Source organism: Rhinoderma darwinii, chromosome 4, assembly GCF_050947455.1.
Source record: "Rhinoderma darwinii isolate aRhiDar2 chromosome 4, aRhiDar2.hap1, whole genome shotgun sequence".
Lineage (NCBI taxonomy): Eukaryota > Metazoa > Chordata > Amphibia > Anura > Rhinodermatidae > Rhinoderma > Rhinoderma darwinii.
The window spans coordinates 33,704,196-33,848,374 of record NC_134690.1 but is presented as its reverse complement, the minus strand read 5'-3'; the positions used below and the strand labels follow the sequence as shown (position 1 = coordinate 33,848,374).

General features: G+C 43.7%; 2 protein-coding genes across 3 annotated transcripts; both read left to right on the top strand.

Annotated features, from left to right (window-relative positions):
- The first annotated feature begins 40,121 nt into the window (after positions 1–40,121).
- On the top strand, positions 40,122–57,955 carry LOC142759120 (UBX domain-containing protein 2A-like). Of its 2 annotated transcripts, none has more exons than XM_075860997.1 (6): positions 40,122–40,206; positions 40,828–40,942; positions 42,625–42,734; positions 43,253–43,390; positions 45,184–45,342; positions 56,558–57,955. In XM_075860997.1, exons 1-6 carry the CDS (start codon positions 40,163–40,165, stop codon positions 56,745–56,747), a joined length of 756 nt encoding a protein of 251 aa, XP_075717112.1. In that variant the 5' UTR covers positions 40,122–40,162; the 3' UTR covers positions 56,748–57,955. The 2 variants fall into 2 exon arrangements, with proteins under 2 accessions (XP_075717112.1, XP_075717113.1); XM_075860998.1 differs by having other exon boundaries at positions 40,144–40,425.
- Positions 57,956–62,054: 4,099 nt separating this feature from the next.
- Positions 62,055–133,670, top strand: LOC142760385 (uncharacterized). Its single transcript, XM_075863569.1, has 27 exons — positions 62,055–62,322; positions 62,931–63,141; positions 65,637–65,855; positions 73,117–73,155; positions 76,721–76,771; positions 98,056–98,106; positions 116,084–116,146; positions 117,181–117,243; positions 119,534–119,650; positions 120,069–120,227; positions 121,143–121,196; positions 121,787–121,828; positions 122,183–122,234; positions 122,535–123,148; positions 124,934–124,998; positions 125,124–125,188; positions 125,314–125,378; positions 127,327–127,383; positions 128,467–128,531; positions 129,272–129,310; positions 129,424–129,526; positions 129,646–129,711; positions 130,450–130,500; positions 131,824–131,874; positions 132,929–132,979; positions 133,100–133,152; positions 133,363–133,670. The coding sequence occupies exons 3-13, from the start codon at positions 65,638–65,640 to the stop codon at positions 122,229–122,231; spliced, it is 906 nt and encodes a 301-aa protein (XP_075719684.1). The 5' UTR covers positions 62,055–62,322; positions 62,931–63,141; position 65,637; the 3' UTR covers positions 122,232–122,234; positions 122,535–123,148; positions 124,934–124,998; positions 125,124–125,188; positions 125,314–125,378; positions 127,327–127,383; positions 128,467–128,531; positions 129,272–129,310; positions 129,424–129,526; positions 129,646–129,711; positions 130,450–130,500; positions 131,824–131,874; positions 132,929–132,979; positions 133,100–133,152; positions 133,363–133,670.
- Positions 133,671–144,179: the final 10,509 nt, after the last annotated feature.

The window sequence follows — 144,179 nt, the reverse complement described above, 5'->3', positions numbered from 1 at the left end:
CCTGACGTAAGGTCACCAGCTGACTCTCGGCTAAGGCAGTCCTGTCAGTCTCGTCGTAAATGAGTCAGAGGGCAGAGAAAAAACGATCGACGGAGGAAAGTTCAGGGGCGTCAGGAGCCAAGGAGAAGGCCCACTCTTGGGGCCCTTCCTGTAGTCGGGATATAATGATACCCACCCGCTGGTTCTCGGAACCTGAGGAGTGAGGTTTTAGACGGAAGTAAAGTCTGCAACTCTCCCGGAAGGAGAGAAAAGTCTTACGGTCCCCTGAGAACCGGTCAGGTAACTTGAGGTCGGGTTCTAGAGGTGAGGTGAGGGGTACTGCTATGGCAGCGTCAGGCTGGTTGACCCTCTGAGCCAGGGCCTGGACCTGTAGGGAGAGGCCCTGCATCTGCTGGGTCAGGGTCTCAAGGGGGTCCATGATAGCATCAGCGTAGGAGAAATGGTAGACTAGGTATGGGCTTGTTATTATGTTATGGCAGGAAGGAGGTGAAGGGAACAAGTGAGCCCTAATCTACCCACCGCCCTGTCCCTGCCTACTTGCAACGACCCGCCCTAGGCGACGGGGTACAACTTGGCGGCGGTCCCTACGCTGACTAAGTGCAAGGGGATACAAACAGGGAACAAGCAAGGGAAGGGGCAGTAGCCCACGGAACACCGTGAGGAAACGGAGTGGTGAACGAGCCAGTCAGGATCAGGATGTAGTGGAGTATACAAACGCAGAGCACGGAGCAGGAAGCAAGCCAGGGGCAGAGCGAAGCAGGATAAGCGGGAACTGAAGCAAGGCAGAAGCACGGCAGAAGCAGGCTGGAGCAAGGCAGCAGTGGGGCCAGGAATCCAAGAAGAATAACAAGCAATGAGGAAGAGAAAACGGCAGGTATAAATGGAAAGGGGGCGGAGCTAACTCCGACTGACCAGGCCGCGATAGGCTCTCCCACTCCTGAGCCTGCCACCCTGATTGGTGGGAGCCGGTGTCAGTCTAAGAGGTCTGGCCTCAGGTCTCGACTGATTAATCCTGGGAGTATCCACAGACGTAGTGCCTGGCAGATCCTTTACACTGGCCTTTCTTAAGGCCCCCGGCTGCCATGGGAGACACAGACACTTGGCGATCTTATCTGACAGCTGGGAGCAGGGAGATTTGACAGCTCCCTGCTCTGTTTACTTATTCCGATGCCGCGACGTAAAAAGTCTATGGCATCGGAATAAGGCCCGTTAGTGACCGACGTAAAAAGACTATGGGCCGGTCACTAACGAGTTAAACCGTGTTGTTTACTGATGAGTGCCGTGCAACCCTGGATGGTCCAGATGGATGGAGTAGTGGATGGTTGGTGAATGGCCACCATGTCCCAACAAGGCTGCGACGTCAGCAAGGAGGTGGCGGAGTGATGTTTTGGGCTGGAATCATGGGGAGAGAGCTGGTAGGCCCCTTTAGGGTCAGTCACGGTGTGAAAATTACCTCTGCAAAGTACGCAGAGTTTATGACTGACCACTTTCTTCCGTGGTACAAAAAGAAGAACCGTGCCTTCCGTAGCAAAATTATCTTCATGCATGACAATGCACCATCTCATGCTGCAAAGAATACCTCTGTGTCATTGGCTGCTATGGGCAAAAAAGGCGAGAAACTCATGGTGTGGCCCCCATGTTCCCCTGACCTCAACCCTATTGAGAACATTTGGAGCATCCTCAAGCAAAATATCTATGAGGGTGGGAGGCAGTTCACATCAAAACAGAAGCCCTGGGAGGTTATTCTGACATCCTGTAAAGAAATTCAAGCAGAAACTGTCCAAATACTCACAAATTCAATGAATGCAAGAATTGTGAAGGTGATATCAATCCTATGTTAACATGTAACTTGGCTTGTTAAGTTTTTTTGATTGAAAGAGCTTTTGATTTCTGTAAATATGACCTCCTGATGCTGCAAATTCAACAAATTACCATTTTAGTACTCTTTACAACCTTTAAAATGTTTTGATCTCTGTTGTGCATAATAATTTGAAACAGTGCATTTTTAGTTTTTTACTTCTAAAAAAAAAATCTGTTATCATTAGGAGATTTGTTCAATAAAATTTGCATTATAATCCAACGGTTGATGGCTTGAAGATTATACTGACTGTCATTTGCATTGACTATTTAGGAAAATCAGCGAAAAATAAAATTTGCATAATAATTTGGAACGCGGTGTAGTGCCACACACAGCCCCCCTCTTGTAGATAGCGCCACACAGCCCCCCTCTTGTAGATAGCGACACACACAACCCCACTTATAGATAGCGCCACACACAGCCTCCCCTTGCAGATAGCACCACACACAGCCCCCCTTGTAGATATTGCACACAGCCCTCCCTTGTAGATAACGCCACATAGCCTCCCTGCAGATGGTGCCACACAGCCCCCCTTGTAGATGATGCCACAAAGACTTCCCTTGTAGATGGTGCCACACAGAACCCTTGTAGATGATGCCACACAGCCCTCCCTTGTACATGGTGCCACACAGCCCCCTTGTAGGATGATGCCACATTGCCCTCCCTTGTAGATGGTGCCACGTAGCCTCCCTGCAGATGGTGCCACACAGGTCCCTTGTAGATGATTGCACACAGCTCTCCCTTGTAGATGGTGCCACACAGCCCCCTTGTAGATGATGCCACACAGCCCTCCCTTGTAGATGGTGCCACGTAGCCTCCCTGCAGATGGAGCCACACAGGCCACCTTGTAGATGATTGTACACAGCCCTCCCTTGTAGATGGTGCCACACAGCTTACCTAGCCTTGTTCCGGCTCCATGCGAATTCCGGACCCTTGCGTAGGCCGGCGTGATCCAGTGACGTCATCACGCCATCCTGCGCTGGGACTATATCAGGGCCTATCAGCGGTGATCAGATGTTTTGATATTGCTGCTCTGCGGTGCCCCCCTTTGCCTGCATCCTAGTTGCGCCAAGGGTACATGTTCCGCCTGCCCCCCTAGCTACGCCCCTGACTATGGGGAGCAGCATATACACTATGAGAAGCAGCATATATACTATGGGAAGCAACATATACACTATGGGAAGCCGCATGTATACTATGGGAAGTAGCATATATACTATGGGTTGCAGTATATGTTGTGGAACCACTAATTGAGCGATTTCCAGATTGATAGTTTATGGAATTGCTAGGTGAGCGATTCCCCAAAGGCTGCTGGAAACTGTATGGAACAAGCGTGCAAGTAAATCCGCAACCGCAAATCCGTCACAACTCTCATCAGCAGAGTCTAAGGCTACTCTATGGTTTTTGCCAGTGCCCACCGCAAGGCAGGATATTTTTTTCTGCATAGAAGCCAGGTTGCTTTAACAGATGTCTGTGTTGGATAAGAGGTGCAATGCAGGCAATTCTAGAACAGGTAACAAGACAGCCCGAGGGTAAACAGAAAGTCAAAATCACAAAGCTAGGGGATATCAGGAATAGAAGAGGTCAGAACCAGCCTAGATCAGAAAGAAAGCAAAGGTTAATCCAGAGACAAGCCGAGGTCCAGTTCCAGGAAGTCAAAAGCCAAAAGGTACAGGGGATAGTCAGTAGCCCGATCAAACACAGGAAAAACAGGAAATTCACAAGCAAAGAAAAAGCGGAGGAAGCCAGGTATAAATACTCCACGCTTAGACCTGACAGGAAGAAAGACAGAGAAGTGGGATAGGCTCAGGAAGTTAAAACAGAACCGCCCAGAAGCTAGACTAGTAGTCATGGCGATCATAAAGGAAAAAACGTTTCCTAACAGTTTACATACTATGGGAAGCAGAAAATATACCATTAGAAGCAGCATATATACTATAGGAAGAAGCAAATATACTATGGGGGTAGCATACATTTTAAGAAAGTAGCATATGATACTATGTGAAGCAAAATATAAACTATGGGAAGCAGCATATATATTGTGGGGAGTAGCATATATACTATGGGAAGGAGCATATATACTATGGGAAGCAGCATATATAGCATGGGAAGGAGAATATATACTATGGGAAGCAGCATATACAGTGAAGGAAATAAGTATTTGATCCCTTGCTGATTTTGTAAGTTTGCCCACTGTCAAAGACATGAACAGTCTAGAATTTTTAGGCTAGGTTAATTTGAGAGATAGATTATATAAAAAAAATAAAATAAAATCACATAGTCAAAATTATATATATTTATTTGCATTGTGCACAGAGAAATAAGTATTTGATCCCTTTGGCAAACAAGACTTAATACTTGGTGGCAAAACCCTTGTTGGTAAGCACAGCAGTGAGACGTTTTTTGTAGTTGATGATGAGGTTTGCACACATGTTAGATGGAATTTTGGCCCACTCCTCTTTGCAGATCATCTGTAAATCATTAAGATTTCGAGGCTGTCACTTGTTAACTCGGATCTTCAGCTCCCTCCATAAGTTTTCGATGGGATTAAGGTCTGGAGACTGGCTAGGCCACTCCATGACCTTAATGTGCTTATTTTTGAGCCACTCCTTTGTGGCCTTGGCTGTATGTTTCAGGTCATTGTCGTGCTGGAAGACCCGGCCACGAGCCATTTTTAATGTCCTGGTGGAGGGAAGGAGGTTGTCACTCAGGATTTGACGGTACATGACTCCATCCATTCTCCCATTGATGCGGTGAAGTAGTCCTGTGCCCTTAGCAGAGAAACACCCCCAAAACATAATGTTTCCACCTCCATGCTTGAGGGTGGGGACGGTGTTCTTTGGGTCATAGGCAGCATTTCTCTTCCTCCAAACACGACGAGTTGAGTTAATGCCAAAGAGCTCAATTTTAGTCTCATCTGACCACAGCACCTTCTCCCAATCACTCTCAGAATCATCCAGATGTTCATTTGCAAACTTCAGACGGGCCTGTACATGTGCCTTCTTGAGCAGGGGGACCTTGCGGGCACTGCAGGATTTTAATCCATTACGGCGTAATGTGTTACCAATGGTTTTCTTGGTGACTGTGGTCCCAGCTGCCTTGAGATCATTAACAAGTTCGCCCATATAGTTTTCGGCTGAGCTCTCACCTTCCCCAGGATCAAGGATACCCCACGAGGTGAGATTTTGCATGGAGCCTCAGATCGATGTCAATTGACAGTTATTTTGTATGTCTTCCATTTTCTTACTATTGCACCAACAGTTGTCTCCTTCTCACCCAGCGTCTTACTTATGGTTTTGTAGCCCATTCCAGCCTTGTGCAGGTCTATGATCTGGTCCCTGACATCCTTAGAAAGCTCTTTGGTCTTGCCCATGTTGTAGAGGTTAGAGTCAGACTGATTCATTGAGTCTGTGGACAGGAGTCTTTTATACAGGTGACCATGTAAGACAGCTGTCTTTACTGCAGGCACCAAGTTGATTTCGAGCGTGTAACTGGTCTGGAGGAGGCTGAACTCTTAATGGTTGGTAGGGGATCAAATACTTATTTCTCTGTGCACAATGCAAATAAATATATATAATTTTGACAATGTGATTTTCTGTTTTTTTTTTAAATATAATCTATCTCTCACTGGTAAAATTAACCTAGCCTAAAAATTCTAGACTGTTCATGTCTTTGACAGTGGGCAAACTTACAAAATCAGCAGGGGATCAAATTATTTCCTTCACTGCATAGTATGTGGAGAAGCATATAAACTTTAGTAAGCAGCATATATACTTTGGAAAGCAGCATATATACTATGGGAAGCAGCATATATACTACGTTAAACAGCATATATACTGTGGGGAGTATCATATATACTATGGGAAGCAGCATATATACCATGGGAAGCAGCATATATACTATAGGAAGCAGCATCTATACTATGGGAAGCAGCATATATACTATGGGAATCAGCATACTATGGGAAGCAAAATATAAACTGTAGGAAGCAGCATATATACCATGTGAAGCAGCATATAGACTGTGGGCAGTAGAATCTATGCTATGGGAAGCAGCATATATACTATGGGAAGCAGCATATATACTATGGGAAGAAGCATATATAAGATAGTGCCACATAGCCCCTGTAGATAGTGCCACAAACACCCCCTTGTAGATAGCACCAAACAGGGCTGTTTGTAGATAGCGCTACACAGCCCCCCTTTAGATAGTGCCACACACCCCCTTTAGATAGTGCCACGCATCCCCTGTAGATATTGCCACCACCCTGGAGATAGCACCAGCCCACTTGTAGATAGGGCAACACAGCCCGCTGTAGAAAGCGCCACACAGCCCCCTGTAGGTAGTGCCTCACACAACCCCTTGTAGATAGCGCCAAACAGCCCCCACTGTAGATAGCGCCATACAGTGCCCCTGTAGATAGTGCCACACACCTGTAAATAGCACCACCCTCTTTGTAGATAGCACCACACAGCCCCCTGTAGAAATCGCCACACAGACCCCTTTAGAAATCGCCACAGAGCCACCCTGTAGAAATCACCACACAGCCCCCTTGTAGAAATCAACACACAGCCCCCCTGTAGTTAGTTCCACACTTACCTACTTTTGAAAGTAGGTGAATGACGGCTAATAACTCCTAGCGTAGGGACTCCTCTGTATTTGAAGGAGTCCTTCACTAGGCTTTTTTTTAGTGGTGCACACGCCCGAGATGCGGCGATGCTCTGGCACATCTCGGTTTGATCCTGCGCCCCTTACAAACATCAGTAATCTATGGCCTAATTTACACGAGCGTGTACCATTTTGCGCACGTAAAAAAAAGCAACGTTTTGCGCGCATTGCAATTCTGTGTGACATCCGTGTATGGTGTGCGTCAGCGTTTTTTACGCGCATATGTCATCCATACGTCACATGTTTTTTACGTCAGCAAAAAAAACTGAAGGTGTTTTATTTTTTCCTCATCATTTCTTTAGCAACTGGTGCGTGAAAAACACCAAAAAAACGCACAAGAATAGGACATGCAGTGAGTTTCACGCAGCGGACACACGCTGCATGAATCACTGAATGTCTGAATGCCCCCACTGAATTGCATAAGTCCGTGTGACGTCCGTTGTTTTAACGCGCGTAACACGGATGTGAAATACGCTCATGTGAATAAGGCCTAAGCATTGACAGCTCTAAGCTGTCATTGGTTAGTTTATATCACGTGGTGTACAGTTACCTCAGTTCATTGGCCTACTTTTAAAAGTAGGCCAATGACTTGGGGATAAACTGGGACACATGATGTAAACTAACTAATGACAGCTTAGAGCTGTCACTGCTTCGTTAACTGTAACGAACCCAGGAAAGGTAAGAATAATAATTGTTTTGCTTTTTTGTGTGTCACTAATGGGGTTTTTTGTGTTTGTATTTTTTTACAGGTTCGGTAGTTGGACTACGTCGGATTCCAGGACTACTTTGATGTTGGCTTCTTTATTTTCAATAAAATGGTTAACGAGGATTGTGTAGTTTTTCTGTATTTCAATAAAATATTTTTTCAATGTCTTTGTAGTTGTTTAAATTGTATTAACTGGTTGCCGACACAGGACGAGTATGCTCGTCCTGAGCGGCGAGCACTTCGCGCATTAGGACGAGCATACTCGTCCTGTGTGACAGCCGTCTCTGCCGTCTCTGTGTGTGCGATCGAGAGCGGGGCAACGGCTGTAATACACAGCCACGGCCCCGCTCTGACAGCGGAGAGGAGAGAAACATCTTCTCTCCGCTGTTAACCCTTTGAACGCCGCGATGACAGCTGATCGCGGCGTTCAAAGAGAGGGGACTGCACATTGATCGCGTCACAGAATATAACTGTGACGCGATCAAAGCCCACAACTCGTATGGCCAGACAGCCCAGGGTCCAGTGAAGGACCCCAGGGCTGTCTGAACATATTTCCTGTTAGGGCATACTGAGGTATGTCCTAACAACTGCCTGTGTACGATCAGTAACAGGCTAATGTACTGGCATATAGATCTATGCCAGTACATTGCAGTTACAAAATAAAAATCAAAATAATAAATCCCTTTATGGGATTAACAAAAAAAGTTAAATGATTGTAAAAAAAAAATAATGGTAAATAAATAAATAAAAAGTAAAAAAAATACACAGAAACACACATTTTTTATAATAAATAAACTTTTTAAAATATAAGTCCAAAAACATGAAATAATATAGACATATTTGGTATCGCCACGACCGTAACAACGTGTACAACAAATGTATACCATTATTTATGATGATCGGTGTATGGTGTAAAAAAATAAATATTAAAACTGCTGCGCAACTGCTTTTTTTCTGCATTTTAATCTAATTAAAAATTTATAGAAATTAAACGATAATGTATTTGTACCAAAAAATGGTACGTACATAAAGTACAACTCGTCCCGCAAAAAACAAAGTCTCATACAACTACGTCGTACAAAAAATAAAAGCGTTATGAGCGTCGGGATGCAAAGAGGGAAATGTAAAAAAAATTGCTCTGTCCTCAAGGCTAAAATTGGCCGTGTCCTTAAGGGGTTAATACCGCCTTAGTAATGGCCACTGGCTGATTGACAAAGTCCATTACTAAGCCGGGGCTTAGGGTTAGCCGATGCAGAGGCTAACACGAACCCCCTATTATTACCCCACTGCCCCACTTACGGTATCCACTGCCACCAAGGGTATCGGGAAGAGCCGTGTACGATCCAGTACCCGACCATCTGTAGTGATGGACGGGCACTGGGGCGGTCGCAGGCTGGTATTAGGCAAGGAGAGGACACAAACCCTGGCCCTTTCCACCCTGATAATGCTATACTGCTGCTGTGTTGTATCTGTCTGGTTAAAAAAAATGTGGGGTACACCCCACATATTTTCTAAAAAAATAAATAATAATAATTGGAAAATTAACCATTTTATTGAGAATAAAACAAACGTTGTCATCGAAGTAGTCCTCGAATACAAAGTAGTCCTTCAACTGAACCTGTAAAAAAACACAAACCAGCACCAAAAAATACATTAGTAACACATAAAAATAAAAACAATTATTATACTTACATTTCCTGGGTCCAGCGCTGCTGGCCGCAACGTCAGCGAGCTGAGCCCTATATTTAATCCTATCATGTGTGTGTGATACTGTTTGCTGAGCCGCTGTATCTAATCCTATCATGTGTGATACTGTCTGCTGAGCCACTGTATCTAATCCTATCATGTGTGACAGAAGCTAGGTTCTCCAGCACCCGGGGCAAAGATTCAGTTTGGCGCCCCCCCCCATCCTCTTTCCCGACATCTCTTTCTCCCTTGCCATGTTTGTTTTCTCTACCAATCAATGACTTGTCATTTCTTTTCCACATTTTTTTTTATGTAACTCGAGAATAAAAGAATTTGTACATTTTACAAGCAATATAGTTCTATAAACAACACCAGAACCAAGCTCATTACATATATACAGCACCAGAACAAAGCTCAGTACATAAATACAGCATCAGAACAAAGCTCAGTACATAAATACAACTCCAATAGCAAGCTCTGCACATATATACAATACCAGAAAAAAGCTCAGTACATAAACACAGCACCAGAACCAAGCTCAGTACATATATACAGCACCAGAACAAAGCTCATTACATATGTACAGCACAAGAACACAACTCATTACATATATACAGTACCAGAACAAAGCTCATTACATATACACAGCACGAGAAACAAGCTCAGTACATAAATACAGCATCAGAACCAAGCTCAGTACATAAACACAGCACCATAACAAAGCTCATTACATATATACAGCACCAGAATACAACTCATTACATATATACAGTACCAGAACAAAGCTCATTACATATACACAGCACGAGAAACAAGCTCAGTACATAAATACAGCATCAGAACCAAGCTCAGTACATCAATTCAACTCCAGTACCAAGCTCTGTACATATATGCAATACCAGAACAAAGCGCAGTACATAAACAGCACCAGAACAAAGCTCAGTACATATATACAGCACCAGAACCCAGCTCGTTACATATATACAGTACCAGAACCAAACTCAGTATATAAATACAGCTCCAGAACCAAGATCATTACATATATACAGCAACAGAACAAAGCTCAGTACATAAATACAGCTCCAGAACCAAGAATGTACCTCGACAATAAAATAATTGTACATTTTACAAGCAATGTAGTTCTATAAACACCAGAACCAAGCTCATTACATATATACAGCACCATAACAAAGCTCATTACATATATATAGCACCAGAACCAAGCTCAGTACATAAATACAGCATCAGAACCAAACTCAGTACATAAATACAACTCCAGTACCAAGCTCTGTACATATATACAATACCAGAACACAGCTCAGTACATAAACACAGCACCAGAACCAAGCTCAGTACATATATACAGCACCAGAACAAAGCTCATTACATATATACAGCACCAGAACCCAGATCATTACATATGTACAGTACAAGAACAAAGCTCAGTACATAAATACAGCTCCAGAACCAAGATCATTACATATATACAGCACCAGAACAAAGATCAGTAGATAAATACAGCTCCAGAACCAAGCTTAGTACATATATATATATATATATATATATATATACAGTCCAGAGTAGATGAACACAGCACTCCAATGCTATAACAAATCAGGCCATGTGCACGTTACCTGGGGGTGAATCAATTCCCCAAAATCCAATAGAGAAAAATATAGAGCGCAGTAACGGCACCAGGACTTCAAGATAGATGAAAGCAAAAGTGGATTTATTTCACCTCAACACAGCAACGTTTCGGTTCAACAGGAACCTTTCTCAAGCCATAACAAACTGAATAAAGTGTCAAGCATTTATAGGAGGAGCATACATCAATCGATAATAAAGCAATTATATGTATAAATCCATCAAAACATGTATGGAGCATATGTACATATTAAATAAAAGCATTTTATACAGTGCACATCACTCTACCACTGTGAAATATATAGGAAAAATGCAATATATATACAAAATGTGGTAAAAATTACAAGGGATACTGTAAATGAGGGCAATTTCGGATAATTGGAAGCAGGCAGAGGCTAATTGCAATATAGCACACATGTACTCACTGTAAATCAATCTGTAGAGAGAATGGAAAGTGCGCCCGACACACACATGTGTGTGTCTAATGCGCATGTCCCAAGATGGCGCCCAAACCGGATGTTATATCCGGTGGACCGCATCAGACAGCAGGTTCCCACTGCGCACGCGTCACAGTGGAGCTTGCGTTCCACCGCTCCTGCGCACGCGCCAGCCGGGATACAGCTAATTAGTTAAGAACCTATGAATATCTGTGTATACCATAATGTCCAAAATAGGATTGGGACAGAAACTAGGACACACTTATCCATCCACGTAAAAGCATATCGATATAAGTCCATAAAAATAGAACGACTATACCAAATGCATATGTGTACATAGATGCAGTGCTGTAAATGCAGTATATGGCCCCCTAGTGGTAAAAAACCAAATCTACACGTTATGTTCTCTCAATATGATGTGATTATAATCACTTAATGGGACTGCTACGTATAATATATAAAGGGAAAATACACTCCAAACATGGATATCAAATAATCCCAGTAGAATAGTGTAACAAAGAGAAACACATTGGACCAATATTTAAATGGAGAAATGAACTAACGTTTATTAGAATTAACTGGGAGGAATTACATACATGAACCGCATTGCAACAGTATGGTCCGGATACACAGTGCTTCCAGGTTATAATTGAATTTAGCTATCTCAAAAGAGCCCTACAAAAATATATTCCAAGTGTAACGTTGGTGCTTTTCAAAGAGAGAAGAGAAGAACTTCTGCCGCTTTCCAATATCTCTCAAAATTGCTTAACAAACAGTTATGTATCTAAAACGTGGGAAAAAAAAGAGAAAAAGTGCATTAATATACAAAATATGCAAGTTTAAAAAAAATATATAAAATATATAATATAGTATGTATATTCAAGGAAGGTCAACATGGGACCTCACTTGAACTATACATAACAGACACAAATTATACCTTTGAGAACGCCAACCCATCCTATCTTTATAGGTCCACGGGAGAAAATGAATACGTAGTCACTAACTCAAATATGTGGGCCACAAGGATATTCTATGTTCAACCCCTTAGGAGACATGGTTTCTAGTCTAAAAATCCACTCGAGCTCTTTTCTTTTGAGCATTAACCCCCTGTCACCACCACGTCTAAGCTGAGGCACCGAGTCAATGATTCTAAATCTCAGCTGTGATAAACTATGCTTCTTCTCAACAAAATGTCTCGATACTGGTAGATCTTGTCTCTTAGTTTTGATGTTTGATTTGTGATTTCTTATCCTGAGGCGTACCTCTGTAGTGGTCTCACCAACATAGTGAAGACCACAGGGGCAGCTGAGCAGATAAATTACATATGATGATTGGCACGTAAAAAAACCTTTGATATTTATAGGTTGGTCATTATGTGGGTGATTAAAAATGCCACCCTTGATCATCATATCACAGATGTTACAACCAAGATATGGGAAGCACCCATATTTCGGGGGGGCCAGAAACATCTGGTTTCTCCGATGCGACCCAATATCGGCCTTAACCACACTGTTTTTGAGTGTTTTACCTCTCCTATAAGCCATCATAGGCCTCTCCCGGAATTCGGTAACCCTCGGAAGAGCTCTTTCCAACATCTTCCAATCCCTCCTCAGAATCCCACCAATCTGTGGGCTTAATGAGGAGAAAGTGGAGATAAATGGCAACCGAACATTCTTTTTAGTAGCAGTCTGACCACCAAGAAGGTCTTGCCTATCCAACAAATCCACCTTTCGTCTATTGAGATCCAATACATAGTCTGGATAACCCCGATCTGAAAATTTCTTACACATTTGGTTGAGTCTTGAGGATAACTTATCCTCCTGACTCACCACCCTTTTAACTCTGATAAGCTGACTATAGGGTAATGACTTTAACAGCATACTTGGATGCCCACTAGTGAAATGTAAGAGATTATTTCTGTCAGTTTTTTTAGAGAACAGATCAGAAACCAATCTATTATTAATAATGGAAATTCGAGTATCCAAAAATTCAATAGAACTTGTAGAGAAAGACATGGTAAATATTATTGTGGGATTTAAATCATTTAGAAATGTAACAAACTCCTGTAATTGATTCATTGAACCGGTCCATATGAGGAAGACATCGTCTATGTATCTCCACCACCGCAGCACTGAACTGAAGTGGTGGGACACATAGACAAGGCCCTCCTCAATACTCCGCATAAAAATATTGGCGTATGTAGGGGCCATATTGGACCCCATTGCCGTTCCTCTTTTCTGTAGATAAAAAGTATCTCCTACCAAAAAGTAATTTTTCACAAGAATAAATTCCAATAACGATCGAATAAACCCAATTTTATCGTCAGAAAAGCCAGATCTCTCTAGATAGAAGAGTGAGGCATCAATACCCTCCTGATGGGTAATTGAGGTATACAGACTCCCTACATCAAGGGTAACCAGAACCGACCGGTCAGGAATCACCAAATCCTGAATCCTGACCAGGAAGTCCGAGGTGTCCCTGATATAGGAGTCTGCACCAATAGCAAATTCCCTAAAAATTTTATCCAAAAATGTTGCAGCTGGGACAAATAGGGAATCACTCCCCGAGACAATAGGTCGTCCAGGGGGCCGAGTGGAATCCTTGTGAATTTTAGGCAATAAATAAAGGACAGGGGTCACAGGGAATTTCACCTGTAAAAAATCATGTAAATTCCTGTCAATGATTTTGCTCTTAAATGCATTGCCGATCAGGATATCTAACTCACGTAAATACGCGAACTTAGGGTCACCCGAAAGAACAGCATAGACATTATTATCATTCAGTTGTCTGGTCATTTCTTCCAGATAAAGGGAGGTGTCCATAACAACTATGGCACCCCCCTTATCTGCCGGTTTAATGGTAAGATCCCTGTTACATATCAATTCTTTAAGCGCCATATTTTCTGAGTGTGTCAAATTTCTCTGAATATACTGACCACTCTGCACTTTCCTCAATGAATTTATCTGTTCTCTAACAAGTAAGATATACGTTTCAACAGCATGGATATTTTGGGGAGGTTGAAATTTGCTTTTATTAAATAACCCATAATCCTTAAGATGGAGCATCTCACTAGCTGAAGTTATGGAAACAACATCAGCCGATTGAGGCTGTTCAGAGAAATACGCTTTAAGCCTTAATGATCTAAAAAAACATTCAAGATCTAAATTCAATCCAAACCAATCTACAGGGTTATTAGGACAAAAAGATAGGCCACGATTGAGCACTTTGACCTGTAAATCGGTAAGTATACATGACGAAATATTCACCACTAGATCTGGGGATTTTTCTTTCTGGTCTGGTATTGCCGTGTCCCCCGTGCTGGAGTCGACCTGCCTCTGGTTCTGTTGGCACTCACTCTTCCTCCTGTGTTTCCTCCCGCCCCTGCGGGTTCGCTTTCTCCCATAATGGGGGTGTCCATGTTGTCCCCTAAAAAAGGAACATTATACTGGTCATCAGAAAATTCTGAATCCGTGACGTATGGCTCGGCTCCCCTTTGTCTTCTTCTGGGTCCTCTTTCGATCCTCCTGGGACCCCTTAGGTCAGCATCTTCGCCCTGCCAGCAATAAATTTTGCCAGTGGCGTAATCATCTAGATCTCGCTGCCATTTCTGGCGTTTGGTCTTCTCAATATCGCCACGAAACCTCTGTAAAAATGCAGAAACTTTCTCTCTCAGGTTTGAGAAATCTTGTGTGGACATCATCTCTCTCAGCTGGGCCTCTTTCTCGCTCAGACGTATTTTCACCAGATCGATTTCTTTCTGTAAGAACTCCAGGTTCAACAGCAAAAGATCTTGGGAATACTTGTTTGAGATAGCTTCAAACCTCTCCTTAAATGCTGTATTGGCAGGAAAGAGATTGGGCCTCAAATGTGAGCGCATGCCACGCGGTATACGGAGACATCTATAATACTCGCCAAGTGTTGATAGGTGTAGCTCAAGGGAAATCACTCTCTTAGAATCTGCCTCCCATTTTCTCCGTACGTTTTCAACGGTGGGAACACTTAGAAAGGTGACATCTCCCGATAGACCTTGTAGGATACGGTCAGCGTCCTCTCTGGTATAAGTAAAAACTTGAGGCGTAATCACACCTATATCCAGCTCATCTTCAGTAGACATAATTGAAAAAATAAAAGCAGGGTGCACGTGTTCGATTCAACCAAACACAGTCCAGAGTAGATGAACACAGCACTCCAATGCTATAACAAATCAGGCCATGTGCACGTTACCTGGGGGTGAATCAATTCCCCAAAATCCAATAGAGAAAAATATAGAGCGCAGTAACGGCACCAGGACTTCAAGATAGATGAAAGCAAAAGTGGATTTATTTCACCTCAACACAGCAACGTTTCGGTTCAACAGGAACCTTTCTCAAGCCATAACAAACTGAATAAAGTGTCAAGCATTTATAGGAGGAGCATACATCAATCGATAATAAAGCAATTATATGTATAAATCCATCAAAACATGTATGGAGCATATGTACATATTAAATAAAAGCATTTTATACAGTGCACATCACTCTATCACAGTGGTAGAGTGATGTGCACTGTATAAAATGCTTTTATTTAATATGTACATATGCTCCATACATGTTTTGATGGATTTATACATATAATTGCTTTATTATCGATTGATGTATGCTCCTCCTATAAATGCTTGACACTTTATTCAGTTTGTTATGGCTTGAGAAAGGTTCCTGTTGAACCGAAACGTTGCTGTGTTGAGGTGAAATAAATCCACTTTTGCTTTCATCTATCTTGAAGTCCTGGTGCCGTTACTGCGCTCTATATTTTTCTCTATATATATATATATATATATAGTACCAGAACCAAGCTCAGTACATATATACAACACCAGCACAAATACAGCTCAATTTAGTGCAACCCCTGCCATATAGGTTTGCATTAAATTGTTTCCAGCTCCCAGTATGGCTTGAACAATGGTAAGGATATGCTGGGAGATGCTGTATCACAAAAAAAATCATATCATAATCATACCACCTATCATCTCGCTGCAGATCATACAATGACTACAGTACTGATTAGAGGCAGAATAAACATTTACATTAAGTGATTCACCGGTGACGTCTCAGATTCTAGTTAATTTTCTCCCTCCGGTCCAGACATCTATGATTACTTCTCCCGGTCACAGCCCAATTCTGCAGTTTGCCGCTCAGATGTCTTCAGCTTCTCACTTTTCAAACATTTTAAGTTCTCATTATAGCACACACTACACCCCTAAATATAATTAGCGCCATACACTGCACCTCTAATTATAATAGCACCATACACTGTGTCCCACACACACCGTGTCCCCTGTAGATAGTGCCTGCCATAGAGCCCCCTGTAGATAGTGCCCCCCATAGAGCCCCATGTAGATAGTGCCCCCCATATTGCCCATGTCTGTATATAGAGTCCCATATATAGCTCCCCCTATAGTGCTCCATTGATAGCCCACCCCTGTATATAGCCCCCCTGTAGATATAGCCCACCCCTGTATATAGTGCTCCATATATAGCTCACCCCTGAATATAGTGCTCCACATATAGCCCACCTCAGTATATGGCCCCCCTGTAGATAGAGCCCCCCCCCCCCGTAGATAAAGCTCCCCCCATAGATAAAGCCCCCCTGTAGGTAAAGCCTCCCCCATAGATAAAGCCACCCTCCGTAGATAATGCCACACACATATTTATTAGGATAAAAAAACAAAGAGAGGCAGCAGGCCGCTGTCATGGACAGTGCGGCCCTGGCGACCCCCTCTAAGTTGCGCCTGGGGCACCTGCCCCCCCCTAACTACGCCACTGATGTGTGATACTGTCTGCTGAGCCACTGTATCTAATCCTTTAAATAGCTACAGGGGTTGTAGTGCTATAGATATGCTGTCTCATGTATTTTTAGATACAGTGAAGGAAATAAGTATTTGATCCCTTGCTGATTTTGTAAGTTTGCCCACTGTCAAAGACATGAACAGTCTAGAATTTTTAGGCTAGGTTAATTTTACCAGTGAGAGATAGATTATATAAAAATAAAAAAACAGAAAATCACATTGTCAAAATGATATATATTTATTTGCATTGTGCACAGAGAAATAAGTATTTGATCCCCTACCAACCATTAAGAGTTCAGCCTCCTCCAGACCAGTTACACGCTCCAAATCAACTTGGTGCTGCATTAAAGACAGCTGTCTTACATGGTCACCTCTATAAAAGACTCCTGTACACAGACTCAATTAATCAGTCTGACTCTAATGATCTCAAGGCAGCTGGGACCACAGTCACCAAGAAAACCATTGGTAACACATTACGCCGTAATGGATTAAAATCCTGCAGTGCCCGCAAGGTCCCTCTGCTCAAGAAGGCACATGTACAGGCCCGTCTGAAGTTTGCAAATGAACATCTGGATGATTCTGAGAGTGATTGGGAGAAGGTGCTGTGGTCAGATGAGACTAAAATTGAGCTCTTTGGCATTAACTCAACTCGCCGTGTTTGGAGGAAGAGAAATGCTGCATATGACCCAAAGAACACCGTCCCCACCCTCAAGCATGGAGGTGGAAACATTATGTTTTGGAGGTGTTTCTCTGCTAAGGGCACAGGACTACTTCACCGCATCAATGGGAGAATGGATGGAGCCATGTACCGTCAAATCCTGAATGACAACCTCCTTCCCTCCACCAGGACATTAAAAATGGCTCGTGGCTGGGTCTTCCAGCACGACAATGACCCGAAACATACAGCCAAGGCAACAAAGGAGTGGCTCAAAAAGAAGCACATTAAGGTCAAGGAGAGGCCTAGCCAGTCTCCAGACCTTAATCCCATCGAAAACTTATGGAGGGAGCTGAAGATCCGAGTTGCCAAGCAACAGCCTCGAAATCTTAATGATTTACAGATGATCTGCAAAGAGGAGTGGGCCAAAATTCCATCTAACATGTGTGCAAACCTCATCATAAACTACAAAAAACGTCTCACTGCTGTGCTTGCCAACAAGGGTTTTGCCACCAAGTATTAAGTCTTGTTTTCCAAAGGGATCATATACTTTTTTATCTGTGCACAATGCAAATAAATATATATAATTTTGACAATATGATTTACTGTTTTTTTTTTTTTTATATAATCTATCTCTCACTGGTAAAATTAGCCTAGCCTAAAAATTCTAGACTGTTCATGTCTTTGACAGTGGGCAAACTTACAAAATCAGCAAGGGATCAAATACTTATTTCCTTCACTATATATATATATATATATATATATATATATATATACACGCACGAACATAACAAAAACTGTTGGGGGTATATGTAGTGGGGCTTTTGTCCCTGACATTTTAAGACCTTAGTGACGCCCCTAGTGCTGCATCGTTGGGTCATTTGGGATACCCAGCGATGCAGCTGGAAGCTGCAGGCCATCGGCTATGAGAAAAAGTTGGGGGGAAGGCCCAAGAAGAACTTTTGCACCGGGTTCCATGAGCCTTTAGCTACGTCGCTGGCAGCAACATATATACTATAAGAAGCAGCATATATTACTATGGGAAGAAACATATTTACTATGGAAAGTAGTATATATACTTAGGGAAGCAGCATATCTACTATGTAAAGGAGCATATATACTATGGGAGCAGCATATATACTATGGGAAGCAGTATATATACTAGGGGAAACAGCATATCTACTATGGGCACCAGCCATGATTAAGGACGCGTGCAGTGTCTGAAACGCGTAGGCTTTTTCACCGATATTTTTCCTCACACTATCAGGATTTCACACTCTTTACCAAAGTCCTGATTTTTAATCAAATACTTTTTGTCCATTAAACTTGGAACTTCATTCCATTTTATTCCACAATCCACGCTGGATCCAACCCTCCTTCCTTTCATTGTTGTCCAATTATCGTGTGCCGACACGAGGATCCGTGCAGGATGACCTGAGTCACACATATATATAAGGTGAGCTGGAGGTCTCTATCTCAATTTTTGTCTACAGTATATATACTAAGGGAAGCAGCATATCTACTATAGGAAGCGGCATATAAACTATGGTGAGCAGCATATATACTATGGGAAGCAGCATAAATACTATAGGAAGCAGCATATATACTATGGGAGCTGCATATATAATATGGGAAGCAGAGGCGTAACTAGGAAAACTGGGCCCCATAGCAAACTTTTGACTTGGGCCCCCCCTCCCCTGGGTGTCACAAAACCCCCCCCCTTGTAGATAGTGCCTTTTTATGTGCCTGTATGGTGTTCTCTACAGGGGGGGCTGTGTGGCGTTCCCTACAGGGGGGGGGGGGCTGTATGGCGTTATCTACAGGGGGGCTGTATGGCATTATCTACAGGGGGCTGTATGTCATTCTCTACAGGGGGGGTCTGTATGGCGTTCCCTACAGGGGGGGCTGTATGGCGTTCCCTACAGCGGGGGCTAACGCCACACAGCCCCCCCTGTAGAGAACGCCATACAACCCCCCACCCCCTGTAGAGAACGCCATACAGCCCCCCCCTGTAGGGAACGCCATACAGCCCCCCCCTGTAGGGAACGCCATACAGCCCCCCCTGTAGGGAACGCCATACAGACCCCCCCTGTAGGGAACGCCATACAGACCCCCTGTAGGGAACGGTATACAGCCCCCCCCTGTAGAGAACGCCATACAGCCCCCCCCTGTAGAGAACGCCATACAACCCCCCCCTGTAGAGAACGCCATACAGCCCCCCCCTGTAGGGAACACCACACAGCCCCCCCCTGTAGGGAACGCCATACAGCCCCCCCCTGTAGGGAACGCCATACAGACCCCCCCTGTAGGGAACGCCATACAGCATCCCTCCTCCCAAAAAAATGCGACCTACAGTGTGTCTTACAAAAGACATGTATCCCCTATCCACAGGATAGGGGATACATGTGTGATAGCTGGCAGCGATAGGGAGAACGGGGGACCGAAAGTCCCCCGAAGTTCTCTATGACTAACCTCTGACTTCCGGCGTCTGCGCAGTTCAATAAAAATGAAAGGAGCGCTGGTCACGCATGCGCACAAGCGTGACCAGCGCTCCATTCATTTCTACGGAGCTGCCGACACAGACCCCGGAAGTCCGAGGTTTGTGATGGAGAACTTCAGGGGACTTTCGGTCCCACGTTCTCCCTATCAATACCAGCGATCACACATCTATCCCCTATCCTGTGGATAGAGGATACATGTCTTGTTTAATGGCAGAGCGGGGAGATACCTCCCTGCTCTGCCGTAGTCGTGTTCAGTGGCGTCGTGCTGTAGCAGCCATAGCAGCGGCTAGAGGAGCCTCCGGCCATGGTGGGGGCCCGTGCCGGCGGGCGACACGGGCCCCCTCATGCCGCGGGCCCCGTAGCAGCCGCTACGGGTGTTACGGCGGTAGTTACGCCACTAATGGGAAGCAGTACATATACTAAGGAAAGCAGCATATAACACTATGGGGAGCAGTATATATACTATAGGAAGCAGCATATAAACTATGGTGAGCAGCAGATATACTATCGGAAGCAGCATAAATACTATATGAAGCAGCATATATACTATGGGAAGCACACTATATACTATGGGAAGCACGCTATATACTATGGGAGCAACATATATACTATGGGAAGCAGAATATATACTATGGAAAGTAGAATATAATACTCTGAAGAGCAGCATATATACTATGTGAATCAGCATATATACTATGGGAATCAGCATATATACTATGGGTAGCAACATATATACTATGGGAGCAGCATATAAACTATGGTGAGCAGCAGATATACTATGTGAATCAGCATATATACTATGGGAATCAGCATATATACTATGGGTAGCAACATATATACTATGGGTAGCAACATATATACTATGGGTAGCAACATATATACTATGTGAATCAGCATATATACTATGGGAATCAGCATATATACTATGGGAATCAGCATATATACTATGGGAATCAGCATATATACTATGGGAATCAGCATATATATACTATGGGAATCAGCATATATACTATGGGTAGCAACATATATAATATGGGAGCAGAATATATACTATGGGAGGCAGCATATAAACTATGGGAATCAGCATATATACTATGGGTAGCAATATATATACTATGGGAGCAGCATATATACTATGGGGAGAAATAAATAGATCATAGGAAGCAGCATACAGTGAAGGAAATAAGTATTTGATCCCTTGCTGATTTTGTAAGTTTGCCCACTGTCAAAGACATGAACAGTCTAGAATTTTTAGGCTAGGTTAATTTTACCAGTGAGAGATAGATTATATAAAAATAAAAAAACAGAAAATCACATTGTCAAAATGATATATATTTATTTGCATTGTGCACAGAGAAATAAGTATTTGATCCCCTACCAACCATTAAGAGTTCAGCCTCCTCCAGACCAGTTACACGCTCCAAATCAACTTGGTGCTGCATTAAAGACAGCTGTCTTACATGGTCACCTCTATAAAAGACTCCTGTACACAGACTCAATTAATCAGTCTGACTCTAATGATCTCAAGGCAGCTGGGACCACAGTCACCAAGAAAACCATTGGTAACACATTACGCCGTAATGGATTAAAATCCTGCAGTGCCCGCAAGGTCCCTCTGCTCAAGAAGGCACATGTACAGGCCCGTCTGAAGTTTGCAAATGAACATCTGGATGATTCTGAGAGTGATTGGGAGAAGGTGCTGTGGTCAGATGAGACTAAAATTGAGCTCTTTGGCATTAACTCAACTCGCCGTGTTTGGAGGAAGAGAAATGCTGCATATGACCCAAAGAACACCGTCCCCACCCTCAAGCATGGAGGTGGAAACATTATGTTTTGGAGGTGTTTCTCTGCTAAGGGCACAGGACTACTTCACCGCATCAATGGGAGAATGGATGGAGCCATGTACCGTCAAATCCTGAATGACAACCTCCTTCCCTCCACCAGGACATTAAAAATGGCTGGCTCGTGGCTGGGTCTTCCAGCACGACAATGACCCGAAACATACAGCCAAGGCAACAAAGGAGTGGCTCAAAAAGAAGCACATTAAGGTCAAGGAGAGGCCTAGCCAGTCTCCAGACCTTAATCCCATCGAAAACTTATGGAGGGAGCTGAAGATCCGAGTTGCCAAGCAACAGCCTCGAAATCTTAATGATTTACAGATGATCTGCAAAGAGGAGTGGGCCAAAATTCCATCTAACATGTGTGCAAACCTCATCATAAACTACAAAAAACGTCTCACTGCTGTGCTTGCCAACAAGGGTTTTGCCACCAAGTATTAAGTCTTGTTTTCCAAAGGGATCATATACTTTTTTATCTGTGCACAATGCAAATAAATATATATAATTTTGACAATATGATTTACTGTTTTTTTTTTTTTTATATAATCTATCTCTCACTGGTAAAATTAGCCTAGCCTAAAAATTCTAGACTGTTCATGTCTTTGACAGTGGGCAAACTTACAAAATCAGCAAGGGATCAAATACTTATTTCCTTCACTATATATATATATATATATATATATATATATATATATACACGCACGAACATAACAAAAACTGTTGGGGGTATATGTAGTGGGGCTTTTGTCCCTGACATTTTAAGACCTTAGTGACGCCCCTAGTGCTGCATCGTTGGGTCATTTGGGATACCCAGCGATGCAGCTGGAAGCTGCAGGCCATCGGCTATGAGAAAAAGTTGGGGGGAAGGCCCAAGAAGAACTTTTGCACCGGGTTCCATGAGCCTTTAGCTACGTCGCTGGCAGCAACATATATACTATAAGAAGCAGCATATATTACTATGGGAAGAAACATATTTACTATGGAAAGTAGTATATATACTTAGGGAAGCAGCATATCTACTATGTAAAGGAGCATATATACTATGGGAGCAGCATATATACTATGGGAAGCAGTATATATACTAGGGGAAACAGCATATCTACTATGGGCACCAGCCATGATTAAGGACGCGTGCAGTGTCTGAAACGCGTAGGCTTTTTCACCGATATTTTTCCTCACACTATCAGGATTTCACACTCTTTACCAAAGTCCTGATTTTTAATCAAATACTTTTTGTCCATTAAACTTGGAACTTCATTCCATTTTATTCCACAATCCACGCTGGATCCAACCCTCCTTCCTTTCATTGTTGTCCAATTATCGTGTGCCGACACGAGGATCCGTGCAGGATGACCTGAGTCACACATATATATAAGGTGAGCTGGAGGTCTCTATCTCAATTTTTGTCTACAGTATATATACTAAGGGAAGCAGCATATCTACTATAGGAAGCGGCATATAAACTATGGTGAGCAGCATATATACTATGGGAAGCAGCATAAATACTATAGGAAGCAGCATATATACTATGGGAGCTGCATATATAATATGGGAAGCAGAGGCGTAACTAGGAAAACTGGGCCCCATAGCAAACTTTTGACTTGGGCCCCCCCTCCCCTGGGTGTCACAAAACCCCCCCCCTTGTAGATAGTGCCTTTTTATGTGCCTGTATGGTGTTCTCTACAGGGGGGGCTGTGTGGCGTTCCCTACAGGGGGGGGGGGGCTGTATGGCGTTATCTACAGGGGGGCTGTATGGCATTATCTACAGGGGGCTGTATGTCATTCTCTACAGGGGGGGTCTGTATGGCGTTCCCTACAGGGGGGGCTGTATGGCGTTCCCTACAGCGGGGGCTAACGCCACACAGCCCCCCCTGTAGAGAACGCCATACAACCCCCCACCCCCTGTAGAGAACGCCATACAGCCCCCCCCTGTAGGGAACGCCATACAGCCCCCCCCTGTAGGGAACGCCATACAGCCCCCCCTGTAGGGAACGCCATACAGACCCCCCCTGTAGGGAACGCCATACAGACCCCCTGTAGGGAACGGTATACAGCCCCCCCCTGTAGAGAACGCCATACAGCCCCCCCCTGTAGAGAACGCCATACAACCCCCCCCTGTAGAGAACGCCATACAGCCCCCCCCTGTAGGGAACACCACACAGCCCCCCCCTGTAGGGAACGCCATACAGCCCCCCCCTGTAGGGAACGCCATACAGACCCCCCCTGTAGGGAACGCCATACAGCATCCCTCCTCCCAAAAAAATGCGACCTACAGTGTGTCTTACAAAAGACATGTATCCCCTATCCACAGGATAGGGGATACATGTGTGATAGCTGGCAGCGATAGGGAGAACGGGGGACCGAAAGTCCCCCGAAGTTCTCTATGACTAACCTCTGACTTCCGGCGTCTGCGCAGTTCAATAAAAATGAAAGGAGCGCTGGTCACGCATGCGCACAAGCGTGACCAGCGCTCCATTCATTTCTACGGAGCTGCCGACACAGACCCCGGAAGTCCGAGGTTTGTGATGGAGAACTTCAGGGGACTTTCGGTCCCACGTTCTCCCTATCAATACCAGCGATCACACATCTATCCCCTATCCTGTGGATAGAGGATACATGTCTTGTTTAATGGCAGAGCGGGGAGATACCTCCCTGCTCTGCCGTAGTCGTGTTCAGTGGCGTCGTGCTGTAGCAGCCATAGCAGCGGCTAGAGGAGCCTCCGGCCATGGTGGGGGCCCGTGCCGGCGGGCGACACGGGCCCCCTCATGCCGCGGGCCCCGTAGCAGCCGCTACGGGTGTTACGGCGGTAGTTACGCCACTAATGGGAAGCAGTACATATACTAAGGAAAGCAGCATATAACACTATGGGGAGCAGTATATATACTATAGGAAGCAGCATATAAACTATGGTGAGCAGCAGATATACTATCGGAAGCAGCATAAATACTATATGAAGCAGCATATATACTATGGGAAGCACACTATATACTATGGGAAGCACGCTATATACTATGGGAGCAACATATATACTATGGGAAGCAGAATATATACTATGGAAAGTAGAATATAATACTCTGAAGAGCAGCATATATACTATGTGAATCAGCATATATACTATGGGAATCAGCATATATACTATGGGTAGCAACATATATACTATGGGAGCAGCATATAAACTATGGTGAGCAGCAGATATACTATGTGAATCAGCATATATACTATGGGAATCAGCATATATACTATGGGTAGCAACATATATACTATGGGTAGCAACATATATACTATGGGTAGCAACATATATACTATGTGAATCAGCATATATACTATGGGAATCAGCATATATACTATGGGAATCAGCATATATACTATGGGAATCAGCATATATACTATGGGAATCAGCATATATATACTATGGGAATCAGCATATATACTATGGGTAGCAACATATATAATATGGGAGCAGAATATATACTATGGGAGGCAGCATATAAACTATGGGAATCAGCATATATACTATGGGTAGCAATATATATACTATGGGAGCAGCATATATACTATGGGGAGAAATAAATAGATCATAGGAAGCAGCATACAGTGAAGGAAATAAGTATTTGATCCCTTGCTGATTTTGTAAGTTTGCCCACTGTCAAAGACATGAACAGTCTAGAATTTTTAGGCTAGGTTAATTTTACCAGTGAGAGATATAAAAAAAAAAAAAAAATCACATTGTCAAAATGATATATATTTATTTGCATTGTGCACAGAGAAATAAGTATTTGATCCCCTACCAACCATTAAGAGTTCAGCCTCCTCCAGACCAGTTACACGCTCCAAATCAACTTGGTGCCTGCATTATAGACAGCTCTTACATGGTCACCCGTATAAAAGACTCCTGTCCACAGACTCAATGAATCAGTCTGACGCTAACCTCTACAACATGGGCAAGACCAAAGAGCTTTCTAAGGATGTCAGGGACAAGATCATAGACCTGCACAAGGCTGGAATGGGCTACAAAACCATAAGTAAGACGCTGGGTGAGAAGGAGACAACTGTTGGTGCAATAGTAAGAAAATGGAAGACATACAAAATGACTGTCAATTGATATCGATCTGGGGCTCCATGCAAAATCTCACCTCGTGGGGTATCCTTGATCCTGAGGAAGGTGAGAGCTCAGCCGAAAACTACACGGGGGGAACTTGTTAATGATCTCAAGGCAGCTGGGACCACAGTCACCAAGAAAACCATTGGTAACACATTACGCCGTAATGGATTAAAATCCTGCAGTGCCCGCAAGGTCCCCCTGCTCAAGAAGGCACATGTACTGGCTCGTCTGAAGTTTGCAAATGAACATCTGGATGATTCTGAGAGTGATTAGGAGAAGGTGCTGTGGTCAGATGAGACTAAAATTGAGCTCTTTGGCATTAACTCAACTCGCCGTGTTTGGAGGAAGAGAAATTCTGCCTATGACCCAAAGAACACCGTCCCCACTGTCAAGCATGGAGGTGGAAACATTATGTTTTGGGGGTGTTTCTCTGCTAAGGGCACAGGACTATTTCACCGCATCAATGGGAGAATGGATGGAGCCATGTACCGTCAAATCCTGAGTGACAACCTCCTTCCCTCCACCAGGACATTAAAAATGGCTCGTGGCTGGGTCTTCCAGCACGACAATGACCCGAAACATACAGCCAAGGCAACAAAGGAGTGGCTCAAAAAGAAGCACATTAAGGTCATGGAGTGGCCTAGCCAGTCTCCAGACCTTAATCCCATCGAAAACTTATGGAGGGAGCTGAAGATCCGAGTTGCCAAGCGTCAGCCTCGAAAATCTTAATGATTTACAGATGATCTGCAAAGAGGAGTGGGCCAAAATTCCATCTAACATGTGTGCAAACCTCATCATCGACTACAAAAAACGTCTGACTGCTGTGCTTGCCAACGAGGGTTTTGCCCCCAAGTATTAAGTCTTGTTTGCCAAAGGGATCAAATACTTATTTCTCTGTGCACAATGCAAATAAATATATATAATTTTGACAATGTGATTTTCTGTTTTTTTTTTTTTTTATATAATTTATCTCTCACTGGTAATATTAACCTAGCCTAAAAATTCTAGACTGTTCATGTCTTTGACAGTGGGCAAACTTACAAAATCATATTATATAGTATATATATTATGTGGAATAGTATATATACTATGGGGAACAATATATACATACCTCCCAACTTTCAAGAATCACAAAGAGGGATAAGAAATGCCAATTTTTTTCTTTTAAGCTACGCCTCTAATCCCACCCAATGCCACCCACACAGTATAGTACCAAATAGCTGCCCCCACACAGTATAATGCCCCCATAGCTGCCACCATACAGTATAATGGCCCCATAGCTACCACCATACAGTATAAAGCCAACACAGATGCCACCATACAGTATAATGCCCACACATATTCTTCCATGCATTATAATGCCCATACAGATGCCCCCATGCAGTATAATGCCCAAATTCCCCCATACAGCATAATGCCCCCCTAGCTGTCCAATACAGTATAATGCCCCCTTAGCTGCCCCTAGGGCCAGCGCCCTTGAAGATAGTGACACAGTGCTCATGTATATAGTGCCCACGTACCTAGCGCCACAGTGTCCCCTGTAGATAGTGCCCCTATAGAGTGCAACAATGTCCAGGTAGATCGTGCCACACCCCCACGAGGATAGCGCCAGCCCTCACTGTAGATAGTGCCATTGGGACTCCCTCTAGGAGCGGAATCCCCAGCCAGAGCATAGGCCTGGGATTCCGCTCCTAGAGGGAAGGCCTGATGTCACTGTCCATATATGGACAGTGACGTCAGTGGCTACTCCTCTAGCTGAATCTCCGTTGCCGATTCTGGCCAGGGATTCCGCTCCAGGAGGAGCAACTGACGTCAATATCCATATATAGACAAACAATGTATTTGTAACAGCACCAGAGATGGATATAAAATACTGGGTGCAAGCCTGAGAGGGACGCAATCCAAAGTCCCACAATAGATATGCACAAACAAAATAGAGACGAGGCAGCACTGCCAAAATGCAAAGGGATTTATTCACCCACCAGTGTGACGTTTCAGTCCAGTTGAATGCTTGAGAAAGGTCCAACTGGACTGAAATGTCACACTGGTTGGTGAATAAATCCCTTTGTATTTTGGAAGTGCTGCCTCGTCTCTATTTTGTTCGTGCATATATAGACAGTGACCTCAGGGGTTTCCTCAAGCAGCGGAATCCCCAGCCAGATCATCGGCAATGGGAATTCCGCTCAAGGAGTAGGCACTAATTCTGAAGCAGGGAATTATCAGCTTCCTGTTTCAGAATTAGTTCAGAGTGGAGGAGCAAAGGGAGCGGGGATTCCACTCAAGGAGTAGCCATTGACTTCACTGTCCATATATGGACAGTACCGTTGTGTACAGCGCTTACAGTAGCGCTGTGTCCGGGGAGTACTCGGTGAGCGGATGAGCTCCCTCTGGCCGGGGATTCCGCTCCAGGAGGAGCCACTGTCGTCAATGGACAGTAACCTCAGGGGTTTCCTCTAAGAGCGGAATCCCTGGCCAGATCATCGGAAATCTGGATTCCGCTCAAGGAGTAGCCACTAATTCTGAAGCAGGGAACCATCAGCTCCCTGCTTCAGAATTAGTTCAGAGCGGAGGAGCAGAGGGAGCTCCTCCGCTCGCCGAGGACTCCGCAGGTACAGCGCTACTGGAAGCCCTTGATGGTATTGTTTATATATCAACAGTGACGTCAGTGGCTACTCCATGAGTGGAATCCCCGTTGCCGACTCTGGACGGGGACTCTGCTCCAAGAGTAGCCACTGACGTCACTGTCCACATATGGACAGAAACATCAAGGGCTTCCCCGAGCACAGCGCTTAGAGTAGCGCTGTGCCTGCGGAGTCCTCGGCGAGCGGAGGAGCCCTGTCTGCTCCTCCGCTCTGAACTAATTCTGAAGCAAGGACCTGATGGTTCCCTGCTTCAGAATTAGTTTGACAGCGGTACATACCCCCGGCCGCCCGGGACACCGCCCGGAATCCGGGACTGTCCCGTAGAATCCGGGACTGTCGGGAGGTATGTATATATACTATGGGAAGTAGTATATATACTATGGGAAGCCGCATATATACTATGGAGAGCAGCATATATACTATGGGGAGCAATATATAGGCTATGGGAGCAGCATATATATTATGGGAAACAGCATATAGACTATGGAAGAGGCAAATATAGTATGGGGAGCAGCATATATACTTTAGGGAGCAGTATATATACTATGGGAAGCCGCATATATACTATGGAGAGCAGCATATATACTTTAGGGAGTAATATGTATACTATGGAGAAGAGCATATATACTTTAGGGAGCAATATATATACTATGGGAACAGGGGCGTAGCTAAAGGCTCATGGGCCCGTGTGCAAGAATTCAGCTTGGGCCCCCCTACCCCTCCCCAGCACCACCATCATCATCAGACCCCTGCGCGCTCCTATGCCCAGGCGCCTTGCCCAACAGCCCCCATAGTATAATGCCCCCACACAGTTAATGCTCCCATAGCTGCCCCCACACAGTTAATGCTCCCATAGCTGCCCCCAATATCAGCCCCCCCATACAGTATAATGCCCCCATATGTGCATAATTACTTACCTATCCCCGTTCCCACGTCGAGTGGAGGATCCTTCGCCTCCTCCGGTGTGTACTATGAGTGACTCAGCGCAGGAAGGCGCGATGATGTCGCTACATCCCGCCTGCCTGCGTCGAGCCGCTCACGGCACAGGGAATGCTGGATCAAGGAGATGTCAGCTCCTTGCTCCAGCATTGATTGGAACCGGGACCTCGGTGAGTGACTCACGAACCCCCAGGGGGACGCGACCCACAGTGTAGGGATGTCACGATACCAAAATGTGGACTTCGATACCGATACTTCGTTTACTTTGCCAACAGTAATAAAAATTAAAAAAAAGTTCTTCCATTTTCTGATGTGAGGCGCGAGGTGTGATGAATTTTGAATGTGCCTCACATTAATAGTAATTAACCCCATCATGTTTCTCAGCCATAATGGGCTAATATGTAAGGTACATGATGGGGTTAATTACTATTAATATGAGGCACATGGAGGTTAAATTCATCATCGCACCTTGTGCCTCACAATTAGGCCCCATGCACACGACCGTAAATAACCTCCATTCACTTTAATTGAGCGCGGACACATTTCCGTAGCGCTACGGATGGGTGTCCGTGCCGTAGAAATGTTCCGAAAATTATGGAACATGTCCGTCCTTTTGCATTTTGCGGGCCGTTCTCCCATACTTTGTATGGGAGCACGGCCCGAAAATGCGGGTGGCAGACGGCGGCCGGCCGTGCCCGCAATCGCGGGCCCTGATTGCGGGCACGGTCGTGTGAATGGGGCCTAAGTGATAGAAAGCAATTTTTATTTTATTTTTTTTACAGAGTACACATCATAAATGATGCAAAAAAATTGTTGTGCAGGTTATTACGGGCGCGCCAATACCGATTATGTGTATGTTTTATGTATTGAGACTTATTTTAATGTTTATTATAAAAAAAGTGTATGTGTATTTTTTTTATTTAACATTACTTTGTTTTTATTTTATTTTTAAACTTCAATGTACTGGCCTATAGCTATATGCCAGTACATTAGCCTGTGTACGGATAGTACACAGGCAGTTGTTAGGACATACCTCAGTATGCCCTAACAACAGGAAATATGGTAGGACAGCCCTGGGGTCCTTCAACAGACCCTGGGCTGTCTGCCCATATATGGTATGTCCCTTAATCGCATCACAGGAATTCCCTGTGACGCGGGCATCCACCCTTCTCATTTTCCCCTGAATGCTGCAGTCAGCTTTGATCGCAGCATTCAGGAGAATAGCGGCGGAGATGAGCGGTTTCTCTGATCTCCGCCGTTATAGAGCGGGGCTGCAGCTGTGTAATACAGCCATTGCCCCGCTCCTGATAAGTGCGCGCGCGGTCAGCATGTGGAGATGCGGCCGGCGCTGCACTAATGAGCGGCGGTTCAGGCATTGAGGACAGAACATGGGGGTGTTTTGTAGCGCGCCCACCATGTTCTGTCTTCAGTGCCGACGCTCATTAGTGCAGCACCGGCCGCATCACATCATCCTGACGGCCATGTTAGGACTCAGGAGCGGGGCAGTGACTGTATTACACAGCCGCAGCCCCGCTCTCATACACTCATGTGTACTATACTGTATTGTGCAGTTTGCGGTGGAGGAGGGGGGGGGCTGTGATTTAACGCTCCCCCCTCTCCACCGCATACAACACTATTAATACATTACAAGGCATCACATACATTACATTACAATACATAACGTTACAACACAATACATTACGTTACACTGCAGCTTACCTGGAGTCCTCCGCACCGACTCTTCTGCGCTGTCTGGAAGCCGTGTCACGTGACAACACGGTCACATGGTACACTAAGTGTACCATGTGACCGTAACCGGGAAGTGCCGGCTTCACGGCACAGAAGATTTAGTTTGAAAAAATGCTGTACGGCAACGGGGGCCCGTGGGCCCCCCAGGCTTAGGGGCCCGGTCGCAACTGCGACCCCTATAGCTACGCCACTGTATGGGAATGGGAAGCTGCATATATACCTTGTGGAGCAGCATATATACTTTATGAAGCGTCCATCAGCCGCAGCGTTGTCAGCACCTCCTCCTCGCCCTCTAGTGGCTGCAGGGCGCTCTGCACTTGTCCCGCACACTTCGCTCCTGACATGGAGTAGAGCGCCCCGGAGCCGTGTACACCGACCGCCAACACCAAGAGGCGGCCCCGACAATTCTCAGCGCGCCAGGTGAGTCACGCCTGTCAGGTGGCATCTATCCCAGTCATGTCTATGCCATACAAGTCCCCGGATCATAGAGTGGGGTATTGTATTCCAGCAGTGCATGCTGAGACTTGTATCTCTTTAATAGTGTGTGTGTGTGTGTGTGTGTGTGTGTGTGTGTGTGTGTGTCTGTGTCTGTGTGTGTGTGTGTGTGTGTGTGTGTCCTCTCTGTGCACACTATCTGCTGTATACAGAGGTCCTGCCTTCATCTTCATGTGTCTAGAGTGTATGGACCCTCTCAGCATTGTACACACTTTCCCATTATTTCTATTTCTCGACCTCATTGCTTTTCCTGACAGCTCCTCTCCTTTGCAGTGTGTATTATAACGTTGTATTGTAATGTACTAGTGACGTAATACGATATATAGAAGGGGCTATGCACTGTAGTGGTTCCGGTGACTTGGAGGGGACACTGGTCTGACTGATAAAATATCAGCTCTTCAGGATTCCTCCCAAACACCATTTTTTTAAGATGTCTGCTTGTTGTCAGTGAATGAAAATATTGTATCTAGAGGCTGGAAACCTGTACAGACCTGATATTTCTCACAGTTGAGAGTTTGCTACAGTTGTATACAGCACAGACATTCCAAACAGGCTGGACTCCAGACTGACACTAATCTGCGCTAACACAATGTAGCAAATAGTCAGGACAGGAGAGATTTGTACCACGTATCAGAGGAATGCCTACACTAAGGATCCCTTCCACAAACAACGGCGCCATTTTTTCTTTAATCAGCTGATATCTATAGGATTGATGCAATAAAACACAGCCGGTTCTACTCACCTCTCCTCGCCCCGGGCTCCTCTATCGCTCCGGACACCGCTGTATCTGGACAGAGGCAGGACGTAGTCTTTGGCGGCGCACACAACGGCCTGACGTGATCAGCGTTACAATCCTGTGTGCGGCGGAGCTCGGGCCTGAAGAGGAGCGATGATAGGAAGTATATGGAGGGGTCTTGTCTGGGGTCTGAATATTTTAGGTTATGGAGTCTGTAGTAATGTAGGTTTCTAGGGGTCTAAAGCAATGAAGGGTTCTGGGGTCTAAAATGTATCTAGGGGTCTGGTCTGAGGTAATGTAGGGGTCTGGCCTGGAGTCTGAATTTAATTAGGGGTCTGAGTACTGAATTAATGAATGGGTCTGATAAGGGGTTGAAATAAATTTAGGGGTCCGGGGTCTGAATTAATTTAGTGGTCTTGTCTGAGGTCTGAAGTAATTTAGAGGCAAACAAATAGATGTGCAGGGCACAAAAGAATCCCAATTTCCCAGCTGCTATAGAATTGTTGCATTCATTAAAATATAACTTTTATTGTTTAATTTAGAATCAGGATGCAGCAGAGAAAATAGATAGTTATACAATATTGAATTGAATTTAAAAAAAATTCAGAGTCGGTTAGTCTGACATTTGAGATCTGGTGTGTATTAAGATCTCATGAGTGAAGTGTGGCAGGCATGGTCGGCAGCTGCAGACTGCTGGAAAAGCCTCTAGTGTCACACGGTGGTAAAGTTCAATGGTTAAACCGGCAATGATTATTAAGAAGGCGCTAGCCCCCCCCGACATGTTTCACTGCTTCAGCAGCGTCCTCAGAGGATAATTTCAGGGCTATTACTCGCGCGTGCGATTTCATCTTCCTAATATAGTGGGGGGACACACCTACTGCGGTGTGTCGTCCCCAGTGAGCGGCCAATAGAAATTGTAGAGAGGGTCGAGCCTTCACTGTGTTTGACTGACATGAGGACCGGCCTATACGGTGAGATGACCGTTGTCCAATCAGATGTCGTTCTTGGCGCATGCGTATCATAATCAAGTTGAGTGATAGAGTTTGGAGATTTCAGAGGACCGCTGTCATCATCGAAAGACGTGACGGGAGCTGAGAGATGCGCTGTGTGTACAGGCGCATTGTGTATTACCAGCTGCGTCTTAATTTTACTCAATAATGGTAGGAGTATTTATTTGAAAATAGCCAGTTGCAAAATATGTGTATCCATATAAGGATGATGATGTGAATGTGGCCATTGTTAGGATCGAATTTTGGCGGATGCGTGCCGTAGTCAGATCAGGTAATAGAATGAAGAAGTTTGGGAGGACCGCTGTCATCATCAAGAAACGCTGCAATTAGGTAAAGCGTAGTGTGTACGAACATACTATGCATTGTCAGCTATGTATAGGTTTACCTACGTGTAGTATAACTACCTTATTACGTCTGGATTTTCCTACATATTGTAGGGCTACTTTATTTAATTATAGAAATGTGTGCATAGATTTGGAGACGATGATGTTGGTTGGAGATACCGAGAATAGTATCCCAAACGTGATGACATCTATAAGAGGAAGGGAAAGATGATGTTAGTTTCAATTGTACAGGAACAGTAGATTATAAACCTAATGTTAGGTCTGCTTAGGAAGGTGTGCTGATGTATATATGTGTTAATATGTTTTTTAGAAAATTGTATCACATGATAGTAGGATAGTAAGTAGTAATTAGTGATCAACAGTACCAGTGACTGTGATGGTATTGGATGGATGAATGAATAGTTGGGGGAAACTTATTAATAGATTAGTAGGGAGAACTATAAAGAGAACTATAAAAAGGCAGCAAAGGTGAAACCTTCGTTTAGACCAGGGGTCTCAAGCACGCGGCCCGCGGGACACAGAGCCGCTAGTATCAGCTCTGCTCCGAGACTCTGGAATTCCCTGACATCGCTGTCCACATATGAACAGCGATGTCTGGGGTTTCCCCAGAGCCGGAGTCCCGAGCAGAGCGCTGGTGTCGGCTCTGCTCCGGCACTCTGTGGAATTCCCTGACATCGCTGCCCATATATGGACAGTGTGTCAGGGTCTTGCCCAGAGCGGAGCAGAGCGCTGGTGTCGGCTCTGCTCCTGAACTCTGTGGAATTCCCTGACATCACTGTCCACATATGAATAGCGATGTCCGGGGCTTCCCCAGAGCTGGAGTCCCGAGCAGAGCGCTGGTGTCGGCTCTGCTCCGGGACTCTGTGGAATTCCCTGACATCGCTGCCCATATATGGATAGTGTGTCAGGGTCTTCCCCAGAGCGGAGTCCCGGGCAGAGCGCTATTATCGGCTCTGCTCTGGGACTCTGGGAAAGCCTCTGACATCGCTGTTCATACATCGACAATAATGTCAGGGGCTTCCCCAGAGCAGGAGTCCCAGTGATGTCAGGAGCACAGCTGGAGTCCCAGGAAGAGCCTACTAGCGCTCTGCCTGGGACTCCAGCTCTGGGCAAGCCCCTGACATCACTGGGTCAGCCTCTACAGAGGGCACTGGGTCAGCCTCTACAGAGGGCACTGGGGCAGCCTCTACAGAGGGCACTGGGGCAGCCCCTACAGAGGGCACTGGGGCAGCCCCTACAGAGGGCACTGGGGCAGCCTCTACAGAGGTCACTAGGGCAGCCTCTACAGAGGGCACTGTGGCAGCCTCTACAGAGGGCACTGTGGCAGCCTCTACAGAGGGCACTGTGGCAGCCTCTACAGAGGGCACTGTGGCCTTATCTACAGAGGGCACTGTGGCCTTATCTACAGAGGGCACTGTGGCCTTATCTACAGAGGGCACTGTGGCCTTATCTACAGAGGGCACTGTGGCCTTATCTACAGAGGGCACTGTGGCCTTATCTACAGAGGGCACTGTGGCCTTGTCTACAGAGGGCACTGTGGCCTTGTCTACAGAGGGCACTGTGGCCTTGTCTACAGAGGGCACTGTGGCCTTGTCTACAGAGGGCACTGTGGCCTTGTCTACAGAGGGCACTGTGGCCTTATCTACAGAGGGCACTGTGGCCTTATCTACAGAGGGCACTGTGGCCTTATCTACAGAGGGCACTGTGGCCTTGTCTACAGAGGGCACTGTGGCCTTATCCACAGAGGGCACTGTGGCCTTATCTACAGAGGGCACTGTGGCCTTATCTACAGAGGGCACTGTGGCCTTATCTACAGAGGGTACTGTGGCCTTATCTACAGAGGGCACTGTGGCCTTATCTACAGAGGGCACTGTGGCCTTATCTACAGAGGGCACTGTGGCCTTATCTACGGAGGGCACTGTGGCCTTATCTACAGAGGGCACTGTGGCCTTATCTAGGGGTGTGTTGCATTATCCACAGAGGGCACTGCGGCACTATCTAAAAAGGGGCTGCCCAATCTTGACATGTGTGCTAACTGAGCCGCCGTACTGCATTTAGCGACACTTAAACTGGAAAGCTGGGTTGTTGAAATAAGCACGTGGAGAAATATCTCAAATTTTAAACCTAGCGCTATTATTATAGTAATGTAGTGTTATTATTCTAGTAATATAGTGTTATAGTAGTTCAAATAACTAATTGATTAACAATAATTTTGTATTGTATCAAATTTGAAAGTAATGCGGCCCGTTAACTTCCCATTTTTTCTATATGCGGCCCACTTACCCGGCCGGGTTTGAGACCCCTGGTTTAGACCATTAGGGCTAAGAGAACTAAGTCTATGTATCCAGCGTGCTTCTTCTTGTAGTAATTTTTTGTCTAAATTACCGGCCCTAGGACCTAGTTTAACTTGCGTAATGCCCCAGAATTTAAGAGAATTAACATTTTCTTGACGGAAGTATCTGATATGCCTGGAAAGTGGTGTGTCTTCTCGTGTGTTGATGGTACTAATATGCTTTGAGATCCTTCTTCATAGCCGTTGAACGGTCTTACCAATGTAGAGTTTTGGACATGGACATATGGCGGCATATATGACACCGCTACTCTGGCAGTTGATGAATTGCCTGATGGTGTATTGTTTACCATCCACCGGGTTGTTAAAGATTTAGATTTTTGACATATACGGGCAGAAGGTACATCTGCCACATGGGTATGAGCCTATAGTAGGTGGCGGAAGCCAGATCTTACGAGGAATAGATGTTGTGGTGTAATGACTGTGCGTGAGATGTTCCCGAAGGTTCTTGCCGCGTCGATATGTGATACTGGGACTATCAGAAATGACCTCAGCTAGGTCAGGGTCTGCTTGTAAAATGGACCAATGTTTCCGCAGTATATTAGATATAAGAGGAGAGCAGGTGTCAAAATTTCCAATGCATCTGATAGTAGAAGGGTGTTTGTCTTTGTTTGTAACTAGATGTTTGTTTCCATATAGGTGTTTGTCTCTCGAGACTGCCCTAGCTCTGGCATATGCCCTATGTAAGGTCTTTTTGGGGTATCCTCGAGCCGTAAATTTTTTAAAGAGGGTATCACATTCTTGTTGGAAAGTTTGTTCGTCAGAGCAATTCCTCCTGGCTCTAAGGTATTGTCCTATTGGTATCCCTTTTTTGAGGGCTGGTGGGTGAAAGCTCCCCCAGTGAAGGAAGCTATTTGTGGCTGTTTCCTTGCGGTAAATGTTAGTGTGGACACTCCCACCAGAGTCCAAAGAGATATGAAGGTCAAGGAAATTGATTTGATTGGTGTGTATTTGGTGAGTGAAATGCATCCCAATGGTGTTATTATTGAGGATATCCATGAAATTAAGAAAAAGTGTCTTGTCACCATCCCAAAAAACTAGTATATCATCTATATACCTGCCCCAAAACAAAATGTGACTAGTGGAAAAAGTAGGTCCTCATTAAAAATTAATGTGTCTTCCCACCACCCCAAAAATAAGTTGGCGTATGTAAATTTCACAATTTCTCTTCTTCAATTTCTTCTCACGCACAACTATTTTCTTTTTGATGGTAAATTTTACCACCAACTCAAAGGCACAGCTATGGGCACAAACTGTGCCCATAGCTGTGCCTTTGAGTTGGTGGTAAAATTTACCATCAAAAAGAAAATAGTTGTGCGTGAGAAGAAATTGAAGAAGAGAAATTGTGAAATTGTTGTGTGCATGAAACTGTGTACCTTTTGTGTTCAGAAAGTGCTGAACTGCTTTTAAGCCAAGCTCGTGTTTAATATTAGTGTAGAGGGACTCTACATCTATGGTGGCTATTAGTGTAGTAGTGGAAACATTGATCTCTTGGATTCTGGTGAGGGTGTCTTTAGTATCCTTGAGGAAGGATGGTAAAGCTCTGACGAATGGGGACAAAATCTCATCGACATATATGCTTATTCCTTGAGTGAGATTTTCATTGCCCGATACAATGGGTCTACCGGGGATGGGCCTGGTGTTCTTATGGATCTTGGGTACTGCATAGAAGGTGGATAAGGTAGGTTTGGCATTAAACATAAATTTCTATTCATCCTGAGTGATTAGTTCTTTAGATTTGGCCTCGTTGAGAAGGAGGTCAAGTTCTAAAAGAAAGGACTCCGTGGGGTTCTTCTCTAGAATGGTATAGGTTGTTGTGTCGTCCAGTAACCTATAAACCATGGACGTGTAGTCATCTCTGTTTAGGATGACAATATTGCCACCTTTGTCAGATGATTTCAGTACGATCTCGTTATTTTTGCAGAGTGCTTCTAAGGCGATCTGTTCCATTGGACTCAAGTTGTTCCTAATTCCATACTTTTGTGTTTTAAGTTTTTTGAGTTCCGCACTAACCAGTTTGACGAAAATATTGATATGTGCAAACTGCGTGAAGGAGGGAGTCATGTGTGATTTAGTTCGTAGTGATGAGAAGGGGTCTGTGGCTGTGTTAACTCTATTTTCATTTGCTAGATCCTCTAAAGTTCGGTGTGGTCAAGCTGGTGAGTGTTGGTATTGATCTTGAAGTATTTGTGCAGAGCTAATTTTCTTGCAAAGAGATGGATGTCTTTGGTCCAGGTGAACTCATCAAATGCAAAAGTGGGGGTATAGGATAGACCCTTGCATAGGAGTGTTTTCTGATGTGAGCTCAGCTGGACGGACGACAGATTACAAATTTGCATATTGTCAGAGGTTTGATTGCCTACTTTGGTTATTTTGTCTGGTTCCAGGGTGTTTGTTGTATTCCTAAAAAAGGAAACGCATTTGGAGGGCCTGTTAGGAAAGAGCCTGTATTCGCTGTAGTAGTAGTGTTTTTCCCTGTGACATCTGCATTGATCCCCATCTGGGATGGAGTTGTTGGTATATTTAGTGTTGATGGCATATTTGTCGTCTTGGATGAGGATGAAGAACGTGTGAAGGAAGACACTGAGAAGGGCATGGAGGTGATCGTTTGTTGTCCACTGTAACCAGAGCATGTTGTATTGGTTTTGTTGGTAATGGTGTATGTTCTCTTAGAGGGGTTATATTTATTCATTTTAATTTTACGTTTGGCTCCTAGTCTATTGTCAGCAGAAGGTGGTTTGGGTTCGTCAGTACCAGAGACGTCTGATTCAGAGATATCTTCAGGTCTATAGGTACGATTCTGGAGAGGAGGATTGCGAATACGGTAGGTGTATGCCTGGCCGGTATCGAAATCTCTACGGTCCATTTATATACTTGCGGTGTTTTCTTTCTTTGATTTCTTTTTGTAAATGTTCTATGTTTTTTTGTAATCTAACTTCGAAATCCGCAAAGTCTGACTCGGTATTGAATGTTTGTATATCACTGATTTATTTTTCTAACTGTGCACTTATCTTGCCGAAGTCTCTTTTTTCGAAATCAAGCAGGTAATGTAGCATACGTAAAGAGCTTTCAGTTAATAGCTGTTCCCAACCCTGAGTGAACGTGTTGTCGTTGCGATATGCGTTGGGAATTATGTTTATACGTAGCCCTCTGTAGATAATCTTCTGCTGAATATACTGGTATATCATATATCATATGAAGCTTTACAACTCCGCCTGTGTCCTCTGAGTGAGGTTAGAGGTGGACTGGGACACGGGAGGAAGCTTTAGGCCGTGCTCACGCGTTTAGAATTTGAGGCATGGATTCCACTCCCGTATTCTGACGTTTATCAGAGATGTATGTTAGGCCTCGTTCACATCTGCTTTGGGTTCTCAGGGGCCTCCGTCGCAGATCCGGCCAAGATTACCGGAAACAATAGCGCATTCTACGCTTTTTATAATCACGGGTACCCCAATGGAAAACCGAAGGAACCTGTTAAAGTAAATGGGTTCTGTCGGCCGCCGGCGGTGTCCCTTGTGCAACGGAACCGTTGCTTCCGTTATTTCCTTGTTGTTCCTCTTGTGAAGCAGAACTACGGAACACACTGACGCAGGTGTGAATGTAGCCTAAATTCCGTGTTCTATTCACACTCACAGGAAAATATTCACACTGAATAATGAAGGAATAATGCTGCAGATTTTAAAATCTATTGCCACAGGGTCTGTGCTGAAGATGGAATAGCTCCAATGATTACAATGGTGTAATCTGCGTGCGGATCTGCTTCCTGGTAGAAATCCGAGTTGTGGATTTCTGCCATTGGTTTTCCCCCAAAAAAAAATAAATAAATAAATATCCATATACATATCTGTGCAGTGTGAGGCTGGGTTCACACAACCTATTTTCAGGCGTAAACGAGGTGAGCGTGTGAGCGCTGTGTGAACATGGTCTAACTTATTATTCCAATTTTTCTCATGTGCAGAAGGATGAAGCGTTGCAAAGATGAGAGAAGCCGACAAAACTGACGCCATGAAGCCTCAAGACCGGTACGGGGAGTTCCTTCATAGAGTTTCACTTATGTGATGCAGTGATATTCGGTGACTCGTTCTGGCCGTCATACAATCGTGACAATGTTATGGCATGATTCATGTCATTCTCCTGAATGCTCTTATAAATGGATGCCACTTATATAATAACCTGACAATGATTGGATGATGACTACTAGCCGTAATTCACTATTGCGGAAGGAGATTTCCTGGCAGTGGGTAAGATTGCAGTGTAGGTTTGACGTATCGTACGCCAAATGTATCAATAGGACCCCATTGATCGATATGTACCAAAAGAGGCTCCTTTTGGGATTTATGTGTTGGCATACCCCGTTTTTTTGTTTTGTTTTTTCTGTATGGCATACTGTCGTTGACAATCGGAGGCATCCAGTAAAATAAAGTATACCGCGCAGTATAGGAGGACAGCGGTTCTATTTTCTACAGCTGCCGTATTTTTGGCATCCATAAAAAAAAAATCATTTTTAAATAAGAATTGTCATTCCTTGGGGACCACCACAGCCCGGATTAGGGCGCACGTTTTATTCTGCTCTGTTGGTTGACAACTGCGAACATGCTGCGTTTATTGTGCTACCCGTCTAAATCATATTTGTATTGTTCCAGAGTTTTCAGGATGAGGGGGAGGAGCAGCGAGAGGAAACGGTGCGACTCCTTTGTGAACAGCTTGTTTGAAGAAGCAGGAGACGCAGGCGTCATTAACGCTTCACCCGAAGATGAGGTATGTTATGTCATTGTAGGGATGTCACGATACCAGAATTTGGACTTCGATACCGATACTTCGTTTAGTATTGCGATTTCAATACCAATTCGATACTTTGTCAACAATAATAAAAAAATAAAAATATAAAAAAAAGTTCAATTTTCTGATGTGAGGCCCGAGGTGTGATGATGAATTTAACCTCCACGTGCCTCCCATTAATAGTAATTAACCCCATCATGTGTCTCAGTCATAATGGGTTAATATGTAAGGTACATGATGGGGTTAATTACTATTAATGTGAGGCACATGGAGGGTAAATTCATCATCGCACCTCGAGCCCCACAATAAGTGATAGAAAGCCGTTTTTATTTTTATTTTTTTTACAGCGTACACATCATAAATGATGAGAAAATTGTTGTGCAGGTTATTACGGCCGCGCCAATACTGAATATGTGTATTTTATGTAATGAGACTTATACACACATTTTTTACAATAAACATTAAAATATTTTTATTTAACATTACTTTGCTTTTACTTTTATTTTTTAAACTTTAATGTACTGGCATATATCTATATACTGATAGTAATGTACCGGTATATATCTATATTACAGTACATTAGCTGATACTGATAGTACACAGGCAGTTGTTAGGGCGTACTTAGGTATGTGCTAACAGGAAATATGGTAGGACAGCCCACGGGGCCTTCAATGGACCCTGGGCTGTCTGCCCATATATGGTATGTCCCTCAATCGCGTCACAGGAATTCCCTGTGACGCGATCCAAGCTGCATCCCCCTTAGCATTTTCCCCTGAATACTGCAGTCCGCTGTGATCGCAGCATTCACGGGAATAACGGCGGAGATTAGAGGTTTCTCTGATCTCCGCCAGCGGGACTGCGGCTGTGTAATACAGCCATTGCCCCGCTCCTGACAGGAAGTGCGTGCGCGGTCAGCATGAGGTGATGCGGCCGGCGCTGCACTAATGAGCGGCGGTTCAGGCACTGAGGACAGAACATGGGGTGTTTTGCGGTGCGCCCGCCATGTTCTGTTTCAGTGCCGGCGCTCATTAGTGCAGCGCCGGCCGCATCGCATCATCCTGACCCCGCGCACTTGTTATCAGGACTCAGGAGCGGGGCAATGACTATCACACATCCGCAGCCCCGCTCTCATACATTCATGTGTTACTGTACTGAGCTGGGCGGCCGCACAGCCAAGTATCGAAATATATGAAATAATGGTATCTACAGTTTGGGGATGCAGAGTATCGAAAACAGTATTGAAGTTTCTATGCATCGTGCATCTCTAGGTCATTGTGGGGCTATGTCTGCCGCTTATTAGCCGTAATGTATACTGGGATTTTTCTCGCTTTTTCTTGCACAGAGCATTACCTGGAATGGTGACTATTTCTTTAAAAAATACACGTCTTCAAAACGTATTACTGTGGATTGCCCATTAGGTCTGCACATAAATTATAGCCCTATTGTAAATCAATATAGCTAATCCGTGTCAATGACGAGCCTTTTGTAGATTGTAAAATATATAATATACCCCATTCACATGTATTGCTGGCAGAATGTTCGTGGTTTCGGTCAGTGTTTAGACTCCGAATCCATGCCTAAATCTCGACAGAATCCTGAAAGTGTGAACATGGCCTACTGGGGTATTTGTTTGCTTAACTTGGTGGTTTTTCACTTTTCAGGCAGAGGTTATCATCAAGATGTGGAAGAATGGGTTTACAATCAATGACGGCCAGCTCAGGGACTATACAGATGCTGCAAATCGTCAATTTATGGACTCCATGAGGAAAGGGTAAGTGCAGCCTAATACAGTGCTCAGAGATCAGACCTTGCGTAGTGGTGTCCAGTCGTGCCGCGTAACGCCTAACCGGCTCCTCCGGGCGTATGTAAATAAAGCCTAATCCATATACAGTGACTTTCTTGATCCGGCATCCGATAAAGGATAGTTTGATAATCTGGCACTTGTTTCCAGCACACAACTGCAGTATTAGGTTTGATTTCTTCAGGCCAGAAGCAGAAGACTGAGCAAAAATAACCAATCAGGAAAATTATTAGAAAACAAAGTTCTAGTATGAGTTTTGGAACATTTTCGGAGAAACTCCGCAGTAAGAAGAGAAGGCAGGAGAGATCTTGAACAGTGGGTTATTGATTTGTGGTGACATGAGATCACATCGTCCATACCCTGCTGTACATATATCGTTACATTGGGCTCCATGGATTATGTAATATGCTATACACATTTTATGTCTTTGGTTTGTTTCCTTGGCGTCACACAAGGTGAATTGATGTCTTATATTCTTCTTTTATCAGGGAGCTCCCACCAGAGTTGCACAAGACCTTCGCAAAGAAAGAATTGTCAGTTAATGTTGAAGACAGAAAAAGTGAACATTACTTTATAAGAAAGAAGCATGTGGACCCGTTCTCCGGAGAGGGTCACCGCCTGGGAAGGTGAGGATTGTACAAGGCCCTGTGTACTTCTGTCTATGGGGATCGTTCATAGTGCACATGACTGCTGTGACTTTATCATCCATGGTGGTTAGACATTAAAGGGGTTGTCACAAGCGTAAATATTATCCTCTAACCACTACATAGGTGATAACATGCCGCTCGGTGGGGGACCGACCACTCATGAGATTGGGGGTCCCGTTCCTCCGAATCAATGAAGCTGCAGGTTGAGCATATGCACTGCTGTTTTATCCACTAACTGGGACTGTCAGTGATGGAGTACAGTGCTCGACTATTTCCTGAAGTGCCATAGAGAATGGAGCTGCTGGGGGCATGCTCGACCTGCCGCTCCATTCATCCGAAGAAATGGGACCTCCATTCTCATGATCGGTGGAGGTGCCACGGTCGGACCTTCGCCGATCAGCGTGTTATCACCTATTCTGTGGCTAGGATAGAACATATGATCTTGGAACAACCTCTTTAAAGAGGCTCTGTCACCACATTATAAGTGGCCTATCATGTACATGATGTGATCGGCGCTGTAATGTAGATTACATCAGTGTTTTTTTTAGAAAAACGATCATTTTTGACGGCGTTATGACCGCTTTTAGCTTTATTCTAATGAGTTGCTTAATGGACAACTGGGCGTGTTTTACTTTTTGACCTAGTGGGCATTATGGAGAGAAGTCTATGACGCTGACCAATCAGTGACCAATCCGCGTCATACACTTCTCCCCATTCATTTACACAGCACATAGCTATATCGCTATGTGCAGACACACACACACACACACACACACGTTACTGCAGTGTCCTGACAATGAATATACATTACCTCCAGCCAGGACGTCATGTCTAGTCACAATCCTGACACTTCTGTAGCGTCTCTGATATTTACAGCAAGGCAAGCGTAATCTCGTTTTAAATGACAGGTTACATCGTAAATATCAGACGCTACAGAAGTGACAGGATTCTGAATAGACATGATGTCCTGGCTGGAGGTAATGAATATTCATTGTCAGGACACTGCAGTAACGTTATAGTGTGTTTGTGGCTGCACATAGCGATATAGATATATCGCTATCTGCAGTGTAAATGAATGGAGAGAAGTGTATGACGCTGATTGGTCACTGATTGGTCAGCGTCATACACTTCTCTCCACAACGCCAGCTTGGTCAAAAAGTAAAACACTCCCAGTTGTCCATTAAGAAACTCATTAGCATAAATCTAAAATGAGTCATAACTCCGTCAAAAATAATCGTTTTTCTAAATAAAAAACACTGCTGTAATCTACATTACAGCGCCGATCCCATCATGTACAAGATAGGGAATTTATAATGTGGTGACAGAGCCTCTTTAAGGAGGTCATATGTGTGTTTAGGACATGGGCAGATGTACTTCTAATGATTTAACCACATCCATGGTTTCTTGCACGGTCACATGACCACAATTTATCTCCGCCCGTAATGTTTTGTATTTGGAAGTTTGTTCGCAAGTTTGTGGTTTTTAATTTTCTGGTCATTTTTTATTTTTTTTTAAAATCCTTTAAAAACGTATTACTTTACTGTAGGGTTGACTTTATCCTATGTTATGTACATCTAGGCAAACATGGACTGGGGAAGCCCTATTAACCTGTTATAACTCCTGACACTACTGTAATTGGCGCAGTCGTGTCACTGTATTAGATCAGCTGGTCAATCAATATTTAATTGTCTTATCGGTGCATAAAGTGATATCATAGAGAAGTCTGGAAAGAAAGTGAATCTATTCTGAGGTCTTTACTTTTCTTCTCTCAGTGCAACCCCAAAAGTCATTACCAAAGCAAATGGTTTGGAGGATGGAGGTGAACAAAGTCTCCCGAGTGTTGAGCTGAAGGCTGGGGAGTCTCTGACCAACGTCAAGATCTGGCTCGCTGATGGCAAGAGGATCGTTCAGAAATTTAACACTACACACAGGTAATCCAGAAATGCCGTTTTATTGTGTGTGTGTGTGTGTGTGTGTGTGTGTGTGTGTGTGTGTGTGTGTGTGTGTGTGTGTGACATCAACTGCCCATGAATAGGCGGTGTTACATACTAAAGGGAATTTTTAATACAAGACCTCACCCTGAAGATGTGTACATGCAATTTAATTAATATTATTACATTTAAAGTAAAGCTGTAACTTTGGCAGTGTTCCAGAGGTAGGACCTTCACATGTCGGGAGAAAGTGGTTCCTCCTAACCGCCGTTTCACGTGACAAGGTGGCCACATCCAGGTGGAGACTTGGTATATACTTATTTATTGCATACCCCCAGCTCTGGGACCCGCACCTATTCACTTAATTTCCACTCACTCCTACAAGAGTTTAGGAAACAGCGCAGCAAAATGTGCTTGGCTGTTTCTAGGAAAAACCTGACCACCTCATCAGTGGCTGGAGCCCAACGGCAGAAGATAGGACTGGGTCCTATAGAGATAGGTGCGCGTCCCACCTCTAGGACCTGCATATAGCGGTGTCAGTGCGTAAAACTACACAGCGTATACACCCTGGTTGCCGCTAGGAATTCCATCCGAAAAGCCACGCCAAATTGTGTTGCGGTTTTTCAGGCCCCATGTTAGCTGCGGAAATCCTGCAGCAGTAAAAAAAAAAATGAATAAACGTACACGCCCATAGTCATGGCGACTTAACTCTCTCTCTATCTTCTGAGCATAGCCCAGCCTCCTGTGATGCTATAGTCCATGTGACTGTTGCAGCAGTCACATGGGATGGAACGTCATGCCAGGATGAATGGCTGCGCTCAGAAGAGGATCGCCCTGCTAGTACTACTGCAGGGGGGTAAGTATGAGCTTTATTTATTAGATTCAAATTAAATACAAATTTATTTTGTTTTCATTTGCGATTTTTGTGGCTGAATCGCAGCGTTTCCACGGGATAAGTCGCACTACATAGGACTTTGTTGCAGGTTTTACCACTCAAATGAATTCTATCGAGAAACCCTTCAACAGAAGATCAGCGATTCCACAGCATAAATTGGCGTGCTGCGGCATCAAACTTTTTTTTTTCTTCTTCTGGACTAGTTTTTTTTAATTTTATTTTTTTCCCCCTCGTTGTGGGGATGAGATTTTAAATCGCTCCTACTCTGCTACTGTAATGAAATCTGTTGCGGAAAATCTGCAGTGTTTATGCTACGTGTTCCTAGCCTTAGGCCTTATTCACACAAGTGTATTTCACGTCCGTGTTACGCGCGTTAACACAACGAATGTCACGAACCTATGCAATTCAATGGGGCCATTCAGTGTTTTTCATGTGTCTTCTGCGTGAAACTCACTGCATGTCCTGTTGTGTGTTTTTTGCGCATCACGCATCCATTGAAGTCAATGGGTGCGTGAAAAAAATGGACAGCACACGGACGTCATACATGTGCTGTGCGTGATTCACGCAACAGTTGTTGAAGAAATGATGAGAAAAAGCCACCGCCTTCTGTTTATTTTGCTGACGTACGAAACGTGTGACATATGGATGACGTACGTGCGTAAAAAAAATGCGTACACGGATGTCACACGGAACTGCAACGCAAGAAAAACGCTCTGTTTTTTTAAGCACGCAAAACTGACACCTTCGTGTGAATAAGGTGTTAATGAGTCCATCAGACCCACAGCGGTTTGCGTTTTTCCCATTTTTCTACTGCTTTTTCTTTTGGGTCAAAAACACAGCGGCCAGATGTTACGTTAAAGTCTAGTAAAATATAGAAAACACTACATACAAAGCATTCATGCTGGACCGGGAGGAGATGACAGTAACGGGCTGTGATCTTTCTTCCGGCCCTCACTTGCAGATTCCCCCTCCCTTACACAAAACTGTGAAGTAAAACTTTTATCACGCTACCTGATTTCCAACGAGCGTAGCACCGCCAATATTGTACCTAGATTGTGGTGCCGTTTTGAAAGCTAAGATTCTGGGCTTTAATATGAAACCATCTAAGTGCTATACCTTATATTCCGCAGTCGTTTAAAGTCATAACCTATTACATACGTCCTTGGCAATGAAAGGGTTCATGCCTTATTAAACCGGTTTTCCCACTAAGCAGATTCATCCCTTATCCACACGATAGGTGATAATTGTGTGAACACCACTAGGACCCCCCACCGATCAGTAGAACAGGGGTCCCGACAGTCATTCCTAATCACTGGACGATCATAGGGAGGAGGGTTTGAATGGAGCAGCGGTCACCCAGGTGCGCTGCTGCTCCATTCAATGTCTATGGACCCAATGGAAACGGCCCAGTTCAGCCCTCAGCGGTTTCCATCGGCACTGTAGACATTGACTGGATTGGTGATAAATGTCCGTTGTGGGTAAACCCCTTTAGAGCTTATTCACACGAATGGAGAATACGGCCGTCACACGGATTAGTGTATTTCAATGGGGCCATTTACACGGTCGTTGTTTCAACGGACCCTGTGAAGGGTCCATTGATAAATAGAACGTGTCCTATTCTTCAGTTTTCACGGATCCCTCGATAGACTCAAGTCTATGGGGATCTGTAAAAAACGGGTACAACTCTGATGTGAAAAACAGCAGATTTTTAAGTCAGAGTTTGTGCTACTTCGAGTGAATCTGGACTTAAAGGGGTTTTCCCCACGAGGGACATTTGACCTATCCACAGGATAGGTCATAAATTTAAGATGGATGTGGGTCCCACCTCTGGAACCCGCACCTTTCTCTAGAACGGGGCCCCTTAAGCCCCGTTCTACCAATCTGTGCTCCGGCTGACTCCCGGCCACTTCCTGATTACATGGTCGGGAGTTACGGAAACAGCTCAGCTATGCTTTTTCGTAACTACCATTCAGTTGTATGGGACTTATGGAAATAAGCTACGCGGTTTTCACCTTCGTGGTCCGAAATCAGCCAGAGCACAAAGTTAGAACGTGTTTAGGGGGCCCCATTCTAGAGATAGATGTGGGTCCTACCTCTGGGACCCGCAACTATCTGACAGTTATGACATATCCTGTATATATGTCAAAAATATCCCTCGTGGGAAAACGCCTTTCAAATAACTTTTGTCAGTCAGCCGTGATCGAAGGGATTCTCCATGTATAAGGCATAGAACTTTGTCGCTGCTTTGTCACTTGCAGATAGATACCAAACACTGCACATTTGCTATAATATCAGTGTTCAGGGGGTTAGGATAGATCTGCAGTATTGCCCACGTGGAGGTCTTATTGCAGCCAATGCATAAGTCATACCGCAGGGTATCTATGGCAATCCACACTGTCATGTCCCTCGACTTAGGTTTCTATTCACTGTCATGTTATGTTATATGCTCCTATTGCAGTTGCTTTGCTTTATTTAGTTTGTCCCTACTATCTCCCTGTAGCTAGGCTCTGAGATAATAGCTCCTCCCTTCTTTCTGTGCCTAGTTGTCTTTCCTCATGGTTCCCATACTGTGTGGTCATCTCCTGCTCAACTCTGGCAAAATATCATCTTTTCACCTGCTGGTTTGTGTACATTACAAGTATTTCAGCCTGAAAATAAACTTCTCTGGAAACTTCCCACGTGCCTCTTCAGCTGAGTTGACGCTATCTGACAGTGTCTTGGTGTGAGTACCGGTTCAATACAGACATATACAGTGAGATTGTCTCAAGGGCCCTACAACTTACAGCCTGGTCATGGAGTCAGAATAGTGAAAAGATGATTATATATCTGCCAGATCCAGCTGTATAGTCAGTGTGCAGCTCCTGCAGAGATAGTCACAGACAAGCAACTGCCTGCAGAAGAAATCATCAGTGTGTGTGACCCCACAGCATAGACCCTTCTAGCAAGCTAGCACCCCCACCTCTGTATTATCCACATCCTGTCTGTGAGGTGTCATGTCTGAAGAGAACATTGCACAGTCTTCTCAAGGTGAACCATACCTACAGTCAGAAGAAAGTATGGATCCTAGTCTGCAGTACAGTGAGAGAGCTAAACGCTCTGCTAAGCCTACATGGAAGGTTACAGAGAATCTAGAAGGTGCAAAACATGAACTTTCTTCTGCTGTCTCAAACTTATGGCAAAGATTGCTGAGTCACATCTCCACCATCTCACAGCCTGCTCACAATGTTTCACCACTAGAGGGAGCTCTAGAACAGCTTTGTACAGCATATGAACATTATTCACTGAAAAGCCAGGAATATGTTGGCATTTTGAAGAAACTTAATACAAAGGATTCATTAGAAGAATTTGAAAGCTTCCAGAAACTTAATTTGGAACGAGACAGCCTAGTATGCAAAATTAAGTCTAACACAGAGGCAAGAATCGCGCAATTACAGGAAACGTCGTCTCGCATTTCTAAGTCTACCAGTCGTTCAAAACTATCTTCTAAGTCAAGATCTTCAAAATATTCCACGCTCAGCGAACAGCTCATAAGAGCGCGGGCTGAAGCAGAGGCTACTAAAATACAGGCCGTCTTTGCGCAAAAGAAGGCAGGTATGGAAGCCGATGCAGCGCGCCAAAAGGCAGATATGGAAGCCGATGCAGCGCGCCAAAAGGCAGATATGGAAGCCGATGCCGCGCGCCAAAAGGCGGAAATAGAAACTTTAAACAAACAATGCGAGCATGCCACAGCTATGGCAAGGTTAAAGGTTTTAGAAGAAGCTGCCAGGGGAAGTGAAAGAGACAGCATCAGTGTATGTGAAGTGGAGGTAGAAGATCCTCTTAAGCGCACAAGAGACTACGTACTAAGCCAAAACAGTGAACCTGTGATTGCTGCTAATGATCCTGACAGCGCAAATATTTCTCCAGAGCAACGGGGCACAGATTCTTCTGCAGCATTCTGCATCCAAGGTCAGTACAATGCATTACCAATTTGTCATCCTTACCTTTCTCCACATACCACATTGCACCAGAACCCTGCACCTCAGCAAGCTCATTACACAGACGCCCAGGTGCAATCCAATATGCTAGCAAGTCACCAGACTCCTGGCAACCACATAGTTCCAGTTCCATGTGTAGCTAAACCTATGGACTTTAAACTATCTCCTGGATTGAACGCCCGTGCAGACCCGTATTTCCCTATGTCTCTTAGCCAGAACACCGCAAATAATATTATCAGCACTACTCAGCCAGCAATACTCTGCCCAAAGTCAGAGAGAACTGACATGACAGAGTTTGCAAGATACATGGTTCGCCGCGAACTTACTAAAACCGGCCTCACAAGGTTCGACGACCAGCCTGAGAACTACAGGGGCTGGAAATGTGCCTTCAGAACCGTTATTAGTGACATTGGCATTACTGCTGCTGAAGAACTAGATCTGCTGATCAGGTGGCTCGGTCCACAGTCTACAGAACGTGTCAAGAGATTGAGATCTGTCCACATCGAGAATCCAACTGCAGGCCTCATCGCTGCTTGGGAGAGACTGGAACAAAGCTTTGGCAGTCCTGAAGCCATAGAGAATGCTCTGTTTAAACGGCTGCAAGGTTTTCCAAAAATATCTGGCAAAGACAATGAAAAATTCCAAGAGCTCAGCGACCTACTCTTAGAGCTCCAGCTGGCCAAGGCAGACCCACACCTACCTGGCCTCAGTTACCTAGACACAGCTCGTGGGGTAAACCCAATAGTTTCCAAGCTGCCGTACAATATTCAAGAAAGGTGGACTACACTTGGGTCGAGATACAAAAAAGAAAAGCAAGTCTCCTTTCCTCCATTTTCTTACTTCTGTGAATTTATCAGGAACATTGCAGAATCCAAGAATGACCCAAGCTTTACCTCCAGTGAGTCCAGTGGTCCTGGTTCACCCCATCCTAAGTACGACAGCCCACGTTCTAACTATAGAAACCACAGAGGTCCAGTGTCAGTGAAAAAGACTGATGTCCTTCCCACACCCTCATCAGCTCCAGACAAGTACAACCAAGGTGAAAAGATTGAAAATCCTAATCGCCTATGTCCTATTCATAAGAAGCCACATCCTCTCAAGAAATGCATTGGCTTCAGAAAGAAACCGCTCCAGGAACGCAAAGAGCTTCTAAAGAAATTTAGGGTATGTTACAGATGTTGTGCGTCTACTGAACATTTCGCTAAAGACTGTAAAACTACTATTAAATGCATAGAGTGCGGCTGTGAGGACCATGTGCAAGCGCTCCATCCATCTCTATTCAGTCCTGCACCACCTGCACATTCCACTCCTGCGATAAATCATGGCGGGGAGAATGCAGAGCAAGCAGCAAATCTTACTACTGTATCTTCTTCATGCACAGAAGTCTGCGGAGACGACCTTTGCGACAAGTCCTGCGCAAAGATATGTCTAGTCAACGTATACCCCAAGGGTCAACCGGAAAGGGCCGTAAAGGTGTATACCATCCTGGACGATCAGAGCAACCGTTCACTCGCAAGATCAGAACTCTTTGACCTGTTCAACTTAAAAGGAGATGCTTACCCTTACACCTTGGGTACTTGTAGTGGCATTACAGAGGTCTCCGGAAGAAGAGCCAGTGGACTTATAGTGGCTTCTCTCAACAATCAGGAGATACCCTTACCCACACTTGTTGAGTGCAACCAGATACCATCCAACAAAGATGAGATTCCTACGTCAGAGGCTGCTCTTCATCACACTCATCTAAGGGCTATAGCGAAATAAATACCAGCCCTTGACAAGAGTGCAGAGATCCTACTTCTGCTCGGTAGAGACATTCTCAGGGTACATAAGGTACGCCAGCAAATCAACGGACCACATGATGCTCCGTTTGCCCAACGCCTTGATTTAGGTTGGGTTATCATAGGCAACGTCTGTATAGACAAGATGAAGAAGCCTACCAAGATTTCCTCATTTAAAACTCACATTTTGCCAAATGGTCGCAACACTTATTTTCAGCCATGCCCACACCATTACTGGGTGAAAGAGAAGCTGAACAACAGTAAGTGGCAGCTTGACCACCAAGATAATATGAACACATTCCTGTCCTGGGATGACAGTCTTGGAGCAACAGTGTTCAATTCTACAAGTGAAGACAATAAGTTTTACTCTTTAAAACGCACCCTAAAGAGGAAACCAGAGATGGAAAAACATTTTGTAGACTTCATGCAAAATATATTTGATAGAGATCATGCAGAACCTGCACCACCACTAAAGGAAGGAGAAGAATGCTGGTACCTTCCATCCTTTGGCGTGTATCACCCTCGCAAGCCTAATCAAATCAGAGTGGTGTTTGATTCCAGCGCTCAGCATGAAGGCGTTTCTCTAAACAACCTGCTCCTCACTGGGCCTAACCTAAACAACAACCTCATAGGAGTACACATCCGCTTCAGACAAGAACCTGTTGCAGTAATGGCTGACATCCAGCAAATGTTCCATTGCTTCATTGTCAAGGAAGACAACAGGAACTACCTCAGGTTTCTATGGCACAAAGACAATGATGTCAACAACAAGGTCACAGATTACCGGATGAAGGTACATGTCTTCGGCAACAGCCCCTCTCCTGCTGTAGCAATCTATGGATTGAGAAGGACAGCCCAGGAAGGTGAGAAGGGGTATGGATCTGATGCTCATCAATTTGTTGAGAAGAACTTCTATGTAGATGATGGACTTAAATCCTTACCCACAAGTGAAGAGGCAATCGATCTCCTCACCAGAACGCAGGCAATGCTGTCTGTAGCAAATCTCAGACTTCACAAGATTATCTCTAACAGCCAGAAGGTAATGAATGCGTTCCCCTCTGAAGATCATGCAACCAACTTGAAAGACCTCGATCTTGGTTCTGATGTTCCTCCTATACAACGAAGACTAGGTTTGCTGTGGGACATTAAGCAAGACACATTCACCTTCCAAGTGTCAGCCAGTGACAAACCTTTTACCAAGCGAGGAGTTTTATCTGTTGTGAACAGCATCTATGATCCTCTTGGCTTCATAGCCCCCGTCACCATTCAAGGCAAGAAATTGCTGAGACAGTTTACCACCGAGAACATAGACTGGGATACTTCTCTGCCTATTGAGAAACAACAAAGGTGGAAGATATGGAAGGAGTCTCTGAAAATATTAGAACAACTCCAAGTCTCACGTTGTTACGTTCCCAGCTCTCTTTCAGCTGCCATCAGAAGAGAAATACACATTTTCTCTGATGCGTCTATCGAAGCCATAGCTGCAGTAGCCTATCTGAGAATCCCAGGAACCAACAAGCCTCACTGTGGATTTGTCCTGGGTAAGGCCAAACTAACCCCAAAACCCGCACACTCCAAGACTTGAGCTTTGTGCAGCTGTGCTAGCAGTAGAGATTGCTGAAGTTATTAAAAACGAAATGGACATTGCAATTGATTCATTTGCTTTCTACACAGATAGTAAAGTTGTGCTTGGTTATATATACAACCAAACAAAACAATTCTATGTATATGTCAGCAACAGAGTAGAACGCATTAGAAGTTTTTCTACTCCTGGGCAGTGGCAGTACATCTCCACTGACCTTAACCCAGCTGATCGTGGAACAAGACCTGAACCGGCAGCAGGCTTATGTGACATGTGGTTGTCACCTCCAAGATTCTTGTATGAGGATCCCTGTTTAATTCCTACCAACACCACCTATGAGATGGTGGATCCCGAGTCTGACAAGGAAATCAGGCCTACAAATACCACGCTCTTCACTTCTGTAATTCCAAAATTGAAGCTGAAGTCACATCGCTTTGAGCGCTTCTCAAATTGGTCATCTATTGTGCGAGCTGTTGCTCACCTAATTCATATCGCTCACTGCTTTGCTAAGGACACATCAGAGTGTCATGGCTGGCATATCTGTAAAGAACACCCTACTGTCGCAGACATCGAACATGCTGAAGAAGTCATTACCCGTTGTGTGCAACAAGAAGTATACAGTCAGGAGATTGACAATATTACAAAGGGTATCAATCTTTCCAAGAGCAGTGCACTCTTTGAACTGAATCCAGTGCTTGATCATCACAAATTGCTGAGAGTGGGCGGCCGTATAGTGAGATCTGATCTAAGTAGCAAGGAACAAAATCCTGTCGTCATACCAGGTCGGCATCATATTGCTACACTATTGGTCCGACACCATCATGAAAGAGTGCAGCACCAAGGCAGACAGTTTACGGAAGGTGCCATCAGGTCAGCCGGCTTGTGGATCGTCGGGATGAAGAGATGCATCTCCTCCGTGCTCCATAAATGTGTCAAGTGTCATAAGTTAAGAGGAAGACACCATCAACAACAAATGGCAAATCTCCCAGCAGACCGGCTAAGTACGGAACCGCCCTTTACTCATGTTGGGGTGGATGTCTTTGGCCCATGGTCAGTTGTTACACGAAGGACCCGTGGTGGAGTCGCAAACAGCAAACGGTGGGCTGTGCTGTTTACATGTCTCAGCATCCGAGCAGTACACATTGAAGTGATTGAGTCTATGGATTCTTCTTGCTTCATCAATGCCCTCCGAAGATTCTTCTCTATCCGAGGACCCGTCAAGCAACTGAGGTCTGACTGCGGCACTAACTTCGTGGGAGCCAGCAAAGAACTGCAGTTAGACAATTTCTTGTCTAACAATGGGTGCACATGGGTGTTTAACCCTCCACATTCGTCTCACATGGGAGGATCATGGGAACGCATGATTGGAATTGCACGCAAAATCCTTGACTCCATGTTGCTAGATCACAAGTCTTTGCTTACTCATGAGATCTTGGTCACCTTTCTTGCAGAGGTGTCCGCCATAATCAATGCAAGGCCACTAGTCCCAGTATCCTCGGACCCTGATTCCCCAGTTATTCTTACCCCGGCTACGCTTCTTACCCAGAAGATCGGGACTTATGCAATCCCTCCGGGAATCTTTGACCACAGCGACATTTACCGACGCCAATGGAAACAGGTACAATACCTGTCCAACGTGTTCTGGCACCGCTGGAAGACAGAGTATTTGCACATACTTCAAAGCCGTCACAAATGGCAGACGTCGAGACCTAACCTCCAGGAAGGTGACCTCGTTCTTCTAAAGGATAAGGAAGCCCATCGCAATGAATGGCCAATGGGTCTTGTTACCAAGGTTATGCCTAGTGATGATGGAAAGACTCGAAAGGTAGAGGTCAAGGTGACCAAAGGAGGCTCAGTGCGAGTTTTCTTCCGCCCAATCACTGAACTAGTGCTTCTTCTTCCAAAGAAAGAAGGCACATAAAGGACACAGCCCCCAGCTGGCTGCTAGCTGTGTTATATTTGGAACACCTTACCATTTGGAATATACAGTGGGTTGGTGGAAGTGTTGGCAAGTTGCGGCTTCCCCAATCCGAAGATGGGTTTTTTACTTGGAACTTGTACAAGCGGATACCTACTGTTGCGGACTATCGGCAACAGACTTGGAATATAACTATTGTCATTGTTTGCATGTTCTTTTTGTCTTTCAGGTTCCAGGATCCACTACTGGACATTATTCAAGGACATTCTTTCAAGTTTGATTTTATTGTGAAATCTAAAGATTTCAGACGGGGAGTGTCATGTCCCTCGACTTAGGTTTCTATTCACTATCATGTTATGTTATATGCTCCTATTGCAGTTGCTTTGCTTTATTTAGTTTGTCCCTGCTATCTCCCTGTAGCTAGGCTCTGAGATAATAGCTCCTCCCTTCTTTCTGTGCCTAGTTGTCTTTCCTCATGGTTCCCATACTGTGTGGTCATCTCCTGCTCAACTCTGGCAAAATATCATCTTTTCACCTGCTGGTTTGTGTACATTACAAGTATTTCAGCCTGAAAATAAACTTCTCTGGAAACTTCCCACGTGCCTCTTCAGCTGAGTTGACGCTATCTGACAGTGTCTTGGTGTGAGTACCGGTTCAATACAGACATATACAGTGAGATTGTCTCAAGTGCCCTACAACTTACAGCCTGGTCATGGAGTCAGAATACACACAGCTGGGGACCAGTGTGGCATCTGGCTGTAGCAGTACTAGATCTGTCCAGCAGGGGGCCTAGATAGATATATATATATATTAATATTTTTTTTACCATGTTATCTACATGATTTATATATAAAACAAAGTAGCAATTTTTGAAACTTGCCCTCCATATTACTTGTTGGGCTTTTAAATATCTTCACTCCGAGCATGTGTGGACATAAAGCAAGGTTTACAAGGAAACTAACGCCCAATATTGTAACTTGTAGTTTCAGTAATAAGTGTCCTTTTATATGCATATGACATGTCAGTTACTGATTTCTTGTACATACCTCTCCTTTCTTTCTTCAGGATCAGCGATATCAGGAATTTTGTAGAGCGCATCCCTTGTAAATCAGAGAAGATCCCCTTCACGCTGGCGACCTCCTTCCCGTTGCGGGACCTTTTGGATGAGACGGTCACCATTCAGGAAGCTCGGCTGCAGAATGCCGTCCTGGTGCAGAGACTGCAGAAAACCACACCACTGTTCAGGGACGTCTAGTCCAGACCGCATCAGCAGCGGGGACTACGGAATACTGAGGATCATGCGATTTAGTGCTTGGGTTTTATTTTGTGATATCTGAGGATCACTGTGAATAGACGGTGTACATATCCACTGACTTACAGGCTAGTATTGGCTGCACGGTCCTATCCATGGCCATATGTGCAGTCACGGCTACTTTGCTGCGCCTTCTGCGCTGCTTTACACGTTGCGGTCCTGTATTGCTGTCTACAGGGTGCACTTACTTATACAACCGCTCATACTCCTCAGGTTTCTTCTGCAGGCCTTTCTGCTATGGATGGCTTTACAATATTCTGTTTGGCAATAAGTAGATTATTAATGGTTGTTTAGAGCACCACTGGCACGTTCCCTGCGAGAGCGTGTAAGATTAATGGTTGTTTATAGAGGCGGTACAACACCGCTCCGAAAATGTCACTTTTACCTCTTAACTACACAGCGGTATTATACGTTCTAGGATTTGAGATCACGGTTACCATGTATATTTGTCTGGAATAGAAGATAGTAGATTTAAAAGCCACAAAACCACCGTTTTGTTTCTATAGACACCCTGGTCTTATTTCTGTCTCGTTCTTTATTCGATATATTATCATTCTTTTTCAGACATTTGTTGTTTGCTTTAAGTCAAAAAGTGATCAAATGGGGTTTGACCCTCACCAATACCGAGAATGAGCATGCCACAGTCCCCATCTTCTGCCGGATAGCTGGCTGCACTTGTGCACCCCCAACTTGATAGAATTGGGTGAAACTATGGGGGGGGGGGTGTAATTTCATCATTGGGTGGATTTAGAAGCTTCAATTCAATAGTGACCGCCTATGGATCCCAACATCTGATTGACAAGAATTTAAGGATTGGGAGAACCCTTTTTAAATTAGGTTATTGACGCAGGTGTTCTTCTCACGTTCCATTATGATGTATAGTAGTATCATGATAAAGTCATTTCCCTTCCTTTTCCCTTCAGGGCATTTGATATAAGGTATAAAGAAAACTCTTTTTCTGCTGAGCACAATCGGCATTACTCCAGCTCACCAGCAGGGGGCCTGCACCACTCTACATATGAACAGTAACAGTCCCCTCTGCTGACGGAGCTCATGTCTTTTATTTAGCATGCTGTCTTGGATTGCAGTGCGTTTTTAGCTAATTGTAATATTTTTAAGTTCTGTTTTTATAAATTAAACATTTTAAGCTACTGCTGTCTTGGTCTGTTTTACTTCTGCCGTTTGGTCATAGGTCTGAACCATAGATGTAATTTGGTCCTAAATAGCTTGTGCATGTCTGAAGGATTCACCGGACGCCAAAGGTCATACCACATTATTTAAAATTTGGGTGGCCAATATTAATAAGGACTCGCAGTAAAGATGACCGGTCAGCTCAGACCTAGCGAGTTGCGCTGAATGTATTTTGCCGTGTTCACCATATTCACGGACTCATGAATTGGATAAATCTCTCACACAAGTGTAACATTGGGGATAACTGCAGTGACTCCTGAAAGCATACCATATTGTTCCGGAACAAATCTTACTGACTTCCTGGCGATCATATGATCGTTCACTACTACCGGGGCCAATACAGACCGTGCCTCTCTTTGAAAACACAGAAATGAAAACTACTACAGCCTTCTCTCTAGGGTCCCCATCAGTCCGACTGCCAGGCACCCTACATTCAGCTGCCTGATATTTTGGGCAGCCAGCTTAAACCTGCGGTTCACTAGTTAAGTCTTTGTATATGCAGGGAATTTTGCAAAAAAAGCAAATAAAAGCCCAGCCCAGCTCTGGCCACTATGAAGATATATAAGAAATGAATCATCCAAGGAAGTTTGAACTAAAAAAAGCGCACGAGAGCGAGATGCGTGCGAGCGAGACTGTCCGGATCATGAATTACTGCAATACATTAGTATTGCTGTATATCATGCAAGTGATTCAATGATCGGTGGTTCAAGTCCTCTAGGGGGACTAAAATAAGTTAAATAGCATTAGTTGTTGTATTTTGTTTTTTGTGAAATAAAAAAATAAAATAAAAATATCTGTTATAATATTCTCATGGTATGCTGAATGACTGATGAGCTCCTCACTGTGCCCTTTTTAAAGAATTAGAATATCATCAAAAAGTAAATTTATTTCAGTAATTCAATTCAAAAAGTGAAACTCCATATATTCTATAGATTCATTACACACAGAGGGATCTATTCCCAGCATTGTTTTTCTTTTAATGTTGATGATTATGGGAACAGTTCATGAAAACCCAAAATTTAGTCTGTCAGAAAATTAGAATATTATATAATCCCAATTTGAAAAATGACTTCATACCAAAATGTTGTCCTACTGAGAACTATGTCCAGTATAAGCACTCAATAGTTGGTCGGGGCTCCTTTTGCATGAATTTCTGCATCAATGCGGCGTGGCATGGAGGCGATCAGCCTGTGGCACTGCTGAGCTGGTATTAATGCGGCGTGGCATGGGGGCGATCAGCCTGTGGCACTGCTGAGGTGTTATCAATGCGGCGTGGCATGGGGGCGATCAGCCTGTGGCACTGCTGAGGTGTTATCAATGCGGCGTGGCATGGAGGCGATCAGCATGTGGCACTGCTGAGGTGGTATTAATGCGGCGTGGCATGGAGGCGATCAGCCGGTGGCACTGCTGAGGTGTTATCAATGCGGTGTGGCATGGAGGCGATCAGCATGTGGCACTGCTGAGGTGTTATCAATGCGGCGTGGCATGGAGGCGATCAGCATGTGGCACTGCTGAGCTGTTATGGAAGGCCAGGTTGCTTTGATAGTGGCCCTCAGCTCGTCTGCATTGTTGGGTCTGGGGTCTCTCATCTTCCTCTTGACAATACCCGGTAGGTTCTCTATGGGGTTTAGGTCAGACTAGTTTGCTGGCCAATCAGGCGCAGTGATACTGTGGTTATAACACCAGGTATTGGTACTTTTGGCAGTGTGGGCAGGTGCCAAGTCCTGCTGGAAAATGAAATCCGCATCTCCATAAAGCTTGTCAGCAGAGGGAAGCATGAAGTGCTGGGAAATGTCCTGGTAGACGCTGCGCTGACTCTGGACTTGATATAACACAGTGACCAACACCAGCAGATGACGTGGCCCCCAAACCATCACTGACTGTGGAAACTTCACACTGGACCACAAGACACTTGGACTGACTCCTCTCCACTCTTCCTCCAGACTCTGGGACCGTGATCTCCAAATGAAATGCAACATTTACTTTCATCTGAAAACAGGACTTTGGACACTGAGCAGCAGTGTTGGTCCAGTGTGTTATATCAATTCAGCGCAGCGTCTACCAGGACATTTTCGAGCGCTACATATTAAATTTTTCCCCCAACACAATGTAGAAAAACAAAATGAGCGTAACTGGTATTGCTGCGTCCGAATTATTACAATAGAACGTTATTTAACCCTTGCAGTGAATGACCTAAGAAAAACAAATGACACCGACAATCGCTGTTTTTTTGGTCACTTCATCTCCCACAAAAAATGAAGTAAAAAGTGATCATAAAGTCTCATACCTTTTTTTTAAAATGGAACCAATAGAAAAAAAATAATAATCTGGCTCTTATAATATGGCGACAAAACAAATTTTATTTTTAGCAATCCTTATTTTCCTTGTAAAAGTAGTAAAACAAAAAAAAATTATTTTGGTATCACCGTAATTGTATTGACCCGCAGAATAAGGTTAAACTGACGTTTTTACTGCACAGTAAATGCCATAAAACAAAAACCCCAAATATGGGATCACTTTTTCCCAGTACATTATATGGCACAAAAAATAGTGCCCTGAAAATCTACAACTCGTTCCGCAGAAAACAAGCCTATATACAGCTATATAGACGGAAAAATAAAAGTTATGGTTTTTGTAATGTGGGGATGAAAAAATGAAATTGAAAAATTGCTATGGCGGGAAGGAGTTAAAAGTAAAGATCATGCGCTGTCCTATTATTTACTAATACAGTAGGATTCCTTTTAGGCTGGGGTCACACAGTTTTTTTTTTTGCAGGAGGAAAATCTGCCTCAAAATTCCGTTTGGAGTTTTGAGGCAGATTTTCCTCTGCCTACTGATTTTCGTGGTGTTTTTCTCCCGCGGCAATTGAGCACTGTGGGCATAAAATGCTGCAAAATACGCTTTCTCTGCCTCCCATTGATGTCAATGGGACGTCAGAGGTGTAAACACAGGGCCTGTCCCTCAAAACCGCGTGCAGGTTTTTCCGCCTCCGGGAAAAAAAACGCATTCGCCTCACATTGAAATCAATGGGAGGCTTTTTTGGGGCGTTTTGTGGGTCAAATAACTCAGTGTGAACTCCCCCTTAATCTGTAATCCAATAGTCCAGAAATTGGCATAATACGTAATCTGAAATCTCACAAGGGCGGGGGCTGAAAACTGGTGAACCAATTATTACATAAAAAATTAGTGATAGTCCCTTGTAACTTTTTTTTGTTCCCTTAGGGACCAATTGCACTGCAGTTCACGTATTACGTCATGTTGTTGTGAAGCCCTAGCCTAAGTGATAACGTTTTATCTTCGGTCGTCTTCCTGCAGATTTTCTGAGTTTAGTTTTTAATTTCTACAGTATACTTTGCTGTTCTCATCCAATAATCGATAATCTGAGACCTAATAATCGTAATAATCTTGGATTAAAATAATGTAACGGTGTATATACTAGTCATGTATTTATCTTAATATGGGAAAATTCCTTTAATAGGGCATCTAATAATCCAGAAATTCTGATAATCTGGCACTTGTTTACAGTATAGAAATAAACATTTCAGACTCTTAAAAAAAAATTAAAAATACTGCAAGATAAAATTTGCATAAACTGCGAGTTTTTTGTGGCCAAGTTAATGGCATTGTCTCACCAAAATCGGCACTGATGGCGTGTACGTTCACTCCCGGACAGCGCCGTAGACAAACTTGTGACGTCTGCGCCACCATCAGGACGTTGTCTGGGGCGCTGCACAGGGGAGAAGAACTTCATGAACCGGAGATGTGATTATCTGCAGACAGGACATGGCACCCGGAGACTTGGCAGCTCTTTTGGCAGTCCTGGAGGTCTCCCCTTTTTCCGGCACATTCTGGGATGATGATACATAAGGTGCTGGGATTCTGTGTTATATTTCGGAATTGTCAGTTGTTTGAAAAGAAGAATGATTAATAAAGTTGTTAAAAACCAGTAAGAACAAAAAGTAAATGAGCACCAGAGCGACCAATCGGAGTCCACGTCTCATGTTCCCAGTGCAGGTTACAGAATTAAAGCTGAGCTGTGATTGGTTGCTATGGACACAACTATTTCTGTTAGACTGCTGTCATGGAGGAGAGGCAGGGACTGCTCATATTCCCCATTATATACAGAGACATCTTTATACTTGTCTGTGTAGTGAATGGTGGACACTATGGAGCTACAGATGATCACAGAGAAACATCTGGAAATGAATGGAACCAATACTGTGATCCCAGTCCCTATAACTGTCTCCTCGGGGGACTTGTCCCTGTCTGGTGCCGTCAGCCATTTTTATATAGACAGTTATGGCTTTAGTTATATATCTTATATCAGGTGAATTTATGTCATATTATGGGAGGAGCTGAGAAGACGCAGCTCCGATTGAGAAATCCAAGACGCCCCCGACACAATGACACGTCCAGACTTCTCTAGTGGATACATATTTATATGGGAAATAATATAATGTCCCCGCACTTCATCCAGCGAATAGCAACGTGTCCATAAATGACTGAAGTATTATATAGTAGTATTATTTATAATGTACTGTCCTATATACCGGCCATATATCCACCACCAGTCCATCCATTATCAGTCCAACCACCCATCATCCATATATCATCCATCATCCACCCATCATCCATATATCATCCATCATCCACACATCATCCACCCATCATCCACCCATCATCCATATATCATACATCATCCACCCATCATCCATATATCATCCATCATCCACACATCATCCACCCATCATCCATATATCATCCACACATCATCCCCCCTCCCTTGTACATACAATCCAGTGCTATGTTATTTATGGCTTCTGTATTATTGGGATATATGAGGGATTGTCGGGGATATATCTGTGTTATAATAAGTATATATAACCCCACAATTACATTGTATAGAAATAATGACATTGTCTCCTCATCTACAAGGTTTCGGGAGCCGAGGTGGAGAACATTTCCTCTATATAGAATTGGATTGGCTGCTCGGCCTGGTCCTGTCCCTTTAAATAATATTTGCTGCTGCTTAAGATGTCACGGAATGTTGTGAATGTTGGCTCCGCCCCCGCACATTATGACATCACTCAGATTATATAAGGAGCTGCTGAGCCGACACTCCATTGAGGGTTGTAGTTGGTGTAAAGTAAGTCCGCTCTGTGTTCAGCTCCTGTTGAGTATTTTATTTTCTTCTACTGTTTCTCTTTCTCTCCTCTATTCTTCCTATATCTCCTCCATGTAATATTCCACTGTCTGCCATGGTAACGCACCGTCACCCTGTGATCGCGTCATGAGGGTGCCGTTGGGCTGGCATTGGTTATACGTCCAAGACCAGAGTTATCTCTGATCTTGGCCATTGCATTGGGATGTTGGCTGTATATTACCATCACTGTGCCGTAATAGTAGAGACATTTGCAGGAATAACCGGCTAAATGTGAAATGCTATTACAATGCGGTAAAGGATTAAAATATGGCATTCTGCCTAATGCCATATGTAGGAAACCCCAGTAGCACAGGGGTCCAGTAGGTAAGGGGCCTACTGTCACTTAAAAAGCAGCTTCCTACTGTTAGATTACATGTAAGGGACGGTGCTGATGAGTTTCATGGCTCAGAGTTACTGGTGGATTGTTAGAGAGACATAAGGGGGTGCGTATAAGGGGCACGTTATTGCACAGCGGCCTCCTGCAGCCCGTGCCTGTCACTATGAAGCCCCTCTGACATGGTATTAGTTACATGACCCCCATGCATCATTTACTCTGAGCATTCAATGGGAATCCATGTTATATGAGATAGTACACGTGCCGGGTCAGTACACAGGACACAACCATAGGCAAACTTATTAAGACTACTATTAGAATAAGGAATATTATTGGGGTTGGGTTACACTCTTGTGCTGGACATTATAGCACATGACACCATTATAAGGCCATGTTCAGACGTGGCAGAGTTTTTCCGCTGCAAATGTTGGTGAAGATTTGGGGCAATCACGCATGAATCTGCACCAACATTTGCCTATTTGACAGGTAATTCAGACGTTGCAGATATCACAGCGGACTTGACACAGATTTCAGTTTTTGCATTGCAAAGGCTAAAATCCGCAGTGAAATTCCGCTTCTTCTCCGCAATGTAATGAGCATGCTGCGGAGGGAAAATTCTGCACCGCAGGCTAATTTCCGCACCGTTATTTTCTGCAACGTCTGAACTAAATTTCCTAAAAATGTATAGAAAGAAATGTAAAAAACGGCTGCTGCAGAATTCCACTGCGGACTGTCCACAGCGGAATTCAACAGCAATTCAGCCACGTGTGAATGTGCCCTAACATGGAGCTACTGTATCTGGATTATTATACTGTCATGGGTAACACAATATGAGTGTGAATATTTCTATGTACATCCATGTATCAGGTACAAGATGGGCATGGATGACAGGGTACTGAGGGTTCTGGTACAGGTTGGGTATTGGTAATGTGATGGTTGGTCAATTTGCTTATATTCTCTGTATTAAATTACATTATGAATTATCAAGCATGCCAAATTACGAAGATATTTATTCTCCACTTTTCCTCTACATAGTTCTGCTTGAGTCTGCAAAAATATGTTATTATTGTGTATTATTCTTATATCCTTCAAAATGTTCAGATGGCTGTCTGGCTGAACGCCTGGACATAAAGTGCAACTATTTCTCTTTATCTTATGTACTCCCTCTATGGGAAAGAGCAGCTAACACCACTCTATTGTATGCTTGCCTCCAGATGCAATTCTGATGTCAGCATTTTAATGATGAATTATAATAATGCATTTGAAATATTCTCATAGTATGCTATTGGCTGAATAAGAGTTAGGGTACGTTCACACGGCTTATTTTCAGAAGTTTTTTGGGCTGTAAATGCCCCGAAAAATGGCTAAAGATACAATTTCAAATATCTGGCCATTGATTTCAATGGGAAAAACTGTGTTTCGTTCCCACGGGGCGGTTTTCACGCGCCGTTTCTAAAAATGACACGTAAAAAAATGCCTCGTAAAAAAGAAGTACATGTCACTTCTTGAGCCTTATTTGGAGCCGTTTTTTATTGACTCAATAGAAAAACAGCTCCAAAAATGTCCTTAAAAAAATACATCAAAAAACGCATGATGCATAAAAAACTGCTGAAAATCAGAGGCTATTTTCCCTTGATAACAGCTCCGTATTTTACAGCCCTTTTTGGTTTGCCGTGTGAACATACCCTTATTGTCACATTGCCTCTGATTGGTTAACCTCAAGCCTACACCCCTTTTGAATGATATTATAATTGAGTTTGGCAATAAACCTCAGAGGAGTATTTTGAGCATATCAGCAGCGTCTGTGTGATTTATTCTTCTTCACTCATATCGAAATGAAATCTCCTGATTAGGATGCTGGATGAAGTGCCTGGCGTGAGTGTCTGTTGGAACTCTCGTCTAAATTTCAGTCTAATATATTTTGAGCCATTGACTTCCACAACAGTAACAATGAATAGGTGTTGTACATTTTGAGGTGCAGGGTGGGGATGGTTCTAGTATAAAATATTGGCAAAAAAAGGTCACAGTAGTTATTAATGATCCTTAATAATAAGTCTATAGAATATGTCCTAGATTCTCACTATCTTTTTTTATTCTCTAATAGGATGGAGAAGGATCAGGAGATGAAGATTGTGAAGGAGGACGAGGAGATAAAGACTGAGGAGGAGAAGATAAAAATTGAAGAGGAGAATGAGGAGGAGACAAAGATTGAAGAGGAGAAGAGTGAGGAGGAGCCAAGGATTGAGGAGGAGGAGAATGCAGAGTTGGGAAATAATGAGGAAAAGATAAAGAATAAGGATGAAGAAGAATACTGGGATGAGATGTATGTAATGTAGGATCCCTGGTGATGGGCAGAGTTGTATAAATCAACATTTACATTCCAAATCACAAATAATATTTAAACTCAACGGATGATTTACCATCGTAATTCCCCAAAAACTACCTGAAAATGTTTTGGCCCCATGCACACGACCGTATTTTTGTCCACCCGTAAATACTGGCGTAAATATGGGTCCTTGGTCACACGTATTCGACCCGTATCGCACCAGTATTTACGGACCCGTGCCCGTAAATACGGGTCCGGTGTCACCCGTATTCCACCCGTATTTACGGGCACGTTTTCGCTGCAAAATTACACTGCAGTAATCGGCAGCCCCTTCTCTCTATCAGTGCAGGATAGAGAGAAGGGACAGCCCTTTCCGCAGAAAAAGTAAAAGAAATTCATACTTACCCGGCCATTGTCTTGGTGACGCGTCCCTCTCCTGAAATCCAGTCCGACCTCCCTGGATGATGCGGCAGTCCATGTGACTGCTGCAGCCTGTGATTGGCCTGTGATTGGCTGCAGCGGTCACATGGGCTGAAACGTCATCCCAGGAGGCCGGACTGGAGGAAAAAGCAGGGAGTTCTGGGTAAATATGCACGTCTTTTTTTTTTTTTACAGGTTGATCTATATTGTGATCGGAAGTCACTGTCCAGGGTGCTGAAACAGTTACTGCCGATTGTTTAACTCTTTCAGCACCCTGGACAGTGACTATTTACGGACGTCGCCTAGCAACGCTCCCGTAATTACGGGTGCACACACGTAGTCACCCGTAATTACGGGAGCCCCATAGACTTCTATGGGCCTGCCCGTGCCGTAATAAATAGGACATGCTCTATATTTTTCAAAGGCACGGGCACCTTCCCGTAAGCATACGGGGAGGTACCCGTGGCCAATAGAAGTCCATGGGCCCGTAAAAACGTGCCATAATTATGGCCCGTAATTACGGGCGTTTTTTCGTTCGTGTGCATGGGGCCTAAGGATGAAGAAGAATACCGGGATGAGATGTATGTAATGTAGGATCCCTGGTGATGGGCAGAGTTGTATAAAACAACATTTACATTCCAAATCACAAATAATATTTAAACTCAACGGATGATTTACCATCGTAATTCCCCAAAAACTACCTGAAAATGTTTTTCATTTTTTATACCATACTATATAAGCCCAACCTACTTCAACCTCTTCCCGCCGCAGCCCTTTTTCAGATTTAAATTTTCATTTTTTCCTCCCCACCTTCCAAAAGCCATAACGTCTTTATTTTTCCATCAATATAGTACTATGAGGGCTTGATTTTTGCGGGACAAGTTGTAGTTTTTCGTATCACCATTTATTTTGCCATATAATGTACTAGGAAATGGGAAAAAATTATATGTGGGGTAGAAAAAGAAAAAAAACAGCGATTCCTCCATGGTTTTTTGCGTGCCATTTTTACGGAATTCACTGTGCAATTAAAACAACACATTAACTTTATTCTGTGGGTCGATACGATTACGGCGATACCAAATATATATAGTTTTTTCTATATTTTACTACTTTTACAAGTAGAAACCGAAGTGTAAAAAAGAAAATTTATTTTGTGTCAGCAAATTCCGAGAGCCATAACTTTTTTATTTTTCCGTCGATTAAGTGGTATGAGGGCTTATTTTTTGCGGGATAAGCTGTAGTTTTTAATAATACCATTTATCACTTTTTATTTCATTTTTTGTGGGAGATTAGGTGACCAAAAAATAGAGATTCTGGCGTTTACAATTTGTTTTTTTTACGGCGTTCACTGTGCGGGTTAAATAATGATATATTGTAATAGTTCAGACTTTTACGGACGCGGCAATACCAATTATGGTTATTTATTTATTTTTTTACTATGCACTAGGGGGAAAATGGGAAAAGAGTGTTTTTTTGAACTTTTAATACTTTTTTTTTTTGACACAAAAAAAAAACTTTATTTAACTCATTTTTACTTTTTTTATTAGTCCCCCTAGCGGACTTCAACCAGCGATCGTTAGATCGCTTGCACGATATACTGCAATACTAATGTATTGCAGTATATCGTGATTGTGACAGGCCACTATTAAGCCCTGCCCGAGGCAGGGCTTAATAGGTGTACAAAGATGGCGGACCTGGGGGCCTTCATTAAGCCCCCAGGCAGCCGTAGCAACCATCACCCCCCCACAATTGGGGTGTACAAAGATGGCGGACCTGGGGGCCTTCATTAAGCCCCCAGGCAGCCGTAGCAACCATCACCCCCCCACAATTGCGTTGCGGGGGGCGTGATGAGCTGTTAGAGGGGGTCGCCCCCCTCTTTCTAATTATTTAAATGCTGCGGTCTCTGTTGACCGCGGCATTTAACCAGTTAAACTAGCGGGATCACGCTCGAGCGCGATGGTGCTAGTTACCCTGAGCCCGCTCCATACTTCCCCTACCCGACTTTGGCGGTTAATGGGTCAAAACCAGGACTATTAGCATGGCATGAGAAACCCCTTTTACCCTTTCAGGACTGAGCCATTGTTTGCTTTTTCATTTTAGTTTTTCACTCCCCGCCTTCCAAGAGCCATAACTTTTTTATTTTTCCGTCAATAGAGTGGTGTGAGGGCGTATTTATATTTTGTGGGAGGAGTTGTACTTTTTACTGACACTATTTAAAGTACCATATACTAGTCCTTCTCAATGAATTAGAATATCAAAAAGTTAATTTATTTCAGTAATTTAATTCAAAAAGTGAAACTCATATATTATATAGATTCATTACACACAGAGTGATCTATTTCCAGCATTTTATTTTTAATGTTGATGATTATGGCAACAGTTAATGAAAACCCAAAATTCAGTGGGTCAGAAAATTAGAATATTATATAAGTTCAATTTAAAAAATGATTTTTAATACCGAAATGTTGGCCTACTGAAAAGTATGTCCAGGATATGCCCTCAATACTGAGGTGTTATCAATGCGGCGTGACATGGAGGTGATCAGACTGTGGCACTGCTGAGGTGTTATCAATGCGGCGTGGCATGGAGGTGATCAGCCTGTGGCACTGCTGAGGTGTTATCAATGCGGCATGGCATGGAGGTGATCAGCCTGTGGCACTGCTGAGTTGTTATGGAAGCCCAGGTTGCTTTGATAGTGGCCCTCAGCTCGTCTGCATTGTTGGGTCTGGGGTCTCTCATCTTCCTCTTGACAATACCCGGTAGATTCTCTATGGGGTTTAGGTCAGGCCAGTTTGCCGGCCAATCAAGTGCAGTGATACTGTGGTTATTAAACCAGGTGTTGGTACTTTTGGCAGTGTGGGCAGGTGCCAAGTCCTGCTGGAAAATGAAATCAGCATCTCCATAAAGCTTGTCAGCAGAGGGAAGCATGAAGTGCTCGAAAATGTCCTGGTAGACGCTGCGCTGACTCTGAAATTGATATAACACTGTGGACCAACACTGCTGCCCAGTGGTCCAAAGTCCGGTCTTCAGATGAAAGTAAATTTGGCATTTCATTTGGAGATCACGGTCCCAGAGTCTGGAGGAAGAGTGGAGAGGCGTCAATCCAAGTTGCTTGCGGCCCAGTGTGAAGTTTCCCTAGTCAGTGTGTCATCTGCTGGTGGAAAATGGTTCGGAATGCACTAGATCCAGGTAGGTGCACGAATAGGGTCCCAACCCAATCGTATTGTGAAAAGTATTCGGCACACTGAGTCGTAGGTAATGGATTCTTGAAATTTTTATTATGTTTGATGCCAAGGGTTAGGTGCAACGTTTCGGTCAAATGACCTTCGTCAGGCACTATAAGTATACAGAATATTTATACATTGGTATATTAGCATCATATACGTACATTGGTCAAAAGTTGAGTAAAACATAACGTAAGTAAGGAAAGTAAATAAATAAAAAACGAAATAAATCAAAGAACAGAATTGTGCATTGAAATATCACAGAATAAATCAAGCAAGAACAGTATGAGTGTACGGACGACATCCTTGTCCCAAGCACAATAACGTAATCAGGTATGCAGCAATATAACGAGTTCTTCATATAGGCAGCATAAACAGTTCCACAGAGGCTGTGTTTAACAAATAGAGATATCCATACATAGCTCATTAAGGAAAAGACAGGGGTAAAGCAGTATCTCCTGTTGTCAAACAGGTACATCGCTAAGGGTAACATAGTAACCTCATAACATGGTAATAAAGTGGTAATAAAGTGTGACAGGCTTCCATGGTCTGCAAAGGCTATCAGTCTAGTGCTAACTAGCATAACATCAGGTCATAGTTGTAATGTATTGAGTGCAGAGTTGTTGTCAAGCCTACCTTGTTACCCTGGTTTCTGGTATGTCCAGACGATCGGCGCTGTGGATACGAATGGCGGAATTCCGCTTCTTTTTGGCACTAAAATGGGGGATCTATCGTAGGTTTAAATATCCCTGAGCGGGGCGGGCAGTGGGCGTGTCCCAGCACGCGTATGGTTATTGACGTCACGCCATGGGCGTTCTGCTAATCAGAGGACACTCGTGTCCTCTCCTGTCAAACCCTGCCTCTCCTTAATCTGATTGGTCCTTGCTGTCCTTAGTAACGCCTATATGTTATCGAGCGTGAAGGGAATCCCTGCTGTCGGCTCTCGGCTGCAGCCATTTGTTATAGAATTGCATGGCGGCGGAGATCTTGTACATGCTATATTGTATAATAAAAAGTTCTACAACCTCTCAATATCATTTATGCATCAATATCTTACAGTTTTCAATATCTCTGCTTGCTGTCTCCAATAGATGCACTATGTGCCGTGCCAGAGACGTGTTAAAATGTGGGGAAACGTAGATGATATATATGCTTCTATACTTAGGTAATATCTTTGGAGAGCCTGCATTAGGGGGACAGTGTTTCTCAAACATAATATATTAGAGGAGGTAACTAGTGATAGTTTGTCATAGTTGTAGTTTTTAAAGACTTATTAATCCCTTAGCGATGTACCTGTTTGACAACAGGAGATACTGCTTTACCCCTGTCTTTTCCTTAATGAGCTATGTATGGATATCTCTATTTGTTAAACACAGCCTCTGTGGAACTGTTTATGCTGCCTATATGAAGAACTCGTTATATTGCTGCATACCTGATTACGTTATTGTGCTTGGGACAAGGATGTCGTCCGTACACTCATACTGTTCTTGCTTGATTTATTCTGTGATATTTCAATGCACAATTCTGTTCTTTGATTTATTTCGTTTTTTATTTATTTACTTTCCTTACTTACGTTATGTTTTACTCAACTTTTGACCAATGTACGTATATGATGCTTATATACCAATGTATAAATATTCTGTATACTTATAGTGCCTGACGAAGGTCATTTGACCGAAACGTTGCACCTAACCCTTGGCATCAAACATAATAAAAATGTCAAGAATCCATTACCTACGACTCAGTGTGCCGAATACTTTTCACAATGTCATCTGCTGGTGTTATATCGAATCTATATAATATATGAGTTTCACTTTTTGAATTGAATAACTGAAATAAATTAACTTTTTTAAGATATTCTAATTCTTTAAGAAGGACTAGTAATGTACTGAAAAACTGAAAAAAATTATTTACGGGCTGAAATTGGAAAAAAATGCGATTCCTCCATTGTTTTTTGGGTTTTGTTTTTACGGCTTTCACCATGCGGTAAAAATGACAACTTAACTTTATTCTGTGGCTCAATAAGATTACGATGATACCAAATTCATATAGGATTTATATATTTTAACACTTTTTTTAAAAACTATTTGTTAAAAAAAAAAATTGCTTTACCACATTCTGAAAGCCAGAACTTTTTAACAACTGAGCGGTGTGAGGACTTATTTTTTTGGAGAGAAGCTGTAGTTTTTATTGGTACCATGTTTTGTACATATACATTTTTGATCACTTTTTATGATTTTTTTTTAGAGAGATTGGCATTTCAAATTTTACATTTTTTACAGCGTTCACGTGCAAGTTCAATAAGCGTATATTGTAATAGTACAGACGCAACAATACCTATTTTGTTTATTTTTTTTATTTTTGACATTACTTCAGAGGGAAAAATGGGAAAAGGGGGCTTTTTTGATCTTTTAAGTTTTTGTTTTTTCACTAATTTCTTTATTTAAATTTTTGTTACACATTTTATTAGTTCCCCTAGGACCATGTATTGCAATGTATTGTCGATTTTACAGGCCTCTCTTAAGCCCTGTCACAGGACGGGCTTAACAGAGGCAGAGTGAAAGCAGACCTGGGGGCCTTCATTAGGGCCCTGGGCTGCCATGACAACCATAAGCACCCTACGATCGCGTTGTGGGAGGAAGACGAGGTGTCGGACGGGGCCGCTCCCTCTCTTTAAACTTTTTTTTTTACCGCAGCATTTGACGGTTTACACGGCCAGGAACATTGCGATCGCTGTTCCTGGCCGTTAGTACTGGGTGTCAACTGTAATACACAGCTGATACCCACAGCATATGGAGTGGGCTCAGCGCGTGAGCCCCCTCGATACATCACCTTCAGCCCCACGACGTGCTATTACATTGTGCTACGCAAAGGGGTTAATACCCTAGACCACAAAGGAAGTTACCCCTTCACTACCTGGAATTTAACATTCGATGGCCTATTCTTAGAATGTTTGATCTGTGTGGGTCTGACCGGGGTCTAATCTGCACAGAAACGGCCCTGTACATATGAGTATGGCTATGCCTTACAGGAAGGAGATGCCTTGAGCTGTAGTACCAGGCACAGTAGATCATATGGACGAGCCCCTGTGCCTGAGTAAACAGTAAACCATATGCAACGTTCCTGATAAGGACGGCTGTACTTGATAGAGCCGATGTCCCTCGATTGGTGGTAGTTTTAAAGTTTGGGGCTCCACGAATCAAACTGTAATGACATAACTGTATGGTGATGTGGGGGTATTATTCAGTTAGTGTATGGTGGTATTCACTGTATGGGGGTATTATTCAGTCACAGAAAGCAGTAGGCATTGATAGTAATGAAAAATGCTTTTGCCTCCTGGGGTGTGGAGGCTTTATGAAAAAATGTTCTAGACACAACCCTGTTTTTATGTAGGATCCCTTTTGACATCACCACTCACGTTTTCCCATCAGGCAATCAAAGCCCAGGGAAAATATACCATATATAAAAGCTGCAATCTGATTGGTTGCTATGAGAAACTCCTCCTCCTTGTATCGACTGTTTCGTATATTATAACAGAGAACAATAGTATATTTTATATTCCTTTCAAGAACAATTATGTGTAATATTGGTATTTTTTTTTATTTCTTAAACAGTTGGAGGAAGAAAGTTGAGGAGACGGAGGTGTATTTCTGGTAATTATCTTATTGAATAATGAGCCTATTTCTCTAGTGTTGGATATAGGAATCTTCCAAGTAGATGATATATGAGTAATCCCGGGGTGAGTGCTAATATGTCTACATAAAGGACGATAATACGGTATCATCTATGGGAATATATATATATATAGATTCCACTATTTAAGTGTGTTTATCTAGGAGAGACATATTATACTAGTATAGAAAGCTCGTTACACGGGTTTGCTAGTAAAAGGAATGATAAGTATTTATAATTGTGCTCTTTGAGAACGACGTTCTTCATTACAGGGTCGTCTTACTTCAGGGTTTTGCCTTCTTAACGCCTTGTTTTGGGAAGTGGTTTCTCGTTGTTCCTGGCGTTCCTCTGCACTCATAGTTGCTCTTCTTATTCTCTGAGCCAAATATATATATATATGATGATTATCAGCATTGTGCCTTTTATAAGTGAGCATGATCACACGTAGCAGCTGAGGGACAATCCTGATAATCAATATATATTATTGGATAACTCTAATGTAAAGAATTGTGTCCTGGTATTTTTTTGGGGATATGGGAATTGCATGCACAGTAATTCCTTAATTACTCCTAAAAATAAGAAAATCTTGAATCAAATCAAAAATGATTGACAAAAATCTAGATTTTATTTTTTGGGAAAAATCTACCAGCTCTACACCCAGTGATAACTCTGAGTACAGATAATGTAGATGTTACATGCAGTCCTATGTAACACCACAGATAACACAGTGATAACTCTCTGAGTACAGATAATGTAGTAGATGTCACCTGCAGTCCTATGTAACACCACAGATAAGACACTGATAACTCTCTGAGTACAGATAATGTAGTAGATGTCACCTGCAGTCCTATGTAACACCACAGATAAGACACAGTGATAACTTTCTGAGTACAGATAATGTAGTAGTGTCACCTGCAGTCCTATGTAACACCACAGATAACACACTGTGATAACTCTTAGTACAGATAATGTAGTAGATGTCACCTGCAGTCCTATGTAACACCACAGATAACACACAGTGATAAGTCTTTGAGTACAGATAATGTAGTAGATATCACCTGCAGTCCTATGTAACACCACAGATAACACACAGTCATAACTCTGAACACAGATAATGTAGTAGATGCACACACAGAAATATATACACTTACAGATACAGGGGCGTAGCTAAAGAGCCCTGGAGCAAAAATTCAGCTTGGACCCCCTACTCCTTCCTAACAGCACCAGACCCCTGCGCACACCTTACCCAGCCGCCTTGCACGACAGACCCCATGAATGCCTCCACAGTATAATCCCTCCCATAGCTGACCCCACAGTATAATACCCCCATAGCTGCCCACACAGTGTAATGCCCCATAGATGCCACCACACAGTATAATGCTCCCCATAGCTGCCTCCACAGTATCATGCCCCCCCCCCCATGGCTGCCCCCACAGTATATTGTGACCCATAGCTGCCCCATACAATATAATGCCCCCCATAGAGTATAATGCACTCCATACAATATAATGCCCTATACAGTATAATGCCCCCTATTGCCGCCACATACAGTATAATGCCACCATACAGTATAATGACACCCATAGCTGCCCCATGCACTATAATGTCCAATATAGTATAATGCCCCATAGCTGTCCCATACAGTATCATGCCCCCATTGCTGCCACATACAGTATAAAGCCCTCATAGCTGTCCCATACAGTATAATGCCCCCATACAGTATAGTGCCCCCATACAGTATAATGCCCACCATAGCTGCCACATACAGTATATTGCCCCCATACAGTATTTTAAGCCCCCTTATAGCTGCCCCATACAGTATAATGCCCCCAATAGCTATCCCATACAGTATAATGCCCTCCATATAGTAAAATTCCCCCTTAGCTGTCCTATACAGTATAATGCCCCCATACAGTATAATGCCCTCCATTGCTGCCACATATAGTATAATGCCCCCATACAGTATAATGCCCCCTATAGCTGCTCCGTACAGTATATTGCCCCCATACGGTATAATGCCCACTATAGCTGCCCCATTCAGTATAATTCCCCCATACACTATAGTGCCCTACATAGCTGCCACATACAGTATAATGCCCTATACAGTATAATTCCCCCTATATCTGCACAGTACAGTATAATGCCCCCCATAGCTGTCCCATACAATATAATGCCCCATACAGTATAATTCCCCCCTTAGCTGTCCTATACAGTATAATGCCCCATACAGTATTATGTCCTCCATTACTGCCACATACAGTATAATGCCCCCATACAGTATAATGCCCCCCTATAGCTGCCCCATATAGTATAATGCTCCCCATACAGTAGATTGCCCTCCATAGCTGCCACATACAGTATAATGCCCCCCTTAGCTGTCCTATACAGTATAATGCCCCCATACAGTATAATGCCCCCTTAGCTGTCCTATACAGTATAATGCCCCACACAGTATAATGCCCCCCTTAGCTGTCCTATACAGTACAATGCCCCAATACAGTATAATGCATCCTATAGCTGCCCCACACAGTATAATTCTCCCCATACAGTATAATGCCCTCTATAGCTGCCACATACAAAATAATGCCCAGATACAGTAAAATGCCACCTTTAGCTGTCCTATACAGTATAATGCCCCCCATACATTATAATGCCCCCTTAGAAGTCCCATACAGAATAATGCCCCCCATACAGTATAATGCCCTTTCAGCTGTCCTATACAGTATAATGCCCCCATACAGTATAATGCCCCATATAGCTGCCCCATAGATTATAATGCCCCCATAGCTGTTCCATACAGTATAATGCCCCCATATAGTATGATGCCCCCTCAGCAGCTACCATATGAGCCCCCCTCCCATACCCAGTATAATGCCCCCATATGTACATACCTAATAGAAAAATAATAACATAATTACTTACCTATCCCCATTCCCACGATGGGTGGAGAATCCTTCTCCTCCGGTCTGTGCTGTGAGTGACTCACTACATCGCGCCTGCCTGCGCCGAGCCGCTCGCGGCACAGTGAATACTGGAGCAGGACTCCAGCATTGCACTGAACTGTATTTGCGTCCTGAGGACGCAAATACAGTTGGAAGAGCGGTCAGCACTGGGTGGCAACAGGGCCCTGCGGGCTCCACAGGCTTGGGGGCCCGGTCGCAGCTGCGACCGATGCGATCTCTATAGCTACGCCACTATACAGATACATATATAGGCACTTAGACACACACACACACACGCACACACACACACACACACACACACGCACACACACACACACACACACACACACACACACACAAAGACACACATACCCACATACTGGAATTTATACACACACAAATACTCAGACTCACAGACAAATGGAGGCACAAACAACAGACAGACTGAGCACTCACATCTCCTTCCTCACAGGCTTCTTGCAGGTCGGGCTGTGGGCAGAGCTAACTGTGCCTCGGACACCACATCCTTGCCAAATATGATAGATGATTTTTTTGGTAGGTTTCAGTTTTGTTATTCTAACTGGATTTGTATTTTCTCTTCCAGGCCATCAGGATATGGAGATGATCCTTTTTGGATTACCCTTGAGGAAATACCGTAAGTCTGTAGAACAAAAAGGATTATATTTTTCCTGTCAAAATGACGGACACTTCGGCGGAACCCAGCTGACCCATTAAAAGTCAATGGCGTCTGCAGGGCACCACTGGTATTCTTAGTGCAATAGATCCAGCATGGTGGTATTATTCAGTCACTACATGGTGGTATTATTCAGTCACTGCATGGTGGTATTATTAAGTCACTCTATGGTGGTATTATTCAGTCACTGTATGGTGGTATTATTTAGTCACTGTATGGTGGTATTATTTAGTCACTGTATGGTGGTATTATTCAGTCACTGAATGGTGGTATTATTCAGTCACTGTATGGTGGTATTATTCAGTCACTGTATGGAGGTATTATTCAGTCACTCTATGGTGGCATTATTCAGTTACTGTATGGAGGTATTATTCATTGACTGTATTGAGGTATTATTCATTGACTGTATGGAGCTACTATACAGTCACTGTATGGTGGTATTATTCACTTACTGTATGGAGTTATTATTCATTTACTGTTTGGAGCTATTATTCAGTCACTGTATGGTGGTATTATCCAGTCAGTGTATGGTGGTATTATTCAGTCACTACATGGTGGTATTATTCAGTCACTGCATGGTGGTATTATTAAGTCACTCTATGGTGGTATTATTTAGTCACTGTACGGTGGTATTATTCAGTCACTGTATGGAGGTATTATTTAGTCACTGTATGGTGGTATTATTCAGTCACTGCATGGTGGTATTATTAAGTCACTCTATGGTGGTATTATTTAGTCACTGTACGGTGGTATTATTTAGTCACTGTATGGAGGTATTATTTAGTCACTGTATGGTGGTATTATTCAGTCACTGAATGGTGGTATTATTCAGTCACTCTATGGTGGTATTATTCAGTCACTGTATGGAGGTATTATTCAGTTAGGCGGAATTCACACGACAGGGTTTCCCGGCCGGGTGCCGGCCGTTTATAAATCGGCCGGCACCCGGCTGCATTAGGAACAATAGACCCCTAATGGGGCTATTCACACGACCAATTTTTTGACGGCCGGGACATGCCCTATTTTCGGCCGGGTACCCGGCCGCCCGGCTCCCATAGAAGTCTATGGGGCCGGGTAATACACGGCCATCACCGGAATATGTCCTGAGTGATGGCCGGGTCTATCGTCGCACGCGCACGCTCTCTCCTCCTCCTCACAGTGTAGAGTGCAGAGGAGGAGGTTCTTTTTTTGCTCCCTGTAGGAGTCGAAATCCCCAATCCCCGGTCGGGGATTCCGCTACAGGAGAAGTGCGTGACTACACTGTCCATATATGGACACAACGAAGTCACTCACTTCTGCAGCGGAATCCCCCGACTCTATGGCCGGGGATGCCGCTACAGGAGAAATAAGTGACTACACTGTCCATATATGGACACAGCGATGTCACTCACTTCTGCAGCTGAATCCCCGACTCTATGGCCGGGGATTCCGCTACAGGAGAAGTGAGTGACTACACTGTCCATATATAGACACAGCGATGTCACTCATTTCTGCAGCGGAATCCCCGACTCTATGGCCGGGGATTCCGCTACAGGAGAAGTGAGTGACTACACTGTCCATATATGGACACAGCGATGTCCCTCACTTCTGCAGCGGAATCCCCGACTCTATGGCCGGGAATTCCGCTACAGGAGAAGTGAGTGACTACACTGTCCGTATATGGACAGTGACGTCACTCACTTCTGAAGCGGAATTCCCGACCTGTGGCAGGGATTTCCTCTCCAGGAGAAGTCAGTGACTCCACTGTCCATATATGGACATCGAAGTCAGTGACTTCTCCTGGAAGGGGGGGATGGGTGCAACCTACAGGGGGCTGTGTGGCATCACCTACAGGGGACTTGGTGGCATCACCTACAGGGGGCTTGGTGACACCACCTACAGGGGGCTTGGTGGCACTGCCTGCAGGGGGCTGGGTGGCATCGCCTACAGGGGGCTGGGTGGCATCGCCTACAGGGGGCTGGGTGGCATCGCCTACAGGGGGCAGGGTGGCATCGCCTGCAAGGGGCTGTGTGGCATCGCCTGCAGGGGGCTGTGTGGCATCGCCTACAGGGGGCAGGGTGGCATCGCTACAGGTGGCTGTGTGGCATCGCCTACAGGTGGCTGTGTGGCATCGCCTACAGGTGGCTGTGTGGCATCCCCTACAGGGGGCTGTGTGGCATCCCCTACAGGGGGCTGGGTGGCATCACCTACAGGGGGCTGGGTGGCATCACCTACAGGGGACTTGGTGGCATCACCTACAGGGGACTTGGTGGCATCACCTACAGGGGACTTGGTGGCATTACCTACAGGGGGCTGTGTGGCATCACCTACAGGGGGCTGTGTGGCATCACCTACAGAGGGCTGTGTGGCATCACCAACAGGGGGCTGTGTTTCATCACCAACAGGGGGCTGTGTGGCATTACCTACAGGGGGCTGGGTGGCATTACCTACCAGGGGGGCTGTGGCATTATCTACAAAGGGCTGTGTGGGGCAAAAATTGAAATGAAATTCATCCCATTTTAAAACGGACAGGGAAAAAAACGGATGCAAATCGGGTCCAAATCGGCCGGTAAAAACGGCAACTCGGCCCGGAACGGATGCAAACCGGATGCAAACCGGCCGGGAAAATCGGCCAAAAACGGCCGATTTTCCCGGCCGACACTCGGACCCTGTCGTGTGAATGAGGCCTTAGTGTATGGTAATATTATTCTGTCAGTGTCTGCAGCTATTATTCAGTCAGTGTAGGGTGGTATTATTCAGTTACTGTATGGTGGTATTATTCAGTTACTGTATGGTGGTATTATTTAGTCACTGAATGGTGGTATTATTTAGTCACTGTACGGTGGTATTATTTAGTCACTGTATGGAGGTATTATTTAGTCAGTGAATGGTGGTATTATTCAGTTACTGCATGGTAGTATTATATAGTCACTGTATAGAGGTATTATTTAGTCAGTGAATGGTGGTATTATTCAGTTACTGCATGGTAGTATTATATAGTCACTGTATGGTGGTATTATTCAGTTACTGTATGGTGGTATTATTCAGTCACTGTATGGTGGTATTATTTAGTCACTGTATGGTGGTATTATTTAGTCACTGTATGGAGGTATTATTCAGTCGGTGTATGGTGGTATTATTCAGTTACTGCATGGTAGTATTATATAGTCACTGTATGGAGGTATTATTCAGTCAGTGTATGGTGGTATTATTCAGTTACTATATGGTGGTATTATTCAATTACTGCATGCACACCTTACCCAGCCGCCTTGCACGACAGACCCCATGAATGCCTCCACAGTATAATGCCTCCCATAGCTGACCCCACAGTATAATGCCCCATAGCTGCCCCTACACGGTATAATGCCCGCATAACTGCCCACACACAGCATAATGCCCCCATAGCTGCCCACACAGTGTAATGCCCCATAGATGCCACCACTCAGTATAATGCCCCCCATAGCTGCCTCCACAGTATCATACCCCCCATGGTTGCCCCCACAGTATATTGCGACCCATAGCTGCCCCATACAATATAATGCCCCCATAGAGTATAATGCACTCCATACAATATAATGCCCCATACAGTATAATGCCCCCTATTGCCGCCACATACAGTATAATGCCCCCATACAGTATAATGACACCCATAGCTGCCCCATGCACTATAATGTCCAATATAGTATAATGCCCCATAGCTGTCCCATACAGTATCATGCCCCCCATTGCTGCCACATACAGTATAAAGCCCCCATAGCTGCCACATACAGTATAATGCCCCCCTTAGCTGTCATATACAGTATAATGCCCCCATACAGTATAATGCCCCCCTTAGCTGTCCTATACAGTATAATGCCCCACACAGTATAATGCCCCCCTTAGCTGTCCTATACAGTACAATGCCCCCATACAGTATAATGCATCCTATAGCTGCCCCACACAGTATAATGCTGTGTATGTAAGTGTTTTACTGTGTGTTTACTAGTGTATGTAAACCTACTACACTGTGTGTTAGCTCAAAAAATGGCGACACACAGTGTAGGAGGTTTGACCGTTCAATCCCCTCGTTTCTCCCGGAACTAGCCAGGATAAAGGAGGGGGGATTCTGAGAGCTCACTAGAGCGAGTGAGTTTTCTCAAATTTTGCAGCATAAAGCAATGTGGTTGCTTTACCACATGCAATACTGCAATTTTGGGAATTGCTCCATCTAGTGACCAGCACTGGGAAATATTATAAATTAGAATCTAATTTATAATATTTCCTGACTCGTGAAAAAAATTAAATAATTAGAACAATGTTTAATCACCTATACACTAATTGTTTAACTAAAAAAAAACAACATTTTTTTCTCGCGTCACATTCCCTTTAACAGAGGCAGAGTGAAAGCAGACCTGGGGGCCTTTATTAGGGCCCTGGGCTGCCATGACAACCATGAGCACCCTACGATCGCGTTGTGGGAGGAAGACGAGGTGTCGGACGGGGCCATTGCGATCGCTGTTCCTGGCCGTTAGTACTGGGTGTCAACTGTAATACACAGCTGATACCCACAGCATATGGAGTGGGCTCAGCGCGTGAGCCCCCTCGATACATCACATTCAGCCCCACGACGTGCTATTACGTTGTGCTGCGCAAAGGGGTTAATACCATAGACTACAAAGGAAGATACCCCTTCACTACCTGGAATTTAACATTCGATGGCCTATTCTTAGAATGTTTGATATGTGTGGGTCTGACCGGGGTCTAATCTGCACAGAAACGGCCCTGTACATATGAGTATGGCTATGCCTTACAGGAAGGAGATGCCTTGAGCTGTAGTACCAGGCACAGTAGATCATATGGACGAGCCCCTGTGCCTGAGTAAACAGTAAACCATATGCAACGTTCCTGATAAGGACGGCTGTACTTGATAGAGCCGATGTCCCTCGATTGGTGGTAGTTTTAAAGTTTGGGGCTCCACGAATCAAACTGTAATGACATAACTGTATGGTGATGTGGGGGTATTATTCAGTTAGTGTATGGTGGTATTCACTGTATGGGGGTATTATTCAGTCACAGAAAGCAGTAGGCATTGATAGTAATGAAAAAGGCTTTTGCCTCCTGGGGTGTGGAGGCTTTATGAAAAAATGTTCTAGACACAACCCTGTTTTTATGTAGGATCCCTTTTGACATCACCACTCACGTTTTCCCATCAGGCAATCAAAGCCCAGGGAAAATATACCATATATAAAAGCTGCAATCTGATTGGTTGCTATGAGAAACTCCTCCTCCTTGTATCGACGGTTTCGTATATTATAACAGAGAACAATAGTATATTTTATATTCCTTTCAAGAACAATTATGTGTAATATTGGTATTTTTTTTTATTTCTTAAACAGTTGGAGGAAGAAAGTTGAGGAGACGGAGGTGTATTTCTGGTAATTATCTTATTGAATAATGAGCCTATTTCTCTAGTGTTGGATATAGGAATCTTCCAAGTAGATGATATATGAGTAATCCCGGGGTGAGTGCTAATATGTCTACATAAAGGACGATAATACGGTATCATCTATGGGAATATATATATATATATAGATTCCATTATTTAAGTGTGTTTATCTAGGAGAGACATATTATACTAGTATAGAAAGCTCGTTACACGGGTTTGCTAGTAAAAGGAATGATAAGTATTTATAATTGTGCTCTTTGAGAACGACGTTCTTCATTACAGGGTCGTCTTACTTCAGGGTTTTGCCTTCTTAACGCCTTGTTTTGGGAAGTGGTTTCTCGTTGTTCCTGGCGTTCCTCTGCACTCATAGTTGCTCTTCTTATTCTCTGAGCCAAATATATATATATATGATGATTATCAGCATTGTGCCTTTTATAAGTGAGCATGATCACACGTAGCAGCTGAGGGACAATCCTGATAATCAATATATATTATTGGATAACTCTAATGTAAAGAATTGTGTCCTGGTATTTTTTTTGAGATATGGGAATTGCATGCACAGTAATTCCTTAATTACTCCTAAAAATAAGAAAATCTTGAATCAAATCAAAAATGATTGACAAAAATCTAGATTTTATTTTTTGGGAAAAATCGACCAGCTCTACACCCAGTGATAACTCTGAGTACAGATAATGTAGATGTTACATGCAGTCCTATGTAACACCACAGATAACACAGTGATAACTTTCTGAGTACAGATAATGTAGTAGTGTCACCTGCAGTCCTATGTAACACCACAGATAACACAGTGATAACGTTCTGAGTACAGATAATGTAGTAGTGTCACCTGCAGTCCTATGTAACACCACAGATAACACACAGTGATAACTCTCTGAGTACAGATAATGTAGTAGATATCACCTGCAGTCCTATGTAACACCACAGATAACACACAGTCATAACTCTGAACACAGATAATGTAGTAGATGCACACACAGAAATATATACACTTACAGATACAGGGGCGTAGCTAAAGGGCCCTGGAGCAAAAATTCAGCTTGGACCCCCTACTCCTTCCCAACACCACCAGACCCCTGCACACTCCTTACTCAGCCGCCTTGCACGACAGACCCCATGAATGCCTCCACAGTATAATGCCTCCCATAGCTGACCCCACAGTATAATGCCCCATAGCTGTCCCCACACGGTATAATGCCCCCATAACTGCCCACACACAGCATAATGCCCCCATAGCTGCCCACACAGTGTAATGCCCCATAGATGCCACCACACAGTATAATGTTGCCCATAGCTGCCTCCACAGTATCATGCCCCCCCATGGCTGCCCCCACAGTATATTGCGACCCATAGCTGCCCCATACAATATAATGCCCCCCATAGAGTATACTGCACTCTATACAATATAATGCCCTATACTGTATAATGTCCCCTATTGCCGCCACATACAGTATAATGCCCCCATACAGTATAATGACACCCATAGCTGCCCCATGCACTATAATGTCCAATATAGTATAATGCCCCATAGCTGTCCCATACAGTATCATGCCCCCCATTGCTGCCACATACAGTATAAAGCCCCCATAGCTGTCCCATACAGTATAATGCCCCCATTCAGTATAGTGCCCCCATACAGTATAATGCCCACCATAGCTGCCACATACAGTATATTGCCCCCATACAGTATTTTAAGCCCCCTTATAGCTGCCCCATACAGTATAATGCCCCCAATAGCTATCCCATACAGTATAATGCCCTCCATATAGTAAAATGCCCCCTTAGCTGTCCTATACAGTATAATGCCCCCATACAGTATAATGCCCTCCATTTCTGCCACATACAGTATAATGCCCCCATACAGTATAATGCCCCCTATAGCTGTTCCGTACAGTATATTGCCCCCATACGGTATAATGCCCCCTATAGCTGCCCCATTCAGTATAATTCCCCCATACACTATAGTGCCCTACATAGCTGCCACATACAGCATAATGCCCTATACAGTATAATGCCCCTATATCTGCACAGTACAGTATAATGCCCCCCATAGCTATCCCATACAATATAATGCCCCATACAGTATAATTCCCCCCTTAGCTGTCCTATACAGTATAATGCCCCCATACAGGTATTATGCCCTCCATTACTGCCACATACAGTATAATGCCCCCATACAGTATAATGCCCCCTATAGCTGCCCCATACAGTATAATGCTCCCCATACAGTAGAATGCCATCCATAGCTGCCACATACAGTATAATGCCCCCTTAGCTGTCCTATACAGTATAATGCCCCCATACAGTATAATGCCCCCCTTAGCTGTCCTATACAGTATAATGCCCCACACAGTATAATGCCCCCCTTAGCTGTCCTATACAGTACAATGCCCCCATACAGTATAATGCCCCCCTTAGCTGTCCTATACAGTATAATGCTCCCCATACAGTATAATGCCCTCTATAGCTGCCACATACAAAATAATGCCCACATACAGTAAAATGCCACCTTTAGCTGTCCTATACAGTATAATGCCCCCCATACATTATAATGCCCCCTTAGAAGTCCCATAAAGTATAATGCCCCCCATGCAGTATAATGCCCCCTCAGCTGTCCTATACAGTATAATGCCCCATATAGCTGCCCCATAGATTATAATGCCCCCATAGCTGTTCCATACAGTATAATGCCCCCCATATAGTATGATGCCCCCTCAGCAGCTACCATATGAGCCCCCCTCCCATACCCAGTATAATGCCCCCATATGTACATACCTAATAGAAAAAAACATAATTATTTACCTATCCCCATTCCCATGATGGGTGGAGAATCCTTCTCTTCCGGTCTGTGCTGTGAGTGACTCACTACATCGCGCCTGCCTGCGCCGAGCCGCTCGCGGCACAGTGAATACTGGAGCAGGACTCCAGCATTGCACTGAACTGTATTTGCGTCCTGAGGACGCAAATACAGTTGGAAGAGCGGTCAGCACTGGGTGGCAACGGGGCCCTGCGGGCTCCACAGGCTTTGGGGCCCGGTCGCAGCTGCGACCGATGTGATCCCTATAGCTACGCCTCTATACAGATACATATATAGGCACTTAGACACACACACACACACACACACACACACACGCACACACACACGCACACGCACACGCACACACACACACACACACACACACACAAAGACATACATACCCACATACTGGAATTTATACACACACAAACACTCAGACTCACAGACAAATGGAGGCACAAACAACAGACAGACTGAGCACTCACATCTCCTTCCTCACAGGCTTCTTGCAGGTCGGGCTGTGGGCAGAGCTAACTGTGCCTCGGACACCACATCCTTGCCAAATATGATAGATGATTTTTTTGGTAGGTTTCAGTTTTGTTATTCTAACTGGATTTGTATTTTCTCTTCCAGGCCATCAGAATATGGAGATGATCCTTTTTGGATTACCATTGAGGAAATACCGTAAGTCTGTAGAACAAAAAGGATTATATTTTTCCTGTCAAAATGACGGACACTTCGGCGGAGCCCAGCTGACCCATTAAAAGTCAATGGCGTCTGCAGGGCACCACTGGTATTCTTAGTGCAATAGATCCAGCATGGTGGTATTATTCAGTCACTACATGGTGGTATTATTCAGTCACTGCATGGTGGTATTATTAAGTCACTCTATGGTGGTATTATTTAGTCACTGTACGGTGGTATTATTCAGTCACTGTATGGTGGTATTATTCAGTCACTGTATGGTGGTATTATTTAGTCACTGTATGGTGGTATTATTCAGTCAGTGAATGGTGGTATTCAGTCATTGTATGGAGGTATTATTGAAATACTGTATGGAGGTATTATTCATTGACTGTATGGAGGTATTATTCATTGACTGTATGGAGCTACTATACAGTCACTGTATGGTGGTATTATTCAGTCAGTGTATGGTGGTATTATTCAGTCACTGTATGGAGGTATTATTTAGTCACTGTATGGAGGTATTATTTAGTCACTGTATGGTTGTATTATTCAGTCACTGTATGGTGGTATTATTCAGTCACTCTATGGTGGTATTATTCAGTCACGGTATGGAGGTATTATTCAGTTAGGCGGAATTCACACGACAGGGTTTCCCGGCCGGGTGCCGGCCGTTCATAAATCGGCCGGCACCCGGCTGCATTAGGAACAATACACCCCTAATGGGGCTATTCACACGACCAATTTTTTGACGGCCGGGAAAACCAGCCGTCAAAAAATGGGACAAGCCCTATTTTCGGCCGGGTACCCGGCCGCCCGGCTCCCATAGAAGTCTATGGGGCCAGGTAATACACGGCCATCACCGGAATATGTCCTGAGTGATGGCCGGGTCTACCGTCGCTCGCGCACTCTCTCTCCTCCTCCTCACAGTGCAGAGTGCATGTGAGGAGGAGGAGGAGGGTCTTTTTTTGCTCCCTGTAGGGCAGGGGATTTGGGATTCCGCTACAGGAGAAGTGCGTGACTACACTGTCCATATATGGACACAGCGAAGTCACTCACTTCTGCAGCGGAATCCCCGACTCTATGGCCGGGGATGCAGCTACAGGAGAAGTAAGTGACTACACTGTCCATATATGGACACAGCGATGTCACTCACTTCTGCAGCGGAATCCACGACTCTATGGCCGGGGATGCCGCTACAGGAGAAGTAAGTGACTACACTGTCCATATATGGACACAGCGATGTCACTCACTTCTGCAGCTGAATCCCTGACTCTATGGCCGGGGATTCCGCTACAGGAGAAGTGAGTGACTACACTGTCCATATATGAACACAGCGATGTCACTCACTTCTGCAGCGGAATCCCCGACTCTATGGCCGGGGATTCCGCTACAGGAGAAGTGAGTGACTACACTGTCCATATATGGACACAGCGATGTCACTCACTTCTGCAGCGGAATCCCCGACTCTATGGCCGGGGATTCCGCTACAGGAGAAGTGAGTGACTACACTGTCCATATATGGACAGTGATGTCACTCACTTCTGAAGCGGAATTCCCGACCGGTGGCAGGGAATTCCTCTCCAGGAGAAGTCAGTGACTCAACTGTCCATATTTGGACATTGAAGTCAGTGACTTCTCCTGGAAGGGGGGAATGGGTGCAACCTACAGGGGGCTGTGTGGCATCACCTACAGGGGACTTGGTGGCATCACCTACAGGGGACTTGGTGGCATCACCTACATGGGGCTTGGTGGCACCACCTACAGGGGGCTTGGTGGCACCACCTACAGGGGGCTGGGTGGCATCACCTACAGGGGGCTGGGTGGCATCGCCTACAGGGGGCTGGGTGGCATCGCCTACAGGGGGCAGGGTGGCATCGCCTACAGGGGGCAGGGTGGCATCGCCTACAGGATACAGGGTGGCATCGCCTGCAGGGGGCTGGGTGGCATCGCCTACAGGGGGCTGGGTGGCATCACCTACAGGGGGCAGGGTGGCATCGCCTACAGGGGGCAGGGTGGCATCGCCTGCAAGGGGCTGTGTGGCATCGCCTGCAGGGGGCTGTGTGGCATCGCCTACAGGGGGCAGGGTGGCATCGCCTACAGGTGGCTGTGTGGCATCGCCTACAGGTGGCTGTGTGGCATCACCTACAGGGGGCTGGGTGGCATCACCTACAGGGGGCTGGGTGGAATCACCTACAGGGGGCTGGGTGGCATCACCTACAGGGGACTTGGTAGCATCACCTACATGGGACTTGGTGTCATCACCTACAGGGGACTTGGTGTCATCACCTACAGGGGACTTGGTGTCATCACCTACAGGGGACTTGGTGGCATCACCTACAGGGGGCTGTGTGGCATCACCTACAGAGGGCTGTGTGGCATCACCAACAGTGGGCTGTGTGGCATCACCAACAGGGGGCTGTGTGGCATCACCAACAGGGGGCTGTGTGGCATCACCAACAGGGGGCTGTGTGGCATTACCTACCAGGGGGGCTGTGGCATTATCTACAAAGGGCTGTGTGTGGCAAAAAATGTAAATGAAATTCATCCGATTTTAAAACGGACAGGGAAAAAAACGGATGCAAATCGGGTCCAAATCGGCCGGTAAAAACGGCAACTCGGCCCGGAACGGATGCAAACCGGATCCAAACCGGCCGGGAAAATCGGCCAAAAACGGCCGATTTTCCCGGCCGACACTCGGACCCTGTCGTGTGAATGAGGCCTTAGTGTATGGTGGTATTATTCTGTCAGTGTCTGCAGCTATTATTCAGTCAGTGTATGGTGGTATTACTCAGTTACTGTATGGTGGTATTATTCAGTCACTGTATGGTGGTATTATTTAGTCACTGTATGGTGGTATTATTTAGTCACTGTATGGAGGTATTATTCAGTCAGTGAATGGTGGTATTATTCAGTTACTGCATGGTAGTATTATATAGTCACTGTATGGAGGTATTATTTAGTCAGTGTATGGTGGTATTATTCAGTTACTGTATGGTGGTATTATTCAGTCACTGTATGGTGGTATTATTTAGTCACTGTATGGCGGTATTATTTAGTCACTGTATGGAGGTATTATTCAGTCACTGTATGGAGATATTATTCAGTTACTGCATGGTAGTATTATATAGTCACTGTATGGAGGTATTATTCAGTCAGTGTATGGTGGTATTATTCAGTTACTGTATGGTGGTATTATTCAGTCACTGTATGGTGGTATTATTTAGTCACTGTATGGTGGTATTATTTAGTCACTGTATGGAGGTATTATTCAGTCACTGTATGGAGATATTATTCAGTTACTGCATGGTAGTATTATATAGTCACTGTATGGTGGTATTATTCAGTGACTGTATGGTGGTATTATTTAGTCACTGTATGGTGGTATTATTTAGTCACTGTATGGAGGTATTATTCAGTCAGTGTATGGTGGTATTATTCAGTTACTGCATGGTAGTATTATATAGTCACTGTATGGAGGTATTATTCAGTCAGTGTATTGTGGTATTATTCAGTTACTATATGGTGGTATTATTCAATTACTGCATGCACACCTTACCCAGCCGCCTTGCACGACAGACCCCATGAATGCCTCCACAGTATAATGCCTCCCATAGCTGACCCCACAGTATAATGCCCCATAGCTGCCCCTACACGGTATAATGCCCCCATAACTGCCCACACACAGCATAATGCCCCCATAGCTGCCCACACAGTGTAATGCCCCATAGATGCCACCACTCAGTATAATGCCCCCCAAAGCTGCCTCCACAGTATCATACCCCCCATGGCTGCCCCCACAGTATATTGCGACCCATAGCTGTCCCATACAATATAATGCCCCCATAGAATATAATGCACTCAATACAATATAATGCCCCATACAGTATAATGCCCCCTATTGCCGCCACATACAGTATAATGCCCCCATACAGTATAATGACACCCATAGCTGCCCCATGCACTATAATGTCCAATATAGTATAATGCCCCATAGCTGTCCCATACAGTATCATGCCCCCCATTGCTGCCACATACAGTATAAAGCCCCCATAGCTGTCCAATACAGTATAATGCCCCCATACAGTATAGTGCCCCCATACAGTATAATGCCCACCATAGCTGCCACATACAGTATATTGCCCCCATACAGTATTTTAAGCCCCCTTTTAGCTGCCCCATACAGTATAATGCCCCCAATAGCTATCCCATACAGTATAATGCCCTCCATATAGTAAAATGCCCCCTTAGCTGTCCTATACAGTATAATGCCCCCATACAGTATAATGCCCTCCATTGCTGCCACATACAGTATAATGCCTCTATACAGTATAATGCCCCCTATAGCTGCTCCGTACAGTATACTGCCCCCATACGGTATAATGCCCCCTATAGCTGCCCCATTCAGTATAATTCCCCCATACACTATAGTGCCCTACATAGCTGCCACATACAGTATAATGCCCTATACAGTATAATGCCCCCTATATCTGCACAGTACAGTATAATGCCCCCCATAGCTGTCCCATACAATATAATGCCCCATACAGTATAATTCCCCCCTTAGCTGTCCTATACAGTATAATGCCCCCATACATTATTATGCCCTCCATTACTGCCACATACAGTATAATGCCCCCATACAGTATAATGCCCCCTATAGCTGCCCCATACAGTATAATGCTCCCTATACAGTAAAATGCCCTCCATAGCTGCCACATACAGTATAATGCCCTCCTTAGCTGTCCTATACAGTATAATGCCCCCATACAGTATAATGCCCCCCTTAGCTGTCCTATACAGTATAATGCCCCACACAGTATAATGCCCCCCTTAGCTGTCCTATACAGTACAATGCCCCCATACAGTATAATGCATCCTATAGCTGCCCCACACAGTATAATGCTCCCCATACAGTATAATGCCCTCTATAGCTGCCACATACAAAATAATGCCCACATACAGTAAAATGCCACCTTTAGCTGTCCTATACAGTATAATGCTCCCTATACATTATAATGCCCCCTTAGAAGTCCCATACAGTATAATGCCCCCCATACAGTATAATGCACCCTCAGCTGTCCTATACAGTATAATGCCCCCATACAGTATAATGCCCCATATAGCTGCCCCATAGATTATAATGCCCCCATAGCTGTTCCATACAGTATAATGCCCCCCATATAGTATGATGCCCCCTCAGCAGCTACCATATGAGCCCCCCTCCCATACCCAGTATAATGCCCCCATATGTACATACCTAATAGAAAAATAATAACATAATTACTTACCTATCCCCATTCCCACGATGGGTGGAGAATCCTTCTCCTCCGGTCTGTGCTGTGAGTGACTCACTACATCGCGCCTGCCTGCGCCGAGCCGCTCGTGGCACAGTGAATACTGGAGCAGGACTCCAGCATTGCACTGAACTGTATTTGCGTCCTGAGGACGCAAATACAGTTGGAAGAGCGGTCAGCACTGGGTGGCAACGGGGCCCTGCGGGCTCCACAGGCTTGGGGGCCCGGTCGCAGCTGCGACCGATTTATATCTCTATAGCTACGCCACTATACAGATACATATATAGGCACTTAGACACACACACACACACACACACGCACACACACACACACACACACACACACACACACAAAGACACACAAAGACACACATACCCACATACAGGAATTTATACACACACAAACACTCAGACTCACAAACAAATGGAGGCACAAACAACAGACAGACTGAGCACTCACATCTCCTTCCTCACAGGCTTCTTGCAGGTCGGGCTGTGGGCAGAGCTAACTGTGCCTCGGACACCACATCCTTGCCAAATATGATAGATGATTTTTTTGGTAGGTTTCAGTTTTGTTATTCTAACTGGATTTGTATTTTCTCTTCCAGGCCATCAGGATATGGAGATGATCCTTTTTGGATTACCCATGAGGAAATACCGTAAGTCTGTAGAACAAAAAGGATTATATTTTTCCTGTCAAAATGACGGACACTTCGGCGGAGCCCAGCTGACCCATTAAAGGTCAATGGCGTCTGCAGGGCACCACTGGTATTCTTAGTGCAATAGATCCAGCATGGTGGTATTATTCAGTCACTACATGGTGGTATTATTCAGTCACTGTATGGTGGTATTATTAAGTCACTCTATGGTGGTATTATTTAGTCACTGTACGGTAGTATTATATAGTCACTGTATGGTGGTATTATTCAGTCACTGTATGGTGGTATTATTCAGTCACTGCATGGTGGTATTATTAAGTCACTCTATGGTGGTATTATTTAGTCACTGTACGGTGGTATTATTCAGTCACTGCATGGTGGTATTATTAAGTCACTCTATGGTGGTATTATTCAGTCACTGTATGGTGGTATTATTCAGTAACTGTATGGTGGTATTATTTAGTCACTGTATGGTGGTATTATTCAGTCAGTGAATGGTGGTATTCAGTCACTGTATGGTGGTATTATTCAGTTACTGTATGGAGTTATTATTCATTTACTGTTTGGAGCTATTATTCAGTCACTGTATGGTGGTATTATTCAGTCACTGTATGGAGGTATTATTTAGTCACTGTATGGAGGTATTATTCAGTCACTGTATGGAGGTATTATTTAGTCACTGTATGGAGGTATTATTTAGTCACTGTATTATTCAGTCACTGTATGGTGGTATTATTCAGTCACTGAATGGTGGTATTATTCAGTCACTCTATGGTGGTATTATTCAGTCACTGTATGGAGGTATTATTCAGTTAGGCGGAATTCACACGACAGGGTTGCCCACACACAGCATAATGCCCCCATAGCTGCCCACACAGTGTAATGCCCCATAGATGCCACCACACAGTATAATGCTCCCCATAGCTGCCTCCACAGTATCATACCCCCCATGGCTGCCCCCACAGTATATTGCGACCCATAGCTGCCCCATACAATATAATGCCCCCATAGAGTATAATGCACTCCATACAATATAATGCCCCATACAGTATAATGCCCCCTATTGCCGCCACATACAGTATAATGCCACCATACAGTATAATGACACCCATAGCTGCCCCATGCACTATAATGTCCAATATAGTATAATGCCCCATAGCTGTCCCATACAGTATCATGCCCCCCATTGCTGCCACATACAGTATAAAGCCCCCATAGCTGCCACATACAGTATAATGCCCCCCTTAGCTGTCCTATACAGTATAATGCCCCCATACAGTATAATGCCCCCTTAGCTGTCCTATACAGTATAATGCCCCACACAGTATAAAGCCCCCATAGCTGCCACATACAGTATAATGCCCCCCTTAGCTGTCCTATACAGTATAATGCCCCCATACAGTATAATGCCCCCCTTAGCTGTCCTATACAGTATAATGCCCCACACAGTATAATGCCCCCCTTAGCTGTCCTATACAGTACAATGCCCCCATACAGTATAATGCATCCTATAGCTGCCCCACACAGTATAATGCTGTGTATGTAAGTGTTTTACTGTGTGTTTACTAGTGTATGTAAACCTACTACACTGTGTGTTAGCTCAAAAAATGGCGACACACAGTGTAGGAGGTTTGACCGTTCAATCCCCTCGTTTCTCCCGGAACTAGCCAGGCTAAAGGAGGGGGGATTCTGAGAGCTCACTAGAGCGAGTGAGTTTTCTCAAATTTTGCAGCATAAAGCAATGTGGTTGCTTTACCACATGCAATGCTGCAATTTTGGGAATTGCTCCATCTAGTGACCACCTCTGGGAAATATTATAAATTAGAATCTAATTTATAATATTTCCTGACTCGTGAAAAAAATTAAAAAAATTAGAACAATGTTTAATCACCTATACACTAATTGTTTAACTAAAAAAAAACAACATTTTTTTCTAGCGTCACATTCCCTTTAACAGAGGCAGAGTGAAAGCAGACCTCGGGGCCTTTATTAGGGCCCTGGGCTGCCATTACAACCATCAGCACCCTACGATCGCGTTGTGGGAGGAAGACGAGGTGTCGGACGGGGCCGCTCCCTCTCTTTAAACTTTTTTTTTTACCGCAGCATTTGACGGTTTACACGGCCAGGAACATTGCGATCGCTGTTCCTGGCCGTTAGTACTGGGTGTCAACTGTAATACACAGCTGATACCCACAGCATATGGAGTGGGCTCAGCGCGTGAGCCCCCTCGATACATCACCTTCAGCCCCACGACGTGCTATTACGTTGTTCTGCGCAAAGGGGTTAATACCCTAGACCACAAAGGAAGTTACCCCTTCACTACCTGGAATTTAACATTCGATGGCCTATTCTTAGAATATTTGATCTGTGTGGGTCTGACCGGGGTCTAATCTGCACAGAAACGGCCCTGTACATATGAGTATGGCTATGCCTTACAGGAAGGAGATGCCTTGAGCTGTAGTACCAGGCACAGTAGATCATATGGACGAGCCCCTGTGCCTGAGTAAACAGTAAACCATATGCAACGTTCCTGATAAGGACGGCTGTACTTGATAGAGCCGATGTCCCTCGATTGGTGGTAGTTTTAAAGTTTGGGGCTCCACGAATCAAACTGTAATGACATAACTGTATGGTGATGTGGGGGTATTATTCAGTTAGTGTATGGTGGTATTCACTGTATGGGGGTATTATTCAGTCACAGAAAGCAGTAGGCATTGATAGTAATGAAAAATGCTTTTGCCTCCTGGGGTGTGGAGGCTTTATGAAAAAATGTTCTAGACACAACCCTGTTTTTATGTAGGATCCCTTTTGACATCACCACTCACGTTTTCCCATCAGGCAATCAAAGCCCAGGGAAAATATACCATATATAAAAGCTGCAATCTGATTGGTTGCTATGAGAAACTCCTCCTCCTTGTATCGACTGTTTCGTATATTATAACAGAGAACAATAGTATATTTTATATTCCTTTCAAGAACAATTATGTGTAATATTGGTATTTTTTTTTATTTCTTAAACAGTTGGAGGAAGAAAGTTGAGGAGACGGAGGTGTATTTCTGGTAATTATCTTATTGAATAATGAGCCTATTTCTCTAGTGTTGGATATAGGAATCTTCCATGTAGATGATATATGAGTAATCCCGGGGTGAGTGCTAATATGTCTACATAAAGGACGATAATACGGTATCATCTATGGGAATATATATATATATATAGATTCCATTATTTAAGTGTGTTTATCTAGGAGAGACATATTATACTAGTATAGAAAGCTCGTTACACGGGTTTGCTAGTAAAAGGAATGATAAGTATTTATAATTGTGCTCTTTGAGAACGACGTTCTTCATTACAGGGTCGTCTTACTTCAGGGTTTTGCCTTCTTAACGCCTTGTTTTGGGAAGTGGTTTCTCGTTGTTCCTGGCGTTCCTCTGCACTCATAGTTGCTCTTCTTATTCTCTGAGCCAAATATATATATATATGATGGTTATCAGCATTGTGCCTTTTATAAGTGAGCATGATCACACGTAGCAGCTGAGGGACAATCCTGATAATCAATATATATTATTGGATAACTCTAATGTAAAGAATTGTGTCCTGGTATTTTTTTTGAGATATGGGAATTGCATGCATAGTAATTCCTTAATTACTCCTAAAAATAAGAAAATCTTGAATCAAATCAAAAATGATTGACAAAAATCTAGATTTTCTTTTTTTTGAAAAATCGACCAGCTCTACACCCAGTGATAACTCTGAGTACAGATAATGTAGATGTTACATGCAGTCCTATGTAACACCACAGATAACACAGTGATAACTCTCTGAGTACAGATAATGTAGTAGATGTCACCTGCAGTCCTATGTAACACCACAGATAACACACTGTGATAACTCTTAGTACAGATAATGTAGTAGATGTCACCTGCAGTCCTATGTAACACCACAGATAACACACAGTGATAACTCTCTGAGTACAGATAATGTAGTAGATATCACCTGCAGTCCTATGTAACACCACAGATAACACACAGTCATAACTCTGAACACAGATAATGTAGTAGATGCACACACAGAAATATATACACTTACAGATACAGGGGCGTAGCTAAAGGGCCCTGGAGCAAAAATTCAGCTTGGACCCCCTACTCCTTCCTAACAGCACCAGACCCCTGCGCACACCTTACCCAGCCGCCTTGCACGACAGACCCCATGAATGCCTCCACAGTATAATGCCTCCCATAGCTGACCCCACAGTATAATGCCCCATAGCTGTCCCCACACGGTATAATGCCCCCATAACTGCCCACACACAGCATAATGCCCCCATAGCTGCCCACACAGTGTAATGCCCCATAGCTGCCACATACAGTATAATGCCCCCCTTAGCTGTCCTATACAGTATTGCGACCCATAGCCCCCCCATAGAGTATAATGCACTCCATACAATATAATGCCCTATACAGTATAAAGCCCCCTATTGCCGCCACATACAGTATAATGCCCCCATACAGTATAATGACACCCATAGCTGCCCCATGCACTATAATGTCCAATATAGTATAATGCCCCATAGCTGTCCCATACAGTATCATGCCCCCCATTGCTGCCACATACAGTATAAAGCCCCCAAAGCTGTCCCATACAGTATAATGCCCCCATACAGTATAGTGCCCCCATACAGTATAATGCCCACCATAGCTGCCACATACAGTATATTGCCCCCATACAGTATTTTAAACCCCCTTATAGCTGCCCCATACAGTATAATGCCCCCAATAGCTATCCAATACAGTATAATGCCCTCCATATAGTAAAATGCCTACTTAGCTGTCCTATACAGTATAATGCCCCCATACAGTATAATGCCCTCCATTTCTGCCACATACAGTATAATGCCCCCATACAGTATAATGCCCCCTATAGCTGCTCCGTACAGTATATTGCCCACATACGGTATAATGCCCCCTATAGCTGCCCCATTCAGTATAATTCCCCCATACACTATAGTGCCCTACATAGCTGCCACATACAGTATAATGCCCTATACAGTGTAATGCCCCCTATTTATGCACAGTACAGTATAATGCCCCCATAGCTGTCCCATACAATATAATGCCCCATACAGTATAATTCCCCCCTTAGCTGTCCTATACAGTATAATGCCCCCATACAGTATTATGCCCTACATTACTGCCACATACAGTATAATGCCCCCATACAGTATAATGCCCCCTATAGCTGCCCCATACAGTATAATGCTCCCCATATAGTAGAATGCCCTCCATAGCTGCCACATACAGTATAATGCCCCCCTTAGCTGTCCTATAAGGTATAATGCCCCCATACAGTATAATGCCCCCCTTAGCTGTCCTATACAGTACAATGCCCCCATACAGTATAATGCATCCTATAGCTGCCCCACACAGTATAATGCTCCCCATACAGTATAATGCCCTCTATAGCTGCCGCATACAAAATAATGCCCACATACAGTAAAATGTCACCTTTAGCTGTCCTATACAGTATAATGCCCCCCATACATTATAATGCCCCCTTAGAAGTCCCATATAGTATAATGCCCCCCATACAGTATAATGCCCCCTCAGCTGTCCTATACAGTATAATGCCCCATATAGCTGCCCCATAGATTATAATGCCCCCATAGCTGTTCCATACAGTATAATGCCCCCCATATAGTATGATGCCCCCTCAGCAGCTACCATATGAGCCCCCCTCCCATACCCAGTATAATGCCCCCATATGTACATACCTAATAGAAAAAAACAAAATTACTTACCTATCCCCATTCCCATGATGGGTGGAGAATCCTTCTCCTCCGGTCTGTGCTGTGAGTGACTCACTACATCGCGCCTGCCTGCGCCGAGCCGCTCGCGGCACAGTGAATACTGGAGCAGGACTCCAGCATTGCACTGAACTGTATTTGCGTCCTGAGTTCGCAAATACAGTTGGAAGAGCGGTCAGCATTGGGTGGCAACGGGGCCCTGCGGGCTCCACAGGCTTGGGGGCCCGGTCGCAGCTGCGACCGATGCGATATCTATAGCTACGCCACTATACAGATACATATATAGGCACTCAGACACACACACACACACACACACACACACACACACACTCACACAAACAAAGACACACATACCCACATACTGGAATTTATACACACACAAACACTCAGACTCACAGACAAATGGAGGCACAAACAACAGACAGACTGAGCACTCACATCTCTTTCCTCACAGGCTTCTTGCAGGTCGGGCTGTGGGCAGAGCTAACTGTGCCTCGGACACCACATCCTTGCCAAATATGATAGATGATTTTTTTGGTAGGTTTCAGTTTTGTTATTCTAACTGGATTTGTATTTTCTCCTCCAGGCCATCAGAATTTGGAGATGATCCTTTTTGGATTACCATTGAGGGAATACCGTAAGTCTGTAGAACAAAAAGGATTATATTTTTCCTGTCAAAATGACGGACACTTCGGCGGAGCCCAGCTGACCCATTAAAAGTCAATGGCGTCTGCAGGGCACCACTGGTATTCTTAGTGCAATAGATCCAGCATGGTGGTATTATTCAGTCACTACATGGTGGTATTATTCAGTCACTGCATGGTGGTATTATTAAGTCACTCTATGGTGGTATTATTTAGTCACTGTACGGTGGTATTATTCAGTAACTGTATGGTGGTATTATTTAGTCACTGTATGGTGGTATTATTCAGTCAGTGAATGGTGGTATTCAGTCACTGTATGGAGGTATTATTCAAATACTGTATGGAGGTATTATTCATTGGCTGTATGGAGGTATTATTCATTGACTGTATGGAGCTACTATACAGTCACTGTATGGTGGTATTATTCAGTTACTGTATGGAGTTATTATTCATTTACTGTTTGGAGCTATTATTCAGTCACTGTATGGTGGTATTATTCAGTCAGTGTATGGTGGTATTATTCAGTCACTGTATGGAGGTATTATTTAGTCACTGTATGGAGGTATTATTTAGTCACTGTATGGTGGTATTATTCAGTCACTGTATGGTGGTATTATTCAGTCACTCTATGGAGGTATTATTCAGTCACTGTATGGATGTATTATTCAGTTAGGCGGAATTCACACGACAGGGTTTCCCGGCCGGGTGCCGGCCGTTCATAAATCGGCCGGCACCCTGCTGCATTAGGAACAATAGAACCCTAATGGGGCTATTTACACGACCAATTTTTTGACGGCCGGAAAAACCGGCCGTCAAAAAATGGGACATTCCCTATTTTCGGCCGGGTACCCGGCCGCCCGGCTCCCATAAAAGTCTATGGGGCCAGGTAATACACGGCCATCACCGGAATATGTCCTGAGTGATGGCCGAGTCTACCGTCGCTCGCGCACTCTCTCTCCTCCTCCTCACAGTGCAGAGTGCATGTGAGGAGGAGGAGGGTCTTTTTTTGCTCCCTGTAGGAGTCGAAATCCCCAATCCCCGACCGGAGATTGGGGATTCCGCTACAGGAGAAGTGCGTGACTACACTGTCCATATATGGACACAGCGAAGTCACTCACTTCTGCAGCGGAATCCCCCGACTCTATGGCCGGGGATGCCGCTACAGGAGAAGTAAGTGACTACACTGTCCATATATGGACACAGCGATGTCACTCACTTCTGCAGCGGAATCCCCGACTCTATGGCCGGGGATGCCGCTACAGGAGAAGTAAGTGACTACACTGTCCATATATGGACACAGCGATGTCACTCACTTCTGCAGCTGAATCCCCGACTCTATGGCCGGGGATTCCACTACAGGAGAAGTGAGTGACTACACTGTCCATATATGGACACAACAATGTCACTCACTTCTGCAGCTGAATCCCCGACTCTATGGTCGGGGATTCCGCTACAGGAGAAGTGAGTGACTACACTGTCCATATATGGACACAGCGATGTCACTCACTTCTGCAGCGGAATCCCCGACTCTATGGCCGGGGATTCCGCTACAGGAGAAGTGAGTGACTACACTGTCCATATATGGACAGTGACGTCACTCACTTCTGAAGCGGAATTCCCGACCTGTGGCAGGGAATTCCTCTCCAGGAGAAGTCAGTGACTCCACTGTCCATATATGGACATTGAAGTCAGTGACTTCTCCTGGAAGGGGGGGATGGGTGCAACCTACATGGGCTGTGTGGCATCACCTACAGGGGACTTGGTGGAATCACCTACAGGGGGCTTGGTGGCATCACCTACAGGGGGCTGGGTGGCGCCACCTACAGGGGGCTGGGTGGCGCCACCTACAGGGGGCTGGGTGGCATCGCCTACAGGGGGCTGGGTGGCATCGCCTACAGGGGGCTGGGTGGCATCGCCTACAGGGGGCAGGGTGGCATCGCCTACAGGAGGCAGGGTGGCATCGCCTGCAGGGGGCTGGGTGGCATCACCTACAGGGGACAGGGTGGCATCGCCTACAGGGGGCAGGGTGGCATCGCCTGCAAGGGGCTGTGTGGCATCGCCTGCAGGGGGCTGTGTGGCATCGCCTGCAGGGGGCTGTGTGGCATCCCCTACAGGTGGCTGTGTGGCATCCCCTACAGGTGGCTGTGTGGTATCGCCTACAGGTGGCTGGGTGGCATCACCTACAGGGGGCTGTGTGGCATCACCTACAGGGGGCTGGGTGGCATCACCTACAGGGGGCTGGGTGGCATCACCTACAGGGGGCTGGGTGGCATCACCTACAGGGGGCTGGGTGGCATCACCTACAGGGGACTTGGTGGCATCACCTACAGGGGACTTGGTGGCATCACCTACAGGGGACTTGGTGGCATTACCTACAGGGGGCTGTGTGGCATCACCTACAGGGGGCTGTGTGGCATGACCTACAGAGGGCTGTGTGGCATCACCAACAGGGGGCTGTGTGGCATTACCTACAGGGGGCTGGGTGGCATTACCTACCAGGGGGGCTGTGGCATTATCTACAAAGGGCTGTGTGTGGCAAAAAATTGAAATGAAATTCATCCGATTTTAAAACGGACAGGGAAAAAAACGGATGCAAATCGGGTCCAAATCGGCCGGTAAAAACGGCAACTCGGCCCGGAACGGATGCAAACCGGATGCAAACCGGCCGGGAAAATCGGCCAAAAACGGCCGATTTTCCCGGCCGACACTCGGACCCTGTCGTGTGAATGAGGCCTTAGTGTATGGTGGTATTATTCTGTCAGTGTCTGCAGCTATTATTCAGTCAGTGTATGGTGTTATTATTCAGTTACTGTATGGTGGTATTATTCAGTCACTGTATGGTGGTATTATTTAGTCACTGTATGGTGGTATTATTTAGTCACTGTATGGAGGTATTATTCAGTCAGTGTATGGTGGTATTATTCAGTTACTGCATGGTAGTATTATATAGTCACTGTATGGAGGTATTATTCAGTCAGTGTATGGTGGTATTATTCAGTTACTATATGGTGGTATTATTCAATTACTGCATGCACACCTTACCCAGCCGCCTTGCACGACAGACCCCATGAATGCCTCCACAGTATAATGCCTCCCATAGCTGACCCCACAGTATAATGCCCCATAACTGCCCCTACATGGTATAATGCCCCCATAACTGCCCACACACAGCATAATTGCCCCATAGCTGCCCACACAGTGTAATGCCCCATAGATGCCACCACTCAGTATAATGCCCCCCATAGCTGCCTCCACAGTATTATACCCCCATGGCTGCCCCACAGTATATTGCGACCCATAGCTGCCCCATAAAATATAATGCCCCCATAGAGTATAATGCACTCCATACAATATAATGCCCCATACAGTATAATGCCCCCTATTGCCGCCACATACAGTATAATGCCACCATACAGTATAATGACACCCATAGCTGCCCCATGCACTATAATGTCCAATATAGTATAATGCCCCATAGCTGTCCCATACAGTATCATGCCCCCCATTGCTGCCACATACAGTATAAAGCCCCCATAGCTGCCACATACAATATAATGCCCCCCTTAGCTGTCCTATACAGTATAATGCCCCCATACAGTATAATGCCCCCCTTAGCTGTCCTATACAGTATAATGCCCCACACAGTATAATGCCCCCCTTAGCTGTCCTATACAGTACAATGCCCCCATACAGTATAATGCATCTCATAGCTGCCCCACACAGTATAATGCTGTGTATGTAAGTGTTTTACTGTGTGTTTACTAGTGTATGTAAACCTACTACACTGTGTGTTAGCTCAAAAAATGGCGACACACAGTGTAGGAGGTTTGACCGTTCAATCCCCTCGTTTCTCCCGGCACTAGCCAGGATAAAGGAGGGGGGATTCTGAGAGCTCACTAGAGCGAGTGAGTTTTCTCAAATTTTGCAGCATAAAGCAATGTGGTTGCTTTACCACATGCAATGCTGCAATTTTGGGAATTGCTCCATCTAGTGACCAGCACTGGGAAATATTATAAATTAGAATTAAATTTATAATATTTCCTGACTCGTGAAAAAAATTAAAAAAATTAGAACAATGTTTAATCACCTATACACTAATTGTTTAACTAAAAAAAAACAACATCTTTTTCTAGCGTCACATTCCCTTTAACAGAGGCAGAGTGAAAGCAGACCTCGGGGCCTTTATTAGGGCCCTGGGCTGCCATTACAACCATCAGCACCCTACGATCGCGTTGTGGGAGGAAGACGAGGTCTCGGACGGGGCCGCTCCCTCTCTTTAAACTTTTTTTTTTACCGCAGCATTTGACGGTTTACACGGCCAGGAACATTGCGATCGCTGTTCCTGGCCGTTAGTACTGGGTGTCAACTGTAATACACAGCTGATACCCACAGCATATGGAGTGGGCTCAGCGCGTGAGCCCCCTCGATACATCACCTTCAGCCCCACGACGTGCTATTACGTTGTGCTGCGCAAAGGGGTTAATACCCTAGACCACAAAGGAAGTTACCCCTTCACTACCTGGAATTTAACATTCGATGGCCTATTCTTAGAATGTTTGATCTGTGTGGGTCTGACCGGGGTCTAATCTGCACAGAAACGGCCCTGTACATATGAGTATGGCTATGCCTTACAGGAAGGAGATGCCTTGAGCTGTAGTACCAGGCACAGTAGATCATATGGACGAGCCCCTGTGCCTGAGTAAACAGTAAACCATATGCAACGTTCCTGATAAGGACGGCTGTACTTGATAGAGCCGATGTCCCTCGATTGGTGGTAGTTTTAAAGTTTGGGGCTCCACGAATCAAACTGTAATGACATAACTGTATGGTGATGTGGGGGTATTATTCAGTTAGTGTATGGTGGTATTCACTGTATGGGGGTATTATTCAGTCACAGAAAGCAGTAGGCATTGATAGTAATGAAAAATGCTTTTGCCTCCTGGGGTGTGGAGGCTTTATGAAAAAATGTTCTAGACACAACCCTGTTTTTATGTAGGATCCCTTTTGACATCACCACTCACGTTTTCCCATCAGGCAATCAAAGCCCAGGGAAAATATACCATATATAAAAGCTGCAATCTGATTGGTTGCTATGAGAAACTCCTCCTCCTTGTATCGACTGTTTCGTATATTATAACAGAGAACAATAGTATATTTTATATTCCTTTCCAGAACAATTATGTGTAATATTGGTATTTTTTTTTATTTCTTAAACAGTTGGAGGAAGAAAGTTGAGGAGACGGAGGTGTATTTCTGGTAATTATCTTATTGAATAATGAGCCTATTTCTCTAGTGTTGGATATAGGAATCTTCCATGTAGATGATATATGAGTAATCCCGGGGTGAGTGCTAATATGTCTACATAAAGGACGATAATACGGTATCATCTATGGGAATATATATATATATAGATTCCATTATTTAAGTGTGTTTATCTAGGAGAGACATATTATACTCGTATAGAAAGCTCGTTACACGGGTTTGCTAGTAAAAGGAATGATAAGTATTTATAATTGTGCTCTTTGAGAACGACGTTCTTCATTACAGGGTCGTCTTACTTCAGGGTTTTGCCTTCTTAACGCCTTGTTTTGGGAAGTGGTTTCTCGTTGTTCCTGGCGTTCCTCTGCACTCATAGTTGCTCTTCTTATTCTCTGAGCCAAATATATATATATATGATGGTTATCAGCATTGTGCCTTTTATAAGTGAGCATGATCACACGTAGCAGCTGAGGGACAATCCTGATAATCAATATATATTATTGGATAACTCTAATGTAAAGAATTGTGTCCTGGTATTTTTTTTGAGATATGGGAATTGCATGCATAGTAATTCCTTAATTACTCCTAAAAATAAGAAAATCTTGAATCAAATCAAAAATGATTGACAAAAATCTAGATTTTATTTTTTGGGAAAAATCTACCAGCTCTACACCCAGTGATAACTCTGAGTACAGATAATGTAGATGTTACATGCAGTCCTATGTAACACCACAGATAACACAGTGATAACTCTCTGAGTACAGATAATGTAGTAGATGTCACCTGCAGTCCTATGTAACACCACAGATAACACACTGTGATAACTCTTAGTACAGATAATGTAGTAGATGTCACCTGCAGTCCTATGTAACACCACAGATAACACACAGTGATAACTCTCTGAGTACAGATAATGTAGTAGATATCACCTGCAGTCCTATGTAACACCACAGATAACACACAGTCATAACTCTGAACACAGATAATGTAGTAGATGCACACACAGAAATATATACACTTACAGATACAGGGGCGTAGCTAAAGGGCCCTGGAGCAAAAATTCAGCTTGGACCCCCTACTCCTTCCCAACAGCACCAGACCCCTGAACACACCTTACCCAGCCGCCTTGCACGACAGACCCCATGAATGCCTCCACAGTATAATGCCTCCCATAGCTGACCCCACAGTATAATGCCCCATAGCTGTACCCACACTGTATAATGCCCCGATAACTGCCCACACACAGCATAATGCCCCCATAGCTGCCCACACAGTGTAATGCCCCATAGATGCCACCACACAGTATAATGCTCCCCATAGCTGCCTCCACAGTATCATGCCCCCCCATGGCTGCCCCCACAGTATATTGCGACCCATAGTTGCCCCATACAATATAATGCCCCCCATAGAGTATAATGCACTCCATACAATATAATGCCCTATACAGTATAATGCCCCCTATTGCCTCCACATACAGTATAATGCCCCCATACGGTATAATGACACCTATAGCTGCCCCATGCACTATAATGTCCAATATAGTATAATGCCCCATAGCTGTCCCATACAGTATCATGCCCCCCATTGCTGCCACATACGGTATAAAGCCCCCATAGCTGTCCCATACAGTATAATGCCCCCATACAGTATAGTGCCCCCATACAGTATAATGCCCACCATAGCTGCCACATACAGTATATTAACCCCATACAGTATTTTAAGCCCCCTTATAGCTGCCCCATACAGTATAATGCCCCCAATAGCTATCCCATACAGTATAATGCCCTCCATATAGTAAAATGACCCCTTAGCTGTCCTATACAGTATAATGCCCCCATACAGTATAATGCCCTCCATTGCCGCCACATACAGTATAATGCCCCCATACAGTATAATGCCCCCTATAGCTGCTCCGTACAGTATATTGCCCCCATACGGTATAATGCCCCCTATAGCTGCCCCATTCAGTATAATTCCCCCATACACTATAGTGCACTACATAGCTGCCACATACAGTATAATGCCCTATACAGTATAATGCCCCCTTTATCTGCACAGTACAGTATAATGCCCCCCATAGCTGTCCCATACAATATAATGCCCCATACAGTATAATTCCCCCCTTAGCTGTCCTATACAGTATAATGCCCCCATACAGTATTATTCCCTCCATTACTGCCACATACAGTATAATGCCCCCATACAGTATAATGCCCCCTATAGCTGCCCCATACAGTATAATGCTCCCCATACAGTAGAATGCCCTCCATAGCTGCCACATACCGTATAATGCCCCCCTTAGCTGTCCTATACAGTATAATGCCCCACACAGTATAATGCCCCCCTTAGCTGTCCTTTACAGTATAATGCCCCCATACAGTATAATGCAACCTATATCTGCCCCACACAGTATAATGCTCCCCATACAGTATAATGCCCTCTATAGCTGCCACATACAAAATAATGCCCACATACAGTAAAATGCCACCTTTAGCTGTCCTATACAGTATAATGGCCCCCATACATTATAATGCCCCCTTAGACGTCCCATACAGTATAATGCCCCCCATACAGTATAATGCCCCCTCAGCTGTCCTATACAGTATAATGCCCCCATACAGTATAATGCCCCATATAGCTGCCCCATAGATTATAATGGCCCCCATAGCTGTTCCATACAGTATAATGCCCCCCATATAGTATGATGCCCCCTCAGCAGCTACCATATGAGCCCCCCTCCCATACCCAGTATAATGCTCCCATATGTACATACCTAATAGAAAAATAATAACATAATTACTTACCTATCCCCATTCCCACGATGGGTGGAGAATCCTTCTCCTCCGGTCTGTGCTGTGAGTGACTCACTACATCGCGCCTGCCTGCGCCGAGCCGCTCGCGGCACAGTGAATACTGGAGCAGGACTCCAGCATTGCACTGAACTGTATTTGTGTCCTGAGGACGCAAATACAGTTGGAAGAGCGGTCAGCACTGGGTGCCAACGGGGCCCTACGGGCTCCACAGGCTTGGGGGCCCGGTTGCAGCTGCGACCGATGCGATCTCTATAGCTACGCCACTATACAGATACATATATAGGCACTTAAACACACACACACACACACATACTGGAATTTATACACACACAAACACAGACAAATGGAGGCACAAACAACAGACAGACTGAGCACACACATCTCTTTCCTCACAGGCTTCTTGCAGGTCGGGCTGTGGGTAGAGATAACTGTGCCTCGGGCACCACATCCTTGCCAAATATTATAGATGATTTTTTTGGTAGGTTTCAGTTTTGTTATTCTAACTGGATTTGTATTTTCTCTTCCAGGCCATCAGGATATGGAGATGATCCTTTTTGGATTACCATTGAGGAAATACCGTAAGTCTGTAGAACAAAAAGGATTATATTTTTCCTGTCAAAATGACGGACACTTCGGCGGAGCCCAGCTGACCCATTAAAAGTCAATGGCGTCTGCAGGGCACCAGTGGTATTCTTAGTGCAATAGATCCAGCATGGTGGTATTATTCAGTCACTACATGGTGGTATTATTCAGTCACTGCATGGTGGTATTATTAAGTCACTCTATGGTGGTATTATTTAGTCACTGTACGGTGGTATTATTCAGTCACTGTATGGTGGTATTATTCAGTCACTGTATGGTGGTATTATTCAGTCAGTGTATGGTGGTATTATTCAGTCACTGTACGGTGGTATTATTCAGTCAGTGTATGGTGGTATTATTCAGTCACTGTATGGTGGTATTATTCAGTAACTGTATGGTGGTATTATTTAGTCACTGTATGGTGGTATTATTCAGTCAGTGAATGGTGGTATTCAGTCACTGTATGGAGGTATTATTCAAATACTGTATGGAGGTATTATTCATTGACTGTATGGAAGTATTATTCATTGACTGTATGGAGCTACTATACAGTCACTGTATGGTGGTATTATTCAGTTACTGTATGGAGTTATTATTCAGTTACTGTATGGAGTTATTATTCAGTTACTGTTTGGAGCTATTATTCAGTCACTGTATGGTGGTATTATTCAGTCAGTGTATGGTGGTATTATTCAGTCACTGTATGGAGGTATTATTTAGTCACTGTATGGAGGTATTATTTAGTCACTGTATGGTGGTATTATTCAGTCACTGTATGGTGGTATTATTCAGTCACTGAATGGTGGTATTATTCAGTCACTCTATGGTGGTATTATTCAGTCACTGTATAGAGGTATTATTCAGTTAGGCGGAATTCACACGACAGGGTTTCCCGGCCGGGTGCCGGCCGTTCATAAATCGGCCGGCACCCGGCTGCATTAGGAACAATAGACCCCTAATAGGGCTATTCACACGACCAATTTTTTGATGGCTGGAAAAACCGGCTGTCAAAAAATGGGACATGCCCTATTTTTGGCGGGGTACCCGGCCGTCCGGCTCCCATAGAAGTCTATGGGGCCGGGTAATACACGGCCATCACCGGAATATGTCCTCAGTGATGGCCGGGTCTACCGTCTCTCGCGCACTCTCTCTCCTCCTCCTCACAGTGCAGAGTGCATGTGAGGAGGAGGAGGAGGGTCTTTTTTGCTCCCTGTAAGAGTCGAAATCCCCAATCCCTGACCGGGGATTGGGGATTCCGCTACAGGAGAAGTGCGTGACTACACTGTCCATATATGGACACAGCGAAGTCACTCATTTCTGCAGCGGAATACCCGACTCTATAGCCGGGGATGCCGCTACAGGAGAAGTAAGTGACTACACTGTCCATATATGGACACAGCGATGTCACTCACTTCTGTAGCGGAATCCCCGACTATATGGCCGGGGATGCCGCTACAGGAGAAGTAAGTGACTACACTGTCCATATATGGACACAGCGATGTCACTCACTTCTGCAGCTGAATCCCCGACTCTATGGCCGGGGATTCCGCTACAGGAGAAGTGAGTGACTACACTGTCCATATATGGACACAGCGATGTCACTCACTTCTGCAGCGGAATCCCCGACTCTATGGCCGGGGATTCCGCTACAGGAGAAGTGAGTGACTACACTGTCCATATATGGACACAGTGATGTCACACACCCCTGCAGCGGAATCCCCCACTCTATGGCCGGGGATTCCGCTACAGGAGAAGTGAGTGACTACACTGTCCATATATGTGGCATCACCAACAGGGGGCTGTGTGGCATTACCTACAGGGGGCTGGGTGGCATTACCTACCAGGGGGGCTGTGGCATTATCTACAAAGGGCTGTGTGTGGCAAAAAATGTAAATGAAATTCATCCGATTTTAAAACGGACAGGGAAAAAAACGGATGCAAATCGGGTCCAAATCGGCCGGTAAAAACGGCAACTCGGTCCGAAACGGATGCAAACCGGATGCAGACCGGCCGGGAAAATCGCCCAAAAACCGCTGATTTTCCCGGCCGACACTCGGACCCTGTCGTGTGAATGAGGCCTTAGTGTATGGTGGTATTATTCTGTCAGTGTCTGCAGCTATTATTCAGTCAGTGTATGGTGGTATTATTCAGTTACTGTATGGTGGTATTATTCAGTCACTGTATGGTGGTATTATTTAGTCACTGTATGGTGGTATTATTTAGTCACTGTATGGAGGTATTATTCAGTCAGTGAATGGTGGTATTATTCAGTTACTGCATGGTAGTATTATATAGTCACTGTATGGAGGTATTATTCAGTCAGTGTATGGTGGTATTATTTAGTCACTGTATGGTGGTATTATTTAGTCACTGTATGGAGGTATTATTCAGTCAGTGTATGGTGGTATTATTCAGTTACTGCATGGTAGTATTATATAGTCACTGTATGGAGGTATTATTCAGTCAGTGTATGGTGGTATTATTCAGTTACTATATGGTGGTATTATTAAATTACTGCATGCACACCTTACCCAGCCGCCTTGCACGACAGACCCCATGAATGCCTCCACAGTATAATGCCTCCCATAGCTGACCCCACAGTATAATGCCCCATAGCTGCCCCTACACGGTATAATGCCCCCATAACTGCCCACACACAGCATAATGCCCCCATAGCTGCCCACACAGTGTAATGCCCCATAGATGCCACCACTCAGTATAATGCCCCCCATAGCTGCCTCCACAGTATCATACCCCCATGGCTGCCCCATATATATAGTATATTGCGACCCATAGCTGCCCCATACAATATAATGCCCCCATAGAGTATAATGCACTCCATACAATATAATGCCCCATACAGTATAATGCCCCCTATTGCCGCCACATACAGTATAATGCCCCCATACAGTATAATGGCACCCATAGCTGCCCCATGCACTATAATGTCCAATATAGTATAATGCCCCATAGCTGTCCCATACAGTATCATGCCCCCCATTGCTGCCACATACAGTATAAAGCCCCCATAGCTGTCCCATACAGTATAATGCGCCCATACAGTATAGTGCCCCCATACAGTATAATGCCCACCATAGCTGCCACATACAGTATATTGCCCCCATACAGTATTTTAAGCCCCCTTATAGCTGCCCCATACAGTATAATGCCCACAATAGCTATCCCATACAGTATAATGCCCTCCATATAGTAAAATGCCCCCTTAGCTGTCCTATACAGTATAATGCCCCCATACAGTATAATGCCCTCCATTGCTGCCACATACAGTATAATGCCCCCATACAGTATAATGCCCCCTATAGCTGCTCCGTACAGTCTATTGCCCCCATACGGTATAATGCCCCCTATAGCTGCCCCATTCAGTATAATTCCCCCATACACCATAGTGCCCTACATAGCTGCCACATACAGTATAATGCCCTATACAGTATAATGCCCCCTATATCTGCACAGTACAGATAAAAACACAGGGACATATACAAAAACACCGACAAAGGCCATACTTACAAATGGACACAGCCAGGCCAGAAATGCTGATGAAAGGGCGAGCAGGTGCTTTAAATAATAATAGCCACTCCCACTAGTCTTGAGGGGAGTGGTGTGTGGTGAATGGGATGTGTAGTAAGAAATAATAAATGAATAGTGTGTGTGCAAGTGTAATACTATAAGTGAAATATAGGGGGCAGTAATAAATGAAGTGCCTCAATAGAAATAAATGGATAATGGACTGCACAGTACAGTATATTGCCCCCCATAGCTGTCCCATACAATATAATGCCCCATACAGTATAATTCCCCCCCCTTAGCTGTCCTATACAGTATAATGCCCCCATACAGTATTATGCCCTCCATTTTGCCACATACAGGATAAGATACAGTATAATGCCCCCTATAGCTGCCCCATACAGTATAATGCTCCCCATACAGTAGAATGCCCTCCATAGCTGCCACATACAGTATAATGCCCCCCTTAGCTGTCCTATACAGTATAATGCCCCCATACAGTATAATGCCCCATTAGCTGTCCTATACAGTATAATGCCCCACACAGTATAATGCCCCCCTTAGCTGTCCTATACAGTACAATGCCCCCATACAGTATAATGCATCCTATAGCTGCCCCACACAGTATAATGCTCCCCATACAGTATAATGCACTCTATAGCTGCCACATACAAAATAATGCCCACATACAGTAAAATGCCACCTTTAGGTGTCCTATACAGTATAATGCCCCCATACATTATAATGCCCCCTTAGAAGTCCCATACAGTATAATGCCCCCCATACAGTATAATGCCCCCTCAGCTGTCCTATACAGTATAATGCCCCTATACAGTATAATGCCTCATATAGCTTCCCCATAGATTATAATGCCCCCCATAGCTGTTCCATACAGTATAATGCCCCCCATATAGTATGATGCCCCCTCAGCAGCTGCCATATGAGCCCCTCTCCCATACCCAGTATAATGCCCCCATATGTACATACCTAATAGAAAAATAATAACATAATTACTTACTTATCCCCATTCCCACGATGGGTGGAGAATCCTTCTCCTCCGGTCTGTGCTGTGAGTGACTCACTACATCGCGCCTGCCTGCGCCGAGCCGCTCGCGGCACAGTGAATACTGGAGCAGGACTCCAGCATTGCACTGAACTGTATTTGCGTCCTGAGGACGCAAATACAGTTGGAAGAGCGGTCAGTAATGGGTGGCAACGGGGCCATGCGGGCTCCACAGGCTTGGGGGCCCGGTCGCAGTAGCGACCGATGCGATCTCTATAGCTACGCCACTATACAGATACATATATAGGCACTTAGGCACACACACACACACACACACACACACACACACACACAAAGACACACATACCCACATACTAGAATTTATACACACACAAACACTCAGTCTCACAGACAAATGGAGGCACAAACAACAGACAGACTGAGCACTCACATCTCCTTCCTCACAGGCTTCTTGCAGGTCGGGCTGTGGGCAGAGCTAACTGTGCCTCGGACACCACATCCTTGCCAAATATGATAGATGATTTTTTTTGGTAGGTTTCAGTTTTGTTATTCTAACTGGATTTCTATTTTCTCTTCCAGGCCATCAGGATATGGAGATGATCCTTTTTGGATTACCCTTGAGGAAATACCGTAAGTCTGTAGAACAAAAAGGATTATATTTTTCCTGTCAAAATGACGGACACTTCGGCGGAGCCCAGCTGACCCATTAAAAGTCAATGGCGTCTGCAGGGCACCACTGGTATTCTTAGTGCAATAGATCCAGCATGGTGGTATTATTCAGTCACTACATGGTGGTATTATTCAGTCACTGCATGGTGGTATTATTAAGTCACTCTATGGTGGTATTATTTAGTCACTGTACGGTGGTTTTATTCAGTCACTGTATGGTGGTATTATTCAGTCACTGTATGGTGGTATTATTCAGTCACTGTATGGTGGTATTATTCAGTAACTGTATGGTGGTATTATTTAGTCACTGTATGGTGGTATTATTCAGTCAGTGAATGGTGGTATTCAGTCACTGTATGGAGTTATTATTTAAATACTGTATGGAGGTATTATTCATTGACTGTATGGAGGTATTATTCATTGACTGTATGGAGCTACTATACAGTCACTGTATGGTGGTATTATTCAGTTACTGTATGGAGTTATTATTCATTTACTGTTTGGAGCTATTATTCAGTCACTGTATGGTGGTATTATTCAGTCAGTGTATGGTGGTATTATTCAGTCACTGTATGGAGGTATTATTTAGTCACTGTATGGAGGTATTATTTAGTCACTGTATGGTGGTATTATTCAGTCACTGTATGGTGGTATTATTCAGTCACTGAATGGTGGTATTATTCAGTCACTCTATGGTGGTATTATTCAGTCACTGTATGGAGGTATTATTCAGTTAGGCGGAATTCACACGACAGGGTTTCCCGGCCGGGTGCCGGCCCTTCATAAATTGGCCGGCACCCGGCTGCATTAGGAACAATAGACCCCTAATGGGGCTATTCACACGACCAATTTTTTGACGGCCGGGAAAACCGGCCGTCAAAAAATGGGACATGCCCTGTTTTCGGCCGGGTACCGAAATCTATGGGGTCGGGTAATACACGGCCATCACCAGAATATGTCTTGAGTGATGGCCGGGTCTACCGTCGCTCGCGCACTCTCTCTCCTCCTCCTCACAGTGCAGAGTGCATGTGAGGAGGAGGAGGAGGAGGGTCTTTTTTTGCTCCCTGTAGGAGTCGAAATCCCCAATCCCCGACCGGGGATTGGGGATTCCGCTACAGGAGAAGTGCGTGACTACACTGTCCATATATGGACACAGCGAAGTCACTCACTTCTGCAGCGGAATCCCCCGACTCTATGGCCGGGGATGCCGCTACAGGAGAAGTAAGTGACTACACTGTCCATATATGGACACAGCGATGTCACTCACTTCTGCAGCGGAATCCTCCACTCTATGGCCGGGGATGCCGCTACAGGAGAAGTAAGTGACTACACTGTCCATATATGGACACAGCGATGTCACTCACTTCTGCAGCTGAATCCCGACTCTATGGCCGGGGATTCCGCTACAGGAGAAGTGAGTGACTACACTGTCCATATATGGACACAGCGATGTCACTCACTTCTGCAGCGGAATCCCCGACTCTATGGCCGGGGATTCCGCTACAGGAGAAGTGAGTGACTACACTGTCCATATATGGACAGTGACGTCACTCACTTCTGAAGCGGAATTCCCGACCTGTGGCAGGGAATTCCTCTCCAAGAGAAGTCAGTGACTCCACTGTCCATATATGGACATTGAAGTCAGTGACTTCTCCTGGAAGGGGGGGATGGGTGCAACCTACAGGGGGCTGTGTGGCATCACCTACAGGGGACTTGGTGGCATCACCTACAGGGGGCTTGGTGGCATCACCTACAGGGGGCTTGGTGGCATCACCTACAGGGGGCTTGGTGGCACCACCTACAGGGGGCTGGGTGGCATCACCTACAGGGGGCTGGGTGGCATCGCCTACAGGGGGCTGGGTGGCATCGCCTACAGGGGGCTGGGTGGCATCGCCTACAGGGGGCAGGGTGGCATCGCCTACAGGAGGCAGGGTGGCATCGCCTGCAGGGGGCTGGGTGTCATCGCCTGCAGGGGGCTGTGTGGCATCACCTACAGGGGGCAGGGTGGCATCGCCTACAGGGGGCAGGGTGGCATCGCCTACAGGTGGCTGTATGGCATCGCCTACAGGTGGCTGTGTGGCATCGCCTACAGGGGGCTGGGTGGCATCACCTACAGGTGGCTGGGTGGCATCACCTACAGGGGACTTGGTGGCATCACCTACAGGGGACTTGGTGGCATCACCTACAGGGGACTTGGTGGCATCACCTACAGGGGGCTGTGTGGCATCACCTACAGGGGGCTGTGTGGCATTACCTACCAGGGGGGCTGTGGCATTATCTACAAAGGGCTGTGTGTGGCAAAAAATGTAAATGAAATTTATCCGATTTTAAAACGGACAGGGAAAAAAACGGATGCAAATCGGGTCCAAATCGGCCGGTAAAAACGGAACTCGGCCCGGAACGGATGCAAACCGGCCGGGAAAATCGGCCAAAAAGGGCCGATTTTCCCGCCCGACACTCGGACCCTGTCGTGTGAATGAGGCCTTAGTGTATGGTGGTATTATTCTGTCAGTGTCTGCAGCTATTATTCAGTCATTGTATGGTGGTATTATTCAGTTACTGTATGGTGGTATTATTCAGTCACTGTATGGTGGTATTATTTAGTCACTGTATGGTGGTATTATTTAGTCACTGTATGGAGGTATTATTCAGTCAGTGAATGGTGGTATCATTCAGTTACTGCATGGTAGTATTATATAGTCACTGTATGGAGGTATTATTCAGTCAGTGTATAGTGGTATTATTCAGTTACTGTATGGTGGTATTATTCAGTCACTGTATGGTGGTATTATTTAGTCACTGTATGGTGGTATTATTTAGTCACTGTATGGAGGTATTATTCAGTCAGTGTATGGTGGTATTATTCAGTTACTGCATGGTAGTATTATATAGTCACTGTATGGAGGTATTATTCAGTTACTGTATGGTGGTGTTATTCAGTTACTGCATGGCAGTATTTTTTAATCACTATATGGAGGTATTATTATTCAGTCACTGTATGGTGGTATTATTCAGTTACTTTATGGTGGTATTATTCAATTACTGCATGATAGTATTATTTAGTGACTGTATGGAAGTATTATTCAGTTACTGCGTGGTAGTAGTATTATAAAGTCACTGTATGGAGGTATTATTCAGTCAGTGTATGGTGGTATTATTCAGTTACTGTATGGTGGTGTTATTCAGTTACTGTATGGTGGTGTTATTCAGTTACTGCATGGCAGTATTTTTTAGTCACTATATGGAGGTATTATTATTCAGTCACTGTATGGTGGTATTATTCAGTTACTTTATGGTGGTATTATTCAATTACTGCATGATAGTATTATTTAGTGACTGTATGGAGGTATTATTCAGTCACGGTATGGAGGTATTATTCAGTTACTGTATGAGGGTATTATGTAGTCTCTGTATGGTGGTATTATTCAGTCACTGTATGGAGATATTATTTAGTCACTGTATGGAGGTATTATTTAGTCACTGTATGGAAGTATTATTCAGTCACTGTACGGTGATATTATTCAGTCACATTATGCTGGTGTTATCTAGTCACTGTATGGTGGTATTATTCAGTCACTGAATGGTGGTATTATTCAGTTACTGTTTGAGGGTATTATTCAGTCACTGTACGGAGATATTATTCAGTCACATTATGCTGGTATTATCTAGTCACTGTATGGTGGTATTATTCAGTTAATATATGAGGGTATTATTTAGTCACAGTAAGCATTAAAGGGTTATTCTCAATATGATCATTTATCCCCGATCCATGGAATAGGTTATAAATGTCTGATCAGTGGTGGTTCGACCACTGGGACCCTCACCTATCCCAAGAACAGGTGTCCTGAAGTGCCCTATGTGAATGAAGCGGTACTGTGCATTCTTGGCCACTGCTCCATTCACTTGCTATGGCGCTGCCGGAGATAGTTGATCATGCGCAGCGACACATCCTGTAGACAGCCGATAAATGATCATTATCAGAAAACCGCTTACAAATTAATAAAAATTGTTTATGCCTCCTCGGGTGGGGAGATATGTGGATACATTTTCTAGAAATAACCCTGTTTGTATGTAACTTTTTTATTTGTGGTTCAATAGTGAAGAAGATGAGGATGAAGAAGGAGTGGAAGAAAATTTGACACAAATACAGTTGGAAGAGAGGTCAGCTGTATCGAGCTATTATTCAGTCACTGAATGGAGGTATTATTCAGTCAGTGTATGGTAGTATTATTCAGTCAGTGTATGGTAGTATTATTCAGTCAGTGTATGGTATTATTATTCAGTCATTGTACGGTGGTATTATTCAGTTACTGTATGGAGGTATTATTCAGTTACTGCGTGGTAGTAGTATTATAAAGTCACTGTATGGTGGTATTATTCAGTCAGTGTATGGTGGTATTATTCAGTTACTGTATGGTGGTATTATTCAGTTACTGCATGGTAGTATTATATAGTCACTGTATGGAGGTATTATTCTGTCAGTATATGGTGGTATTATTCAGTTACTATATGGTGGTATTATTCAATTACTGCATGATAGTATTATGTAGTCTCTGTATAGTGGTATTATTCAGTCACTGTATGGTGGTATTATTTAGTCACTGTACGGTGGTATTATTCAGTCACTGTATGGAGATATTATTCAGTCACTGTATGGAGATATTATTCAGTCACTGTATGGAGATATTATTCAGTCACTGTATGGAGGTATTATTCAGTCACTGTACGGTGATATTATTCAGTCACTGTATGGTAATATTATCTAGTCACTGTATGGTGGTATTGTTCAGTTACTGTATGAGGGTATTATTTAGTCACAGTAAGCATTAAAGGGGTATTCTCAATATGATCATTTATCCCCGATCCATGGAATAGGTTATAAATGTCTGATCAGTGGTGGTTCGACCACTGGGACCCTCACCTATCCCAAGAACAGGTGTCCTGAAGTGCCCTATGTGAATGGATCGGTACTGTGCATTCTTGGCCACTGCTCCATTCACTTTCTATGGTGCTGCCGGAGATAGTTGATCGTTTGCAGCAACACATCCTGTAGACAGCCGATAAATGATCATTATCAGAAAACCGCTTACAAATTAATAAAAATTGTTTATACCTCCTCGGGTGGGGAGATATGTGGATACATTTTCTATAAATAACCCTGTTTGTATGTAACTTTTTTATTTGTGGTTCAATAGTGAAGAAGATGAGGATGAAGAAGGAGTGGAAGAAAATGTGACGCAAATACAGTTTGAAGAGCGGTCAGCTGTATCGAGCTATTATTCAGTCACTGAATGGAGGTATTATTCAGTCAGTGTATGGTAGTATTATTCAGTCAGTATATGGTATTATTATTCAGTCATTGTACGGTGGTATTATTCAGTCACTGTATGGTGGTATTATTCAGTTACTGTATGGAGGTATTATTCAGTTACTGTATGGAGGTATTATTCAGTTACTGTATGGTGGTATTATTCAGTCAGTGTATGGAGGTATTATTCAGTTACTGTATGGAGGTATTATTCAGTCACTGTATGGTGATATTATTCAGTCAGTGTATGGTGGTATTATTCAGTTACTGCATGGTAGTATTATATAGTCACTGTATGGAGGTATTATTCAGTCAGTATATGGTGGTATTATTCAGTTACTATATGGTGGTATTATTCAATTATTGCATGATAGTATTATTTAGTGACTGTATGGAGGTATTATTCAGTCACGCTATTGAGGTATTATTCAGTTGCTGTATGAGGGTATTATGTAGTCTCTGTATAGTGGTATTATTCAGTCACTGTATGGTGGTATTATTTAGTCACTGTACGGTGGTATTATTCAGTCACTGTATAGTGGTATTATTCAGTTACTATATGGTGGTATTATTCAGTTACTGTTTGGAGCTATTATTCAGTCACTGTATGGAGGTATTATTCAGTTACTGTATGAGAGTATTATGTAGTCACTGTATGGAGGTATAATTCAGTCACTGTATGGTGGTATGATTCAGTCAGTGAATGGTGGTATTATTAATTTAGAGGCAGAGAACAGAAATTGGATCCAGCGCTGATGAGGTTAAAAAGGAAACTTTTTTCCAAGTTTTATTTTGTCATTTAAAAGCAGAATCGGCAGGATAATGTCCTAGTACAGAGGGAGGTTCAATGGTGTATATCTACACTATTGAACCTCCCTCTGTACTAGGACATTATCCTGCCGATTCTGCTTTTAAATGACCAAATAAAACTTGGAAAAAGTTTCCCTTTTACCCTCATCAGCGCTGGATCCAATTTCTGTTCTCTGCCTCTACTTCTTGATCGTGTGCCAACACGAGGACCCGGGCGCTACTAGCAGTGCAAGTCTGCATACAAGGTGAGCTGGAGGCTTCCTCTTTTTTCTATTATTCATTGACTGTATGGTGGTAATATTTAGTTACTGTATGGAGGTATTATTCAGTTACCGTAAGGTGGTATTATTCAGTCACTGTATGGTTGTATTATTCAGTCAGTGTATGGTGTTATTATTCAGTTACCGTAAGGTGGTATTATTCAGTCACTGTATGGTGGTATTATTCAGTCAGGTTATGGTGGTATTATTTAGTCACTGTATGGAAGTATTATTCAGTTACTGTATGGAGCTACTATTCAGTCACTGTATGGTGGTATTATTCAGTCACTGTATGGTGATATTATTCAGTTACTGTATGGAGGTATTATTTCGTTACTGTATGGAGGTATTATTCAGTCAGTGTATGGTGGTATTATTCAGTCACTGTATGGTTGTATTATTCAGTCAGGTTATGGTGGTATTATTTAGTCACTGTATGGAAGTATTATTCAGTTACTGTATGGAGCTACTATTCAGTCACTGTATGGTGGTATTATTCAGTCACTGTATGGTGATATTATTCAGTTACTGTATGGAGGTATTATTTCGTTACTGTATAGAGGTATTATTCAGTCAGTGTATGGTGGTATTATTTAGTTACTGTATGGAGTTATTATTCAGTCACTGTATGGAGGTATTATTCAGTTACTGTATGATGGTATTATGTAGTCTCTGTATAATGGTATTATTTAGTCACTGTATGGAGATATTATTCAGTCACTGTATGGTAATATTATCTAGTCACTGAATGGTGGTATTATTCAGTTAATATATGAGGGTATTATTTAGTCACAGTAAGCATTAAAGGGTTATTCTCAATATGATCATTTAGCCCCGATCCACGGAATAGGTTATAAATGTCTGATCAGTGGTGGGTCGACCACTGGGACCCTCACCTATCCCGAGAACGGGGGTCCTGAAGTGCCCTATGTGAATGGATCGGTACTGTGCATTCTTGGCCACTGCTCCATTCACTTGCTATGGCGCTGCCGGAGATAGTTGATCATGCGCAGCGACACATCCTGTAGACAGCCGATAAATGATCATTATGAGAAAACCGCTTTAAAATTAATAAAAATTATTTATGCCTCCTCGGGTGGGGAGATATGTGGATAAATTCTCTAGAAATAACCCTGTTTGTATGTAACTTTTTTATGTGTGCTTCAATAGTGAAGAAGATGAGGATGAAGAAGGAGTGGAAGAAATTTATGTAGAGACAGAAAATATTGAACATGTGAAGAGAGAGAGTGAGACAGAGAAAGAATATGAATATGATAACATCATTGGGTATGTAAAGAATCCGGCTACAATGAGCTTATGGTATACAGACACTAAATAACGTACATTATAGATATTGATTTGATAATGAATGACTTGGGTTATCCAGACAGAGTAATACATGGCGATACAAATATGACATAGAACACGTGCCGGATAAGTACACAGGACACGTCCACGGGCTAACAATAGGACTAATGTTAGATGAAGGTATATTATTGGGGTTGGGTTACACTCTTGTGCTGGACATTATAACTCATGATACCATTATAACATTGAGCTACTTTATCTGTATTTTAATACTGTCATGTGTAACACAATATGGGTGTGAATATTTCTATGTGGGCAGGGGTGATGTTCCTTAATTATACATCCGTAGAGCAGTTAGAGTGCGTCCTATACTCTCACAATCTTTACTTTCTAATAGTATGGAGGAAAATGAGGACGAGACTAAGATAAAACAGGAGAAAAAGAAGATGAACACCGAGAAGGGAGAGATGATGAAGGTGGAGGAGGATGAGGAGGAAGAAGGGATGATGAAAGTGGAGGTGGATGAGACAATTGACAAGCATGAGACCACCAGTCGGTAAGTACAGAATCCTGCCACGATGATCTGATTGTAGGCAGACGCTATGTTATCCAGACTTAGAGTGGCATAAAGTATGGTGGCACATATACCGGGTTACAAACATAATTTACACTAGAGGGCGCTAGTCATTTATCATATTAGACATTACAGGGTGACATGAGTGGGTATGTTTCATGTTTCATGGCCCCAGTTACTTTTAAGTTCTTTATACAGGAGAAAGCCTGGTGTGTTTAAAAATATTCTGTATGTAAATAAAGGACAATCGCTCTGTAGAAATATATGTGTCACGGGGCCTATAGAGGATGGTGTGGATCCACTATGTTGCCAACGAATTTGGCGTGGGGCTAAACTGAGGAGCGGAGTCTAAGGGATAGCTAGGTTTATATCTTTTAACCTCTGTATGGAGATGTGGACTTGGCTGCTAGTATGCCAAGGTCGCTACCCCCAGAGGAGTTTCTGTTGGCAGCAGCTGACGTGTAGAGGCGAGGTACAATAACTGCAGACAAGATGCAGCATCCGGTCAAGTTCAGGCAGGGTCGATAATAAATAATCTCAGGAGGATACAACTAGCAAACTGGAGTTTTGAACCTAATTGTTCAGGCAAAGAGCAATGGGAAGGCTTGGTGATTTGGCACGTGCTGGCACTATAAGAAATGCGTGCCTTAGTGGCCAACAGAGGAACAACAGGAGAGTATCGGCGAGAAAGGCAATTGCCGAATGTGGATTCATTCAAGAAAATGTATACTTGGCTGAATTTCCACACTGGAGTCTAGGGGGTCACTTATTTTACTCCTATGAGCGCCGCCTCATTCAGTCTCCGCAGGACAATCTTATTGCATAGACTAATCCTACTAGTCCTTCACTCATGACATGGAGCTGATCTTATTTTATTTTTTTACTTTTTTCTTAAAGAAGACACAAATGGTGGCTACCGAAAAGCTTAAGAGGTACCGGGACAAGAAACATGTGAGTAATTCACGGAGAGTTAGTCCTGCTATATCACATAGTAAGAACTACAATTATAAGTATAATTCTAGTATGACGTTTATCCTACCATAGAACATGTGATGGGATTATACAGGTTATACATCCGGGTTATTAGATGCTTTCTGAGGTCACTAGGATTATACTTAAAGTGTAACTAAACTTTCAAAAAACTTTTGACATATTACAGTGACATGTCACAAGTTTTGATCAGTGGGGGTTTGAGCGCTGAGTGAGTGCTGTGCTGCTTAATTTCAGATCAGCTTCACGAGGAAAGCCGCACCAGCGGTGTACGGGTTTATAGACTGTCTATTGACTCTGGAATTCGATGGCTCGGCTTTCCGAGACAAGCTGATCAGAAACAAAGTGACACAGCTTTCATCCGAGCGCTTCTGCCACTATGTTTTAGCAATCAGTGGGGGTCTCAGTGGTTGAATCCCGACTGATCAAAACTTCTGACACAACACTATGACATGTCAAAAGTTTTTTAAAAGTTTAGTTACCTTTTCATATTTCTATTACTAACATTTCACAGGCTATTTATTTATCATTAAATCGTATTTTTTCACCAGCAACGGAAACAGCGGCCGTGCAGCAGAAACACGAACATCAAGGTAATAAATGCAGGTTCCATGTGGGCTTTATCACACCTTATTTTTTTTATGAATGTTCTTGCTGGCAGGAAAGACCAGCTTTGTTTCTCCCCTGCATTTCCAGGTAATACTAGTCCAGTGGTTACTAGACATTATTCATCACTGCCACTATATGAGCAGAAAGCAATGCACAGAAAACAGTTTGTGTTCCCCCTGACATCCCTACACATGCATCAAATACAGAAAGTCCTTCGATGCTATCACTAGCCATGCTTCTCTATCACATAGCGCTCCACTGGACGCCTGTATTGTGCTGATCTAGACATTTACTATATGATTTCCTTCTGATGAAACACTTGTTTTCTTTCGTCAAAGATTCTTCAGAGCAATTTTCTGCTGCGCCACCGTCAACACATCAGAATAAGCAGTAAGTATGTGAGACCCTCCCCAGACAGGGACATTCTCCAGTCCAGGACATGTATACTCTTTGTGTATATAGCTCTAAGGCCACTTTCACACTCAGTATTTTGCATCAGTATTTATAAGCCAAAATCAGGAGTTGGTCCAAAACATGGAAGACATGCAAATCTTTCCATTATACTTTTGCTATTCATGTTCCGCTTCTGGGTTTGGCTTATAAATAGTAAAGCAAAAGACTGACCAAAATCATGCAGTGTGAAAGTGACCTGTCAATCAATCTGCTGAACTCATTCCTCTTTTTTTCTAGAAAATAATATCAACAGTTTCAGAAACATCAGATTAAACAGTGAGTATATAAGACCCTCCACGGACAGGGATATTCTCTAGTCCAGGACATGTATTCTGTATGTGGTATCAATCTGTTTAACTCATTCCTTCCCTTTTTTCTAGACATTAACATCAAAAATTGTCATCAGTAATTTGGGCAGCATAACATCAAAACATCAATAGGGAGTATACGAGACCCTCCCCAGACAGGGCATTCTCCATTCCAGGCAGTGGCGGATCATCATTAGGGAGGTTCGGGTGAACCGCACAGACCCCCTCATGCCCGGTGGCGTCGCTAGCACAGGAGGGGGCCCCGGTGCCAGGGCTGCACCTGTCATGAGGCAAAGTGAGATTCTGTCCGACTCCCAGCTATTAGCAGCCGTGGTCTGTGCTGCTAGCTTACATCTCCCTGTACTGCTTTAGAAGCTCCCCCTCCAGCCCCCCTTCCCTGCTCTACACACCTCTCCTCCTGCTCCTCCTCCTGCTACTGCTGTTACCAGTCGGGATGTGAGGGAGGGGGAGGGGAGACTGTCTGCGGCACTGTGTCGGGCCATCAAGCTGCTGAACGCCCTTCACAAATATCCTACATAAAAGGTAAGTGCATGTGTGTTTACAATGTGTACTTTATATGTGTATAATGTGCATATTCATGTGTGTACAATGTATGTATAGTGTTTGTTTGTTTGTATATATAGTGTATGCATGTATATATAGTGTGTGTGTGTGTGTGTGTATGTATGTATATATAGTGTGTGTATGTATATATAGTGTGTGTGTCACGGACACAGGGTATGCGAGACAGACTGGGTTAGACTAACAATGCTCAGGCAAGGATCAGAAGGCCTGGGGCCTTCTTATAGACCAGGAAATCATGGCAGTTGATGATGACGATCCTACGGTACACAGCAGGACGGAGCGGAAGTGAGCGCTGGCGTCTCCTAGGAAGTAGACAGAGGCCAGCGCTAACGGATCCATGGCTGCGGGCATCGGGAGGTGTTTCTCTGTTCACAATGCAAATAAATATATATAATTTTGACAATGTGATTTTCTGCTTTTTTTTTAATATAATCTATCTCTCACTGGTAAAATTAACCTAGCCTAAAAATTCTAGACTGTTTATGACTTTGACAGTGGGCAAACTTACAAAATCAGCAAGGGATCAAATACTTATTTCCTTCACTGTATATATATATATATATATATATATATATATATAAAGCGTATGTATGTGTATATAGAGAGTATGTGTGTATATATAGTGAGTGTAAGTATGTATGTGTGTATATATATATATATATATATATATATATATAGTGTGTGTATGTATGTATATATATATAGTGTATGTATGTGTATATATAGCGTATGTGTATATATATATATATATATATATATATGTATGTGTATATATAGTGTATGTATATATTGTAACAACCTGGGGACCACTTAGCTCACAGGATCGCCATCTCCCGGGTGAGATGGTTGGCATACATAGAAAGTTCACTCCAACTCCTTGAATAAAAGGTTTAAACCAGCCGCAGCTAGCTTTATTGTCTTCACCACAGTAATCAGTGTTACAACAATAAATATACAAAATAAACCCTAGGCCGTCCAGCCTCTAACCAACACATTCAGTGTCCCTCACTACGAGACACTGAGCATTGTGCCCAGCACCTCAAAACCTTCACAGTTTTACCTCACACGGTGGTGACTCTCACAGGCTAGCATGCCTGTCTTCCCCAGACTGAGAGCTCTGTGTGAACTGTACGCACCTTAATTAAAGAGCCGTCTCAGGTGAAGCCTAACTAAGCTCATCAGACAGCCCTATTCCAGGCTTTACACCCAAGCAACAGCAGAGAAAACCCTCTCTGTTGTACATGCTCCCTGGTTGCTTAACACCTGAGTTTCTGCACCGTCCAGTAGCTGCACTGCTACAATATATATATATGAGACGTCGTCACCTGTGAGTCACTGGAATTGTAGAGAATCTGTCCCCTCTCCTGACATGTTTATTATAGAAAATCCTTGTATTCCACATGAAGTCTTTGTGCAGTCCAGGACTGATAGAAAAATTTGTGTTACCAATCCCCTTGTCAGGAGGATGTGTCCCTAGACAGTGTGATACTGTCAGTATGTAGGGGCACAGCCCTGTGAAAGAGGAATCATAACATCCATTTGTTAATGCTTGTGCAAAAAGGTAGGGTTAGCAATAGATGCGGCGTGGCGGTGGAGAAGGGGTGGGCCCAAGTTTGGCTAACAGCCCAGGGCCTATGGTCTACTTAATTCGCCACTGATTCCAGGATATGTATTCTGTCTTTGTATTATGTATATAGCTATGTCAATAAATCTGTTTAACTCATTCCTTCCCTTTATTTTTAGACATTAATATCAATAATTTTCATCAGACATTGGCAGCATAACATCAGGACATCATAACATCATTAGTAAGTATATGAGACCCTCCCCAGACAGGGACATCCTCCAGTCTATGGCATGTATTCTGTCTTTGTATTATGTATATAACTATGTCAATAAATCTGTTTAACTCATTCCTTCCCTTTATTTTTAGACATTAACATCAATAATTTTCAGCAGACATTGGCAGCATAACATCAAGACATCATAACATCATTAGTGAGTATACGAGACCCTCCCCAGACAGGGGCATCCTCCAGTCTATGATATGTATTCTGTCTTTGTATTATGTATATAGCTATGTCAATGAATCTGTTTAACTCATTCCTTCCCTTTATTTTTAGACATTAACATCAATAATTTTCATCAGGCATTGGCAGAATAACATCAGGACATTATAACATCATTAGTGAGTATACAAGACCCACCCCAGACAGGGGCATCCTCCAGTCCAGGACATGTATTCTTCTCTTTGCATATATATTTATTTATGAAGTCAATCAGTCTGTTTAACCGCTTCCCGACAATTTGTCGTATGAATATGTCATGGAAAGCTAGTGCTTCCCGCATTTTGCCGTATCTATACGACAAATGGTGGACACCTCCTCAGAAGCTGAGTCGGTGCCACCATCCCCGGGTGTTGGCTGTATGTTACAGCTGACACCCTGGGGTTATGGCATTTAAGGGGTTTGCAGCTCATCGGCACCCCAGCAATGAAATTGCTGGAGTGCCGGTGACTGCAAAGGCAACCGGAGGCCTAACATTTTCCTCCCGGAATGCCTAGTACATTAGTTTTTCTGGGCCCGCCTGGAGGAAGGGCCTAAAAGGCTTCCAGAGCCGCCTGTAAGCGTCATCAGCGGTGGATGTCAGCTGTATGATACAGCTGACATCCACCAGTAACGGCAAGAACCGGAGCTAGCTCCGATACCTGCCACTAACCCCCTAGATGCAGCGATCGAAATTGATCGCTGCATCTTAGAGGTTGGTAGCAGATCGGCAGCCCTGCCATGCAATCAGGGCTGCCGACTGCTGCTATGGCAACAGGAGGCCTAACAATGGCCTCCTTCTCTGCCATTACAGAAGCCAATTAGGCTTTGCCCGGAGGCGAAGCCTAATCGGCTTGCTGTCAGTGAATGACTGACAGATATAATGCATTGCACTACATTGGTAGTGCAATGTATTAGAAAAATCTGACAGTTGGACCTTCAAGTTCTAGTGGGACTAAAGAAAAGTGTAAAAAAAGTGAAAAAAAAAAAGTTGTGAAAAATATAATAAAAGTTTCAAAGTAATAAAATAGTGTAGTACCGTCTTAGTCAGAGACAATATGAAATGTTAAATACTTTTGTGTCAAAAAAGACAAAAGTATAATAGGTATGATACCTTTATTGGCTAACCATAAAAGTTATATATGCAAGCCTGAAGAAGGAGCCTGTGTGCTTTGAAAGCTTGCATATAGAACTTTTATGGTTAGCCAATAAAGGTATCATACCTAATATACTTTTGTTTTTTTTTACACAAAAGTATTTAACATTTCATAAAGTAATAAAATAAAACACAATCACCTTTTTTTCCCTTATCAGGTCCTTTATTATTAAAAAAAATAAAAATAAACCATACATATGAACTTTAAAAATTGCATGTTATTTATTCCATGCGGTGAACGGCGTAAAATAAACCCCATAAAAACAATGCCGGAATTTCTGTTTTTTGGTCACTTTGCCCTACAAAAATTGGAAAAAAAAGTGATCCAAAAGTTGCATGTATCCAAAAATGGTACCTATAAAAACTATAGCTCGTCTCACAAAAACAAGCCCTCATACAGCTCCACTGATGAAAAAATTAAAAAGTATAGGTCATCAGTATATGATTGGTGGAGATCCGACACTCGGACCCCACACCGATCAGCTGTTCCGGCTGCCTCTGGGCATCAGATTTTATGCAGTTAACGGTGTCGGAAGCAGATGGCTCTTTTCACTTGAATAGGAGCAGAGCTGCTGTCTTGCAGAATGGCCATTATACTGTGACTGGAGCCATCTGCTACTGACCCTGACATCTATTGCTCAGAGTCAGCCGAAACAGCTGATCGGTGCAGGGACCAGGTATCCTGTGCATACGTAATCAGTATGAAAACTACTCCATGCCTGGACAACCCCTTTTGTCATTTCTTCCCTTTTTTTATAGACACTAACATCAATAATTTTTATGAGACATTGGCAGCATAACATCTTAACATCATTAGTGAGTATAAAAGACCCACCCCAGACAGGGGAATTCTCCAGTCCAGGACATGTATTCTGTCTTTGCATATACTGTAAGTCAACCAATCTGTATAACTAATTTCTTACCTTTTCTTCTAGACCTTAACATCAATAATTTTTATGAGATACGGGCAGCATAACATCAGGACATCAGAAGTGAGTATATATGTCAAGGTCGGTTGCAGATTTGCAGACCTGTGACCGAAATGATTAGGCAGGAGGGTGATAATATCAAAAGCGCTCAAGTACCAGTCCAGGTTTAGTACGCACTTAAAGGGGTTTCCCACCTTGGACAATTCCCTGGGACCCGAACCTATCTCTAGAACAGGGCCCTCTAAACCCACTACTAGCTCACTCTGCTCCCGCTGCCTCCTGGCCACATCCTGGTTAGGTGGTCGGGAGTTACGGAAACAGAGTACCACGGCGAGCTACGCTGTTTCCGTAGCTACCGAGTTCCTGAAACAGCGTAGCTCGCCGCGCTACGCTGTTTCAGTAACTCCCATTTACTTCTGTGGGAGTTACGGAAATAGCGTAGCTCAGCGAGCACTTAGAGCACTTAGGAAGTGGTCGGGAGGCAGCGGAGTCGAATAAGCTAGAACAGGGTTTAGGAGGCCCCGTTCTAGAGATAGGCGCGGGGACCCACATGGGACTCTGGGACCCACATCTGTCAGACTTTTAATGCATATCCTGTTGATATGCCATAAATGTCCAAAATGGGAAAACCCCTTTAAGCGGCAACAGATTATAGCGTGAGGCAGAGATGTTAGGAAATAATCTCAGTTTGGTTCACATATAAGAAGCAACAGGTTGCAGTATTAAGCAGATATGTGGTCAGGAAACAATTACATTTCGGTACACAAATAAGCTGCTACAGTTTGTAGCGAAAGGAACTAGACTACAGGCGGGAACCTTAATAGTCTGACAATCAGGAAGTGCAAGGGACAGGTTTATATAGTAAGCCAAAAGAGTGAGACCAATCGGGCAATAACGAAAAGGACTCCAGAGGCAAAAGTCAATAAAACCTACACAACAGATTCAGGAGTGGAGCTGTCCAACATCCCCTATAGCTCAATGAGAAGAGCTACTGCCTCGGACACAGGAGTTTCTGTGTTTGAATGGTGATGATATGAGACCCTCCCCAGACTGGGGCATTCTCCAGTCCAGGACTTATATGATGTCTGTGTATACAGCTACAGTCAATCAATCTGCTTAACTCATACTTTCCCCTTTTTTCCCCAGACAATAACATCGTTGATTTCCATCAGATATTGGCAGCAAAACTTCAGAAGACCAGAACATCGGCAGTGAGTATATGAGTCCCTCCACGCACAGGGACATTCATTCTTCAGTCCAGGACATGTATTCTGTTTGTGTATTATATATATATACAGCTATAAGTAACTTGCTCATTATTTTGCATTATTATTTATATGCCAAAAAACAGAAGTGGGCCCAAAACATGGAAGAGGTGAAAATTTTTCCATTTGGGTATGTTTGCAGATTTTCCACAACGGATATCGTTATGTATTACCGTAGCAGCAAAGTGGATGAGATTTGAATAAATTTCATCGACAGAATGCAGAAAAAATCTGCTTAGAAAACAATCATAAATTGACCTGCGGTGCGTTTTTTTAATCCACAGAATGTCAACGGAATTGTTGCACTTTTGATTTGGGTTTTGCCTATTGAATTCAATGAGGAGTTAAAATCCGCAACAAATAACAAATGTTGATATTTTTGCGCAGAAACGATGCGATTTAAAATCTGAAACAATACAAAACCGTTTTTTGTTTAAAATAATAAAAAAGTCTATCTTTGTCATAGCAACGGCTCCTATTCTTCCCAGCTGCTCTTCATGCAGCCCGGCCTTCTGGGATGATGTTTTAACCCAAGTGACAAATGCAGCCAGTCACAGGCTGCAGCGGTCACATGGGCAGCAGCATCATCACATTCTGCAGCCCAGGACATGTATTCAGTCTTTGTATTATATATACAATCAATCAATCAATCAATCAATTTGTTTGACTTATTCCCTTTTTTCTAGAAAATAACATCAACAGTTTCAGAAACATCACAATAAACAGTGAGTATATAAGACCCTCCCCAAACAGGGACGTTCTCTAGTCCAGAACATGTATTCTGCCTGTGCAATAAATTATCCAATCTGTTAAACTAATTTCTTCCTATTTTTTCTAGACATTAACATCAAAAATTGACATCAGAGATTTGAGCAGCATAACATCAAAAATTGACATCAGAGATTTGGGCAGCATAACATCAGTACATCATAACATCATTAGTGAGTATACGAGACCCTCCCCAGACAGGGGCAACCTCAGGTCCAGGACATGCATTTGGTTGGTGGATTATGTGTATAAAGCTAAAAGTTAATGGTTCATTCCTTTAATTTTTTTCTAGAAATTAACATCAAAAATTTTCGAGCAGACATGGGCAGCAAAAGATAAGAACATCCGAACATAAGTAGTGAGTATATATGTCAAGGTCGGTGGCAGGTTTGGAGACCGGTGGCTAAAATGATTAGGCAGGAGGTTGATAATAGCAAAAGTAATTAAGAAACAGTCCAGGTTCGGTACACAGATAAGCAGCAACAGGTTGTAGAATGAAGCAGAGACGTGGTGAGGAAACAATACAAGTTCGGTACACAAATAAGGTGCTACAGTTTGTAGAGAAAGGAACTAGTCTACAGGCAGGAACCTCAATAGTCTGACACTCAGGAAGTGCAAGGACAGGTTTATATAGTAAGCCAAAAGAGCGAGACCTAAAAGGCATTAAAGGAAAGGAATCCAGAGAGGCAAAAGTCAAGAAAACCTGGACAACAGATTCAGCAGTGGAGCTGTCCAACATCCCGGGATCTATAGCTCAATGAGAAGAGCTGCTGCCTCGGACACAGGAGTTTCTGGGTATGAATCCTTACAAAATGAGACCCTCACCAGGCAAGGACATTCTGCAGCCCAGGACATGTATTCTGTTTGTGTATATAGTTATAAGCCCCCTTTTCCATGGCAGTCATTTGGTCAGTATTTTGTATGGGTATTTATAGGCCAAAACACGGAAGAGGTGCAAAACTTTCAATAATACTTTTTATATTTATGTTCTGTTTCTGGATTTGGATTATAAATACTAATGCAAAATACTGACCAAAATACTGCCGTGTGAAGTGGCCTGTCTATCAATCAACTTAACTCATTCCCTTTTTTCTAGACAATAACATCAACAGTTCCATCTATTGGCAGCAAAACATCAAACTAAACAGTGAGTATATGAGACCCTCCTCAGACAGGAACATTCTCTAGTCCAGGACATGTATTCTGTCGGTATTTTATGTGTATGCAGCTATAAGTTAATCGGTCTGTTTAACTCGTTCTTGCACTTTTTTTTATAGAAAAATTTCAGCAGATATGGGCAGCAAAATATCAGAGCATCCTAACATCAGTAGTGGGTATATATATAAGGCTCTATGCACATGACCGTGCCCATAATCACAGTCTATGATTACAGGCATATCCGGCCGCAGACGGCTGTGGTCAGTCATACGCATTTGTGGACAGTGTTTCCATTATATAGTATGGGAGCCCGATCCATAAAATAAAAAAATAGGATTTTTTTACGGAAGGTTTCTACGGTAAGGACACCTTCCCGTAAATATACGGGAAAGTGTCAGTCGGACATAATAATGAATAGGTCCGTAATTATGGACGAAATCTATGGTCGTTTGCATGGGGCCCTAATGTCGGTGGCAGATTTGAAGTACCGAGGCTGGAACAATCTGATAGGAATTTCATAATAGCAAAAGTAGTTAACTAGCAGTTCAGATTCGGTACACAGATAAGCGACAACAGATTGTAGCGTGACGCGGAGAAGTGGTTAGAGAATAATCTAAGTTTGATACACAGATAAGAAGCAACAGGTTGTAGCTTAAAGCAGATAAGTGGTCTGGGAACAATCCAAGTTTGGTATACATATAAGTGACAACGGGTTGTAGAGTGAGGCAAAGGTGTGGTCAGGAAACAATTTACTTTCGATACACAAATGAGCAGCAAGTTTGTGAAGTGACGCAGAAAGAAACTAGACTACAGACAGGAACCTCAAAAGTCTGACAATCAGGAAGTGCAAGGACAGGTTTATATAGTATACCAAAAGATTGAGACCAATCAGGCAATAAAGCATGGAATCCATAGAGGCAAAAGTCAAGAAAATCTGGACAACATATTCAGCAGTGGAACTCTCCAAAATCCCTTATAGTACAATGAGAAAAGCAGCAGGAGTTTCTCGGTTTCAATCCCGACAATATAAGACCCTCTCCAGACAGGGACATTCTCTAGTCCAGGACATGTATTCTGTTTGTGTGTTCTGTGTGTGTACTAATAAGACCCCTTTTAAACATCAGTATTTTGTATTAGTATTTATATCCAAGATCGGGAGAGGGTCAAAAACACGGAAGAGATGTACATTTTTCCATTATACTTTTTCTATATATTTTCTGTTTCAAGTTTTGGCTGCAAAATACTGACCAAAATACTGGCGTGTGAAAGTGGCCTGTCTATGAATCAACTTAACTTATTCCATTTTTTCTAGACAATAACATCAACAGTTTAATCAATGGGCAGCAAAACATCAGACTTAACAGTGAGTATATGAGACCCTCCCCAGACAGGGACCTTCCCCAGTCCAGGACATATATTATGTGTAAATAGTTATAAGTTAAGCGATCTGTTTAACTAATTTCTCCCATTTTTTCTCGACATTAACATCAAAAAGTTTCAGCAGATATGGGTAGCAAAAGATCATAACATTCGAACATCAGTAGTGAGTATATATGTTAATGTCAGTGGCAGATTTGAAGTCCTGTGACTGAAACGATCAGGCAGGAGGTTAAAAATAGCAAAAGTAATTAGGTAACAGTCCAGGTTCGGTACGCAGATAAGCAACAACAGATTGTAGCATAGAGACATGTTGAGGAAATTATCTAAGTTTGATACACAGATAGGCAGAAACAGGTTGTAGCGTAAAGCAGAGATGTGGTCCGGAAACAATCCAAGATTTGTGCTCAAACAAGTGACAACAGGTTGTAGAGTGAGGCAGAGATGTGGTCAGAAAATAATTCAATTTCGGTACACAAATGAGCAGCAACAGTTTGTAGAGTAAGACAGATGGAACTAGACTACAGGCAGGAATCTCAATAGTCTGACAATCAGGAAGGGCAAGGGACAGGATTATATAGTAAACCAAAAGACTGAGACCAATCAGGCAATAAAGGAAAGGAATCCAGAGGCGCAAAAGTCAAGACAACCTAGACAGCAGATTCAGCAGTGGAGCTCTCTAACATCCCCTATAGCTCAATGAGATGAGCTGCTGCCTGGGACAGGAGCTTCTGGGTTTCAATCCAGACAGGGACATTCTCCAGTCAGGACATGTATTCGGAAATGTATATATATATATATATATGTATATATATATAGCTATAAGGCAACTTTCACGCGTCAGTATTTTGCATCAGTATCTGTAAGCAAATAATAGAAACTGGTCTAAAACACAGAAGAGTTGTGAATATTTATATTATTCTTTTTCTAATTATGTTTTGGTTTTGGCTTATAAATACTGATGAATAATAATGACCAATATACTGCAACGTGACAGTGACCTGTCAATTAATCTGCTTAATTTCTTACCTTTTTTCTAGACAATAACATCAACAGTTTCCGCTATGGGCAGCAAAAAATCAGAATGAACAGTAAGTATATGAGACCCTCCCCAGACAGGGACATTCCCCAGTCCAGGACATGTGTTTTGTATATGATCTGTATACAGCTATAAGTCAATCAATCTGTATAACTCATTCCCTTTTTTCCAGACAAGAACATCTATAATTTCAGAAAATGACATCAGAATATGAGCACATCACCAGTGAGTATATGACCCTCCATAGACAGGGGCAGACTACAGTAAACTCTCTATTCTATGAATTTTCAGTCGCATCCATTTCCCACACCTATTAGTCCTGGTGGGTGGGGTGATGTGGGGCCATATATTGCTCTGGGGCCCTGTGACTGCATGTTACTCCGCTGTGTGTCATGGTCGTATTCTTCTGGTTATAAAATATGTGTTCTTCTACAGGTCACCATGAAGAACCATCATCACTTTTTAATACGCACAATTTGACATCTTATAAAAAAAAAAACGCAGAAAATAACTTTTCTATCAACAAACATTGAAAAGTCAACGAAGACTTACTGGATCCTCGAAAGGGAAAGGGAGTATTTTATTTGAGGCGGCATATAGGACATCAAACACAAAGCTACGAGACAACATGTAGAGCCCGAACATCAATCATCATCAGCGGCAATACCTTTCCCAAATTTGCCACCTGGATTTAGTTAATTCATTATCATTGCGGAAATTAAAAAAATAAATTTTAAAAACTCTGTTCTTCTGTTTTCTCTTTCACTTCATGTCTTTCCTGCTTTATGGGTAAATAAACAGAGTTATGTGGCTGTGGAGAGGGGAGAGTCTGGGAAAGTCCTGGAGGAGTTCTGATGATGACCATAATGGTTGTCACTCGGCTTTGTAACCATTCTCCATGGAGGAAATTAATTCCCATCAATGGAAATATCTTTTTTAACCCCTTAGTGACCACCAATACGCCTTTTCACGGCGGTCACTAAGGGGCTTTAGGCTAAGGCGCCGCCTTTACACGGCAGCGCTTTAGCCTAATGTAGCGCCAAAATAAATGATCAAAGCTCCGTTCTCTCAGTTACCGGAGGTAGTTGAGGGTTCAGAGCAACAACCAGAGACCATAACGAGTGGTCTCTGGTCACGTGATCGCCGTGATTCGTTAAATCACGGCGGTCACTGCAAAGCGGCAGATCGTTACCCTTTCTCTCTCCTCTCATGGAATAACTCCTTAGAGAGAAAGGGTAATAAGTGTTCCCCAGTATACCCCAGATGAATCACCCCCCCCTCCCACGTCTGATTCCCCCCTTCCGATTCCCCCCCTCACACACAAAATGGCGCGCGCATGCACTGTGCATAACCTGCCTGTGTCAGCAGCTGGCACAGAAACCATCAGGGACCGTTGTGACTGGTCCCTGATCAGGTGATCTATGTGATAAAACCTATCACAGAGATCATAGACAGTTATTTTAATAACACAGCCAGGACATGGGCTGTGTTTCTCTCTCCTCTCATTGTAGTTGTTCTGTGAGAGGAGAGAGAGATCAGTCTGCGTCCTGTGCTGTAAAAAAAAGTGAAGAAACAAATCACCGCTTTCTAGTATATATATATATATATATATATATATATATAATATAAAATCTAGACTAGCGTTAGTGCTAGTTTAGCGTTAGTGCTAGTTTAGCGTTAGTGTTAGTTTAGCGTTAGTGCTAGTTTAGCGTAAGTGTTAGTTTAGGGTTAGTGCTAGTTTAGCGTTAGTGCTAGTTTAGCGTTAGTGTTTAGGGCCATAATAGCCGTAAGACTACATTAGGGCTTTATTTTATTACGTCTGTTATAAAAAATAAAAAAAATAATAGTTAGTGTCGTTTTTAGGTTTACTTTAGGCTGGGTTCACATGGCAGCGTCCTATAGGGCTGAAATTACGGAGCTATTTTCAGGAGAAAACAGCTCCTGAATTTCAGACGTAATTGATTGTACTCGCGTTTTTCGCGGCGGAAATTACGTTCGTAATTGGAGCTGTTTTTGAATGGTGCCAATGAAAAACGGCTCCATTTACGTCTCAAGGAGTGACAGGCACCTCTTTGACACGGGCGTCTTTTTACTCGCCGTCTTTTGACAGCGGCGCGTAAAAAAACAGCCGGTGTGCACAGAACATCGTAAAACCCATTCAAATGAATGGGCAGATGTTTGCCGGCGCTTTGGAGCCTTATTTTTGGACGTAATTCGAGGTGTAAAACACCCGAATTACGTCCGTAAATAAGGTGTGTGAGCCCAGCCTTAGGGTTCTTATAGGGCATATATATATATATATATACTGTACATACATACATACATACATATCTATAAATATAATGTCTCAGAGACTGTACAGCGCGAAGCAAGCCTACGCCTTGCTATGTTCCAACAGTTCTGAAAGTGAAACGAGCTTGCGTTCTTTTGGCCAAAACGACAACTAATACCCCATGTTTTTTCATGGTTACTTACATTGTACATACCTTTTTTTCAGGACGCGCACGGATCTTATGATGCTGGGATAGCCTGGTGTGCGGATGTTTGGCACTGCATGCAGGGCAGCCCGCTCTCTTACAGTATGGGCGTTCTAAATAGGCTGCTATTCGGCGATATATGCTGTGCCTCACTATCCAAACACTATGCCTCCATGTTTTACACACTACACTCACGTTTTGTTTCACTCACAGCCCTGATTTCTACACACTACACTTAGTCATGTCCCCTATACCTCACATGTACACTATACACAGTACTTTATTATTTATTTATTATTATTATACATTTACTTCTATGCCCAACACACCACTCCCCTCAAGGTTAGTGGGAGCGGCTATCATTATTTAAACACACCTGGGCACTTTCCTTCAACAGCATTCTCTGACCTGGTTGCGTCCTGTTTGGAACGGGTTTTTTTACCCACCACCTAATCTGTGAGTATGGCCTTTTCTGTGGTTTTAATTACATTCTATGTCCCATTTTTTTGCATATCTGAAAGTGAAACTGACACCGCTTCAGAACTTTTTCCCGACAGTGACGATTCCTATTCTACCGCTGAACCCCATAGTCCTATGGTGGTAGATACAGCAGTCGCTATAGAGGTGTACCTCGGTAACAGTGATCATAATATAGTTACATTTTACCTATACTGTAAAAAACAAACGCAGGCTGGGAGGGCAAAAACATTTAATTTTAAGAAAGCCAATTTCCCCAGTATGAGGGCTGCAATTCAGGATATAGACTGGGAAGAACTAATGTCAAATAATGGAACAAATGATAAATGGGAGATTTTCAAATCTACTTTGAGTTATTATAGTGCAAAATTTATTCCTACAGGTAACAAGTATAAACGACTCAAATTAAACCCCACATGGCTTACACATTCTGTGAAAGGGGCAATACATGACAAAAAAAGGGCATTTAAAAAATACAAATCTGAGGGTACAGCTGTAGCCTTTGTAAAATATAAAGAGCTTAATAAAATCTGTAAAAATGTAATAAAATTAGCAAAAATACAAAATGAAAGGCAGGTGGCCAAGGATAGTAAAACAAATCCCCAAAAATTCTTCAAGCATATAAATGCAAAAAAGCCCAGGTCTGAACATGTAGGACCCCTAGATAATGGTAATGGGGAGTTGATCACAGGGGATCAAGAGAAGGCAGAGTTACTAAATGGGTTCTTTAGCTCTGTATATACAACTGAAGAAGGAGCAGCTGATGTAGTCGGTGCCAGTGCTGTTAATATATCAGTTGATATACTGAATTGGATGAATGTAGAGATGGTCCAAGCTAAATTAATAAAATAAATGTGCACAAGGCCCCGGGACCAGATGGGTTACACCCTAGAGTTCTTAAAGAGCTTAGTTCAGTTATTTCTGTCCCCCTTTTCATAATATTCAGAGAATCTCGAGTGACTGGTATAGTGCCAAGGGACTGGCGCAGGGCAAATGTGGTGCCTATTTTCAAAAAGGGCTCTATGTCTTCCCTGGGTAATTATAGACCAGTAAGCTTAACATCCATCGTGGGGAAAATGTTTGAGGGGCTATTGAGGGACTATATACAGGATTATGTGACAATAAATAGCATTATAAGTGACAGCCAGCACGGTTTTACTAAGGACAGAAGTTGTCAAACTAACCTGATCTGTTTTTATGAAGAGGTGAGCAGAAGTCTAGACAGAGGGGCCGCTGTGGATTTAGTGTTTTTGGACTTTGCAAAGGCATTTGACACTGTCCCCCATAGACGCCTAATGGGTAAATTAAGGACTATAGGTTTAGAAAATATAGTTTGTAATTGGATTGAGAATTGGCTCAAGGACCGTATCCAGAGAGTTGTGGTCAATGATTGCTACTCTGAATGGTCACCGGTTATAAGTGGTGTACCCCAGGGTTCAGTGCTGGGACCCCTATTATTCAACTTATTTATTAATGATATAGAGGATGGGATTAATAGCACTATTTCTATTTTTGCAGATGACACCAAGCTATGTAATATAGTTCAGTCTATGGAAGATGTTCATGAATTACAGGCAGATTTAAACAAACTAAGTGTTTGGGCGTCCACTTGACAGATGAAGTTTAATGTAGATAAATGTAAAGTTATGCATCTGGGTACCAACAACCTGCATGCATCATATGTCCTAGGGGGCGCTACACTGGCGGATTCACTTGTTGAGAAGGATCTGGGTGTACTTGTAAATCATAAACTCAATAACAGCATGCAGTGTCAATCAGCTGCTTCAAAGGCCAGCAGGATATTGTCGTGTATTAAAAGAGGCATGGACTCGCGGGACAGGGATGTAATATTACCACTTTACAAAGCATTAGTGAGGCCTCATCTGGAATATGCAGTCCAGTTCTGGGCTCCAGTTCATAGAAAGGATGCCCTGGAGTTGGAAAAAATACAAAGAAGAGCAACGAAGCTAATTAGGGGCATGGAGAATTTAAGTTATGAGGAAAGATTGAAAGAATTAAACCTATTTAGCCTTGAAAAAAGACGACTAAGGGGGGACATGATTAACTTATATAAATATATTAATGGCACATACAAAAAATATGGTGAAATCCTGTTCCTTGTAAAACCCCCTCAAAAAACAAGGGGGCACTCCCTCCGTCTGGAGAAAAAAAGGTTCAAGCTGCAGAGGCGACAAGGCTTCTTTACAGTGAGAACTGTGAATCTATGGAATAGTCTACCGCAGGAGCTGGTCACAGCAGGGACAGCAGATGGCTTTAAAAAAGGGTTAGATAATTTCCTAGAACAAAAAAATATTAGCTCCTATGTGTAGAAATTTTTCCTTCCCTTTTCCCTTCCCTTGGTTGAACTTGATGGACATGTGTCTTTATTCAGCCGTACTAACTATGTAACTATGTATATACTCAAGAATGTGGAACCCCACAAGTGTCCCAGAAATGAAAAAAAATTTAGGCATTACCCTCAATATGTGGTTTGGTTAAAAAAAAACATCTGTCCGGTCCTACTGGACTTCTAGTGCTGTCCACGCTACCCCTGTATTTGCAGCAGTGATGTCCAGAAACCGCTATGAGGCCCTAATGCGGTTCATGCATTTTACCGACAATTCCCAAGTCCCCCCAAGAAGTGACCCAGCCTATGATCGGCTTAATAAATTAAGGCCATTAATCACCCTTCTAAATGATTAATTTCTAATTTTGTACACCGCTGACAAAAATTGGTCTGTAGATGAATGGCACATGAGCTTCAAAGGCCGGCTTTCTTTTCGTCAATTCATCCCTTCCAAACGAGCCAGATATGGGGTGAAATTATACAAAGTGTGTGAGAGCACAACGGGTTACACCTGCGGTTTTAAAATATATGAAGGCAGGGACCGCCAAATTCATACCCCAGGCTTCCCAGAAACTATTGGCATCTCTGGCAAAATAGTGTGGATCCTAATGGAGCCATTTCTGCACAAGGGGTACTACGTCTATACAGACAACTTTTATACAGGTGCTGCCCTTTATAAAGCCCTCCATGCTGCAAATACAGGGGCCTGTGGGACAGTACGGAAGAACAGAGTGGGATTCCCACAACAGTTGGTGTCCAGGCATTTGGAAACAGGAATATTCATGGCCCTTGCAAGTGAGGAATTACTTGCAGTGAAGTGGACCGACAGGAAGGATGTCTACATGCTGTCCACCGTACACACGGACACCACTGTGGCAATTAGGGAGAGAGGGCTACCACTGCAAGCAGAAACCTGTCTGTGTAACAGACTACAACAAATTTATGGGGGGTGTAGACCTTTCCGACCAGGTGCTTCAGCCTTACCTGGTGAAGAGCAAAAATAAGGCCTGGTACAAAAAGGTAGCAATCTACCTCATCCGGGTTGCTACCTATAACAGTTTTGTTATTTTCAAAAAGGAACGCTCACTTTTCTTCAATTTCAGGAGAAGGTCATTGAGCATCTCCTTTTTGAGTCCACTATACCTGCACAATCCTGTGAATCTAAGGATATGCGCAGGCTTTCAGAGCGCCACTTTTTACACCCTGTTCCTTCCACTGAGACCCAAAAATATCCCCAAAAAAAGGGGTCGGGTATGTAGCAAGCATGGCAGGATGAGGGATACCCACTTTTATTGCCCCATGTGTCCATCAAAACCAGCCCTTTGTAACTACCCCTGTTTAGAAACCTTTCACACGGTTTCAAATTACTAGCATTTAACACAAAAAAAAATGGGTGGGGGGGTATTTTTAGGGAGTCAATTTCTTTATATTTTCTTTTTAGTTTGTGGGCTTTCCAAGTCGGGATTATTTCTTGTGGGAGAGGTTGTAGAGCACATATTTTTCAGACCCGTGAAACAAATTTTACCCCTTATGATTTTTTTTTATTTATTTGTGGGTGATTAAGTCATAGAATTAATTTTCCAGTACAAAATCCCACATCCACAATTTTTTTATTTTGACTGTTCTCATGACTATGTCCTGAAACAAACAGCTGTTACATTCCTAATTCTGTACCGTGATACGGGAATGATCTTTTTTTATTTGGAGGATCTCTAATAATCGAGCTGTTCCTTATCAATACACCATGGGCTTTGTTACAGTTCTTCTGGAAATACTGACATCATTTTGGGGTTTAGTGATCCTTTACTGTTCCTATAGATGGTTTTGGGCACTGCCCCTCTATATATTCTGTAGGTGATTGGTTGTTTTGTGCACATAGCGGTTCCTATCTTGCCGGGCAGGGGCCTGTTATGGTGTACCACGTCACTTGGCACATTCGTCCCTCATAAGGATTGATGGAGCCAAAGAGACGTTGCACAACCAGTTACAGAAAAGAAAAAAGCTTGTCATGGCAGCCCTGCAGGTGTTCTTCTATCTAGTGAACAGACTCGCGTTTGCAACATAGTTGGATACATTTTCCTCCATTTGTATATATTGCCCTTCACTCCAATACAGATTATTTTTTCCGCTATAATTTGTTACACATCAGACCAGAACGCTGTTCACAACGGCATCAGAATGATACAAATGTCTAAAAACTGCTTTGTTAGCAAGACATTGTCTATATGACTGTCAAATGCATTTCTAGGCACATGCCTCCGTTATTAGAAAATAGCGTCGCTTTTCTTCTGTACGGCCCCCCAAGATAAGAATGCAATATATTTCTAACACAGCAGCCGATTTACACAGATATATTTTTCTATCACTTCATTTAAAAAAATGTATTAAACATTTGCATAAAACAATATATATCCTGATTATCTGAGAATTCCCATTAATTCATCCTTTTTACATTTTTGCGTTGTGTATCTCTACACCCCTAGATAAATACCTTAAAGGACCAGTGTCACGAAAAAAATATTTTTTTAGATCAATTTGATTTTAGTGTTTTATTAAAAACTTTTATATTTATTTGTGTGTTTGTGTTTTACTTTTTTTTATTTTTTCACTTTTTCTTCCCTATGGGGGCTGCCATTTTTTTTTCCATTTCTGTATGTGTCGATTAACGACACATACAGACATGGAATACGGCACATACAGTTTCATAGTGAATGCGAACGGGGCCCGTTCCATCCACTATGCTGTACGCCGTCTGTGTGGGAACGGCGCATGCGCCGCTCCCACACAGTCCAAGTTGAACTGTGTGACGTCCGGCGCCATTTTCTTGTGGACCGGAAGTCGCGGCCGGACAGTAAGATTACTACTTCCGGTCGCGGCTTCCGGACTTGTGCACTTGGAGCGGAGGTAGCAGACGGAGCGGACGGACCGGAGGGAAGGGCGGCGGCAGGAGCAGGTAAGTTATTTCTGTGTATGTACGTGTTTTACTGTGTATTTACTACTGTGCGTTAACCTACTACACTGTGTGTTAGCTCAAAAAATGGTGACACACAGTGTAGGAGGTTTGACCGTTCAATCCCCTCGTTTTTCCCGGCACTAGCCAGGATAAAGGAGGGGGGATACTGAGAGCTCACTAGAGCGAGTGAGTTTTCTCAAATTTTGCAGCATAAAGCAATGTGGTTGCTTTACCACATGCAATGCTGCAATTTTGGGAATTGCTCCATCTAGTGACCAGCACTGGGAAATATTATAAATTAGAATCTAATATATAATATTTCCTGACTCGTGAAAAAAAAAAAAAAAATTAGAACAATGTTTAATACACGAATACACTAATTGTTTAACTAAAAAAAAAAAAATTTTTTTTCTAGCAACACATTCCCTTTAACCCCTTCCCGCTCCTGGACATTACTATTAGGTCATGGTAACTATAGCGTTCGCGCTCCATGACCTAATAGTACGTCTCTGTGACAGCTCCTGTCTTGTTCAGCAGCTGTCACAGCTCCTACAGCGGGGACCGATCGCTGTGTCCCCGCTCATTAACCCCTTAAAAGCCGCGTTCTATAGAGATTGCGGCTTTTTAGGGGTTAAGCTGCCATCGCCGGCCTGCTACACGATAGCGGCCGGCGATGGTGACTATGGCAACCGGACAGCAAACAATGGCGTCTGGCCATAGACAACGTCAGGACCCACTATGCTTGCTGTCAGTGAGTAGCTGACAGTTCTAATACACTGCACTACGCATGTAGTGCAGTGTATTAGAATAGCGATCAGGGCCTCCTGCCCTCAAGTCCCCTAGTGGGACAAAGTAATACAGTAAAAAAAAAGATGTGTAAAAATAAGAAAATAAAAGTTTTAAAAGTATTAGGGTGGGTTCACACGACCTATTTTCAGACGTAAACGAGGCGTATTATGCCTCGTTTTACGCCTGAAAATAGGGCTGCAATACGTCGGCAAACATCTGCCCATTCATTTGAATGGGTTTGCCGATGTACTGTGCAGACAACCTGTAATTTACGCGTCGTCGTTTGACAGCTGTCAAACGACGACGCGTAAATGGACTGCCTCGGCAAAGAAGTGCAGGGCACTTCTTTGCCACGTAATTTGAGCTGTTCTTCATTGAACTCAATGAAGCACAGCTCAAGATTTACGAGCGTCTCAGACGCCTCGCAAAATGCGAGGAGGAGCATTTACGAGTGTAACGAGGCAGCTGTTTTCTCTTGAAAACAGTCTGCCTTTTCACACGTAAATGACAGCTAGCGTGTGAACATACCCTTAAAAGTAAAAATCCCCCTTTTTACCTTATCAGTCATTTATTATTAATAAAAGTATATAAACAAACAAATAAACTATACATAATTGGTATCGCCGCGTCCGCAACGGCCTGAACTACAAAATTATTTTGTTATTTATCTCGCACGGTGAACGCCGTAAAAGAAAATAATAATAAACCGTACCACAATCACAATTGTTTGGTCACTTCACCTCCCAAAAAATGGAATAAAAAGAGATCAAAAAGTCGCATGTACCTAAAAATGGTACTGATCGAAACTACAGTTTGTTACGCAAAAAATAAGTCCTCGCACGGCTTTATTGATTGAAAAATAAATAAGTTCTGGCTCTTAGAATAAGGTAACACAAAAAGTGAATGATTTTTTATCAAACGTATTTTATTGTGCAAACGCCATAAGACATAAAAAAAAACTATAAAAATTTGGTATCGCCGTAATCGTATCGCCACGCAGAATAAAGTGAATATGTCATTTATAGTGCACGGTGCACGCTGTAAAAAAAAAAGAATAAAAAAACAATAGTATAATTGCTGTTTTTTAGTCACCACGCCACCTAAAAATAGAATAAAAACTGATCAAAAAGTTGCATGCACCCCAAGAAAACTACAATGGATTCCTCAAGGGGTCTAGTTTCCAAATTGGGGTCACTTTTGGGGGGTTTCCAATGTTTTGGCACCACAAGACCTCTTCAAACCGGACATGGTGCCTAATAAAAAAGAGGTCTCATAATCCACTGGGTGCTCCTTTGCTTCGGAGGCCGATGCTTCAGTCCATTACCGCACTAGGGCCAAATGTGGGATATTTCTCAAAACTGCAGAATCTGGGCAATACGTATTAAGTTGCGTTTCTCTGATAAATCCAATTGTGTTGTAAAAAAAATGGAATAAAGAGGATTTTCTGACAAAAAAAAAATGTAAACTTCACCTCTACTTTGCTCTAAATTTCTGTGAAACACCTAAAGGGTTCATAAACTTTCTAAATGCTTTTGTGAATACTTTGAGGGGTCTAGTTTCTAAAATGGGGTGTTTGATAGGGGTTTCTAATATATGGGCCCCTCAAAGCAACTTCAGAACTGAACTGTAACCTAAAAAAATGAATGAATGAGGCAATACTTCGCTTCTTACATTATACTGATAATGAGCCGTGCCCACCCCGAGATGACCCCAGTTTTGACCGTTTGTATAAACGGAGACCCCTATTAGACCGTTTCAGTGCCCAGTTTTCCCAAGCATTCACCCCCAAGAAGTGTAATTCTATTGATGAGACCCTGGTACATTTTAAAGGGAGGGTTCAATTCCGCGAGTACCTGCCGGGTAAGAGGGCAAGGTATGGCGTGAAGATGTCTAAGCTGTGCGAGAGTGCATCAGGGTATACCTACAGGTTTAGGATATATGAAGGAAAGGACACCCCCAAACCAGACTGCATCCTGGACTACAATAGGTACATGGGAGGGATGGACTTGTCAGATCAAATCCTGAAGCCCTAGAGCGCCATGCGGTGTGGTATAAGAAGCTGGCCGGGCACATCATACAGATGGCTTTGTACAATGCGTACGTGCTACGTCGATGTGCAGGCCAGAGGGGAACTTTCCTGGAATTTCAAGAGGTGATTATCAAGAACTTAATCTTTAGGGACCAAGAAGGAGGGGGGGGGCACCCAGTA

Bases quoted from the DNA above. Each gene is read 5' to 3' on its own strand.
- LOC142759120 (XM_075860997.1), top strand. From the start codon at position 40,163: ATGAGAGAAGCCGACAAAACTGACGCCATGAAGCCTCAAGACCG. The intron at 40,943-42,624 runs GTATGTTATGTC...TTCACTTTTCAG, and splicing joins ACGCTTCACCCGAAGATGAG to GCAGAGGTTATCATCAAGAT. The intron at 42,735-43,252 runs GTAAGTGCAGCC...TTCTTTTATCAG, and splicing joins ATGGACTCCATGAGGAAAGG to GGAGCTCCCACCAGAGTTGC.
- LOC142760385 (XM_075863569.1), top strand. From the start codon at position 65,638: ATGGAGAAGGATCAGGAGATGAAGATTGTGAAGGAGGACGAGGAGATA. The intron at 76,772-98,055 runs GTAAGTCTGTAG...TTTCTCCTCCAG, and splicing joins ATTACCCTTGAGGAAATACC to GCCATCAGAATTTGGAGATG. The intron at 116,147-117,180 runs GTCAGCTGTATC...GTGGTTCAATAG, and splicing joins CAAATACAGTTGGAAGAGAG to TGAAGAAGATGAGGATGAAG.